This window comes from Acinonyx jubatus, chromosome B2 (assembly GCF_027475565.1).
Source record: "Acinonyx jubatus isolate Ajub_Pintada_27869175 chromosome B2, VMU_Ajub_asm_v1.0, whole genome shotgun sequence".
Taxonomy (NCBI): Eukaryota; Metazoa; Chordata; class Mammalia; order Carnivora; family Felidae; genus Acinonyx; species Acinonyx jubatus.
Window position 1 is genome coordinate 65,499,114 of NC_069385.1, and position 144,179 is coordinate 65,643,292.

The window sequence follows — 144,179 nt, forward strand, 5'->3', positions numbered from 1 at the left end:
TAACTAGTTAAGAGGTCAAATATTCAAAAGGAAAAATCAGTTTCTCAGAAGTATAATTTATCTTGATTCAGGTAACATAAGGCATTTAATCTATAGTTTGTATTGATTATATAGAACACAACGTGATATGGTCAATATTATCTGTAGAGTAAAATACAAATCCCTGGGGTTATTGGTATCATCTTTCTATATAAACCAATTGTATCATGGCCAACTTTAGTTAAGAGCAAGTCTACAAAAATCCAGAGTCAAAAATAAAATCTTAAAGCATTTAAGGGTGTTCATGGATTTATCATGTATGTTTAACATTTAGGCAATCCCTTGTTAAGTTTATTTTTTGCTAAAAATTGGGTGGTAACACATTTAAGCAGAAAAGCAACATGATTTGATATCAGTTTTAATATTTATTTTTGCCTATTGTGTTGAGAATAGATTACAAGGCACCAGAAGCAAAACTATTGCTATAATATAGATAGGAGGAATGGTGGCATGGTCCAGGTTAGTGAGACTGGAAGTGGTAAAAAGTGATAACATTCTGAATTTTGAAGACATATCCAATAAGGTTTGCTTATTAAAGAATTGTGTTTGGGACTTTTACAGAAATAGATATATCAAAGATGGTTTCAAACATTTTGACCAAGAAATTTTAAGAATGGAGTTGCAATTAACAGAGGTGGTGGTTTGTGATGGAATTTCAAAAGCTCAGTTTTGGCCATTTTATGTTTGAGATGGCATTCAAATAGAGGCTTTAGTTGGCATTGGATATTGTAGCAGACTGAATAATGACCCCTCAAAAATGTTCATGTTCTAATCCTTAGGACCTGTAAATGATACTTTATGCTGCAAAAAGGGCTTTACAGATGTGATTAGGAATTTTGAGGTGGAGGGATTATCCTGGATTATCCATATGAGCCCATGTAAGCATAAAGGTTCTTATAAAATGGAGAGAGGAGATCAGAGTCAGTAGCAGGAGATGTGATAGTGGAAGCAAAAGGTTGGAATAATACAAACATATGGCCATGAGATAAAGAATGCAGAAAAATTCTAGAAGCTGAAAATCCAAGGAACAAATGCATTCTTTCCCCAAATCTCCAAAAGCAAAGTGCTCTATTGATACTGTGATGTTAGATTGGTGACCTTCAGAACTGTATGAGAATAAATTTGCATTGTTTTAAACTTGTTTTGTGGTAATTTGTTATAGCAATAATACAAAACTAATAGATATATTAGTGTTCAAGGGAAAAGTCTGGCTGGAAGTATAAACTTGGGCATATAGATAAACTGTTAGATGTGATTCTGAAGCAGGAAGAAAGATTAGAGAAACCATCTGAGGAATGAGCCTTAAGGTATACCAACACTTAGAAGTTGAAGACCTGATAAGTAAGACCTGTGAAAAAGAGAGTGATAAAGGGACTTGAGAGGCAGGAGAAAAGCCAAACTATGTAGTGTCCTGAAGATTTAGTAAAGAGTCAGTCACTGGTGCTATTAAGAAAGCTGTAGAGGGAGTGAGATGAAATCCTAAACTAGTGGGTACATAAAAAAATGGGAAAGGAGAAATTAAAGATTGCAAGTATAGAGAAATCTCTCAAGGAATTTTGCTGTAATAGGAGGAGAGAAATAGGGCTGTCCTGGAAGGTAAAGTGAGGTCAAAAGGCAATTTACTTTTTAATGATGAGAGAAATAGTATATACTTGTTCTGATAGAATCATCATTTATAAATGATAAAACTGTCAATCATGGAAATAAGGAGAGTATTGCTAGAACAGTATTTTTAAATAGGCAAGAAGGCATCGGGGCGGTTGCACAATTGAAGAAATAGCTTTAGCCAGGAGCATTTTCAGCCTATCTGTAGAAACAAGGAGAAAGTACATGGGCAGAGATGTAGAAAGTTGATAGATATAGTACGGGTAATCTATAAAAGTTTTTTTTTTTTTTTCCTGATTGCTTCAATTTTCTTGGTGAAGAAGAAATAAAGTCAGCAGATGAGAGTGAGCGTCAGGAACAGAGATATTGAGGGGGAAGCAGGTCTCCTTAGATATAACACTCTCATATTATTTTCCCCCTGAGGTTTTTCTAATCTTAAAATCTCCCTTGTGAATGTTGCAGTTTTTATAAACTCTGTTTAGAGCAGTTTTGGGTTTACAATGAAATTAAGAGGACACAGAGATTTTCCACACACTTCCTTCTTCCACACATGCTTCCACCATTATCAACATCACTCATCAGAGTGGTACATTTTTACCAAGGATGATCTTAAATCGATGAATCATAATCACCCAAAGTCCATAATTTACCTTTAGGTTCACTCTTGGTGTTACACATTCCATGGGTTTGGACAAGCATACAATGACATACATCCACCATGAGAGCATCAGAGTATTTTCACAGCCTTAAAAATCCTCTGTGCTTGCCTATTTGTTTCTTTCTTTGCCTATTTATCTCTTTGCCAATGTTATCTGCCACCCCTGGAAAACACTGGCCTTTATTATTTTGTCCATACTTTTGCCTTTTCCAGAATGTCACATAGTTGGAATTATATGTAGCCTTCTCACATTGGCGCTTTTTCATTTAGTAACATTCATTTAAAGTTCATCCATGTTTTTTTTTGTTTTTATGGTTTTCTGGTTGTGATAGGTAATTTCTTTTTAGTGATGAATAATATTCCATTGTCTGAATTACATCAGTTTATTCACCATCACTTACAGAAGGATGCCTTGGTTGCTCCCGAGCTATGGCAATTATGAGTAAAGCTGCTACAAACAAAGCAAAGTGTGCAGGTGTTTATGTGGACACAAATTTTCAACCCCTTTGCATAAATACCAAGGAGCATGAATGCTGGATTTTGTGGTTAAAGTATGTTTGTAAAAAACCTGCCAAAAATCCTCCAAAGTGGTTGCACCATTTTGCTTTTCCACTAGCAATGTATGAGAATTTCTGCTGTTCTACATCCTACACCAACATTTGGTGCTGTCAGTGTTTTGGATTTTGGCCATTGTAATAGATGTGTAGTGGTATCTTGTTTTAATTTGCATTTTCCTGATGACATATGATGACTTTCTCATACGTTTATTTGCCATGTGCATTATGTTCTTTGGTGAGGTGTCTGTTAAGGTATTTGGCCCACTTTTTAATCAGATTGATTTCTTATTGCTAAGTTTAAAGTATTTCTATATATTTTTGATAACTCTCATTTATCAGATGTGTATCTTTTGCAAAAATTTTATTCTAGTCTATGACTCTTTTTTTCCCTCTGATTCTCTTGACATTGTCTCTCACAATGCAAAAGTTTTTAATTTTAATGAGGTCTAGATTATCAATTATTTTATTCATGGATCATCTTTTTGGTGTTATACCTGAAAAGGCATCATCATACCCAAGGGTACATAGGTTTCTTTTGTATTATCTTCTAGGAGTTTTAAAACTTTGGATTTTACATTTAAGTGTATGGTCCGTTTTGAATTAATTTTTGTTGTATTTAATTTTTGAATTCCAGAGTTTTGGAACGAACTTAACTGGAGAGCATAATCTCATACATGGATCTGTCTCTACCTCCATCTTTTTCTGTTTTTCCACTCCTTTCATCTCTATCCTCCCCTTTTATTACCATTGTTTTTCCTCTTTTTCTCTCCTTTGTTCATACTGCCTCATATTTCAAACTTCTGTCTTTTGGCCTGTGTTTTACTTTGTATCAAATATTTTGTAGGCCTATTAAGTTAATAATTATTAAATAAAAGCTTAGAATGCTGTTTGTGATCATATGAATGGTTGAAGAGGAGCATTTGTATTTATACTGGAACAGTGTAGAGCAGGGAAAGGTAACTAGAAAATAAATCTTCATAGAATACTTTGACTTACACAGGAAAATGAAGACCATACAATAGGAATAAGTATTATCATGAAAAATGCCCTATTTATTTCTCTACAGAATTAATAAATCTGAAACTCCTAAAAGAAAAATTTTCTTCCATTTGGCATAATAAGAGTTTTCCACTGATATCTTAAGTTTATTTGAATGAAATTTGTTTTACCACTAATTATTAGAGAAGCAATATATTAATTAAAAATAATTCAAGCAAGGGAAATATAATTACTCTATTTTCAGACATTTTGTCAAAGGAGTATTAAGACAGATTTGGTGCAATGGAATTATAGAAAATGAATAATGTAATTACAATTTTTAAAAAGATATGTTTTTGGTATAAAATATGCTCCAGTAGGCTACCAAAGAGAGATAATTTGGCTCATCCTGTGCTTTGTACTCTGTATTAATTAATACTTGATAGATTTATGCTATTCCAAAAACAACAATTTTCATATTGAAAACTGTATTTACCTTGATGAATACTAAAAAAGTCATTAAATTTTCAAAGTGTATCCTCATTTAGGTTGTCTACAGAAGAACATTTTAAAGAGTCATGCATGTATTAAAAATGCATTATTATAATCAAATCTAACTAGTCATCAAATTTATTATTTCACATATATATTGACCGGGAAGAAGTTAAGTTAGATTATATATACATATATGCAAATAGTACGAATTAAGGGTACTGGTGTGTGATGCAATGTTATCTGGCCCTGATATTGAACAGTGAAGAGCAATGGCACCACGTAAACTAAATATTGTATGAGTGTGAGTTTGTCTGTTTTAGTTAACCGTTAACTATAACCAAGGTATGTTTGGTTAGCATTCACATTATCTGAATCAGGAATCAACACTTCAGAATGCTCCAATACTCCAATACTGTTATTGGAATATATATGGGCAGGGGTTAAGAATTGTTATTAGAGATGTTAGCAATATTTTTTTTATCAATGAGATGAGTGGTGTTAAAAGACATGGTAAGACTGGAAAGATTTTACCCGTTCCCCACCCTTGCATGAGTAACTTGTAAGAAATTAGCAAGTCTAACGTTCTCATACATGGGAGTCCTCACTAAATGGAGTCTTCCAACCAGCCTGACTAAAGTTTGGGCTGATCCTACCATCAGAATATTGTTACCTCTACCTCTGAATGAAGCATCCTATCAAGGTGCTCCCTAGAATGTATCAGGACAGAGAGTGAGGTTTTCATTAAACCTATATGAACACATGGCTTGGCTTTTTGAGTTGGATTTCTAGCCAATGCTTGTATGTTTGTCAGAATTGGAATAAGATTTACAGTTATTGTAGCACACCAGCTGGCAATGAGATGATGGGAGAGAATATACAGAGCTCCTACTAACCTCTAACAGCAGAGGCTACCAATATTTACGTAAAGTACTCAACAATTGATGAACAGTCAGATTGGCTTCATTCCATTCAACACAATCAGATAAGAACAAAATCTTGAAGTACTTTGCAAATCACTAAAGTTTTGGAAGCACAGACAACTTTTCCAGAAAATCTTCTGTAACCAAAGAAGTGACAATTCCCCTTTGGGATAGTCTCATGAGCATGAATTCCAATTGTTCTTAGATAAGAGATAGACTAATACCAGAATGGAATATATTTAAATACATTTAAAAATCATTGAAAAATTTCCAATCACAACATGTTTTATCTGGACTGGAAGTCAACCGAGGTGAGACAGAGCCACACATTTTTACCACAGTCTCGTACAATGTTCCAACTAGAGAGACAGAGTATTTCATGTGAACTCTCTAAGATGGAGAGGTCATGACCCCAGAAAGAGATTTGTCCAAGGATCCTGGTTTGTTCTTATAGTCCTAAATCTCATTTCAGTTCTTTGTGCAACCCAGCAATCATGCTACTCTTTACAATTCACTCTTCCGTGTGACTAGTTCCTGCTATCTCCTCTCTTCAAGGACAGTTGATCCACGCTTACCCTTACTCACTGATAAAATAGATGCAATTGGAGGAAAAATTCTCCATGTTCCCCATCATATCTACAATCTACAATTATATCTGTGCAAATATTCTGTCTTTCCTCCTGTTCCTCTGGATGAATTCTCAGTGAGCCTAGCCATGGTCATGCCCTCTGCTTGTGTAACTAGAATCCATCCTATTTTACCTACCTAACCCCGTCATTCCAGCAATTTTCTCTTTTTTCCCCCAAATCATATTTTTCTCCATTCTGCTGGGTTCTTCACCTCCAGTCTTATGTCTCCAATTTCAAAAGCAAGTTTCTCTCGATTCTGGTATTTAATGTAATAGTTAAATCTCAGTTTTCACTTGTTTGACTCATTAGCAACACTTAACACAACGGTTTGTTTCCTCTTTCTTGGAACATGGCTTTCACCTGGCTTGTAAAAAAAACAAGTTGCTTTATTCTCTCTCTCTCTTTTTTTAATTTTTTCTTTACAGGGCTCCCGTTTATAAGATACTTAAATAAATATCTTAAAAGTAACAATTCAAAACAGAATTCCTTCTTTTCACTTCTAAACCTGCTCCTCTGTCAATACTTTTCCAAAGTAACCTGTGGCAATTTTATTCTTCCAATTACACAAGCAAATCTTAACATAATCTTTAATTCTTCTCCTTCTTTCATACCTTATAATTAATCTGTCAGCAAATTCTGTTGGCTCCATCTTCAAACTATACTTGGAACGTGACTATAGTATCAATACCACCTTCCTAGAAAGAAAAAAAAAACATTTTCTAATTTTTACACTTCTTCATTTGCTTTGCACAGTGTTTTCTCAGCATAACAGCCACCTACAATCCTTCATAAGACTGTATAAGATTGTATTTCATAGTCTTTCTACTTCATATTTTAACAGCTCAAGTATTTGTAGTGGTCTACAAGAACTTCTATAATCTGGTCACTTAATTCCTCTCTGCCCATATCTCCTGTTCTTCTAGTTGCTCATTCCGAGTCTCATGTCTCCTGACTCTTGCTTGATAACACAAGGTATACACCTGAGTTAAGGAACCTTCATTTGCAATTCTCTCTGCCTAGAAAACTATTTATACACATAGCTCACTTCCTTGACACTTGTGAGTGTTTGCTCAAATATCACTATCTCTATAAGATCCTCTTTAAACAATCTTGTAAGATTTGCATACATGTCCCCAGGCTTCAAAACAGTTACCTCACTTCCTTTTTAAGGTTTTTATCCCTAGCAGTTAACACTTTCATGCATACTGATTATTTTATCATCTCCTTCAAAGTCAGGAATTTGGGATCCTTGAGAAGAGGTGTTCTTTCCTCCCTTCTATGCTTCCTTCCCTTCTCTTCCCTTCCCTTTTCAAGTACACCCATTTAATCTTCATCGCTGCCTTTTATAATGAGTACTATTATCTCATCCATTTTCTAGATTAAAAAATGGAAACACTGAGGTTAACTAAAACATTCCAGATCCTAGAGCTTATCAGGTTTGGAGCTGAGATTCAAATCTAGGCAGATTGTAACCACAGTCCATGCTCATAATTTCTACTTTATTTTGTTCACTGATGAAGAGTGACATAACAAGTATTCAAATACTTATTGGATAGGTTATCCTGCCTCATCCAGGTGGTGTGCCCTGCAGCTTCTGGCAGCATAAGCTGTTATTGCACTGTCTTCTTCTGTGTACAATGTGTGATTCTCCAGGGCATTGGTCACTAGAGAGGGAAAACCACCGTACTCACCAAAGATCTAGAGCTACGCGTCAATACAGGAGCCATTAACCACATGTAGCTCCTGATAACTTGAAGTATATCTGTTCTGAATTGAGATGTGGATAAATGTAAATGACATCCTGGATTTCAAAATTTGGCATTAAAAAAGAAGGCATATCACCTCATATTGATTATATAAGATACGAAATGATAATATTTGGAGTGCACTGGGTCAAATAAATGTTATTAAAATTAAATTCACTGGTTTCTTTTACTTAAAAAATTACATATGTGGTTTATATCACATTTCATTTGGACAGAACTGATCTAGACAATAGCTGGGCAGCAAAGGTCTGCCTGTAAAGTCAATGGTGTGACCTACCAAGGGTTAGTTTCAGCAAAGATGATGACTTTTACACCAAGACCAAAATGATTAGCTCATACTTAATGACATTTTAAAGACAATTCCTCAGGTTCACAACCACTCTTTACTCTGACACTCTAGAAAGCATCTTTTTGTTATTTATATTGTCTCTAACCATGCAAATGAAGTTTAAGGAAAGAGTTAATATATCATGAGAACAGATCTCTAGTAATATGGTGTGCCTTGGTATTTCAGCGAGCATAAAACTGAATTATGTTACCTGACTAGCATTTGGTAGAGTTGATCTTTAAATTGTTAACATCCCTACATAGAGAAGATAAGAGACTTGATTTCTGGACTTGATTTTGGAGTCTAAAGTAATTATGGCCTGCACGTGTTTTTCAGTGAAGTATATATTGACTGCTTCACACAATCTCTCTTCATCGTTGCAGATTGATATGAACAACACATCCGGCAAAATACACCAAGGATTTCTGCCAGACCATGTTTAGTTTATTTTCAAGGAACATATGTGATCTGGGACAAGAAGAAACATCTAATTTATTTGCAAACTCAAGTTGTAAAAGGTGACTTTTTTTTCTGACATAAATACATGTTTACTGTGTGGCAGTCGCATATGTTATATATTATTTTAAATGAATTACTTAATTTTCTTTGTATAATCTGAAAGCAACCAGATTCTTCTTCTATGGCATCTTTAAAACTTTGGACTACCTATAATTTCTTCACTGAAAAATATCAAGATGACTTATACTACATCCTGTGCAGAAGTGTTATACCCAGATTACAACAATAGAGGCCAGTAAAGCACTAGGCTTTGTAATTTCACAAGAAATTAACAAGAAAATTCACAAGGAAAAAACCCCAGCATTGTAAACATCTATGCCTTTTTCAATTCTAGCTATATTATCAAAATACTTTGTTTTCATATAGAAGAGAAAATGAAAGAGCTTTTAGAAATGGAAGTGTTTGGCACAAAAACTGAAGATCCTATGTGAGCTCTGAGAATATGGTAAAATTTAAACTTTCTGTTGTTAGTGAGAATTTTTACTATTTTATAAGAGAGACTTTTGGGAAAAAGAATTTTTTAATTTAGCTCCAATTTTTTTTTCTATGACCTTTGAACACTAATAATAAGAATCTAGTCACCTCCAATGAATCACTTTTATAGCAATATAATGAAATATGTGCAGCTCATTTACTGTACATTTTTTTAACAGGCTTGAGTGTAATCAGTTAAAAGGAGGAGCATATTCTTAGCTCATGAACACTTTTTTTTCCTCATCCACAGATCTGTCTCCCAAAGTAAAATTTTAATTGAATTTTGTTGGTGTTTTAGAAGGGTGAAGAGTGGATTTGTAAAAACTATTAGTGTGTTATAAACTGTTTTCAATATAATTCATAACATAACAGCATAATACAGGCTTATTTACTTTTGCCAAAATAAATATTGGCAAAACATATTGAAGCCTGGCTAATTAGATTAGCTTTTACAAATATAAGTCTATTTTCATCTCACAAATTTTAGACAGGTCAGTGGAACGACCTTCAAAGAATAACAGCTGAAGAAAAATTTTTTAGGTAAAAGTATAAAAATCTGTTCAACATATGGTAGATCTAACTGCATGGGTAATAAGAAAATAGTTATTATTATTTTTTTAATTTGGGATTTTTATATGCCTTCCTGATTTCAATTGTGATAAAATTTGGAATCGTAAATGCTAAAGAATTGAAGTTCTCTACCTTTCTGCCAAATCTAATATAACATAGTTATTTTAGTTACTTAAATCTTATTTTACTCTGATAAGTTATTTCATATAAAAGGAGGGATGAGGGAATGACCTTAGTCACAGGCTCATAGTAAACTGTATGGCACTTTCTGGTGTTTCAAATAACATGCTGTGATGCTGTTGTAATACTTTTTTGTGTTAAATATAAAACATAAGTCTCTATTCTTAAACAGAGGATAACCTTAAAAGTTTGAGTTTATATCTATGTTTGAAAGAAAATAAAGCAAGAGTCAGTTAAATTCAGTAATTTTAACCAATTGTCTGAATAATACATGATGCGAAATATTTTATTAAAGATTTATTTGCCTCCCTGCCCTAATCACGTATCATAAAGCACTAGCATGGTACCATTTATGCACACCATTGTAAATCATTTAATGCTGTCTACCTTCCAGTCCATTCGCTGTGGATTTTCTTAGAAGTCAGAAAACTATACAGATAGAAATAAGACATTTAAATAATCATTTCGGCTATTAACTTGATATTAGTGATTTCAGTCATTTTCTGGGAAATAAGCTAGAATAGTATAATTCGCCATATGGCCCTTGATAGTGACATGGCAAATGGAAGCCTTATTTATGGATGACTGCATATACGACAGTGATGATACACTCTTTGGGTCACAACCAGTTGGTTGCATATCATGCAGCCTCCCAAATAAACATAAAGTAATTATTTACCAGTTAGCATGCTTTCATTTCAATAGCATGGAGAAAGTAGATACATATTCCATGTCAGGAACTATGATTTAAATAGATCTTCACTGGGGCTAGAATAAAACTCATTCAAGATCTCAGAATCAGAGGTGCCTGGGTGGCTCAGTCGGTTAAGCATCCGACTTCAGCTCAGGTCATGATCTCATGGTTCGTGAGTTTGAGCCCCATGTGGGGCTCTACCCTGACAGCTCAGAGCCTGGAGCCTGCTTTGGATTCTGTCTCCTCTCTCTCTGCCCCACCCCTGCTCACACTCTGTCTCTATCTCTCTCAAAAATAAATAAACATTTAAAAAAAATTTTTTAAAGATCTCAGAATCAAAACCTGAGAGCCAATGTGGAAAGTCATTTATTTAGTTGTGATTTGAACTAGTCCTAGAGTAGCGAATGTAGATCTAGGGCTTTAAAACAGTAGACTTTATATTCATCGAAATTTTTATTCTTGAGGTTTTCTCACTCTCAATGTCTGTGCATAATTTTCATATTTTTAAGATATATAAATGACCAGTAGCATATTCATAATATAGAAAATGGAATTAAATATTAAAAAGAGAGTAAGAAGCTTGAAAAAAGTTATCCTATATCTTCCAGGTGGGTCAGTTTTATTTCTTCACTCTACTTGGAGCTCAAGGACAAGGACTTTTGAACTGGGAATGAGCTTATTCACCTGAAAATGCCAGTAGGGTGAATAGTTCAACAAAAATGTAATACAGCATTTTGATGTATTTGGAACCAAGATCAATAAAGAACTTTTTAAGTGTTTCACTAGGAGGTATTAATGAGGCTGTTATCATTGAGCAGTTTCTCTTGGTAACTCCCAAAGGACTAATAACATATTAATATAGAATAAAATCCTAATAGAATAATAATTTCAGCCAGCAACCTAGAATAGAAACTAACTTTTATTATGAGAGCTACAAGGTCATTTGTGTAAACGTTCCAGAGAAGTCAAGCAGTTGTTTGTGTTAGTGTCACTTAGAATTCCAGAAGCTTTCAAAAAGAAAGCAATATGTCAATTTATTTAAAACAGTTTCTGCCATATATCCACTTGACTAGCCCCTTTATCCCCTTTTAGAGCTTTGCTCAACTCTCACCCTTTCTTTGAGGCCTGACAAATTTATTTGATCCTGTGCCTTCTACCCCTCTAGTCTCCACAACCCCTTGCATTCTGATTCCCGTCTCCTTGTTCTATTTTTTCTCCTTTCCCCCATACCATTGTAAGACTAGACTTAACTAGAAAAGTATGACTTCCATTAAACATTGAATCTTTCAGCGTAATGATGGTAATTGAACTATTAATAAGATGACTATTTTCCAGATTGGGGCTTAGATATCTCTAATAAGTTCACCTAATTCAATCTTCACCTGATTCAAACTCTAATATGTTCTACCATCATTGCTGACGGTACCCTATCCCTTCCTGTCCCTTCCCATTATTGTAGCCTATCTGTGCAGCCAGATGCATTTTTAGAAGCCACGTTAAGAAACTTTAGTTAAAAAATATTTATTAAATAATTTCTAAATATAGAAAAAAGTTACTAATAAAGAAAAAAATTTCTCCTGTTCTTCCATGACCCAAAGCCATTCATTGTTAACCTCTTTGTGTGTCTCCTTCCATTAGTTCTTCTGTTCTGGTTACTATTTGATATCTATTTGGGGCTGTGATTTTTTTTAAGTTTATTTATTTATTTTGAGAGAGAGAGACAGAAAGGCGGGGGTACAAAGAGAAGGAGAGAGAGGGAATTCCAAGCAGACTCCGTGCTGGCAATGGGGTGCCCATTGTGGGGCTAGATATCACGAACCGAGAGACCATGACCTGAGCTGAGATCAAGAGTTGGCACAGCCTAACCAACTGAGCCACCCAGGCGCCCCGAGTGTTGTGATTTTTTAACAGAACATTATAGCAGAAATACTTCCTAAGTTATCTTGAGGTCTTCAGCATCTTCATTTTTAATGGTTGCATATTACCACATAAAATGCATATGCTATACTTTACTCCCTCACTTCCTTATTTCAATTTGTAGTTTGCCTGGAGAGGTTCTAGGTGTGCAGTCATCTTTTGCTCTAGTCCTATGGTTATTACCATGTTCACAGGAATCTTTGTAACTTGAAAGGATCAGGCATTTGAAGTTGCGAAAGAAAAGTGTTTATTTTTACCCCTTCCTGTTGGAGAAATCTATGCTTCAATGTCTTACAAGAGTCTAGAGAAGTTTCATTTATCTTATCCTCTTGCTATAGATTTGTTTTTGGAAATTTTCTAAATTTTTCACAAAAATTCAGATAGGGTGTATTTTATCCTGTCATTTAATTGCATTTTAAAGGCAATAAATCCTTTTTATATGTTTTTGAAAAGGTTTTCATGTTATTATTCATAATTGCTTTGTCTTTCTCTGTAGTGCAAATCAACATTGTCTCATCCCATGGTTGTTAAAGTATATCTCATAATCATTACAATCCCCAGTGATCATTCAGAAACTTTTCTATGCAGCCACTGATCTGTATGAAATCTGTTATTAACTTGTTATATAACTAAATATAACTCACATTTTATTATTTAATCATGTCTCATATCTTAGCATGAAACTACCAATGCAACAAGAATAAACATTTTATTGGAATCAACACAACACTTTTAAACCCAGCAAACCTTCCTCAATCCCCCTTTAGTTTTATAGGATAACCAGTCCTATAGTTTTTAACCTATACATTTACAAAGTTCATTGTGCATTTCTCTCAGAGAGCTGGTAATAAGATACATTCAGGTAAAACTATCCAGAAGATCCTTTCATAGAAGTGCTTAACATGGCCCAGTTAAGAAGGACCCATCCCATTTGTTCATGACCTGTTTATTCAAAAGTGTCATATTAACAATGCAATTACATTGGCCAGGATGATTCATGGGACAAATTAAAGCACTGAATAAAGTGTTATTGTAGTCATTACCCTTCATTGTAAGTGAGCATTTTCACAGCATTATATAAGTATTATGCAACATAAAGTTAATAGGGAAACAGTACTAACCATATTCCTACCTTTTTTTTTTACCTTATTTATGTATATGAGTTTCCTTTGGTATTTTAAGTGGTGAAATGAGTATAATATATTATTGAAACAATTATTACAGAGTTATCATTTCTTATACTGCATTTAGGATTCATGGCCACTTTAGAATGATTACATTTGCTGGCATGTTCCAACTCTAATCTGCCCAGTGCTTTTGGAATATAAACATTATATGCAAGAAGGAAAGTTTTGATCAAATTGTGTTGCTATCAGAATTGCTTTTAATTAGCAGACATTATGCCTATGGTATATATAGGTACTTATGACAAACATCCTGCTTACTCTCTGTTTACTGTCCACTCACTGACCATAACAGTTCTGGCATCTCTTCGCTACATCCTGACTGGCCTAAGAAGGGAACTTGGTTGCAATAAGGTGATTTGGCTGAAAAACTGGTAGAAGATTAAACTTACAAATTTGAAGGTATATATTTTCAATTTTCTGAAACCTCTTTAAAATGTTACCAGTAGTAACTATTGAAGCCATTTTAGGATGTGGTAAAATTTTAAGAAACTTCAATACATTTTCAGAAAAAAAAATTATGCATTCCTTTAACGATCTAGGTAAGGAGTTGAAGACACGCTACTCTGAAAGAGCAATATCTGACCAAAGAGCAATATCTGACAAAAAAAGGAGACAGAAATAATCCTCATCTTCTTGCTTTTTAAGTGCTAAACCAGAAAAGCGAGGATGGCCAAGTTGGAAGATTCAATTTTTATTTATTTTTTTTATTGCAAGCTGTTTGCAAGAGAGTGAAGACGCATGGTTAAGTTAAATCAAAGAATGGTTTGAAAATTAGTAGATAAGTGCAGGGGCGCCTGGGTGGCTCAGTCGGTTAAGCATCCGACTTCAGCTCAGGTCATGATCTCACAGTCTGTGAGTTCAAGCCCCACATCGGGCTCTGTGCTGATAGCTCTGAGCCTGTAGCCTGCTTCAGATTCAGTGTCTCCCTCTCTCTGACCCTCCCCGGTTTATGCTCTGTCTGTCTCAAAAATAAACATTAAAAAAAAAGATTACTAGATAAGTGCATTTGTGCTAAGATATAGCACTGTTTTCAAATACTGAAGCTTAATATATTTATATTGCAATTATGGATAGATTTAGTGTATATTTGTATCATGTTGCCAAAAAGCAAATTTATGAAATGTGCAATTGTATTGTTTTTTTGTTTGTTTTAATCTCATAGAAGCAATCTGCACTTCTTTGATAGGCAGAGTGGCTATGAGCTATGTCAGATGATAGCTATCCTAATACTACTGGAGAAGAGCAGTATTCATTCCCTCTTCTCTTCCTCAAGACATTGAAGTCTTTATTTTTTTAAATAAAAATATAATGGTCATTACATTTTAGATAAAATCCTGGATTTATTCTTATTTCGAGGTAATTTTTTATTGAAATATAACATACATATAGTTGTAGAGATCATATATTTAAAAATATATACAAAATTACAAATACACATAAATACAGACATGTATATGTATTATACATATACATATACATATACACATATTTTGGATATTAATTCCTCATCAGATATATAGTTTACCAAGATTTTCTCCTATTGTGTAGGCTGCCTTTTCAATTTATTGATTGTTTCTTGTGCTATGCAGAAACCTTTTAGTTTGATATAGTCCCATGTGTTTATTTTAACTTTTATTGCCTATGCTTTTGGTCTTGTCCAAAAAAACCATTGCCAAGGCCAATCTCAAGGGCCTTCTCCCCTATGTCTTCTCCTAGGAGTGTCAGGTGTTACATTTAATTCTTTAACCCATTTTGGGTTGGGGAGACTGAGTGGAACAGTCAGTTAAGCCTATGACTCTTGATTTCAGCTCAGGTCATGATCTTTCATGAGTTCAAGCCCCATATCAGGCTCCATGCAGACAGCGTGAAGCCCACTTGGGAGTCTCGCTCTCTCTCCCCTCTCTTTCTGTATGTCCCTCTACTCCTCTCAAAATGAATAGATAAACTATTTAGAAAAATCCATTTTGAGTTAAGTTTTGTGAGTGGTGTAAGATAAAAGTCCAATTTTATTCTTTTGCATGTGAAATAAGGTTTTCCCAACACCATTTATTAGAGAGACTAATTTTTCCCCATTATATATTCTTGTCACCTTTATCAAAAATTAGTTGGCAGTATGTGTATGAGTTCTTTTGGGTTCTCTTTCTGTTCTACTGATCTGTCTGCCTGTTTTAATCCCAGTACCATACTATTTTGATTACTATAACTTTATAATATAGTTTGAAATCAAGAGGTGTGAAGCCTCCAGGTTTGTTCTTATTTTTAAGATTGTTTTGGCTATTCAGGATCATTTATGACTTCACAACAAATTATAGGATTTTTTTTTCTATTTCTGTCAAAGATAGGGAATTTTTTTTATTTTTTTTTTAGCGTTTATTTATTTTTGAGACAGAGAGAGACAGAGCATGAACGGGGGAGGGTCAGAGAGAGAGGGAGACACAGAATCTGAAACAGGCTCCAGGCTCTGAGCTGTCAGCACAGAACCCGACACGGGGCTCAAACTTACCGACCGTGACATCATGACCTCAGCCGAAGTCGGACGCTTAACCAATTGAGCCACCCAGGTGCCCCAAGATAGGGAATTTTGATGGGGATTGCATTGAATCTATAGGTTACTTTGGATAATACAATCATTTTAACAATATTAATTATTCTGATCCAAAAGCATGGGCTATCTCTCTATAGAGTTGTCTTTAATTTCTTTCACCAATGTCTTATAGTTTTCAGGGTACATCTCTACTGTTAAATTTATACTAAAGTGTTTTATTTATGATGCTACTGCAAATGGGATTGCTTTCTTATTTTCTCTTTCAAATAGTTTTTAATTAGTGTATGGAAATACAACTAATTTTACGTGTTGCCTTTTATCCTGTAACTTTACTGAATTCATTTATTGTCCTAACAGTTTTCTTGGTTGAATCTTTGGGGTTTTCTGTATATAAAATCATGCCATCTGCACATCAATAACAAAAAAAGCAAAACTAATTTAATTTAAAACTAATGAAAAAGCAAAACTATTCAGGCAAAGGTCCTGAATAGACATTTTCCCAAAGACATACAAATGGCCAATAGGTACATGAACAAATGCTCCATGTAACTGATCATTAGAGAAATGTAATCAAAACCATAATAAAACATAACCTCACATTTGTTATGATGACTATTATAAAAAAGACAAGAGTTAAAAAATGTTGGTGAGGATGTAGAATAAAGAGAACTCTTTTTTCACTGTTGGTGGGGATGTAAATTGGTACAGCCATTAGGGAAAACAGTAGGGCAGTTCCTCACCAAATTAAAACTCAAACTACCATATGATCCAACAATCCTACTGTTGAGTACATATCTGAAGGAATTGAGACCAATATCTCGAAGAGATATTTATTCCCATGTTCATTTGCCACATTATTCACAATAACCAAAACATGAAAACTACTTAAATGTCATTTGATAGATGGCTAGATAAAGAAACTGGACCACAATGGAATATTATTCAGCCAAAACAGAAGGAAGTAAAAATAAAAGGAAGGAAATCTTGTTATTTGCAACAACATAAATGATACTAGAGGGCATTGTACTAAGTGAAATAAACCAGACAGAGAAAGACAAATAGCATATGGTAACACTTACATGTAAAGTCTAGAAACCATCCAGCCAAACAATTTTATAGAAATAATAGAATGGCAGTTGCCAGGGGCCTGGGGTAAAGGGTATATGGGGATGTAGGTCAAAGTGTACACTTTTTTAGTTATGAGATGAATAAGTTCTGAAGATCTAATATTCAGTATTGTGATTATAGTTAATAATATAGTATTACATACTTGAAATTTGCTTACAGTAGACTTTAAACATTCTCACTACAAAAAAAAAAGAATTATGTGAGGTGATGGATGTGTTAATTACCTTGAACTTGATAATTATTCTACAGTAATGTATATGTATATCAAATAATTGCATTGTATACTTTAAGTACATAAATTATATCTGTCAACTATTCCTCAAGAAAATTAGAAAATATATACTGTTACATAAATACATATATTTATAGATACATACTTTTGTGTATATATGTATTTATATTATATATTTACAAGTGTTTATGTATATGTTATCTGTGCTCATGTGTACTTATATTTCGTGTATATGAAAATTAACATGAGTACAGATAAGATATATATATATATATATACAGATAACATATATATATATATATATATATATAATATATTATTCAGTAATAGCAGTGGACTTTTTTACAGGAAAGTGGATAGGTGCTTCAGAAGCACTTGTTAATGCCATAAAGTCTTGCAGATTTGTTCAAGGCAGTGACTGTTTTGGGCTCCTTCCTAGTAGTAGTCAAAAGGAACAAATGATTGAAGGCTATCCAAGACATCGCACAGGACCACCGTGTCTTTTGCTTTGTTTTTTGGCTCTTTTCTTTTTCCACTCAGCAATTCTGTTCTTGGAAGTTTTCATTAGTATTTGCTTTAGAAAAATAATAGCTACACTCAGGGGAGAAGTTGCTATAATATCTGCTACTGAAGTTGGAGCATGCTTGTGTCTGCCTTTAGTTAACAGGCTTCTACCCTAGACATTCCTGTACCAGCACTTCCTTGTTGCAGGGCAAAAACTTTATCATCCTGATTTCATTTGTACAGATCCAGGATGCTGAGGTTTTCCTGTAAATAAAGATATACATTTAGAATATCTTTATGTCAAGGATGTTGATGCTTTGATTGTCCACATACTAAAAGTATTTATAAAAGCCTGATAAACTTTAAAAAAGGTATAAATATAGGAAAATCCAGTGTCCCTTTTACAGTGAGAAAGTATTTAGAAGATTTGAGTCCTTTAACAGAACTCTCAGATAAAATACACTTTCTATTTGAAAAACAAAATTTCTTAATTTGATATTTTTAAAGAAAAGATGAATTAGAATTATAAACGTATATCAAATAAGTGTAAAAAATTCTCCTGACTTCTCATTTGGGATGTCAGTTGTTCCATTTCTTTACTTCTTATCACTTTCAAAATCCCACTGAAATGAACAAAAGAATATTGAAGCATTGAAAAAGATGATTAATGTCCATTGTCTGCACAGGTGTGAGTATAGGCTCCCTTGAAAACAATGCTAATGGAAAGGTGAGTTATGCGAAATTAAAAGAACAGGTTAACAATATATGTAAAATATTAAATAAGAGGATATTAGAAACATACATTTCTACTTTACATATAATACTTAACAGTTAAAAAATACTTATAGAATCTCTTACCAGATTGCTCAAATAATGTATGCCTTCAGTGTATATTCAATTGCTTTAAAAATAGAGCAAATGAAGACCATAGTAAACTATGCAGCCATTTAAGATATGCGTATGCATTGAGTTAAATAAGCACTCAAATGCATGTGTGTGCCTATGTGTGTACTTTTATAAGTCCAAAAATATGTGCTAAAATTAATTTGTTTTAGGAGTTAAAGAGACAAATCATAGAGTAGTCCTACAGAGATTTTAAACTTTGTAAATTTATTTTCAATGAATAAACAGATAACTTCTATTGGAAGATAAAAGAAATGAGTTTCCACTCTAAAAGGCATAGATACATAAGCCATTTAATGTTGTTAGATATTATGCATTATCTATTTAATTTATTCATATTTTTATTACAGATCTTCCTTGCCTGTTCGAGGCCACACCAGGGTAGGTCACAGGATCAAGAAGTAAGACACTGATAAGGATGAAATACAGGACTAGGGGTTAGGTGAGGTCATTGTGCACTGGAGATTTGTAGAGATTAGTTATGGTCATAAAGGGCAAGCATGAGGCTTATTGTTTTCCATAAATATTTTCTGAGAACTTATTTTATTGATTTACTCTTTAGTCCTATGTGAATTCTTCAGCCTTCTCAGAAGTACTTAAAGTCAATGTTCAAACAGACTGAAGGCGTGGGTCATTCACAGGGTTGCAGGATTCTGTTCTACCAGGCAAGAATGTATGGAAGGGCAGAGGATCTCCATTTCTATGGTCAGTGTCCCTGGATGGCAGCTTCTCTGATAAGGTCTTTGGTGTCTAGATCTTTAAGACAATTTCTTACTAGTTTCTCTGAGTATTGAAGAACCTCTCTAATGTATGTCAGGCAAATACTCCAGAGGCTCTTGAAGGTATTTTGGACATACCACATGACTTAACTGAGGGCTATACTTGCCCCTAAACTTTCGGGCATGACAATTAAAAGGCCAGTTCACTTTGTCATTTGAGATATTATCATCTCTGGCTGCGTGCAGTCTGAATTTGAATACTGATTCTACCACTTTCTTGTTCTGAATGCTTGAGCAAATCTTCACTTTCCTGAGCTTTAGAATCTTTCCTTATTGGACGAGGATAACAATGGTATTTACCTCATAGGAGTTTTGCTAGGATTAAAATAATATATGTAGAGAGCTTAGAACTATGACTGGTATTTACAGTACATGCTTAATATTTCTTTGAGAAATATATTTCAAATATTTTTAAATAGTATAGAACAATACCTAAATAATAATTATGCTTTTAAATGCAAATAGACTTTCAATGAAAGCTATCTTATGCCAAATACTCTATGGGGCTAATTTGTCCTAATAGATATCAAAGATCAAGATCATGAAGCTGTTAATTTTTAGGGGAAAATGATGGACCATTTTTTCATTATGCCTTTGTTTTTAACTGTGTAATACTGTTATTCAGGTTATTGTTTATATAGTATAAGAAAATACAGATTATTTTATGTGTAGTCACTATGTTATTGTCAGGAAGTGTTTTAGTTGTGTAATTAAATTAAATTTGCTAAGATATTTGCAGTATATTGGATGGTACTGCCATTAGAGAAATACATCATGGAAACCACTCCCTGAGAAATATAGTGGATTAGTAAATTATCTAACTGAGATGTTGGCATAAAGACATATTAGAAAAACACATCCAAATGAATCACTCAGAAGCTATTACTGTAAAATGAAAATTAAACAGGCAATGTTTGTCATCCTTCCTCAGTCCTAATTGTACCTAATGGTCACATTTCTATATGTCCTTGGTGTTATTTGTTCTTTTCCTATTTTTAGAATCCCTCTTTTCACTCACACCTCCTCTTTCTCTCCATGTAATTTATGTTTTCCTCAATGAGGACCCTTTGCAATTTTGTTCTTTTACTTCTACTTTCTTCCCTTTATGAAATTATTTTGTTTTTGAAACCCTATGCTTATCTTTCTCTAATCAGTATCTCTTGTCAAGTATTCAATCCCAATTTCTACACCAATTTAATATATCTATATTAGCACTAGCTACTATGTCACCCAAACTCATTGTGTCTTAATCCAAATCCTTTACCTACTCCCACAAATTAGCTCCCATATTCCCTGAGTTTCTCTGTTTTTGCCAATTATAGTTTCTTATCCATTCTAGCCCCATGTGCTAATAATGACTCAGGGACTGAGGCTTAAGCCTCAAGCAATGCCTTCACTCATGGGGATTAATTCAGACAGTTCTTCCAATTGGCCAGTTATTGCCTCTACTCATCTCTTTCTCTTCATTCCTCTGTGTAAGTATTGTAACTGGTGGTTGGTTATTTTAAGTTGGCAAATGATATAAATAATGTGTTTGATACTAATATGTGCTCAATAAATGTTAGATGTGACATCCATAGCACAGAACCTGCTTGGGATTGTCTCTCTCCACCTCTCTCTGCTCCTTCTCCTCTCTCTCTCTCTCTCTCAAAATAAATTAATAGACTTAAAAAAAAAGAAATAAATTAATTAAAAAATAAATTAAATTAAAAATAAATGTTAGATGTTATAAATTTCTTTATAGCTTTTCTCTTAGTATTAACTCTCACTCCACCTCTCATTCACCTCTCCCAACATCTTCTGACATGTTCCCTCTGTTTTGCAACACTTTCTACTCAAGCAATGTTCAGTTTTGCCAATGACTTTGCCTCAATATGACCTGTGTTTTTTGGAGTAGCAACTGACAGCTATTATTATTGTTCAAGTTTCTGAGTCTTGAAACCTGGTGGACATTTTTAACTTCATCAAGTACATTACTATATATGAGTATTTATACATAAATTTACCTTTTTTTTTACTGCATAAAATCATAAGGAATTACCTTTTAAAGAAAGGATTTACTTCAAGATTATTACTCCTTTTCATGGGCATAAAACTGTTGCATATTATACGATAGATATGAGGTACATTACCCACATGAGTGCATGTATAATCTGATAAAGAGGATATAGGGGCGCCTGGGTGGCTCAGTCAATTAAGCATCCAACTCTTGATTTCAGGTCGGGTCATGATCTCAGGCTCATGAGATTGAGCCCCATGTTGGGCTCCATTCTGCGTGTGGAGCCTGCTTAAGATTCTTTCTCTCTCTCTGCCCCTCCCCCCACTAATAAAAAAGAGGACATAGACATGACTACATCTCCTCAAGTAACAGGACCCCGGGGGCTATATCAGCTTCCCTCTCCTGCCAACTGGGCTAATTCTACACAGTGATGAGTAGAGCTAAAAAATTTCATTAGATGGGGAATATAGATAAAATATATAGATTCTTGCCCTAGGAAAGGATATTTAAGGTTAGCTACCTTGATAAATTCTTGGAAAATTCTGGCACATATGTGTATTTATATTTAAGTTGAAATGAAATTGATATTAACAAGAAGCATACTTACTGCTTTTCACTTTTAGAAATTGTATAAGAAATTATTTGTTCCAGTAGAATATTATTTTAGGGTCTCAGTGTTCATACACCTGTAAAGTCCCCTCCCATTAAATCTGAGTTGGCTCATCACCTGCTTTAACTAGCAGAATGCAGAAGAATCAAAGGTATGCCTGCTACCAGCCAACCCATAAAAAGTTTTACTATCCTGAAGCTCCCTCCTCCATAGTGCGAGGAATCCAATCTACCCAATTGCAGAGACCACATAAAGAATGACTGAAGACTCTAGACAGCAGCCTCAGCTGAGTTTTTAGTTGGCAGACTGCACTAACTCTGCAGAAGTGTGAAAGAGGCCATTTAAGAAGTGGATTGTCCCAGGGTGCCTGGGTGATTCAGTCGGTTGAGCTTCTGACTCTTGATTTTGGTTCAGATCATGATCCCAGGGTCATGATTCCAAGGTTGTGGGATCAAGCTATGCATTGGGCTCCGCCCTTAGCATGAAGCCTACTTAAGATTCTCTTTCTTTCCCTCTACCCCTCTCCCCTGCTTGCACTCTCTCTGTCTCTAAAAAAGTAGTAATAATAAACTAAATAAAATAAAATAAGAAGTAGATTGTCCAGCCCCAGGAAAGCCAGCCTGTTGATACCATGAAGGACACAGACGAGCTGTCACTGCCCAAACTGCAGAACTGTAAGCAAATAAAGGTAGTTTTAGCCCTAAGTTTTGAGGAAATTTGTTATGCAGCCATAGATAAGGAAAACATTTTTTCCTGTCTATATTGAGGTATTTAAATTAAGCTATGACTGCCAGAGTTAATGTGATTTCTTTTGAGATACATTTTAAAAGTACATTTGTGAAGTTTTCAAGTAGTGTGGCAAATTGTTTTTTTGTTATTACACCTTGCCGTGAGATTTATGGCTAATAACATTTCTAGATGTATGGAGTAATTTATAGTTGTATGACTAGGACACTGAAGTAGGAGCTTGCCTGTTTAACTATTAGTTTGATATACAGCATAATTAACTAAGTGGTAGCAATAAAATTACATAGCCATGTAATAATTCATTTTGTGTTCATACAGCATGTCCAATTTTTTCTATGTTAACCTTTATCCTGTACTTTATCACTCACATTATGAATTTGTACAAACAGACGCTCATTTTATTTTTTAATTACATAATGGATCTGGCAACTATTTAAATAAGATGTAGCTTTAAACATTGTTACTGAAAAGAACAAAATATCGACTGAAAATACTTCAGTGTAAAAAAAGATTGGTACTTCAAAATAAATATATCAAAATAAATTATTAAATTTTAGCATTATTTAAAAGGAAACCATAACATATAGGCACATTCAATAATACAGAAATGAAAGGAATAAGAAAAGGCAAATAAATGTTGATAATGCTTATATACACACTTGAAAAGCATATTTGTGTAGGGTGATGTAGAAAACATTGTAATTAGCCAATGTTCCCTCATGACCAATCTGTCCTTTTTTGAATGTGAATGTACTGTTGTGTAATCAGATCACATCAATTATCTACTTTCTTTAGAATTAAAAAAAAAAACAGAGTTTGAAAAGATGGAAGGAAATGATAAAGAGAACATGATTTTTCTGATCTACAATATTTCATTTTTCATTCATGTCTATTTATATAATAGTTAAGTGGCAATGTATATAACTGAAACAAAATGAATTAAAACAATCTTATTTCAAGTTTTATATATTAAAAAAACTTGTATTCTCAATTGGGTAGCTTTTTCTTTATTCAATGAAGCAAATACATTATCAATTACAAGGGTGCATCTTCTTTTTCTGAAAATGGTCCCATTCTGTGTGTAAAACAACTAGTGTAGCAACTTAGAAGTTTTGTTTTGACATTTAGATGAGTTAATGCTAATGTAAACAGATATATTCGTATATACCATATCACTTCTTTAACTTTTTAAAAAATTTTATTTAAGGGATATTTTCCAAACATAAATGAGGCAAAGTTAACGGAAGCTGACAATACTGTAGTGTAGTGATGATCATATATATTAGATTTGTGTGCTTTCACTGTATAAATGTTCTTTCATTCTCCCTAGGGTTAGAAAACATTTACTTTATTTTATTTATTTGCCTCTTCTGTTCAAAATCATTTTACCTGTGGTCCTTTACTCTATTGGAAGAAACTGGAATGAATAATAATTTTGATTCATAGTACAAATAAATTTCTAGTGATCATAATTAAGAAACTACCCTGATTCTTGCTTGACATAGCTCTACAGAGGTTTGTTGATTGTAGCAAAAATAACTTCTTTTTCAATTTCCTTAATTTCTTGAGATTTCTATTTAGAGAGCGATACTCTTAAAAACCGCCACTAAGGCTCTATTACAGTTCTGCTGGGGGTTTAACTTATTAGATTTGGACCTAACCTTATCAAACGAGCTTCTAACTAATGATTATACTCTAAAGACCACTTTCACACTAATTGGCTTTCCCTGTTTAATTGTTTTACAAAATTGATAATTTAGTAGAAATATAATAAGCCTTTAATATTTTAGATAATTTGGCCCCTTTGTGGTCTTTAGAGGGTTCTCACTTAATAGAAAATTGGAATGCACATTGTGAAATTTAGGTCTTGCTTTCAGCACATGATTTGTAAAGACTACAGGACAGTATAAAGAAGGTTTTGATAATGCTATGGTTTTGCCATAGATGTTGAAATGGTTATACTGAATGTTATATATCTTATAATTTTGGTTTTGTCTTTGTTTTTGTTATTTTTTTTTTAGAGAGAGAGAGAGTGCACAAACAGGGGAAAGGGAGAGAGGGAGAGAGAAAGAGAATCTTAAGTGGGCTCTACATTCAGCACAAAGCTCAGTCCCAGGACCCTGGGATCATGACCTGAGCCAAAATCAACAATCAGATGCTCAACCAAGCCACCCAAGCGCCCCTGTCTTAAAATTTTAACGCCTAAGAACACTAATTGCAAAGTATTTAGTGATGGGGAGGGATTTGAAATAATAATGGGAGTTTAAAAGAGACTTTTAAATAAATTCTTAATTTTCAATCAAGGCAAAAATCTATTTCTATTTCCCACTTCATACATTAAATTTGTGTCATTATTTACCCAATTTTTCTTAGTGTAACTATAGTAGACCTTGTTTCCTGTTTTCCAGAATAATGCATTCTGCTGAACCATACTAACACAACAGTTTAAAGATTCTTGAGTTACTTTAAAATATTTTATTGGCACTGCTCATTTCTGAACCTCACTCAGATGAAGAGTTGTTCTGAATGCTCTTCCTAACATTTGCTCATGAAGTTGTAGTATGTGCTAGAAAAGTACTCAGTGCCCTGCTTTATAATAGTTTTTATGTCCATACCCCCATTAGGAAATGAGTTCTGTGAGGACAAAACCCTGGACTAGTTTCACAGGAACTGCCTTCTGTTTTCCCAGGGTGGACTGGAAATGGGAAATCAAAAATAGATGAACTCAATAATATAAAGTATGGTAAATGTCTTGATTACATTTCTCTTTCAAACAAAAAATATAGAGAAGTTTTTAAATTAGGATAGAATAGAAAACACAGAATGACTATTCTACCATCTTAGGGAGTGAGAAAACTACCACAAGTTTTGTCATGCTATGTCCATGAAATAAAGGCTGTTTGTTAAAAAGGTAATGGAATTAAAAAAAAAACCTTCATGTTCACCCTTTTCTATTTTCTTTGGTTAAGTTTCAAAAAATATTCTTTTTTGGAGTTAGGGGTGGTTACTGGATTGATTTTTCCTAAAGTTCCATGTAAACATGTGAAAGTTAATTGTACACTTAGTGACAAAAATGAAATAGCTCTTATAACCATATCTTTTATTTTAAGCATTTAATAAGAGTAAAATAGTATTTAATACTTCTAAAAGAATAGCCATATTTCATAAAAACAAATCGGATATCAAATATATTGACAATTTTAAAAGGAAATTATTGTGCTATGTAATCTTAATGTCAATTTTTGTTCTTTATAGAGTTGCCCTCAAATTTAGATATGTATTTTCTTCCTTTAGACACTAATTCTATCTACACACTCTCAGTAGCAAACTTAGTTTCCAAATACTTTAAAATAGCCCCAAATTTCAGACAACCAACATATAGAATTTTAAATAATATAACCACAGATATGATTTAGATGTAGTTTGGAATACTGTACAGCATGATCCATAGGGTACATCCCACCAGATACACCATCCAATCTCAGAACCCAGCAAATGCCATCAATAAAGCAGGAAGTGAAGTTAATTACAGGCTTCCATTCAGGGTCCTTCTGCCACTGGTGGCCCATTATAATGAATCATTCTTCAAATTGAGAAGAGATTGACAGAAATTTTATAAACTTTTCACTCCCCATGTCTTCTCAGTGTAATAAGTGCCTGCTGTACACTGGGAAAGTGATTAAATATCAATTTCACAGAAACCTGGGAATAATGTTTAAAAGACTAATGAGACACTATTTTTACTGCTTAGGTACTGTGACTCCCCCATGAGTCAGAAGAACGCCTGTCATTCTAATTAGTCATCATTCGGCCAGGATTTTTTTCCTCTTTCTCTCTTAAAGGTCCCTAATTGGGTTATTTAAGAACTTTAAACTTAGTACATCAGTGGGAGGAATTCTCTTGTAAGATCAATATGATTGCCATGTCAAAATTCTTTTGATTTTTCACACCAGTGGTAAGCACTAATTTTATTTGAAAAATATCATTTGTAATAAATCCATTTCCAACTGATTTTATTGCCAACATGAAACTTGCTTTATTAAAAATTAGATTTTTAAACACCTGAAAAAGGTGTCTTGTACCAAAATTATGACTATTCCCTTGTATTTGATATGCATTTAAAGTTATTATTCCAATTATTCTGTCTATTTGAGTAAAGGGAGCATAATACACCTTCTATAATAATATCTGAATAGGACTAGCTCCTACAAAAGTAAAAGCACACAATTTCTTTCTCCAACATGAAAATGAATTGATTACTTGCGATAGATAAAGTGTTCTAGGTTCAGGAGAATTTGAAACCTTCTTTTAAGCTTAGTTATATCATGATCATTCTGAAAGAGAGACCAAAATACTCTTTTCATGAACAATGAGTTGGTATTCACGCAGATGCCCAGGTAGACATAAAGAGCTTTACTCATAAATACTTTCGAAGCAATTCTCAAATTTATATCATATAATATGCATTATAATTATTTAACTTCACAGGTGGAAGAAACCTGAGAAACAATTTACTTTATTCTCCCATCCAGAGTTTTCTGTCTCATCTCTGATGGCCTTATAAAATTTGAACTGGATTTCCACTTTCCTCTAGGTTTTTAGTGAAATTTTACATCTAAGTAGGGGCTGACAATTATCTTTACTAAAGTTCTTCTTGTTCGAGGTGACCCACCAATCCAACTTGTAAAAATGTGTGTGTGTGTGTGTGTGTGTGTGTGTGTGTGTGGTTTCATACTATAATGCTATCTCAATGTCAGTTCTCCACTCCAGCTTTGTGCCAACCTGAACACATGTAAGGATACCACTACTGACTCAGTGAAGTCCTTGATAAAAACGTTGAAGAGATAGTGTTATGATTTCTGTGATGTATGCATAAGCCTAGATTTTAATCAATTAATAATCTATTTAAGAGTATTTTCTCCCAACTCACATTCTCCATTTTTTTCTGCAAGTTTATTACGAGAAGCTTGGAAAAACGTTTTGCAAAAAAGTCCAGAAATGCCTGTGAGTGGCCTCTCACAATCTAATTACCCTAAGAAGGCAAATGTTATCTCTCATACCAGTGATTTCTTGCGAAACATTTTTTTTTTCAATTGGGACATTTCTGTTTCCAACATTCTGACTTCTTTCCCAGTCTTTATGTATACTGAACATAGGCATAGGTCAACAAATTATCTGTAATTTTCTGTGTACTCTCCTATATGAATCACTCTGGCAAAGAGGCATGAGTTCATTCATAGGAGCTAAATTTTCTTGCAATCACCTCAGTGCTGACAATTACCTTAATGTTACTTATTTTCAAAGTTAAATCTATATGCTAAAAATACATACCAAATAACTGAATCAACCTATCTTTTTAAAAAAATATAAAACTAAATAATCATTGAAGGAAGTATAATAAAGAAATCTTAAAGAAATAAAAAGTAAAACTGAACTTAGAAAATGCAGAGTCATACTTATTGCTATCTACTTCTAACTTTCAGGATTTGGGATCTATAGTGTTCAAGTACAGCTATCAATAATCAATTTATTAGGAACATGTAAGACTGATAAGAAAAGACTAGATCAGCTTTGAAAGATAACAAAATTGTATTTATATTTCATATATAGATATGTATATAAAATGCTATATCTATCTATCTATCCCAGACCATAAATAGACTGGATCATATATTAGGTATCTCAACAGCGCTTTGGGTTATAGAACATACAGTCTAGTTACAAAACACCCTAGTGAAGACATTACATTAAGCTCGGTAATCCACTTTGGATTTTTCCCTTTTGGTTACTGCTAATTACTGAGATATTATTCTCTAAATTGGACCATTTGAGAAAATGTATGCAAAACACATGCATTTTACCAACTCATGTGATTTGGTATAGCTGCTATGTTTTCTTAAATTTACTTTATGAGAATCATTAATTTAAATAAGATGTCCCATAACATGAGTAGTTGTGTGGTTTTTTTTTAACTACATATTTCTGTTCGTTTTCATATCATCCATGGGCTGGAATAATCTACCAAATTATGCTGAATGTTGAGATGTAGGGCAGGTTTTTCCAACAAAATTACTTCTTCCCTTGAGAAATCAGATATTACAATTATATAAAACCTATGGCAAATGTTTCACACATCTAAAACGGTCAGAACTATTGAAAGACCTCTCTATTTTATTTTCTGACTCTGAGAAGCTAAACACACACCATGTTTTTGGCAAACTTACTTCCCAGTGTGCATTGCATTGCTCTTGATCCCTAAGTAGGTGATCATTATTATTTAAAAAAAAATTGGGGGGAAACTAATTCATACCACTTAGTTTTAGCAAAGTGTCATGTTCTTTGTCTGAATTAAACTCAAAATGATTACATGAAGCACATTTTCAAAAATAATATGGCAAATCAAACAGTAATGACCTAAGTATGATTATGGTCCTTGGAAAAAATGCTCTTGTTATCTTTCCTGTACCTATAATTTTAACCATCTTTTCCTTACAAAGTGAAACAATGTTATAATTTTTCAGGATATTCAGATTTATAGATTTATAATAGATTTTATAGATTTTCCTCACGTATAGATTCAATTAATTGAATCAAATTTACTTAATCAGGTACTGCCTAAGGAAATAATTGCATTCTTGCATAACTGTTCTGAATCTATATCACCTATTATTAGAGGGTTTAATAAGGGGCTATGTTTCAGTAGTTAAAACCTTACTTTTATTTTCAATGTGCAAATAATGTACAGTGATTTGATGGCTTTTCATGATCATTCTAGTGCTTGCTTAGAGATTCTCAAGAGAATATATGAATTTTTAAAGCAGTATTTACAGATATAAGGTCATTGCTAGGAAAAAGTCAGGAAGAATTGAGTAAATGACCAGATATAAAGGAATAGGTGAAGAGGAATATTTAAGTGAAAGATCAATTTTACGAAGCAATCTATCCTATATGTCTTACAAGGTTATGCTAATTGTTTGCAATTTCAGTGGTATAGAGAAACAATTCAGACAAAATGGTCAAAGATATTAAAATACAGGGGTAGATTGCTTTTTCATATGTGATTTCTTCATCTATCTATCCTCCCTTTAGCTGTTTATTCATTTCAAGGAGAAAGTCACATAATTTTCTCGAATAGGTCAATAATACTTTTGTGAAAATTTCTATCAACTGATTAATGGAGAAACAAGTGAAGAAACAAGGTGGTACATATTTGGATGGTGGCTGAGTGTTGTTTTTCTCCCTGCTCAATGCTCCAATTCCACATCTCCTTTTGTCTGTATACTATTAGAAAACACAATCAAGATGTTCTAATCGCCTTAGCATTCTTAGGCTTACTAGCAAGTGCACAATATATTATGAACAGATGTTCAGCTTAGCGGGAAGTCTCACTAAAGACCTGATATCCTGATCTTTCCAGAAAATGTATAGCATCTGGCATGTTTGAAATAGAACTGCTCTCTTTTATTCATCCATGGAATGATACTCCTGTGTGTTTAGTTACTATGACTCACTTGTCTGAGGATGACTTAACTCAATTTTTCTCGTGAGAAATAACTTAGAAGAATTGTCAGGAAAAATACATGAAATAAGAAAATGGCATCATGTGTTAAGACCATAGCTGGCAGCAGTATTACCTCTATTTTGATTTTGGGTTGATCACTGGCATTTTCAGGATACTGTATTATATTTCAGACCTGTTCCACATATAGGCTATGGAACAAGTTGAATTTCAAAGAATTGGTCATTTTACTACTGGTTCTTATCTTTCCTAAATATTAATTCCTTCTTAGAGTACATTAAAATTTGATTTAACTTATCTTTTTAAAATGTCCCTCAGGAACATATCCAAAGAACTGTGTGTTTTATAATTCTGGTGTTTTTTTTTTTAACCAGCTTCAAATATTTTAAAAATCTCGAGTATCCCTGATGACTTTTAGAGTCTCTTAAAATATCTTGGACATACAAATTATTCTTCTTTCAGATGTTCAACACATTCAATTTGGGGGCATAACATAAATGCAGATGAGAAAGAGAGAGAGAGAGAGAGAGTGTCAGAGTTTCACAGTCACTGTGACAAGACCTGGCAAGACCAGGAAAACTTGGGGAAGATGTAGAGATGTTATTGGTTCTTTTGTAAAAAGACGAAACAAAACAAAACAAAACAAAAAACAAACAACAAAAAACCCACTCTAACTAGGAAAGAATGATGTCAAAGACAAACAAGCAAACAAGAAATATGGTGGAAGCCCAAGAAAAGTAGCAATAAAAAAATAGAATAGGGGCGTCTGGGTGGCTCAGTTGGTTAAGCGTCCAACTTTGTCTCAGGTCATGATCTCACAGTTTGTGGGTCCGAGCCCCACATGTGGCCTTGCGCTGACGGCTTAGACCTGGAGCCTGCTTTGGATTCTGTGTCTCCCTATCTCTCTGCCCCTCCCTCGCTTATTCTCCCTGTCTCTCTGTCTCTCAAAAATAAATAAATATTTTAAAAAATAGAATAAAAGTAAAGAGACAAGGAAGAAAACCATTGACGTGTGATGTGAATTAAAGGGAGTAAAGTGGGACTTCGGAGGTATCAAAATTGACCAAATGAAATATCCAAGAAGTCTGTAAGATCTTTAAATGTTCAGCCATTCCTGTAATACAGCCAAACAATAAATATCAAATGTTTATCCACTATCTTTATTTTATGGTCTACCTCCTAAGCAGAAATAGTAGATAGAGCTAGCAATGGAATATAATGTGTTCTAAAATTTGTGTTTAGGATTTGGTGTAACCATGAGTGAAAGAAACTCTGGTTTAATCAAGATGAAGGTTTATTTCCATCTTACACGAGGTCCGGATCGGCATTTTCAGAACTAGTATGATCTGCATCGTTATTAGGTGCATCTTATTATCCAACTTTTTCTTTATCATACTCAAACTTGACTTTTTAGTTCCAGTCAACGTGCCTGCAATTGCAATTAGTAAGAAGGAGTAAAAGGGAAGGAATCGGATGCATCCATCCCTTTCAGAGAGGTTTCCTAGAAGTCGCATATGCCATTTGTTTCCACAACCCATTGGCGAAAACTTACTTCCACCTCCCCTGCCTGTCATGCAGATTGGACATCATAGTATTTTTCTCAAGATGGCCATACCCCCTGCTAACAATGAGGAGGTGTACTACCATAGAAAAAGAGACTAGCGCTTGGAAAACAAACAGCAGCATCTATCACACATGTATTTAAAAAATATCTGCCAATCATGAGTAAAGAGAAATTAGGACAAAAAAGGGAATAAGCTTTGGAGTGCAATTGGAGATAATCACACATGGTTTGAAGTTTGTGAAAGTAAGATTTTTAGGGATTATCATGCTGATTTTTCCATAAGTACAGAACTTAGAATGTAAAAATCTCATCTTTTTGAAAATTCTTAAGCACTGAAAATTGCCAATGAAAGTCATACTCTGTTTATGACTCATTCAGAACCCTTTTCTAAAACTGGTTTTAGGAAGGAGATTAGAAATTGTAACATCTCTGTCCCAATCTTAATTGGAATTTTCAAATATTTTTATGAGCAAATGCAATTGAATAAACCATGATTTTTCCCAACTACAATTTTGTCACTTTAAATACAGATACAATATTAGAAAGCTACTATAGTCCATCAAAAAGAATGAATAAACCATGAAGCTGAAATATAATTTTGTGCTCTTTTCAGAAAACTCATTTCTGAATGCAATCTAGACCCTGAATAGTTTTACAATGCCAGTGAGATTGGTCTATTTATGATACTTACCATATTCTAACTTAGCATTTTTTTAGGAGTTGTCTTACTAATTTTTAAGGGAGTAAGTTTGGTTTGACTACTCTTACATGCAGTATTCCATCAGATAAAATCTTGAGTTTTGCAAATGCAAGTGAGTTTAAGAGTAGCCATTCTCAGTGGTGAAGATAAAAGGCACACTCCAGAACCACCAGAAGAGTATATTTAAACTCCATATTTTCTTTCCTGTCCAGATTTTTATATACCCTCCCTTAAAGGTGTGTGTGTGTGTGTGTGTGTGTGTGTGCGCGCGCGCGCGTGTGTGTGTGTTTGTGTTGGAGGGAGGGTAGTAAAGAATGATTTAAATTTGCCGTATTTAATAACATTCACTCACTTAAAAATATGATTTGCCTTGCTCTGCTCAATTTTCACTTGATTTATCTAGTTAAGAATGATTTCATATATATTTATTGTCATTTATTCACTCATTTAATATCACTATGCACAAAAATGCATATGTATATCTTTCTATTTTTCTTCCTATCATTATCTGCATTCATGCCTTTTCCTATCATCCTGTCCCAAAGTAGTTATCATGTGAAACATCTCCTCTAATTCCTTTCCAAATCTCCTGTCTGCATTTGCCCCAGATAAACCTCACTCTTATCTCACTTTGAGGAGATCATTACACTAGGTGATCAGTGGGCTCCTTATCATGGCCTTACACTCTATCTCTCAGAAAGTCTGGTCGAGTAGACCAAAATCACTGTCATTTGGCCTAATCCTGCCTCTGCCCCTTCTTTAAAGGTTTCCGTACTTGGGCATATGGTTGTGTGTTTTCTGATTCTTGGTCACTTTCCTGTCTATAATTCACAGGAGTAGGTTGAGATGAGATTCAAAGAATATAGCAGAATGCAGCCAAAATCAGTAGTGGGCAGATGGCAAGAGTCAGGACAGATGGAAAACTGAAACCAAATTCTCAGAGACAGAATATAGCATTTGATTAATTTAAGAAAAAATTAAAGAAGGGAGGGGTTATCATTTTTTTCCTCACTATCTGTTTTTCTATTTCTCATTTTTTCTTATACATACTCTAATTTAAAGTTCAGGAAACTTACTAAGAAAGACAAAACAAAAACCCATGTGTCTGCCAACAAAAATTAAAATAGTAATGTTTTCTTGTATTTGTCTCACATTTTTTCTTCTTAAAAATATCGTATGGAGTTAAAGACCACTGTTTTGCTCCCCAGTCTCATGCCTCTCTCTTCCATGAGGCAATCACAACCCAGATTTTGTTACTGTTTGTATTCAGATAAATTTATACTTTCTATGTATTCATTAAATATAACATATTATTTTTTATATTTTTACATCTAAAGTCTTTTTGTATTGATTCTTTTAATAGTTAAAAGTTAAGAATTGTCACTATAAAGTTTCTGGAATTATCTGGGAAAAATAATGTTAGGGAAAAATTTTCATCTTTTAAAACATCTTGAAATAAAATAGCTGAAATGTGAAGAACATAAATTGGTGACAAATACCGTATTGGAGGTAAAGGCAGTGTGATGTGGCACAAAACAGGTCTGTATCATTTAGAAGGACAAGAGACTGGGCAAGGTAGATGATTCTGTCAGGAGAATCCTGATGTAGGAGAGTCCCTAGCATTGATAGGTTGAATGAAAAGACCAGACTCCCTTTTGCCAGCAGATAAGCCATCCCTATGATCCTACTTTGTTCTATTCTGTGAACCTGAACTGAGGTCCTGACCCTATCTTGATCTTTAAATAGGTTTCCATTTGTTTTATTAATGAATTTACTAGGTATTCATCCCTTTATCTTAGAGACAGTTTTTGAAGTGTGGGTCCCATATCCTATATCCCGATGTTGTTCACTGCTTGCTGCAGCTCCACTGACCGCTCTCCATCTCTTTGTTACCAACAGCACCCGATAACTGAAACCAGATCCCTGATTTTCTCCTTGTTGGATTGTTTGACACCCCTGATCCTGCCACTCTGATTAACCCTGCCACTGGGCTGAGCTCCGCAAAAAGGGTCTCGCCCCCTCCCATTGACATTGTGCTAGTGATGCAGAAATAATGGATAATGTTTTAAATGCTGCTGACAAGGCAAAGGACATTGATAATGAGAGTAGAGAAGTTAACTTTCTGAAGAGCAAGAAAATTGCTTGGAAGAAGGCTGATTCAGCCTTTGATTCACTAATTAATTTTTGAAAAAGACAGAAGTGTCACAGAGCCCAGGAGGTCATGGAGCTGAACATTCTTCATTTTAGTTCAATAAGAAAGAGGTAAATGGAAACAAATACTTGATATCAGAGACTTTCTCAGTAAAGCAAACTCTGCCTATATCCTGGAGCTAGTATTTAGTGAGCCATAAGTTCAACGTTACAGTAACCAGCACTTCAGGACAAAAATTCATGTTTATTATGAAGCCCACTGACCAAAGTGTGTTGTATTTACTAAGGTATACTAGCTGATATAATATTTTTGGATTATATTTTTCTGTCAAGAAAAGGTTTTACATTAACAATGCATACAGATTCAATCCCTTCAGGTTTCTCTTATTATCCTCTTAGAAATCCCAAGGCTAATAAATATTTACCAACATTTAAGTCACAGGATATTTTAATGTATATTCTCTAAAAAGAGTCTATTGAATAAATAATGGACATTTGCTTAAATTATATATGTCAGTTATTGTCATAATTAGAAATTCACAATGTATAAATTTTATTTACATGTATAGAATCAAATTTCCATGTAAAATTTATTCTGAAATTTAAGTAACTACTTGATACTCTCTAAAACTTTATTTTCACATTTTATTTTTAGATTAAATAAAATTTACCAAATATGTTACAAAATAATTATCCTTACAATTTTTTAGTTAAATTATTTAAGTATTCTTCTTTCTGTCCTCAAGGGTTTCAGTCAGAATTTTAGCTTCAAACTATGATTAATGAAATCTATTTTTCTCATTTATTATTTAATGGCATACTATTATTTGTCAATAAAATTTTTGAATTGAATTTAAAAGAGGTCATTTTCAACCTGATTTTAGAATGGTAACTAAAATGTCATTAAAAACACAGAATGAGGTTTTGTCACAGTTAATGGAGTCCATTAGACTATTTTGGGAAAAAGAACACAGAATAAAATGAGTACATTTTAATAGGCAGTGTATGGGAAAAACTTGGTATTTGTAAGTATAAAAAACTGTAGTTCTATTATTTTCCCTGTTGAAGACATTTCTGGTTTTGTAAAATGGCAAAGTCATATCATTGATTATAGCCAGAAAAAAAAGACTTAGTAAGGTTTCATAAGAAATATGGAATCCATGTATCTATAGAAGTATTTTTTAATCCATATTAACATGGAACAAAATAAAAATAAGCAATTAAAAACAGGATTCTTTATTCTTCTCACCACCACATAGAAGAAACTGTTAAGGGCAAGGCACTGACCCAAGTTTTCTGATGGAGACTGACTGATAGGACCTTAGGGGCCTCACATTAAAGACTCCAAACTAACTTTATAGGGAAAACTGGAGACAGAAAATTTTATCAGGGTATTTTAGAGAGGAAAAAAACCTCTTAGACATCAGTTGGTGATTGCTTGAAAGTTTGGGCTTTCAGCAGTTTCAGATAGAGATTGGAAATCCAGTAAAATTAATAAGAGTTGGGGGAACAGATATCTGCATACAACTAATAGATCACTGTGGGAATCAGAAGAAAACCAGCAAAAACCTGGAAGAAGACAAATTCACATTGTGTCTGCAGAGATGAAATTCCAAGGATGAATGGAATACACTGAACAATAATTATTCCAGACCCTCTACTAATTTCTATGCTTACCATATCTGATCGATTGCCCATTGCATTTCTATGAAGAGGTTGCTTTTATCTATACCTTATAAATTAGGAAACGGAACGTTTGAGATAGTAAGTAACACACCCAAGCATCTCATTGACAATTATTGGTAGAGACAGGGCAAATCTCTATCCCTTTTATATTTATCAAGCTTCTGTTTTTAATCCATATACTAAAGCAATTCAGATACACTCATGCCTCCTCATGAGTGAAGAAGTATTATGTATGTTTTGTTGACTATATGCCTAAGTTAATTGTATTGTAAAGTATAAATAATTCTTACAGTATAATGGAAGTTCAATCATTTTCAATTTGTGTGTGTGTGTGTGTGTGTGTGTGTGTGTGTGTATGTGTGCTGTCTTCATAAGTCTTAAATACCCTTCTAGGTATTCTTATGTATGGAATATCTGCCTGGGTCTACTCAGTATAGAAGTTAAGATTCTGATTCTAGGATAAGCAGACTTGGAAAGATGCAATTAGAACAAAATGTTACATGAATAAGGACTATTTTTTAACCTAAATTAAATTAATGAAACTTAATTTAGTCACATGATGACTCTATAGACTCTATAGACTGTTTTCCTGAAGGTTATCTACTGTATTATAGAACCAATGTTAAAATGAAGCATATGCACAAGTCTATAAAAGGCCCGGAATTGCTACTTATCACAGAGATTAAAAGTATAAAAAGCTGTATTATGAATAGATAACAAAAGTATGTATAATCGATAGACATCTAGGATGTCTCCACAATTGGGCAGTATGAAGAAAAGAATAAATGATTAGTTTACCAGTCTCCAAAGGCTGGTAATTCTGCTGATTAAAGCACAGAATCATTGGTGAAAAGGAAAAGAAAAATCAGATTCAAGATTCCAGGAATTTTTTTCCCTTGAATTAACTTTGAAAATGAGGAAGATCTCTATTAGACCTAATCAAATCATATTTAAAGACCTGTGTTTCACTACAAGAATATTTATAGAAGAAATTTATCTTTTATTTAATACTTTCAAGCTTAAGCATTCCCTTTATAGGTATGATTTTTATGTGTAAAATACATTTATGCATAAAATTTATATTCATTATTCACTAAACATTTCAGAATTATAAATGCATTTATAATAATTGCATTTGCTTTTATAATGTCCTTATGCAATATGTAGGAGATAAACTAATCAAACAGTGTCGCCCTGTTCTGGTCACCACTACAATCCATGCCACCAACATGTTAGTATTCTGATGACCTCACCGCTATTTACACTCTGACCACTCCAAACCATATTTTGCTAGGGGTAAGTTGGAGGTATTGATACAGTAAATACCGGAATTTAAAGTGATTTTTTTCCCAGAAATAGGTGAGAATTCTATTCTCTTAATTTAATATGCTCTCAATTATTTATTTAATTAAGGTAAACTGATCTTAATAAGTAAGTCAGCAAAGACAGTCACATAAATCCAAAGTTGATCTACTGTTTTCTAAAGTCTGGCTATAATTTTTAACCTATGATAATGGCTAACATTTAGTACAGGCAGCCTCACTGACAAATAGTTTGTCTCATAAACTCACAGCAACACTGAGAAGTGGTTTTATCCCACTTTATGGATAGGGAAGCTGGGTCTCAGACATGTAAAAATAATCTACTTTATTCACACAGCCAAAAGGTGGGGGAATCAGGAATAAAGTCTTGACTGAATTTGGCCTCCAGAGTTCTGCGTGGGCAACACCAACACCATGCCACCATGAGAGCTTAGCATCAGCAGGTGATGGAACAAATGGGGCAGGGAGCAGTTTAACAATTTGCACCTTATTTTTAATAACTTTTTAAAAGGGTTGCTTCATTTTCATAGATACGTAATCAAAACCGTCTCCATTTGGTGGTAGAATTCAGACTCTAGTGGTAGACTATCTGAATTCAAATTCTGGCTCAATAAATCACCTTCTTAACTGTGCTATTTAATACCTCTGTGCCTCAGTTTCTTCATCTGTAGAATAGTGACTAAATAGTACCTATCTCAAGGGTTGTTATAAGGATTAAATGAACAATTCACATAAAGTACTTGGTCAGTGCTTGGCACAGGGTAGTCCCTAGGCTACTATTATCACAAGTCATATTCATAACATTAAACTGACACTGATAAGAAATGGCTGTAGTATATTGTTAAATGGTCATTGCTGCTATAGACCTAACAGAGTTTCTTTCTTTCTTTCTTTCTTTCTTTCTTTCTTTCTTTCTTTCTTTCTTTCTTTCTTTCTTTCTTTCTTTCTTTCTTTCTTTCTCTCTCTCTCTCTCTCTCTCTTTCTTTCTTTCTTTCTTTCTATAACTTTCTATATAGAAGTAGAAATTTTGAAGGAATGGGATTATTTTTTTTTAAAGTCTGTAGGGGTGTCTGTGTGAGTCAGTTAAGTATCTGACTCCTGATTTCATCTCAAGTCATGATCTCACAATTTGTGAGATCAAGCCCGACATTGGTCTTTGCATGGATATCTTGGAGCCTGCTTGGGATTCTTTCTCTCTCTGTCTCTCTGTCTCTCTCTCTCTCTTCTCCTCCCATGCTCTTTCTCAAAATAAATAAATATATACTTTTTAAAGTCTACAATCACAGATATTTGTACACAGAGTAGACATATAATATTTTTTCTAAGAGGTTTCAAAGGAAGAAATTTAAATGTAGAATCACAAGAATTTAAGCCAGGTATTTATATTTTCTAGAATCAGTGAATATTAATATAGGCAGGACATGCAGCGAAATGACAAATACAGTGGCAGCATTTAATGTAGTGTATAGAAATTTCAGATAAAGTTTTTAAGAAATATATACTTACGTTTAATGTTGTTTGCTATAGTTGTTCAGAGCTGTTGTGTAATAATTTGAATCTATTCCTATCTGTTTTAAATGGAGTTTTTTGTTTGAAATGGAGTTTGTGAATAAGCATGCTTTGCCAAATGGTCTCTGGCTATTATCTATCAAATTAAGGGGTATGAGGTTCACAATTACAAAGTAAAAATAATTATTTGCAGGCTTGCTTCTCTCTAGAATATACACATTCACAACTATTCATGCTTACTTCCTTTTCATAAAGGATCATTGCACATTTTATGAAAATGTTCTGTTCATGCTTTCTATCTAAAATAAATACAGAGAGTAAAGATTTATATAGTAGAAAGCAGTTGTTGGTAGCAATAATCTAGATCTATTTTCCCCCTGGCATGAAACTTCAAATCACTTGGATTAGATTTAAATCTCCAGGCTTTACTGATGATGAACCTATTTTCCTGTCAATAATTTATAAAACTCCTAAAAGGATCAGGAATTAGGAGTAGAATCTTTAACTTAGTCACAGGTACAATTGTTGAATAAAGTGCATATTCCAAGTTCAAACTTCTTTATTAAAATCAGTATATCTGACTTACTGTAATAATAACAAATTTCCCCTTACTGTTCTAGTATATACTCAGAGTTTTTAAATACTTTATAACCAAATAATTGCATTTTTCAAAGAAGCAAAGGATAGTTATTTGCATATTATTAATTTCTGTGCAATACTAGACTTATTTTCTCTTTATATTTTACAGGTCCTTCAGACCACTCCCTGAGCTAATCCTGTTATCTAAAAATTTAAATAAGAAGAATCAACATATAATTGGTTAAATGATAAAATAATGGGTCTTAAGATACAGTCTGAAAGTTGAAGTCTAACCTCTTCATCAAAATTTAATTTGAGAGTTTGAGTTAAGGAAAAAATAAAACCTCTCAGAGGCTTCCACTTACCTTTCTTTATGTCCAGAGGAAGATTGGGACTTCTTTCCTTTGAAAAGTGTTTCACAGTTTCATATTGCACCCATACACACCCTCCTCATACATATCCTTCTGCAAAGGTAGGATAACTAGAAGCTAGCCAGGGTATACCTGGTGTGTAGGCAAAATAGACTGGGTCCTCCAGGTTGGCAAAATGATGTTACTGAAGTCTGGTGGGTGGCTAGCTGTCCTATTCAAGGGTGGTCTTCCTCAGCCCCATGGATACATAATGACTCTAGGAAGGAGCTCTTCCTTCAAAGAAAAGACACAGGTGTTTCAGGCCATTAGTAAACAGAGTGGGGGGGGGGCGTGGTCTAGAAGCAAAATAGGATCAAGCTGCATTCCGAAAGTTTGATTCCTCACTGAAGCAAGAACAAACTGCAAGCATTCAGACTGGGGCTTCTCTGGGATCTAGTCCCATGTGCTGTGTGCCAGGCCCTCGAACTCTAGAATGACCATGTCAGTGCCCAATTAAACTAAAGTACAAGCTTGTCCTCTGTCCTCTGATGCCAACATGTTTTTCAGTATTATACTTTGCAAGGGCAAAATTGCCTACTTTTCATTATCTCATCATGCTGCTGTGTCCAGTTTATTTTCCATTCTTACATGTCTTCTCTCTATACTGTAATATAAAATAGTACAATTACCTATTTTTTAAAAAACCTGAATTTTGAAAACTACTTACATATCCAAAGAATATAGTAAATGTAGTATGTATGTAAAAAAAAATAGCCTTTACTCTTGGTGTTAAGATGGAGGAACAGTAGGAGGACCTTATGCTTATCTCATCCTTCGATCACAGTTAGATAAATACCAAATCATTTTGAACACCCAAGAAACTGATCTGAGGACTGAGAGAACAAGCTTCACAACTAGAGGGAGAAAAGGGTTCACATCATGAAAGATAGGAGGTGCAGAGACATGATTTGGGGAATAAAAGAATCATTTTGCTATGGAAGGGAGGGAGCTCTGATCACAGAGAGAGAAGCAAAAGAGAGAGAGAAAACAGGACACAGGGGATTGCACAAGAGAAACACTTCCCCAAAATTAGACTGGGAAAATAAGAGATGCTGATTATCCAAAGTTTTTACAAGGAGCGGAGCATGAAGTCTAAAGTTTTTGAAGTTTGCACCATCACCAGGGTGCAGCCTGGTGGGTATGGCAGTGTTCCTATGGAGGAGGAAGGCAGAGGCCCCAGGCAGAAAACATGGTCTCAGAATCCCCTGGGTTGCACTGAGAGAGATAGTTCCCATACTTGGAGTGCATTTGGGAAAGGTGGCACTGCCTCTCAGGGGACAAAAGAGCTTCTGGGTGCCATTGCGCTGTCCCATTCATTAACATAGGAGCAGAGACACCTGCTGAGGGCAGCTAACCCAGGCTGGTTTTTTGCTGAACTTTACCATAAACTCCAAGCCCCTGCGGCATTCATATGACTACCCTTCAGGTACAAACCAGCACAGGCCACAGCATGGCGTGACTCTCCTCTAAAGGATCAGTGTTGGTCCAGCCTTCATTGAGTCCCTAATATTATGGTTTTGAAACCCAGCTGGTACACCTGAGATAAAACACAAGAGCACCACAACACAAGGTGGGCTGATGGCTGAGACACCGACAGGGTGAAGTCAGGGATCTGAGGGATACCTAGGGCACACGAGGAGAAATTTCTTTGCTCTTCTGTGAAGGATTCCTGAACATCAACAGGTGCAAACTCCCCTCTTTGAGGACAAGAGATTGGACTGACACCATTTTAGCCCCTCCCATCAGCACAGATGTACTTTAGTGAGGAGCACGGAGCCCACAGTGGCAGCTTGAGCCATTTATACCAAGCCTTGCCCCATGCACTCTGCAGGTGCTTTTTTTACTATAGCAAGTATGTCTGAAAACCAGAGCAGCAACAGGTCCCTCCCCTAGAGGACCAGCAGAAAACCCCCATAACCACCAAGTCTACTGACCATAAAGTGCTAGCTGAAGCTATAGGGGTTATAGGATCTAGCCTCTTTCAACAAGCAGACCAAAACACACATAGTTAAAACTCACCACACAGTTCACAAGGACCAAGCACTCCCCACTGCAGGCAAGGAGAAATCTGCAGAGGATTGACCTGAGGGAAAGAGCAGCCAAAACACAACAGTAATGTGCACACAGTACACACCAGAAATACTTCCTGAAACACGAGACTCTGGACAGTATATGACTTCTTCTTAATATAGCCATTACTCTCAGCAGCAGGAAACATAACAGGCTTTCCTAATGTATAGAAGAGAGAGACTTACACAAAATGCCAAGATGGAGGAATTCACCCCAAAAGAAAAAATAAGAGAAGGTCATGGTCAGGGCTCTAACTGAAATAGATATAAGTAATATGCCTAAACCAGTATTTAAAACAACCATAAGGATATTGGTTGGGCTTGAGAAAAGCATAGAAGACACTAGGGAGTCCCATAACAGAAAGATAAAAGACATAAAAATTAGTCAGGCTGAAATAGTAAATGCTATAACCAAGATGCGAAACTGACTGGATGTAATGACCACAAGGATGAAAGAATTAGAGGAATGAATAAGTGATATAGAAGATAAAATTATGGAAAATTATAAAGCTGAAAAAGAGAGGGAAAGAAAAATACTGGATCACAAAGGTAACCTTAGGGAACTCAGCAACTCCATAAAGCACAATAACATTCATATCATAGGCATCATAGAAGAGAGCAAAGGTGTATTTAAGCAAATTATATCTGAAAACTTTCTTAATCTGGAGAAGGAAACAGACACCAAATCCAGGAGGCACAGAGAACTCCCATCAAAATCAACAAGAGCAGGCCAACAAAACATGTCATAGTAAAATTTGCAAAATACAAAGATAAGGAAAAGACCCTGAAAGCAGAAAGGGAAAAGATATCCCTGACTTATATGGGAAGGCAAATAAAGTTAGCAGCAGATCTATCCACAAAAACTTGGCAGGCCAGAAGGGAGTGGCATGATATATTCAATGTGCTGAATGGGAAAAATATGCAGACAAGAATTGTTTTATCCACCAAGGCTGCCATTCAGAATAGGAGAGATAAAGAGTTTCCCAGACAAAAACTAATCAAGTTTTTGACCACGAAAACATCCCTGCAAGAAATATTAAAGGGAACTCTTTGAGTGTTTAAGAAAGACCCAAAGTGACAAAGATTAGAAAGGAACAGACAATATCTCCAGAAACAATGACTTCACAGGTGATACAGTGGCACTAAATTCATATGTACCAATAATCACTCTGAATGTAAATGGACTAAGTGCTGCAATCAAGAGAAATAGAGTATCAGAATGGAAAAACAAAACAAAACAAAAAACACAAGATCCATCTATATGCTGCCTACAAGATACTCATTTTAGACCTAAGGACACCTGCGGATTAAAAGTGAAGGGATTGAGAACCATTTATCATGCTAATGGACATCAAAAGAAAACTGGAGTAGCCATACTTAGAGCAGACAAGTTAGATTTTAAACCAAAGACTGCAACAAGAGATGAAAAAGGGACTATATTATAATAAATGGGTCTATCCAACAAGAAGATCTAACAATTATAAATATTTGTGCCCCCAACTTGGTGGAACTCAAATACATGAGTCAATTATTAACAAACATAAAGAAACTTATTGATAACTATACAATAATAGTAGTGAACTTTTAACACTCCATGTACAACAATGGACAGATCACCTAAACAGAAAATCAACAAGAAAACAATGGCTTTGAATGACACACTGGACCAGATGGACTTAACAGATATGTTGAGAACATTTCATCTAAAGCAGCAGAATACACATACTTTTTGAGTGCACATGGAACATTCTCCAGGATATATCACATACTGGGTCACAAATCAGGCCTTAACAAATACAAAAATATTGAAATCATACCATGCATATTTTCTGATCACAATGCTATGAAACTTGAAGTTAACCACAAGCAAAAATTTGGAAAGACCATGAATACATTTATATTAAAGAACATTTTACTAAAGAATGAATGGGTTATTCAGGAAATTAAAGAGGAAACAAAAAAATAAAAATTATCAAATGAAAACGAACTCACAACAGTCCAAAATCTTTGGGTTGAAGCAAAATTTGTCATAAGAGGGAAGTATATAGCAATATGGGCTTACCTCAAGAAGCAAGTCTAAAGTACACAACCTAACCTTGCACCTAAAGGAGCTAGAAAAGGAACAGCACATGAAGCCTAAAGCCAGAAGAAGAAGGGAAGTAGTAAAGATTTGAATAGAAAAAAATGGTAGAGAAACAAACAAACAAACAAAAACAGTAGAACAGATCAATGAAACTAGGTGTGGGTTCTTTGAAAGAATGAATAAAATTGATAAACCCCTAGGCAGACTTATCAAAAAGAGAAAGGACCCAAATAAATTAAATCACAAATGAAAGAGGAGAGATCACAACCAACACCACAAAAATACAATAATAAGAGAATATTATGAAAAATTATATGCCAATAAATATGGCAATCTGGAAGAAATGAATAAAATCCTATAAACATATGAACTACCAAAACTGAAACAGGAAAAAATAGAAAATTTGGAGAGACCCATAAGTAGCAAAGAAATTGAATCAGTAATCAAAATCTCCCAAAAACAAGTGTCCAGGGCCAAATAGCTTCCCAGGGGAATTTTACCAAATACTTAAAGAAGAGTTAATGCCTATTCTTTTCAAATTGCTCAAAAAAAAAAAAAAAAAAAAAGAAAGAAATGGTAGGAAAACTTCCAAACTCATTCTATGAGGCCAGCATTACCTTGGTTGCAAAACCAGACGAGACCCCACTAAAAGGGAGAATTATAGGCCAATATCCCTGATGAACATGGATGCAAAAATTCTCAACAAACTAGAAAATCAAAGTCAATAGTACATTAAAAGAATTATTCAATACAATCAAGTGGGAGTTATTCCTGGGTTGCAAGTGTGGTTCAATATTTGCAAATCAATCAACATCAACATGATACACCACTTTAATAAAAGAAAGGATAAGAACCATATGATCTCTTCAATGATGCAGAAAAAGCATTTGACAAAGTACAGCATCTAATCTTGATAAAAACCCTCAACAAAGTAGTGATAGGAGGAACATACCTCAACATTATAAATGTCATATACAAAAGACCCACAGTTACTATCATCTTCAATGGGGAAAAACTGAGAGCTGTTCCTCTATAATCAGGAACAAAACAGGAATGTCCACTTTCACCATTGTTATTTAATATAGTACTGGAAGTTCTAGCCTCCACAATCAGACAAGAAAAAGAAACAAAATCCATTCAGATTGTCAAGGAAGAAGCCCAACTTGCACTTTTTACAGACAACATCATACAGAAATCTATTGCATTTCTGTACACCAATAATGGATCAGCAGAAAGAGAAATCAAAGAATCGATCCCATACAATTGCACCAAAAACGATAAGATACCTAGAAATAAACCTAAAAAAGAGGTAAAAGATCTGTACTCTGAAAACTATAAAACACTTATGAAAGAAATTGAAGATGACAGAAAGAAATGAAAAGACATTCCATGCTCATGGACTGGGAGAAAAAACATTGTTAAAATGTTAATACTACTCAAAGCAATCTACACATTTAATGCAATCTCTTTCAAAATACTAGCATTTTTCACGTAGCTATAACAAACAATCCTAAAATTTGTATGGTACCACTAAAGACCTTGAATAGCCAAAGCAATCTTGAAAAAGAAAAGAAAAGCTGGAGACATCACAATTCCAGACTTCAAGATATGTTACAAAGCTGTAGTCATCAAGACAATATACTTCTGGCACACAAAAAAAGACACATATATCAGTGGAACAGAATAGAAAGCCAGAAATGGATCCACAACTATATGGTCAAATAATCTTCAACAAAGTAGGAAAAAATATCCAATGGAAAGAAGACAGTCTCTTCAACAAATGGTATTGGGAAAACTGGAGAGCAACATGCAGAAGAATGAAACTGGACCACTTTCTTACACCATACACAAAAATAAATTCAAAATGGATGAAAGACCTAAATGTGAGGGAGGAAATCACCAAAATCCTAGAGGAAAACCCAGGCAGCAACCTCTTTTACATCAGTCGTAGCACCTTCTCACAAAAGCAAAAGTAAACTAGTGGGAGTTCATCAAGATAAAAGTCAAGATAAAATAAAAAACAAAACTAAAATGCAGCCTATGTAATGAGAGAAGATATTTGCAAATTACATATTTGATAAACGGTTAGTATCCAAAATTTATAAAGAACTTATCAAACTGAAAAACTAAATGATCCAGCTAGGAAATGGGCAGAAGACATGAATAGACATTTTCCAGAGAAGACATACAGATGGCTAACAGGCACATGAAGAGATACTTAACATCACTCATCACCAGGGAAATACAAATCAAATGCAAATCAAACCCACGATGAAATATCACCCCATACCCATAAAAATGGCTAAAACCAACAACACAGGGGGTGCCTGAGTGACTCAGGCAGTTGAGCATCCAACTTTTGATTTTAGCTCAGGTCACGATCTCACGACTGTAAGATCTGTGTCAGGCTCTGTGTGGAGCACAGAGCCTGCTTGGGATTCTCTCTCTCTCTCTCTCTCTCTCTCTCTCTCTCTCTCTCTGCCTCTCCCCCATCTTCTCTCTCTCTCACAAAAGAAAAAATATATATGTATATAATTTCTAAAAATTTTTGAACTACTGGGACCTCATCAAAATAAAAAGCTTCTGCACAGCGAAGGAAACAATCAGCAAAACTAAAAGGCAACCAATAGAATGGGAGAAGATATTTGCAAACGACATATCAGATAAGGGGTTAGTATCCAAAATCGATAAAGAGCTTATCACACTCAACACCCAAAAAACAAATAATCCAGTGAAGAAACGGGCAAAAGACATGAATAGACACTCCTCCAAAGACATCCACATGACCAACCGACACAGGAAAAAATGCTCCACATCACTCATCATCAGGGAAATACAAATCAAAACCACAATGAGATACCACCTTACACCTGTCAGAATGGCTAACATGAACAACTCAGGCAACAACACATGTTGGCGAGGATGTGTGTCTTCGGCATTGTTGGTGGAAATGCAAGCTGGTGCAGCCACTCTGGAAAACAGTATGGAGGTTCCTCAAAAAACTAAAAATAGAACTACCCTAGACCAAGCAATTGCACTACTAGGCATTTATCCACGGGATACAGGTGTGCTGTTTTGAAGGGACACATGCACCCCCATGTTTATAGCAGCACTATCAACAATAGCCAAAGTATGGAAAGAGCCCAAATGTGCATCGATGGATGAATGGATGAAGAAGATATGGTAGATATAGATATAGATATAGATATAGATATAGATATAGATATAGATATAGATAGATAGATATGAAGATATGGAAGATCTATAGAAGATACCATAGAAGATATGGTGTGTGTGTGTGTGTGTGTGTATATATATATATATATAGAGAGAGAGAGAGAGAGAGAGAGAGAGAGAGAGAGTATTACTCAGCAATCAAAAAGAATGGAATCTTGCCATTTGCAACTACATGGATGGAACTGGAGGGTATTATGCTAAGTGAAATTAGTCAGAGAAAGACAACAATCATATGACTTCACTGATATGAGGACTTTAAGAGACAAAAGAGATGAACATAAGGGAAGGGAAACAAAAATAATGTAAAAACAGGGAGGCGGAAAAACATAGGAGACTCTTAAATATGGACAACAAACAGAGGGTTTCTGGAGGGTTTGGGGAGGGGGGATGTGCTAAATGGGTAAGGGGTATTAAGGAATCTATTCCTGAAATCATTGTTGCACTATATGCTAACTAATTTGGATATAAATTAAAAAAATAAAATTAAAAAAAAAGATATCCTTTAGAAGCATACAATTTCAAGGTTCTGTCACTTATTTGCAACATGACCTTAAGTAAGTTTTAGGACTTTCATTAAAATTTATTTTTTTAATTGTGGATTATAACACCACACCTGTCTTTTAGGGATTTTGAATAAATGATGTATGATGATGTTGGTAAAAAAATTATATACATATATTGTGTGTGTGTGTGTGTGTGTATGGCATATACATATTTGCCTAGAAATAGAGTCCATTTCTTCTACTCTACTTCTATTCTTCCCTTAGTTTTCTACAAATTGAATTATTATTTGCACAATTAGCTTAGAGCTATCAAATATAATATAGCAACTGCTCTCTTCAGCTGTAAACAATTGCTTGAAATAGTATTAATTTCTGTAAAATGCATCCCTATTAGAATGAAACGTTCACCATACCTTCCAAGGAAACTATATTCTCCAAGAAGAAAAATACAGTTGATTTTCCCCACTGGTGCTTTTTGATTTTCAAATTGATAGATTTCAGATGACTTTATTTTTTCATTACTTTAGTTCCTATAACTCAAACGTAAGTCACAGAAATTTAGTGACAGTAGTTTAACAGCTTTGAGCAAAACTTTCATAAAAACATTGTTTGGGTCTACTTATAAAGTACCTGATTGAAAACAACCTCTAGCATTCATTCTAAGGTATATTTGTGCTGAGTTGGTCTCTCTCCTCGGTTTTGCAAAGCAACATAATCAGAAGCTTATAGAATATCTTGAATTTGCTTTCTAAATCTCTGTAGCCTAAATAATGACCACACTTATAGTTGCATGGTATAAAATATGTGGTTTCTCTAGGAGTTTGGTTTTACTTTGAGGAAGACTCAATTATTGAAAAATAAACTTTATTAATGTGTAAGTATTATAAATGTCTAACTGAAGTACCTTAGGGATTTGTTTTCAAGTGGTCCTACACAATACTTCAGTGAAGAAAAAAAGTCAAAAAGCTTGTGTTCATGTCTCTTTTCCTTTTACTGCTATTAGGTCACAAGAATATTTTCCAAATTAATGAAAGACTGGAGCTCTCAAAAGCAATGAAGAAACCTGATGTGAAAAGTTGAAGCTAAAGTTAAACTTGGACAAGGACTTTTTAACTAAAAGCCCCAATAAATATTGCTTTCTTTTTACCCAGATATCCAATTATAAACATTTATTTATTCACCCCCAAAATAAAAGTTGTACCTGGGTAATCATCAGTATCTACTCTACTATTAATTTTAAAGTAACCTTTAGCATAATCATAGCACATCCTCACCAGCTTATACTAGGGGCCATGAGATGTGCATCACAATATAACAGTAATCAGTAAGAAAGTGAAAAATGTAAAAATATAAAGCAAGGGTATGCTGGCTGTCATGTTCCTGCTTTATATTTGCTTCTACACCCAAAGCTATATAGGTTATCCTATAATAAAGTGTTTCCTACAATAAAATGTTGGGGTGAGGAAGCTTCATACATTACTCCTTAATCTGTCACTGGCATTATGCATACAAACATGAACATGTGTCCCTGCTCTTATGTTCTAGTGGGGAAGGCAGATGTGTAAACACATTATTACAATTCAACTCTTCTAAAGAGTTGAATGGAAATAGGAGGCTGGTATCGTTGGGGTACCATAAAAAGCTAGAAGAAATTCTTCAAATCAAGGGGAACTCAGCCTAACTTGGAACATGGTAATTTGTGAATGTGCAACTGTTATGGATGAATTTATGTAGTAACAATTACATAGGAAATCAAAGTGATACAAGTTACTCTTCCCTAATAACTAAATTTAGCTTGAGTTTTCTGCTTCTGCCCAAAAAGATCCAACTTTATTAGTCTCAGTTGTATTTTGTTTTACTTAGTTCAAATATGAAAGGAGATATTTACATGTCTGTTATAAAATCTATAAATTAACCTGATATTCTAAATTCGGGGCTTAATCATTAACTGTAAACTAGCCCTTATTCTCTGCAAAGCATTGTGCCAAGTACTGGATTATAAAGAGATACAGGACAGAGCATCCCTAACCTTAAAGAGTTTAATTAATCTAATTTTAAATGTAATGTTACAATGGCTATTATACATTATAGAAAATAAAGAAATATGAAAGCACATAAGCTTATGGAATTTATAACAAAATTGAATGAAAACAGCAAATTTATTGGGTTATTACAGACATTTGGGCATGTAACCAGATTTCTGGTAATGGTGGTACCATGTCTGCCTCCCTTAAAATTACCTATGAACTTACTGGAAACAAAGTACTTTTCATATCACCCTCAGAAAAGAATAATGCTCTCTCCCTTGTGTTTTTTAAACTAAATATATTTTTAAATAAAGTCTCTATATAGAGTTTTATTACTGTATAATACTTCATTTGAGTTTCCAAATCATATTTCTATTGTACTAATGGAGTATTATTAGTATACTATACTAATATACAACTTTGGATTAAAGAATCATTTGGTAGAATAGTTTCCTTCCTTTAAAAAGCAATGTGTATGACTATATTGAATATCTGTATTTCTTTCAAAGTGTGCCTAGGAGATTCCTTGAATTTCTAATATTAAAACAGTGATGCCCCTTTTGTGTACACAGGTTATTTTAGTAACCTTTGTGTCAATGAATCTTCTCTACAGTTGTTTTAGAATAACCCTCTGTTCCTCTTATTGCTCTAAATTTGCTACCTGTTTACAGGAAAGGAAGTTATTAAGAGTAAGTTAAGTGATATTTAAAGTGATTATGTTCTATGCTCTTGAATGTGTGTGAAAATACTGGGATGTGGAGGAAGAAACAGTTTATGTAATTTTATCTAAACTCACATTTTTAACATGTTCACTTATGAAAGATTAATTGATGCATGAGTATATATGATTTCTAAGCCCTGAGAATTTACATATAAGAAAAAAAGAACAAAGAAAACATCTAATCTTGTGAAAGTCATACAACTAAAAAGCATTGAAAATAGGAAAATAATTGAATGTTAGAAGCAACACACAATAGTCTTAGTCATAATAAATGTGAATATATTAATTTCCCTATTAAAAAAATTCTAAGATTGGGTAAAAAGCAAATTCTACCTGAATGCTATATATGTAAGTGAAATAAAGACTCAAAATTATTTAAAATAAATGTGCAAAAATATATCATGTAAGGGCACATGAAATAAGTCCAATTTGCCAATATTTAATTGAGCCAAAATAAATTTCAAATTTTAAAAATGAAAACATGAACAGAACAAAGGGTGGTATTTTTTGCATTGACACAAGCTTTGAATCATCAAAATATATAATAGTTTTATGTTTTCACTCATTAAATATCATAACATTGAATTATATACAGCAAAAGTTATTACCAATACATGAAGTAAACAAAACGACATTAGTGAGGAAGATCAATCACACTTTCTTTAGAATTTGACAATTCTATTGGCAACACTATAAATTAGGATACAGAGGAAATATATAAATTACAAACAATGCTATTGATTTTATACACATGGTTATGTGACAGAGAGAAAGAGACAGAGGCAGATGGAGATAGAAAGACAGGGACAAAGAGAGAAGATGGATTATATATAGAAAGAGAAGGAGGAGGAAGAAGGACAGAAAAGAGAGGGGAGTTACTGATTGTTCTCAATCAGAGATATCTTCAATTTTCTCAAAACATTAAATTTTAAAAAATATAGATAATTTAAAATGTATAGTAGTGAGAACGAATGGGGGAAAATGCTCTCAGAATATGCAGAATTTATGGGAAAAGCTGTGTCTTTACAGTTCTGGTTAAGTTTATCCAGAGCTCCAAAAAGCAGGGATAGATGAGATACTAGTTAAACTATATATATTGCTAAAACAAAACAAATAGAAATTCCCTAAATAAAGTCCCCACAATATTAACAATGGTGTTAGGAGTCAGAGTCTAGTCAGTGAAACAAAATTCACGCTACATAGTTCAGTAAAGAGGTATTAAGATGGGGAGCTATTTACCAATAGAAGCATTAAAAACTCAGAATATGGTAAGGCAACTCAAATAGAAGGTTTGGTGTTATCAGAATCCATGGAAGGATCTGGGACAGCAGGAAGTGAGACCACAGAAAGAAGTCTGTCCAGTAGAAGCTAGAATCAAGGAGGAGGCATGGCCACTGCTGGTCACACTGCCCCCATCAGTCAGGGAAAAGCAAAAGGGAAATAACCTGTTTACTTCTTGTCACTCAATAATCTCCTACCAGTGCCTCTCGTTGGCAACTCTAGCCAGCATCTAAGTAGTGAATGAAACTAAGACACCCTGTTTGCTGGGTTAGTTCCCTATGATGGCAGAATAGGAAGCGGCAAGAAACGGGTCTTGTATGCCAGCAGGTGACAAGCATACAACGTTATCTATTTATTGAGGAAGGTTGTAAGTTTACTTTCATTTTCTCTTTATTGTACTCAGAAATGGATAATACACATGTTTTTATTATTAAACAAAATAATTGAAAGCTTATAACACCACCAACCATTTTTAAGGGAAAATTATTCTATTTTGGGAAAAAAATCTATATGTATAAAATTGTAATAGTGTGCTGTGTTGAACCAGAAAGATTTATGACATAATCTTAACACAACTGTATCTCCTGCTTTTCCCTTAGACTTTATTCACTTTGGTTACATTTACCCAGGATAAGAACTGAGATCAATATGATGGCTTTTCTTCTCATCCTTGAGTAACTGAGAATTCTACACTTATTTAAAAAACAAAACAAAACAAAACAAACCTTAGTTTAGGAATTATGATACTCAAACCCATGTAGTAATCAAAACTGCAATTTGGCCTAGAGTTAATTCTTCCATACTCCCCTAGCCCAGGTCTATTTCAGGCTGGGTAGTGGCTTGTGGCCTAGTCCTTCTGTTCATTCTTTCTCCCACTTCACCTCCACTTCTATCAGCAGGCTATTGCTTCACTCCCCCAAAAAGCTGAAGGAGTTGGAGAAAGTTGGTGAGTTGACCTGGTCAGTTTTGACTTAGCTGGTGGTTTCCTGCCTCTAAGCCTTATATATCCTGGATGAAGTTTCTTCTCTTTTGTCAACTATTCTGTTTCCCTAAGGGATCCATATCTTACCCACTTTTCCTGATCTAGACAAGTGTTTTTCTACTTCCAGACTATATACATGTGACTTTTTCCTCAACTTTTAGGCAAATTAAGGCAACTTCAGCTCCTTTTGGCTAGGGGTTTCTCACTCTCCAACACCTATTAGCCAGGGCCCTAGATGACCTGAAATAAGTCCTGTCTTTCAGTTATACACCTGATATTCATGGGAAACCTGGAAGTGCATGGCAATCCCCAATCCCAGGAAAATTATGCGAAATTTCTAACTGTAACATAAGGTAACTGAAGAACCTATCTGATGAATTAGACATCACAGAAAGCTCTTAAAAGGGGAACTCAAGTATGTCACTTGGGTTGCACCATTGGAAATAATGAATTATAATCATCTCTGTGTTCTCTGGATCACTTGGTTCAAGTTCATACACATTGGAGAGAGATTCTTATTTGCTAAACTTAAATCTTGTGCCTGTCTTTTGGCTTTATCTTGTTGAAAAAAGAAAGGATCAGGGAGAAGTATACTTTAGGAACCTTTATGTTTCTATAAGAATGTAAGGTTACTATCCCACAAAAACTACATAATGGGTGGCCTTGGTCAATGGTGGTGGAAGAGAAAGCCCCAATGTGTAACCTTACCAAGTTTCCGCTTAAATCATGTTTGTTAATGTTGCATTAGGTAAACCACGAGGCCAAAGTCAAGTGGAAAGGGTTCAGAAATAGACTCCGCCTCTTGCTGAGAGAAGAGCTGCAAAACTCAAAGCAAGGGGGATTTCAAGGATTTATGAACTTCCTTTGCAATCTGCCATATGTATGTCAAAAAGTTGTTATGTGGCCCATATCCATTCTTTCACTAGAGATTTTCAAGTACTTATTTTGTATCAAACACTATTGCAGACACTGGAGATTTAATTATAAATACAGGAAAATACTTATTCTTAAGAACCATTTACTCTGAAGGGATAAAAACAGGCAAAATACGATGACTGGAATACTATTGCTATGGTAAGAATATGCGTAGTGTTATAACCCTGAAGCCAACATTTAAGGAGTAGTAAACCCAAACGTTTAGTAGAGTACACAAAAGTTATATTTTCGGGAGAAGAGGACCTGAAGAATTTAGGTTACAAGAAGACCTATTATCACACTACTGAAGTTTCTAGTCAATTTATAAGGCAAAAAAAGAAAAAAATGGCATAAAGCCTTAAAAAAAGAACTATTTTGACTTGCAGATGATAAAATTGTATATTTAGAAATTGCAAAAGGTGGGATGCCTGGGTGACTCAGTTGGTTAAGCATCCAGTTTCAGCTCAGGTCATGATCTCATGGTTTGTGAGTTTGAGCCCTGTGCCAGGCTCTGTGCTGACAGGTCAGAGCTTGGAGCCTGCTTCAGATTCTGTGTCTCCCTCTCTTTTTGCCCCTCCCCGCTCATGCTCTCTCACTGTCTCTCAAAAGTGAATAAACATTAAAAATAATTTAAAAGAAAACCCAAAAGAGACTATAAATAAATATTAAAATCAGCATATGAACTTTACAAATTTGTGGACACAATTTCATTACTCAAAATTCACTTGAATTCTTACACTAAGAATGAATTAGAGAATAACATTTTGAATAGCATTTACAATTGTATCAGATGACATCAAACACCTAGGAATAAATCTAACTATAAATATGTGAGTCTTCAACACTAGCAAATAAAAACATTGATAAGCTAATTCTTAAAACAATCTATAATGATACATTAAAAGATGCGGAAGGGGTTGGGAAGGAGAGATTGAGTTAATAACTTACCTAGGCTAAAAAAAAAAGGCACATGGTTGGATAGTCAAATCCAGGTGTTTTTCTTTGTTTGTCTGTTTTTGGTGTGTCTCCTTCTATGGGCTTTCTCTTCCCTATACAACTTCTCAGCCTCTGAACTATGAATCACGTACATCCCTTTCTCTCCACTGTAGCCTCTCTATCACAACCCTAGTTCAGACATTCATAAATTCTTCCATGAACTACTGCACTTGCCCTCTCATTGGATTTCCTGTTCTGATCTCATACATGTGAAATACAATCATATTTGAATATGTAACTCTTCCCAGTCAAAATACATTGATGGATTTCCATTATATTCTTGACTAAACCTGAACTCCTTAGCACAGCATGAGTTAACTTCACCTATAAACCACGCACATCTTCATTTTTTTAATTTTATTTTTTATTTTTTAAAATTTACATCCAAATTAGTTAGCATATAGTGAAACAATGATTTCAGGAGTAGATTCCTTAATTCCCCTTACCCATTTAACCTATCCCCTCTCCCACAATCCCTCCAGCAATCCTCAGTTTGTTCTCCATATTTATGAGTCTCTTCTGCTTTGTTCCCCTCCCTGTTTTTATATTATTTTTGTCTCCCTTCCCTTATGTTCATCTGTTTTGTCTCTTAAAGTTCTCATATGAGTGAAGTCATGTGATATTTGTCTTTCTCTGACTGACTAATTTCACTTAGCATAATACCCTCCAGTTCCATCCATGTAGTTGCAAATGGCAAGATTTCATTCTTTTTGATTGCTGAGTAATACTCCATTGTACACCACATCTTCTTCATCCATTCATCCATCGATGCACATTTGGGCTCTTTCCATACTTTGGCTATTGTTGATAGTGCTGCTATAAACATGGGGGTGCATGTGTCCCTTCAAAACAGCACACCTGTATCCCGTGGATAAATGCCTAGTAGTGCAATTGCTTGGTCTAGGGTAGTTCTATTTTTAGTTTTTTGAGGAACCTCCATACTGTTTTCCAGAGTGGCTGCACCAGCTTGCATTTCCACCAACAATGCCGAAGAGATCCTCTTTCTCCGCATCCTCGCCAACATGTGTTGTTGCCTGAGTTGTTCATGTTAGCCATTCTGACAGGTGTAAGGTGGTATCTCATTGTGGTTTTGATTTGTATTTCCCTGATGATGAGTGATGTGGAGCATTTTTTTTTGTGTCGGTTGGTCATGTGGATGTCTTTGGAGGAGTGTCTATTCATGTCTTTTGCCCGTTTCTTCACTGGATTATTTGTTTTTTGGGTGTTGAGTGTGATAAGCTCTTTATCGATTTTGGATACTAACCCCTTATCTGATATGTCGTTTGCAAATATCTTCTCCCATTCTATTGGTTGCCTTTTAGTTTTGCTGATTGTTTCCTTCGCTGTGCAGAAGCTTTTTATTTTGATGAGGTCCCAGTAGTTCATTTTTGCTTTTGTTTCCCTTGCCTCCAGAGACGTGTTGAGTAAGAAGTTGCTGTGGCCAAGATCAAAGAGGTTTTTGCCTGATTTCTCCTTGAGGATTTTGATGGCTTCCTGTCTTACATTTAGGTCTTTCATCCATTTTGAGTTTATTTTTGTGTATGGTGTAATAAAGTGGCCCAGGTTCATTCTTCTGCATGTCACTGTCCAGTTTTCTCAGCACCACTTGCTGAAGAGACTGTCTTTATTCCATTGGATATTCTTTCCCACTTTGTAAAAGATTAGTTGGCCATATGTTTGTGGGTCCATTTCTGGGTTCTTTATTCTGTTCCATTGATCTGAGTGTCTGTTCTTGTCATGCACATCTCCTTTTATGATTGGTCTTTTTCCTCTTTCTTCTCCCCCCCACCCCCCGCAACCCTCTTGTCTTCTAGCTCTTCCTTATAATCCCTTGATAACAGGAACAATTCTTGGTAATCTTTGAAGTCATCACTCAAAATTCACCTTTCCAAATTTTACTCTGTCCCTCCTTAGCCTACTCTGGTAAGCTATCATATGATTTCTTCTGTTCTTCAAATATGTTTTACATTTTATTATAGACTGATTATATTTCATTGTTTCACACATGTCTATTTCTTTATTACATTATGAGCCACTTGAATGGCTTTACAGTGTCTGTTTTAGGGAAAGGTTCAATAAATATGTGAAACAAACCACTCAATTAATGAAATACTTTTATTCAGAATATTTTGATTAATTCCTTAGGGCAGGGAAATAAAAACACATAGTCTGAGAATTTTACAAGTTTACTTGAAATTATTAATAGATGAAAGATTTTATTCCACAACCAGAAGCTGATATTTACTCTTTGCTGACAACTAAATGATTTTCTAAAATCCATATTATTTCTCTCTTAAAGATGAAATTGTGATTTGCACGTTACAAACTATTCTCCCTGGCCCACAGGGGATTTGAATTTAAATGCTCCATATTCTTTCAGATATTAGACTTATTGCACACAGATGCATTCTATTAATATTTTGAATGACTGTGTGGCTTCTGTCACAAAAAGCCTGTAGAAATAAACCAATGTGAAACTGTGATTTTATTTAAATGAGACAATATATATAAATTACTCCATACTACATCTAAAGTATATTCTAAAAAAATATTTTTCTTCTATTTCTAAGACACAAATAACAAAATGAAAGGCCCATTACATTAATATACATCCAATAAAACATCCGTATTTCCAAAACAATACAACACTTTCAAAATTCATTGCTCTTCTTAATTATTTAAGTTATGAGATAAAAGGAAATAAGGTGAAACTTTACATTAGTAGTTATAATGTTTATGCCTTAGGCTTCTGTTGCAATATACCTTCAGTTAATGGAATTTTTTTTTAACGTGGGGATGCTAAGCACAATTTGTTTTGGGAGTTGAATTTAATTATAGAATTTTCTTTTGAAAGATGAGATAAAATTATGGAACTTAATTTTTTATGTGCACTATTTTTTGAGGTTAGACAATAGAAAAAACTTTCTACTTATAAATTATATCTGCCCATTTCTATCAAATCTGCTTACTGAATTTGGTGCTGTTTTCAATTACTAATACATTTAAATTTTTATTATTTAAAATTTAACTTGGAAATATTTAATATTGTAGGTCTACTATATATTTTTTTCTAATTATTTTATGTCCTGGAATTTTCAGAGCATGGATGATGTACATTGATTATCAGAAATAGTAAGTTTTGGATTTGGGATGCTATTTGATTATATTGAGCTAAGAAATGTGGCGTATCTGGCCAAGTCATTGATTGCTCCTATTAATAAAGGAATAATGGCAAGTGGAAATGATAACCTGTAGTTCTCATCTCTGACTGACTTCTGTCGAAAAACAGTGCTGAGATCAACTGAATCAGTTGGGAGGTTTGGCCTATTATAGAGATCAAAACAAAAAAACCCCACAAAACGAAGCCAAACCTGCATCTTAAAATGAGAGCTTTCTTCATCTAAAATAAGCAGAAATGACAGAACTAGCCATTCGATTTTAGAATTCTTATATGTCATACTTTAATAATATTTAATAAGTTATTTTTTTAATTAGGAAGTTTCTATTCCAAATAATGGCTAAGGTGAGAGTGTTCCTGGTTGCTGTGTTTAAGTATTTGCCTGAATGTAGCTTTGGTGAAAAGAGAGCTTAGATCCCAACTAATAAAAATCTAAATGGGAATTAATGTTATAAAATATTTTATCACTTTTACATTAGTTTTCAATTACTAGAGGAATTTTGATGTACTGCCAAAGACATTTTATCAGAAGAATGTAATGTACACATTTGGTAAAATCTAAGTGGTTTTGCAAAATTATCAGTTTCAGTATTTCTCATTATCTTGTCATGTTTCCATATCAGTGTGTTCTGAGCCTCCTGTTTTTACTAATAGTCCATTATGGGCATAACGTAACCAAAGTGTGAGTGAGAATGAAAAAAAAAGGTCTTTAAAGCTATTTAATGATTATAACTATGCTCTGGTTAGTGAAAGCAAACTGAATTGATAACCTGAGTAATTAATGGTGCCAGGAGTTGCCCATGTGATCCCACAAACTTGAGATTGTCACTCAATATAAGTTCATGAATTCTTGAAATATTTCATTTTAAAGAGAAAAAGTCATTAGTTATTATATAATTAATTATCTCTTTATTAATTAGGAAAAGAAATAGAACCACATGTCATTTTTTGTTTGTTTTTGTTTTTTTTAACTTGATAGTATATTCATTAGAATAAGAGATTGGACTTGTTAAACATCTGGGTTGAAATGGTTAAAAGGATTTTCATACAATTCTTAGGCACCATACACACTGTTGTTTACAATAGCATCAGTACTTGGATTTGGGGAAAGATAAATCTCATACATTTTAATGCCTTGATCCATTTGTAACATTCAAAGTAACCACCATTTTAGAAACACTAATTCAAACTTAAAGAGACACATACCACTAAATATCCCACATAATATATTTTAAAATATGTCAATTTGTTATGAACCCACTGGAACAAATCTCTCAAAGCCCTAGAAACACAATACCTAAAAACATGCAAAAAATGTACTTTCAACAACACAAAAGAAACACAGATACATTCTCTAGTAGCAACGTCCATCTAAGAAATGAGATCCTCACCAAAGGTGTTAATGCTGCACTGGTTTACTAAGAAAGAAATAGAGGCAATCTAGAAATTCGAAATGTCCACCACTCATTTAGGAATGACTCTTACCTTACTTCTAATGCTATCTGCAGCAATAAAACATTACTCTGAAAAAAATACATATTATATATATATACACACACAAACATATATATGTAGCATATAATGAATTATAATTTCATGACAAATATTGATCTGAAATATTGACAGGAGTCTACACAGTACTTTTGTAACTCAAAGTTGGCTGAAATACAAATAAAATAAATATCTGACAGCAAAGTGCATGTGGGAAAATCATTACATATAGACTTTACAGAGAAAATGACAAAAATGAGTTCCATGATCTGTAGACAGACCCTGTAGATGTAAGTTAGAAAAATGGATCAGAGTGTTGAGACAAGAAAGGACTAAGAAGGATTGTTGAAGAGACCTGTGTTAGAATGTGAATTCCTAAGAAGAGGAATGACTCTATCTCCTTTTCCTTAGGTTGGCAAAGCAATGGGACCACTCAGATTTCTGAATTACGTTTCTTGAAGTCATGAGCCACAGAAGACAAGCATCAGGTTACACAGAGATCTGGAGAACAAAAGACAGACTAACTCACTACGAAAGTAGAGATGGCAACACTTTGGGGATCAGTTGGAGTTGGCTATTGTATTGACTTGGGTTTGCAATCCCAGAATCAGCCTTTTTTTCAAAGAAAAGGTTGCATATAAATCCTGCCTGTATACCAGATATAGAAGAGGACAACCATGGCTCCTATTGGGTCCTGTAAGGCCACCTACAGGGGTGGAAGAACTACAACAGCAAGAAGATGAAGGTGAACTCCAGACCCCTGGAGGATAAAGGAGGAGTTAAAGGTGACCACCCAAAAGGAATTCCTTCAGCCAACTCAAATGATCTGCAGGACAGAGGTCCCCAGCAAATGACTCTAAAGAATCCACAAGAGAGTCATCAGGCACACAAAGCAGCGCACTCTCAGCTTATACTGCATGCAACCAATTCAAGTAAGATCTTCCCTACCTTAACTTCTTATCATGCTTCATACCCTCCCCACCACGCTTCTCATGTCCACCCCAGGTCTCAATCAGAAATGTATTAAAAAAAAAGACTATTAGAGAAGACACCAAACTTGTCTTTTGGTTTTTTTTTCTTTTTCTTTTTTCTTATCTTTTGGCAAACATTCAGGTGAAAACAGGTTCAAGAGAGGGAAAAAAGACATAAAAAGATTTACATCAAATTTGCTTTGACTACATCATGTACCTGACATCCACATGTCTTAGTCAAGATTGTGTTTGTCAGTTAAAGGGACTGAAGCATCTTGTATTAACTAAGAGTAGGCATAAAAACCATGGGCCAAACACGCAAATGGAGCGATGGCAATACAATCATCTTCAAAATCAGAGCCCTCAGCCTGCATCCTCTAAGAGCATGTTGTCTGTTTCAGAAAACTGCCATAAAAATTAAATATATGAATACTTGTAAGGAGCTTGGAAATAAGCTTGGCACACAGTACATACTCAAAAAATGTTAGGTGTTTTTATTACACAATAAACTGCTGATTTAATTTCATTTAGACCAAATATTTCTTCCGATAGAAATGATCAAGTAGTAATTTTCATACGTCAAAATTGGCTTATCTGCAAATATTTATAAATAATGGCTTCTTGTATAATATTCCATGAAACGTGAAAACAACAGATTATTTAACATACACATTTTAAAAAAAAGGTAATGCCTCAGAAATAGATTCAATTATTGCCTCAATAATAATACCTCAGATATCAATCCCAGAAAGCTTTAATTTAATTTTCATTTAAACTATAATATAGTGGGTGGTTTTATCTCTGTTCTTTAATATATATTCCTATGTCTTTTGTCTGAGAATAATATAGTCTTTTCTTTAACTTTGAATATTATTATAATTCGTATCTTTGTTTTCCCTTATCTAATTTTTTTACATTGTATAAAAATGCCTTTAGTATTTTTTGTTATTCTTTAAACTATGAGATGCAAGTCAATGGATATGAAAATGCATTTTTTTAGATTTGCCTAAAACTGTATTTTTCTTGGTTGTCATACAATGACATATTTTAAACTCTTCTAATTTCTGTCATTATAGCTTAATCTTCAGGCCGTAGAGACTTAATATCATCAGGTCCTTGAATATTGAATATATATATATATATATATATATATATATATATATATATATATTTGGTACTGAAGGTGAATATTTTAGACTTCATTACTCTATTAGTTTAAGTACTCCCCCCACCCAATTAGCACAAAGCCTCTTAACTTCCTGAATTGGAAATAAGGAACACCATTTGCACTTGATTTTAGAATGTATGCCAAAAATAATTAGCTTCTGTAACAGAGAATGACTCTGAATTTAAATGTAAGCCATGGCTATAGAATAAAAAAGTACTGCCAAAGCAAAAGGAATTCTAATGTTTCAAGGGCACTAAGTTTTGATTCAGTTCTCAGAGATGAAGTCAGGATATGCTTCATATCATACCAGAATCTGGAGATTTAATATGGTGCTAGACATTCCATAGTAGGGAAGTCAAACAGAAAATTCAACCAGCAATGCCATTACTTTTCAGATGTGGGAGCAGCTATGTGTACTGAAATCTTAATGAGATGTAAGACAGGTTTTATTTTTTTTTTATTTTTACTTTTGTAATTCTTAATTTTATTAGTCATGATAAATGGTTTTCTTTTTCTGAGGCACTTGATCTCTGGTCATCTCTACTCTTCACCATCTCTATCTTACTTTTCAATGATGGTCATACTTCTCTACTTTTTACTAAGGTCCTTAATCAACTTTGAAACTTGGAAGCTATCCATCATCCTATATGACATTTGCATTCATTGCCTGTTTCTGAAATCTACTTATTTTTTACATATGTTCATATTTGCTTCTAAATGACTTCAAGTTCCTTTGAGAAAACTTATTTTTTTTCATATGTGCATTTGTCCCAAGAAACTCAGAATCTCTCACAATATGGTAGGCATGTACCTGGGGGAAAGTATTTTCAGACATGTATGTTTTCCTATTGAGAAGTAGGTCCATTGAGGGAGTGGATTCATTATCGGAGATCTTACTAGGAAGTTCAAGGTTGTTCTGTCATCACCCAGGACATCTGGTGTCCTCAGGTAGTAGCCACTCAGAACCTGAGTTGGTTGACCATTTGTGTAAATTCTTTAGACCCAGATCTAAGTATCAGTGGCAGCAGTTTTTTATAACTTGTGAAATTGCAATACCTACTGAAGTATTGATTTTTTCGCCCTTCATATCATATTTATTTTTTAATGTATTTATCGATGAATTTAGAATCAGGGCAACTTCACATTTATTCAGTACACTTAATGAACCTGAGAAATATTCACCCACCCATGCACAATACTTAGTAAACTGTACTATCTGTTGATATTCATGCCTAAGCCTGTTAAGAAATCATCTCAGCAACATTTTTGATGTTAAGCTAAGGTCTTTGTCTTGTACTAAAGTGTACATGATAGGGAAAGTATATAGGAGGCAGAAATGCTCGACAGAATGTGAGAAATTCTGGATTAGGGGTCCAAAATGTTCTCATGATAGTAAGAGACAGGGTGCTATCATTTGTTTCAGGATATCAGGAAAAACAGCAATGTTGTATCGTGCGTGCAGGCTTTGCTAGATGGTACTATAGAAGTGGAATTGTACAGATGGCTTTTATCTCTAAGGAAGAGTCTGAGTAATCACGTGGAGATAAAAACATAAAGATGTGTAAAGGAGACACAAACAATCCTACTATACTGGAGGACAGAATTTGTGTATGGTACAAAATATTAGAGTTCCTCTTATGTGTAGAAGTGTTCTAGGAAGTCACTTATATTTCCTTTTTGGCCTATACCTGACATAATATGACCTGTACCCTTTAAATATTAGCAGGTCAGTAGCATATAAGGCCATGCTTATTTTTATTTGCCTGAAATCACAGTAAGAGATATGCTTTACCACCACCTGCCCCATATATACATATGCATGTCATAAAAAAGATACCATAAAATTACTTATACACACTTATAAGGGATATGTTTTTGCTTGTGTTGTATTTTACTTTTATTCTCTCCAATATGTTCTGTTCTGTTCTCTTTTTAAAATACTGTTTATGGCCCACTAGCCTCATTGTAAGGCCCTAACCTGGGTTATAACCAGGAATTTGAAAACCACTGGCTTGGGGCACATAACTATTAGAACAAGTGAGTTTTTAGACAGGAGGGATAGATGGAGAAAAACTCTATTAGTTCCCAAAACCAAACTTATCTATGCATGACTGGTAAAATCAAAGAATGCATCCATGGGAGAGATTTGGGAAGGGGTATCTATGAGTCTTGCACATGAAGGAGATTTGTGAAAATAAGGAAAATGAAGATAGAATAATACCAAAATTGTAAAGATGGGTGATTAGCAAGTTTAGGGAGAATAGCTGATTGAGTGAGAGAAAAATGTTGCTTACTTCACAGTCTATAGTAGTATTCTGGTCAGGCTGCTATCTTGAGAAAGCAATTTAGGGACTAATGCTTTATCTTGTGGCTCTTTCATCTTTAACATATGGTTTTATTGTCCTGGAGGTGTTCTTCATTCTAGCCAACCTGAATTAAAAAAATAACAGAGATTGCCTGTGAACATTTTTATGGACCAGGCCTGAAAAAGATGTAGATTGCTTTCACTCACATTTCCACTGACCAGAAGAGTCATTTAATTATGAGGGGGGCTGGAAACATCATCTAGACGTGCAGCCAAAAGGAAGAAGAAACAGAATTTGGTGATGATCTGCTAGTGATTGAGATATTCTATTAGTTTGCTAGAACTGCTTTGATGACATAACACAAATTAAGTGTCTTAAACAACAGAAATTTACTGTCACATAGGTCTGGAGGCTAGATGTCCAAAATCAAAGTTTCAGTAGGACTAGTCCTTTCTAAGGGCTGTAAGTAAGAATCTGTCCCATGCCTCTTGCCTAACTTCCAGTGGTTTCCTGGCAATCTCTGGAATTCCTCGCCTTATACAATCATTACCTTAATCTCTGACTTCACCTTCACATGGTGTTCTCACCATATATATGTTCAAATTTCTCCTTTTTATAAGGACAGCACTCATATTGAATTCATAGCCCACACTTCTTTAGTATAACCTCATCTTAACTAATTATATCTGTAACCATCCTATTCTCAAGTAAGGTCATAGTCTGAGGCACGAGGGACTAGGACTTCAACAATTGAATTTTGGGGAAGACATCATTCAATCCACAACACATATAAAGAGCAATTTGCAGTACTAACACAGATTTCACCTGAATGGAAATGATAGATCAATTTCATCAAAGGAGACTTCGGGGTAGAGAAAAAAAGAGTCCTGTGGCTAGGGCTTCTGAAGTTTACGGTAGGAGGGTAAGCAGGAATACAACTTAGGGCAGAACAGATTTCTTCAGGAGTGCCAGGGGTGAGGGTCAGATGAGGATAATCCAAATGAGAATGATACAGAGTCACAAAATCAAAGAAGGAGAGTGTTGTGTCTGAGGAGATTGTTTCCTAAAGGAAGAAGTCACCAATGCCAATATTTGCAGCTGTAATGCAGCTCTCAGTCAGGTGTGTGTTCATTCTCTTTGCATAATGAGGTTGTTCTCATATGGAGAACAATAGCTTGCCCAACGTCTTTTAATGAGTTACTGTCAGGATTGGGGTTGGCAATGAGAGCTCACAAGTCAGAAATAAGCCAAGTTCCTGGCTCTGTAATCTATAGATACCACCTGTCTGTTTTCACTGGAAGAAACAGTGAGAGAACACACATTTGTCTCCATAGGATTTTAACTTGTGAAATGTTTTGGATTGCTTATTCAATCTTTCTGTTATATTTTAGAGCCAAAAAGTTTTCTGGAGCTATTTCATGGCAAATCAGGATCTACATATTAATGCAGTATGATCCTGTTATGACACCAGTGTCTAGGGAAGTAGCATGGCATGTGGAAAGACTGCCAGCCTGGACATTATTATGCATCTCAGGTTCTAATTCTCACTCCAAGTGTATGAACTTGAAGAGTCTCAAGCCCTCTGAATTTCTGTCTTTTCATGTTATAAGTCCATGTTAAACTACAAAAACACTTAAGATCTAGGACCTCCCTCACTATAAGTACCCTTCCTTATAGTTCATGGCTGGATTACATAAGCATGGACTGAAAGGCTACCTGGCAGAAAAGACACTATTCTAGACATGCTCACATACATTAATTATTTAATAATCTGTTTAATTTGAGTGCTGTAAGAGTGACAGATTACCCTCTACAACTATATTCATGGAATATAATTTAAAATTGATAGACTGGTGTGAACTTTAACCACAGTATGTTTCTGAGTCATCCCACCTCTGTCATAAAAGCAGAGTGCACAACAAACACAGAGAAGCAAACCTCAGTAAGCCAGTATTCATGGATAGGTAAGAACTGCATAACTTCTCTCTACTCTCGGCACTAGAAATCTTCAGATATTGTTCACCTGGTTTAGGTTTCCTTGTACAGCAATATCTATGAGTCATTACCTGTGAACTTGAAGCAAATGTCCAAATAATCTGTGAAGGGTAATTGTAACTATATTCTCAAATGAGAAAAAAAATAAATATATATATATTTACTATATATTAAGATATGTGTGTATATATGCATTCATATTATTATGTGTAATTTTGTGCATATTTTTCATATCTATCTGCCTATGTATGTGTAAATATAAATAATATCCAGAAATGCTGTGAAAGGGGTTTTTATGTAAACATTTGTGACAGGACAATAGGTTGATCAAATATTTAATTTTTACTTTGGATAGTCAAAGTTATTCTCAGAAAAAAATATAACTGGCAAGAATAATCTGTATTGCAACTTTAGTATTCAGGCACATTAAACAACTTCTAATATACCATTTTACTTACTCATAAGTAGCATAATCCGATTTGTATTTGCTCCTGCTCTAAAAGCAGAGAATTTTGGTGTCACAGAGTGGAAAGGGAATGGATGAAGGTTTTTGGGAAGCAAGAGATAGAGACACAATTCCTAGAGCCTAGGAAGGGGGCAGAATTTCTGTATGCCCTGCTCCATGGCTGTATCCCCGGGGAAGTAGCCAACCTCAAGGAAATGAATGTTGGGCATGCTGGGTAGTGAGTACTACTGGGTGTCTCCCCATGACAAGTATTTTCACATGCTAAATATGGGACAAAAGCAACAGATCTCTAGATCAAAGGGACCATGAAGATACTCAAATTGGGTATGATGGGTGTAGCTAGTGAACACTGAGCGCCAATGGTTGAAAGATCCTCTCCAGGGCCTGGGTATTAAGTCATATTTCTGGACTTTGTATAACTCTTGGGCATAGTCTCAAGAATAAACATGCACAGTAGATTAGGGTTTTGGATTATGTTGATAGCGGAAAACATATATATATATATATATATAAACATATAAACATATATATCTATATAAACATATATATATAAACATATAAATAAAACATATAAAACATATATATATAAACATATAAACATATATATATATAAACATAAATAAAACATATAAAACATATATATAAACATATAAACATATATATATAAACATATAAACATATATATATGTGTTTATATATATATATAAACATATAAACATATATATATGTGTGTGTGTGTGTGTGTGTGTGTGTGTGTGTATATATATATATATATACACACACACACACCAGTCTATCAATTTTAAATTATATTCCATGAATATAGTTGTAGAGGGTAATCTGTCACTCTTACAGTGCTCATATATATATATATATATATATAGACACATATATAACTGATTTAATATATATATATGTTTTCCACTATCAACATACATGTAGAATATATATATATATATACACACACACACACACACACACACACACACACACACACACATAAAGAATTTATTAGTTCTTGAATTGGAAGAAATCACTTAGCCAGGGACTAAGGGAATAATATACATTCTTTTCTGGTTTAAATTCTCCTCTTACAGCTCATACTAATCCTCTTCTGTTTATCTTATGGCATTATTGTTTAATTATGTCTGTGTAAGAATCATTTACTGTCTTTATTTTATGTTCCTTACTGCTATTTTCAAAAAGTTGTTACTATTTACATCCACAAATGCTCATATTTCACTTTAAATGCTGAGCTGTTGTCAATTGATTTTCAGAGCAGCTTGATTCCTCCAATACTCCCTGTGAAGGGAGGGTGCCTGGATTGGCTTATAACAGGAGGGTGACTTTCATGAGTTTGGTTGGCTCTGCCATAACTTCCTATAACTTGAGTAAAGGGGTCACAATTCATTTACACTCCAATCTAATGTGTAAAGAAAACACTGATCTTTAATTCACTGTAACTGATTTAATTCTCCTCCCACCTTCAACCCACTCATCTAGTTCACCTAGGGGAAAACAAACTCTACACTTGTCAGGTTGTTGTATTATATTATTGGCCCTTTCAGTAAGGTCTTTCAATTCCTTTCTTGTCTTTGGTCTTTTGTCTTGGTCTTTCGATTCCTTTCCTGTCTTAGGTCTTTTGGCTTGGTCTTTCAATTATTTTCTTGTCTGCCAAATTAAGCTTCTCTCAAAGCAGGTTACCTAGGTAAAAGAACTGTCAAAGAGAAATTGCACTGGATGCTTGTTGAAAATGGCTAGGAAGAATTTGTTCAAGACTATTGCAATGCGGGAAAGAAATTAAACTCAACTCTGTTTAAATAAAAGTCAGAAGGAATTTCAAATGATGGGGAAAATTCCTCATGAAAAAGTATTGGAGAACATTAGGGGAAGGTTAGTCAATGTGATTAGGTCATTTGATAAAATTTTAATAAAGTGATATGTAGATATTTATAGAACAAATAGCAACATAAAAATAAAATTATAATTTTGTCTTTTTTTATATTATGGAGAGAATGATCTTATATTAACCATATTTATAAAATATTTTTCTTACCTTTTTATATCTGTTTTTTAGAACAGATTAGACCCATTGCATTTGAATACATGTAATTCTGAAACAACAGATTTTTGTAGATGCCAATTCTTCACCTAGGTTTTTTTTTTTTTTTTGAGAATTACATATGTAGGAGTTGAAAACAGGTGCATATATAAAACAAAGGGAAAAAAATTCATTGGAAATGCAAAACACTTTACAAATTTTGGCATGAATTTCTATGTAACACTTGGAAAGAATCAGAAAGAAAAAAATTAAGAGATTTTTTTGAATATTATAAAGTATCTTCTTAATAAGAATTAATCATAATTTTCAGTTATTTTAAAACAGACATTATTTTAACATTATTTCAGTAATCCCACTTTCTATTGGAAAAAATATCAGTAAAAATTTAAGAGACACTTTTTGAGAATTGTGTACTGCTTTCATTAAAAGAATGTACTAGTCAACATTTAAATTATTTACAAGCAAAAATATTTTAATATTTTTTTAATATTTCATTTTTCCTCTTTATTTCTTTATGCACATGTTTCAGAATAAAATGCTTACTATATGGCAAGCATTTTTTTAGGTAATAGTACATAAAGGAGACAAAGTTCCTGATTTTTTGAGACCAAAAAAAAAAAAAATTACAAAATACGTACAGACTAAAATATGCAATAGAATAAGAGTGAAGTCAGGGTGCCTGGGTGGCTCAACTAGTTAAGCACCAGACTCAATTCCAGCTTGAGTCATGATCTCACCATTCGTGAGATCGAGCCCTGAGTCAGGTTTGAAGCCTGCTTAGGATTTTCTCTCTGCCTCCCCCCAACTCTTTCTCTCTCTCTCAAAAATAAATAAATAAATTTTAGGAGAAAAAAAAAAGAGTGAAGGGTATTTTAGAATGAGTGTCTCAAAAGGCTAAGGACATACCATGCAAGCTAAGACTAAAGAATGATAAGCAGTCAAAGGATGATGTGTGGGAGGTATGCTTCAATCAGATAAACTGATGTGAATGGATTTAGGAGAAAAGGACTTGGAATGTTAGATTAACAGAATGGAGGCTGAGTAAGGGAACTGAGACAGGGAATGCTAGGAGATAAGTGTAACCTGGTTGATGTATTATTACTGTTCACTGTGATGTTGAGAATGTATTTAAATTACTCCATAATATTGCTCTCTTGGCATCCATATTGTGTGGTCATGTGGCTTGCCTTGAACTGACACTAGCCCCTCCCTCCAGCCCTAGGTAACAGCCTTCAAAGTCACAAAAGTAAATGTAAATTCCTGATATGACTCCCCCAAAATCCTGTGATAAGCAGTCTCCCCAGTGCCTTCCCCTAATGCAACCCTTAGATAAGCCTCCTCCCCTCTTGAAGCTTATCAGAACTCCTCTTGGTTTGAACTGACCAGTCCATCCTTAGGTTAGGAACTCCAAAGCACTTCACTTTTGGATGTTAATAAAAGCTTATGCCCCAGGTCCTCCCATGCTCTACCTGTACCCTGCTTTGACTTCCTCACGTGGCTCCTCCAGGTGTGCTGTGTACCTATTCCAGGATCTGTGAGTCAAAAACTGCTCTATTTCACTTGCCCTTGTGGTCTTTTGTTGAACTGTGGCTCACCATAGGCACCCTGGGGGTCTACTCAACAAGTGTTAATTTAACAAAGTTCCAGTATATAGGATGTTGGGGAGAGTCCAAGGGAAGTCCCTGGGTCTGCAGGAGATCTAGTAAATGAGGTTATTTCAGTCTTGAAGGCACAGAGTTATGAGCTGTTACCAGCCTTCAAAAAGAGCAGATCTCTCTGTCCCTCCCCTGCTTGTACTCTCTCTGTCTCTGTCTCTCTCTCTGTCTCTCTCTCTGTCTCTCTCTCTCTCTCGTTCTCTCTCTCAAAAATAAATAAACATTAAGAAAAAAAAAAAAACTATGAGCGGACTTCACAGGGTAAATAGATGAGAGATAAGGCCAGGGACATAATGCTACACATATTTCCCCTTCCCCTCCTGAATGTTGAGTTTGGAATGTTAAATATTGAAACCCAAATCCCAAAGTAATGGTATTTGGAAGTGCCACCATTGGGAGGTAATTTGGTCATGAGAGCAGAGGCCTCATGAATGGAATTAGTGCCCTTACTATAAGAGGACAGAGATCTAGCTAGCTTTCTTTCTACCATGTGAGGATACAGAAAGAAGTCAGGCCTCTATAAACCAGAAAAAGGCTCTCACCAGAACCTGACTACGCAAACACCATGGTCTTGGACATCCAAGTTCTAAAACTACGAGAAATAAATGTTGCTGTTTGAGCTGCCTAACCTGTGGCCATTTGTTATAGCAGCCTGAACTAAGACAAGGGCTGTTTTCTTTTTCCTATTTTTTATGTGTTCATCAAAATTATTTTATTGTGAGGCTGACAAGTTTTCTTGCAATAAAAATCTACTCAGATTCATTCACAGAGACTAACGTTCATTTTCTTCATAGTTGTGCAATATTCCTGAAGTGCTACAAGTCCTACGAAGGGAATGTTGACAGCAGTACCGCCCCTCAGCCCTCTTGTGCTTAAAGGAACACATTAATCAATAAGTAGTCCTGAGACATCCACTTTATATAAGACATTCTATAAGAAGCAAAATAGGAAGACAGTCTCTATTCTGCAGGAAATTTTTTTTTCTACTTGGGGAGTACCGATGCAGGCCAACAGGAAATATAATTAATGAGTTAACACAACATCATTATGATATTCATCCACTTCGTTTTAATAGCAAAACAAAATTTACTGAGCATTTACAATGTCCGGAAGTATTTGTTTCTAAGCACAGATCCCATCATCCAATCTTTATATTAATTCTATGAGGCATGTTGCTGACATTATACCCATTTTGCCAATGAGGAAACAGGGAGACAGAAAGACCAAGGAAATTGGAGGACCCACAACAAGTGTAATAGAAATTCAGAGAGAAGACAGAGTGCTTTAAGCTTAGGGAGAGGTGGAAGAAGTTGATGTGAGGCTTGAGGTACAGGTGAATTTCTGAAGAAGGGTAGAATGGGGAAGGGAAAGGAGAAGAGAAGGGGAGGGGTGCATTCTAGGCTGCAGGAGTAGGTTGGGGAAAATTTTAGTGGTGATTTCAAGGTGATTACAGGGTTATTGAGTATACCTGAATAGCTATAGAGAAAGGATCATGGAGGACAGTATGTTGAGAGATACTGAGTGTTCATCTTTGTAATTTACGTCATGGGGCCATGTTGGTGAGTTAAAGAGTCAGGAAACTATTGCAGTGGTTCAGAGGTGGAATGATAAGGACAGAATTAGTGCAGAGCCACTGGGTCTGGAAATGAGGCAGCAGATGTGAGGGGATCTTTGCAGGGAGTAATCAATAGGCTTTCAAAACTAATTAGATGTGAGAGCTGTGCAGTGTCTGGTTTTGAAGGATTGAAGTGCTTGAAGAGTGGCCACAGGATGGAGCTCTCCATTAACCAGCAGGAAATGACAGCATTGGTCTTTAGTGACAGGGATTAGAGATAACACACAGGAGAGAATTCCACAGAGGCCTATGGAAATAAGGGACTTTAACAGCAATAAATAAGAAATGATAATACTAAGATGTTAACAAATACAAATTTCTGCATTTCTACCTCCATAGCACATCTCCTAAAACAAATCAAGAACTAGTACGTGCGTAGAAATTTATTTGTACTTGGACATTAAACATCATAAATATAAAAAATTGTCTAGTCAAGGTTATATAAATAATAAAGTAAATGTATCACAAATAAAATAAAACTTCAGTGATAGCCATGACTGTGTGTGTGCACATATATTTGATATATGTTTTTTATAGTATTATCTTAATATTAAAACAAAATACAAAAACGATGCCTAAATTGCCAAAAGAGAAAATTATTTGACTTAATGATACAAAAAGATATAATAATTAAAATCATGTTTTCAAGGATATTTAATGTGATACACCATATCTATGAGGTATTATTCAATTGAAAAAATAATGTATTTAGAAATATATACAGTATGATGTATGTCTAAAATGTTTATTTTACATTTTAAATATGCATATGCATTTATACATGTATATACCCATACATATTTGTTTGTCAATAAGATTTGAAGCCTGTCTATAAACCACATTTTTTAATATATTATCTCTGGATTTCTAGATTCCTGGTTTATAGGCAAGCTTTTAGTTTTAGTTTGTTATAAATTTTGTGCCATAGGAAATCTCTAAAATGAAGCAGGCTTAAAAAGTAAACTGCTTTTGCATCAATGGTAAAGTAATTCTATACTGCAGTTTAAAATTTTGCTCACAAATGGTAAATTTTAACTGCAGGTACAACCACTGTTTGGCTCTCCTGAGCTTCCGGGGATGACAGGAAGATAGCTGTCTAGCTGTACCATCGCAAGTTAGCCTTGACTTGAAATGCTAACACTGGATGGTGTACTTGACATTATCCAAATAGGAGTCTTTCCTGCCATTTGTGGTAGTAAAACAAGAATGTTCTAAACAACTGCTACATACTAAGTTCAGTGATGAAATTAGCTCAAAACTGTTTTGTTTTGTTCTGTTTTGTTTCGTTTTGTTTTGTTTTGTAAAGGAGGTGGGGGACCTAGGAGGTTAGGAAGCAGAAAATTATCTAATTATGTTTTTATGTCTGTCAATTTCAGATTTGATGTGATGATAGAAATAGAGTGATGATAAATAATTCCCATTGATCTACTATTAAATTTCAAGTTTACCTTAGACGTAAGGATTATAGCCTTCATGATACTATATCTGGCTTTCGTCCCAAATAGCTGCCATTTTTTGCAAATTCACTGTGCCAAGTATATATGCGTATATAGTCAATTTTTTATTTATTCCATTTTTATTCTGGGCAAATGCAGTCACCTCATTTTTGCAAAAGAATGATAGCTCAGAATTGGTAAACAACTTGCTCAAAATCACACTACAACTAGGTGAAAAGAGGAGCTCTGATTGTGTTCATGCTTGTCTGTCTGCAAAGCCTCTTCCCTCACAGTCAGGCTTCTTTCTAAATCCTCTGGACACTCTCCCCAAGAATTCTTCACTAGTCCTCCTTTCTCCTCCCCAATTGTAAGCATTTCTGGACACTATTTCTTCTTTTTCTATGTTCCTTATTGAGCCAAGCTGGTGAAGTTACTTTGATAATCACTTAGGAGGGTAACTCCTTGTAAGTTACAATGTTGCTGTCCTTCTACACTTAACTCTACACTTAATCAGTTACATCTTTTTAAGTCAAACATTATGGTGAACAGTTGCTCTCTTGGCCTCCTGCTATTTACACATTTGTGTAATCTCCTCTTTAGTGCTGATTTGACCTTGTGACACGTAGCCTTGGCAATGAAAACTGTGCATAACTTTATATTAGAAAACTATTCCAGCAGCTATCCCTGGGATTTTATTTCTAGGTGCTGTGATTTGACAAAAGCTCATAAGTTTTATTTTCTACTACGTAAAGTATTTATGCTGAAGTTTCTGGGTGGTGCAGCCAAAGATTTTAAAGGATTTCTATAACCTCTCTCTTGGCTTTCTACTATAAGGGAGAGCCTCGCTGTGGGTAGCCTGAGCACACCCCCCTTGTCATAACTGCTGCAGAGTGGAGGCCTCTGCCTGGACCATCCCTCAGCCTCTTCTCTCTTTGTATCTTTTGATCCTATTTCAGCCAACATTACCTACATAAAAGTTAGGTGTCACTGTCAATATTTTTCTAATATTTTAAAAACTATTTTTCTAATCTTGTCTCTTGCAGGAACAATTAAACAATAGAGGAGAGTATAAGACTTTTTATTTCCCTTTTGGGGAGCTTGCCATGTGAGAAGTGCCATGGTTGGATGTTGGATGGATAATCTTTTCCAGCCAAATCATAAACGTGATCATGAACATCTCTAGGTAAAATAGGCTGGTGAAAATCTACAACCTTGAAAAGACTTCAGAGTAGCCTATTAGCAAGACATGGGTGATTTCCTCACAGAGCAGGAGGAGTCAAAAAGCAAGAATAATGCAGAGGCCTCAGGGCCCCCAGAATGCTGACATCCTATCCCTTAGGTTTCTAGGCTTGGAAGACAGCTAGAATTGTAAGATTCTCATCTCACCGTCACAGATTGCATTTAATTTTTCATTACTGATAATTAAACTGACTTCCTCATGTTGAGGTTAAAATTGCTTATGCATGCAAGGATCTAGTCCACATATTGCCCCAAATCATTTAGAGTCTCTTGGACTACAGAAAGGCTAGGCCTATCTGACTACAAATCTGTTTCTTTTTATTAAATAAGGTAACACAGTAATTTCTCTCAAGCTGAATTTGAATTCCAGGAGAAAAAAAATATTTTCCACAATATACTTTGAATAAGAAATTGTAAACCATAACAAAAAAGCAAAGCAAAACAAACTAATCACATAAACAAATTAACATAATGAAATTGAGAAAGACAAACAAAGGGAGTTAATGATGAGTATAGAGGAAGACAATGGATCTTACAGGTAGGACCATAGACAGAGTGATATTTTTATTGTGATTTGAACATGGGCAAGATTTGGACATAAGGTTTAGAGAAGAGGCATGGCAGTGAAGACACTGGGAGAACATTCTACAAGTAGAGATATTTTACTAGAAGGAACAGATAAGAGAAGTATAAATAATATTCAGGGGAAAGGAGATGCCCTGGGGAGTAGGGTAGATGAACAAAAACAAATAAGGAGTAAGATTGGAATGTGGGCTTTATTTTCTAGGCATTAGAGAGATTTTGCAGGCTTCTTAAAATCTGAATGACATATCAAAGAAGAAAACTGGGTGATTGGGCTGCAAAAATAAGGGTGAATGTAGATGGGAAGATCTGTTGTAAGAGTAAAATACTCTCAGTTAAAGTTAATAAAGAGGCATCTCATTTTAGTTTTGATTTGTGTTTCCCTGATGATGAGTGATATTGAGCATCTTTTCATGTGTCTGTTAGCCATCTGGATGTATTCTTTGGAAAAATGTCTATTCATGTCATCTGCCTATTTTTTAACTGGATTATTTGAAATTTGGATGTTGAGTTTGATGAGTTCTTTATAGATTTTGGATACTAACCCCCTATCGTATATGCAATTTGCAAATATCTTCTCTCATTCCAAAGGTTGTCTTTTTATTTCATTGATTGTTTCCTACACTGTGCAGAAGCTTCTGGAAGAAGTCCTAATAGTTCATTTTTACTTTGCTTCCCTGGCCTCTGGAGACATGTCTAGTAAGAACTTGGTCCAGCCAATGTCAAAGACGTTGCTGCCTCTGTTCTCCTCTAGAATTTAGATGGTTTCCTGTCTTACATTTAGGTCTTCCATCCATTTTGAATTTATTTTTGTGCATGGTGTAAGAAATGTGGTCCATTTTCATTCTTCTGCACGCTGCTGTCCAGTTTTCCCAACACCATTTGTTGAAGAGACTGTCTTTGTTTCCCATTGGATACTCTTTCCTGCTTTGTTGAGATTGGCTGACCATATAGTTATGGGTCCATTTCTGGGTTTTCTATTATGTTCCATTGATCTATGTGTCTGTTTTTGTGCCAGGACCATGTTATCCTGAAGACTACAGCTTTGTAATATAGCTTGAAGTCCAGAATTGTGATGCCTCCAGCTTTGCTTTTCTTTTTCAGGATTGTTTTGGCTATTCAGGATCATTTGTGGTTCCATACAAATTTTAGGATTGTTTGCGCTAGCTCTGTGAAAAATGCTGGTGGTATTTTGATAGGGGTTGCATTAAATGTATAGATTGCTTTGGGTAGTATTGACATTTCGACAATATTTGCTCTTCCAATCCATGAGCATCCATGGGATGTCTTCCCATATCCTTGTGTCATCTTCAAGTTCTTTCATAAGCGTTCTGCAGTTTTCAGAGTACAGATCTTTTACCTCTTTTTATTCCTAGGTATCTTATGGTTTTCAGTGTAATTGCAAATGTGATTGATTCCTTGATTTCTCTTTCTGCTGCTTCATTATTGATATATAGATATGCAACAGATTTCTTGTATCCTGTGACTTTGCTCAATTTGTGTTTCAGTTCTAGCAATTTTTTGGTGGAGTCTTTCAGATATTAAGGAGAGCACTTGTTGTGATGGACACTGGGTATTATATGTAAGTGGTAAATCACTAAATTCTACTCCTGAAACTAGAATTCACTATATGTTAACTGACTAGAATTTAAATAAAAACTTGAAACATTAAGTAGAATAAATTAAATAAGAATAAAGTTAATGAGGAAATCTATTAGGGAATTTAGAATAAATTTAGAATAAAGAAGAATTAGAATTTAGAATTTAGAATAAAGAAGAAGAAATGTTTGGGCAGGTGAAACTAAAAACCCCAGGATGTTAGGAGTTTCAAGGCAGATGAGCATTGATGAAGGTAAGGGACTCAGCTTGTTTAGCCTATTTTGAGTAGATGATATTAGAAGTAGGAAAGTGAGTAGGAAAAGGAAACCTTGAGTGGTTTGGACAATATTCAGATAACTTCATTTTTAGAGATGTTAATTCTGAAGAAACGATGACAGGCAAATTTTCCAACTGCATCCAAAAAGAGACGTCATCAGTGTGGCCATCGGTAATCGGGCCACGTACAAAGAAGTGTGCCATCATGCAAAGGCCAAAAGCATCAATGTGCTAAGTGGATCACTATATTTATAGCTTGTGGTGAGATTCACAAAACAATTATCCAGCTATGAACATTTGTAAAATGAAAAGAATGGTACTTACAAATCAAGTTTAACAGTTTCTTGGAGCCCTTTCCACAGGACATGGATGGTAATATTTTTCACCTAAAACAATGTGGTTTACTGAGAAATGAATAGATAACTTCTTTTTCCAGGACCAAAATCAGAAAGTTAAAATTGACGAATAGATGGAAAAAAAGAGTCTGGACAACAGAGTATTATAGACTATAAGTGAGGAGGACAAAGAGAGGTTAGGGAGGCCATCCAATATCCTGGGATAGGAAAGGCAGCAAAGGAAGCATCCCCATGTATACCTCCCAGTGCATGAGGCATACAGAAGAAATTAAAGAGACAAAGGAGAATGAGAAAACACAAACACAGTTATGAGGTTCTATGACAAGGGTAGCAAACCCTAGGGATGATGGAAATATCATGCTGGCACACTTGGTGAGGGAGTCGGCAGTCCCTCTTGAAATGAGGATGGAGACCCTGTGAGACGATGATCAACTCATGTATCAACTGATGGCATCAATAAGGACTAAGCAACTTCAGAAAATGAAAGACCAAGAGCATGAGGACAGATAGTAAATGGAATAAAACAGTTGTAGCCTTGTAGTCTTGCAAGTTATTATCAACCCTTAAGAAGGATATTAATCGTAGACTCTAATATATAGTATACTGCTCTCTTGGAGATATTCGTGATTCATTGTCTGTAATTTAATGATTTATTAAATGTAGTCATTTTTTTTAATTTAATAAGAAGAATTCCTCTTTCAGTTATTCCCAAATAAAAGGTGCAGGGCCCTGTATTTTCCAGTGACTGCTATATCCCCAGCACCTAGCACAAATTCAGACTATAGTGAACAATAAATATTTTTGAAGTAATAAATGAGTAGGTGAGTAAATGACTAAACTCAGTCCCAAATTTACTATGGCACAGAAGTCATGTAAGAGAGCTTCTTGGATTCAAGTAGACTCTAATGAACATCTTGTCTTCACAATAGAGTCAAAGTAGGAGATAAACCATCCCACCTCAGCTTCTACCAACATGGTAAAAGTTTGTCTCTGACAGTTACAGATTCAAGTACAATTCTCTCTTAAAATGTTTGCTGCTGAAGAGAGAAGTAGGACAGTGATTTAAAATGGTAGTAGTTTGGAGATATGTTTTGAAAAATTATCATTCAACATTGTCCTATGTACCTGGTGAAATGTAAAACTCTGCAACACATTAAAATGCTTTTAATGTGTACTTTCAATAGGTGCTAAATAATTTAATTTAAAATAATTAAACATGTTAATAAATGTATAGGTTTATAACCAGTGTTAGAAACCATTGCCCCTATCCTCCTCACAAGGTACATTTTCTGTGAACAGAAAAGTAATTATTTGCTATTATGTAGCATGTAAGATTTAACTAACTCTACTACACTGTCTAAAAGATAGCTAGATGAATAGTGACCACATACATTTCAGTGATGGTGTGTGGTAATAAACTGATATTACTTTCACATCAATCATTTTGTCTCTTCTAACATATTTTTCTAAACCCCTGTATTTTCTTTTTCTCAACTACATGCCCAAAATACAGTCCTTAATATTAATAGACACTTATTTTTTATTGAATATTCTATAAGGGCTCTTAATGTACTAGAGTTTTTGGCTCTCCATTTTGGTTCTTTATACTTAAGCCAGCTGTACAAGGTTCCATTTTTGTACATACAACTACTTTTAGCACAGTAGACTGCCAAATTTCACGGACTTTTTTTTTTCATGCTGCCTGTGCTATATTTATTATTCTCCTCAGAGTTTTCAAATTTAACAAATTCACAGATGCTTTCTCTGTCTAGGCTCATTTATGTAGATTTTTTAACAGTAAATATGTCTACTGACCCACTCAACACTTCTCTTCTTGCAGCTCTGGTAAATTCTTGGTGTTTTAATCATCCCTTCTTCTCCTCAGAAACTTGCCTTAGTATAATCATTTCATTATGTGATGTTTGAAAACTGTTCTTAACCATGATAGCATGGAGGTTAATAGGACTTAGAATATTGTTTGCACAGAATTTTATGATCTCCACACACCCATTTGTTTTTTATTAAAAGACATTTTAACCCCACCCCACCCCCATTGAGGAGAGATCAATACAACTTTATGTTTTATGATCAAGAGTGCTTGGCAGGACACCTCATTGATTTCAGAGACAAATTTGAACATATTCTTGATGATGCTGGAAACTAATATCTTAGCAGTGAAATCTTTCTTTCTTTTTTTTTTTTGGACCATGTCCAACAAAATTTCCAGAAAATTTAGTTATTATTTAACAAGAAGAAATAAGCTATATTTTCCTTTGGTAAATTTCATATTCTCCTCCCTACATATCCTAGGCATTTAAATTGTAAGGAAAAAATATAATTGGAAAAAAACTGTTACCTATTCTCTTAAAGTATAGAGATAAGAATGACCTTTAATCTTATTAGTAGCTTGAGTTTAATATGATGATCTAATATCTTTGTTTTAATTCTAAAATTATAGCTTTCCACATCTTTCTGTTGACCTGATGATTAGGACATTAGAGAATGCCTGTATAATTGAAATATTAGCATTTTTAATGATACTGGATTTGAAAGACTTTATTCTTAGGATCAGTGAGTCACATGGTAAATTCCATTTTAGTTGTTCATGATGATGACACCATTTCTTTATACTACAATTTCCATGTGTGCATGATGTTATTTGATCTGTGTTAAAAAATAAACACTCATTAAATCTCTTGTCAATCTCTAGTCTAGCACAGTTAATTCCACTCAGTAGTTACTGTTCACAATAATAAATTGAGAGAATGAATTAGCCACAGCATTTCTAATGCAAATTTTGCATTTGGTTAACAAGGATGAATGTTGAGGATCTAAGTGCTACTGAGATTATCAATTTCCCTGCATTTGATGAAAGTCTGTTTTGTTTATTTTCTCATGGACTTGTATTACCATGTTCTGCCTATCATAACTGATGCTGTATTCAATAAGGATTTTCTGTAACAACCACTTTCTTAAAGATCTTCATTCTTTTACATACCTAATCGAGAAGTTATCCTGAGATTTAATGACTCTTAATAGACATAATAGACACTTAACTAACGTTGTCTCTTTTGCTCTTCTGTTAGCACCCAGAAATTAAACCTACAATACCAATCAGAACTGAAATCTCAGACTGAGAATAGACTGATGAAAAAAAAATCTGTAATTATAGCTCCAAGAGAAATTACTAGGATAAAGTTAAACACTGTTTTGTCCATGGCTCTCAAAATGCAAATTTTGGTATGAATTTCTATTTTAATAATATATAAGGACATTTCAATTAACTTCCAAAGAAAATTAAAATGTTGTCAATAATTTCATATATTCTGTTTTCCTTTTATGCCATTGGAGTCCATTTTTCAATACTTGGTAGGCATATTTTTTAATGTATTACTATTACAGAGTGAAATCCTATTTGACATACCAGAGATTATGAACCTGCTTTAGTCTAAGGATAATTGTGTTAATTTTTCCCTTAGATTAATTTCTATAAATGGCTTTCCTTCTTTCAAATGGACATTGGATTCTCATAAAACTAAATTATTTTGTGGATTTTAAAATATCACATTTAAAGTATGCAGAATCCATTGGAACAATAGACAAGTTCTCTAAAGTTATTCTCTTTAGGGATCGTATTTTTCATAAACATTCTTTTAATAGATATCAGACTGAAATTCAATCTAGAACATATGAACTGAAAACATAGAAGAAATATAGCTAGTTAGTATTTAAAGAGAAGATTAATGGGGAGGAAAAAAGGTATGCCCCTGGCCAAATGAAACAGTGAAATTGTTTTATTTTAAACTCATAGATGAATGATTCATATAAAATACTGCGCATGTAAAAATAAAGAATTTTAGAAGAGTTATCAAACAATAATTTAAGCATAATATGTTGTCATACTTGGCAATATGGAAAATAAAGTAGACTATACTTGCCCTAACAATATTCAACACAGACCATACTAAAAATGATCAACGTAGCCATAATACTGATTAAAAAGGATGGTTTTATTTTGTACACCTCATTAAAAGTAAAACTATGGAGAAAATATAGAGGCTTAAGAGCAACCAAGTTAAAAACTAGAATTGTTCATCTGTAAACTGACCAGAACTTTACCAGAATGCCTGGTAAAAGAATAGTAAGAGACAGATCTAAATAACACTAAACAATCAGAATAGTATTTAGTTTAGAATTGGACATATTAGCTATATACTAATGATGGCAATATGGCAAAACTGATTTCACAGCCACAGAATTTTATTCTGATAGCACAAAACACATAAATCTCTAATTGGATTATTTAATAATATGCATTATCATTTAAATGTATTTTTAAACATTAAAAAATATTCTACATTTAATGTGATCCCTACCAAATACCACCAGCATTCTTCACAGAACTAGAAAAAATAATCCTAAAACTTGTATGGAACCACAATAGACCCCAAATAGCCAAAGCAACCTTAAAAAAGAAAAGAAGGCATCACAATTCCAGACTTCAAGTTATATTAAAAGCTGTACTAATTAAAACAGTATGGTACTGGCACAAAATAGACATGTAGGTCAATAGAACCGAATAGAAAACCCAGAAATGAACTCACAACGATTATGGTCAATTAATCTTCAACAAAGCAGTAAAGAATATCTAATGGGCTAAAGAAAGTCTCTTCAGAAAATGGTTTTGGGAACACTGGACAGCAACATGCAGAGGAATAAAAGTGGACCACCTTCTTACACTGGATACAAACATAAATTCAAAATGGATGATAGACCTAAGTGTGAGACCAGAAACCATAAAAGTTCTAGAAGAGTACACAGACAATAACTTCTTTGACATCAGTCATAGCAATTTCTTTCCAGATACGTAAACTAAAGCAAGGGAAACAAAAGAAAAAATAAACTATTGGGACTACAGTAAAATAAAAATTTTCTGCACAGTGAAGGAAATATCAACAAAACTAAAAGACAACCTATGGATTAAGAGAAGATATTTGCAAAGGACATGTCTGGTAAGGGGTTAGTATCTAAAATATATAAAGAACTTATGAAAGTCAACCACCAAAAAATAAGTAATCTGATCGAAAATAGGCAAAAGATAGGAATAGACATTTTTCCAAAGAAGACATACAAATGACCAACAGACCCATGAAAAGATGCTGAACATCACTCATCATCAGGGAAATGTAAATAAAAAAGACAATGATATATCACCTCACACCTGTCAAAATGGCTAAAATCAACAATACAAGAAACAACAGGTGTTGGGGAGGATGTGGAGAAAGGGAACCCTCTTGCAATATTGATGAGACTGAGAACCGGTAAAGCCACTCTGGCAAACAGCATGAAGTTTCCTCAAAAAGTTAAAAATAGAACTACCCCAGGATCCAGTAATTACACTAGTAGGTATTTACCCAAAGAATACAAAAATACTAACTCAAAGGAAAATATGATCTCCCAATGTTTATAGCAGCATTATCTACAATAGCTAAATTATGGAAACAGCTCAAGTGTCCATCAACTGATGACTAGATAAGGAAGAGGTGATATATGTATCTGATGGAATATTATTCAGCCATAAAAAAGAATGAAATCTTGCCATTTGCAACAACACGGATGGAGTAAGAGAGTATTATGCTAAGTGAAAGTCAGTCAGTCAGAGAAAGACAAATATGATAGGATTTCACCCAGATGTATAATTTAAGAAATAAAACAAATGAGCAAAGTGCAAGAAAAGAGAGAGAGGGCAAACCAAGAAACAGACTCTTAACTATAGAGAACAAACTGATGGTTACCAGAATGGAGGTGGGTGAGGGGATGGGTTAAAGAGGTGATGGGGATTAATGTGTGCACTTGTGATGAGCACTGGGTGTTGTATGGAGGTGTTAAATCACTATATTGTACATCTAAAATTAATATTATATTGTATGTTCACTAACTGCAATTTAAATAAAAACTTTAAAAAGTAGTTATTCTAATTGATATAATTCACAATAATTACATCAGAATCTCAAAACAATTCACTGTTTACTTACAGCTTCTGAAGAACTTAGAACAGTACCTAGTATACAATAAGCTATACATATTTTATTAATGCTATATATTATGTTGTATTATATAAATATTTATAAGCACTCTATACATTATTGCTATTCATTCTCAAAGACGTTTTAAAATTTATATAACCCTTAAATGGTAGCTGTAGATATGAAATCAACTGCTCTTACTAGGGAAAATTTAAAAATCAATGCCTTCAGTTAAAATTCAGAGGGTTATAAAAGTGAATAGAGAGTTCAGTTTTATATAATGCATATACAGAGTGCCTAATCTACATATAATTTATACAAATGTTTCCACAGTTGGAGACTTAACTCCTGAGAAGTTTTAAAGGATATTCTGTGTAGGCAGGAAACATTTACCATGATTCCAAATGTTTCCGAGAAGCTTTTTTTTTTTTAATGTTACTCACAGGGGTGGGTTGGGACTAGTCTGACCTCCATTGCCCACAGAGTCCCATGTCTTTGGCAGAATTCTCAATGATAGAAGGGGATGACTTGGTTTCTTTCCAAAGAGCACTAAATGAATAGGCTGCTTTCCTTCTGATTTTACAGATGATAAGTCCTTTAGAATGTCCTTAACAACTGGGCTTCTTTGGAAATAAGTGAATTTCAGAATTTAGCATCTTCTAACACTAGCTGAGGCCTCCTGTGCTCTTACACAAGAGAACAGACCCCTCAAGAGTGACACAGCTCCTTTCCCAGCTACAAATGGTGCCATAGAAACCAGAACAGCTTTGAGAATATAACCACTGGATTGCTGTGTTTAGATTAGTGGCAGTATTAACCATCAATCCTATTTAATCTTTGGACTGTCCTCAGTGATTGGTGGAAATTATAAAGCATGTGTCAGAATGCTTCTGTTTCAGTGTTGGGGGCATAGGGACCCTAGCATGAGAGCCTGACCAGGAACATTCAGGACAATTAGGCCATCTAAAAGCATAAAATATCATGAAGACTTCAGTTTTTCCATTTCATTTTCTTTTAAAATGGAATTTATTTTCATCTTGTCCATTATTTAAAAAGTCTAATGACTTAGAAGATATATATTTTTAATGTTTTATTTACTTTTGAAAGAGAGTGCGTGAGCAGGGAAGGGGCAGAGAGGAAGACAGAAGATCCAAAGCAAGTTCTGTGCTGACAGCAGCAAAACCAATGTGGGGCTTGAATTTGCAGACCATGAGATCATGACCTGAGCTGAAATTGGACGCTCAACTGACTGAACCACCCAGGTGCCCGTGACTTAGCTGATATTTTTTAATAAAAATTAAACTTTACCATATTTATAAGATAATTGAGCTTCAACAAATTATTTTTATTTCTGAATGTCTGTTTTCCCCTTCATAAAATAGTGATATTAATAATAACAATACCTGCCCCATAGAATTGTTGAAGGAATTAAATGAGGTAATACACAGAACAGTACATTTTCTGAAACACAATATATCCTCCATAAGTGCAATAATGATGGTGATCATCAATTTTTCTCAAAGAGCATTTACTAGTAATAGTAAAACAATAATTTACATGTATCAAATGCTGACAATACACCAGACGCTTTTCCAAGTATCTTGTAAGATTATTAAATTTCATTTTTTTAATTCATTCAACCTACTTATCGAGTGCCTAATTCGTGCAGGTTATGTTCTTAGTGCCATAAAAACAGACAAAAACACACCCTACAGTGATATTTTTACTCTACAGGATTGACTAGAACCTTAACTTATACTTGGATTTTTAATGTATTAATGATATGGAGAAGTCGAAAGCAGGGTAGATGGAAGGTTTATCGGAATTTCTGTCACGGAGGGCAGTCTAGAGAGGCTGTCTCTGAGAAAGTGGTATTTATGGAAAGACTTGCAGGAAGTGAGGAGTAAACACAGGGATGCTGAGGAGGAATGCTCCCGGCAAAGGCGGCGGAGTGTTCAAATCCCTGAAGGAGGAGTAGCCTAGGCATGCTTGGTAAAGCCCCAGGGAGGCCAAGGTGGCTGGCCTTGCAAGGTCAAGGTGGAAGCAAGGGAGGGTGCTACCCAGAATCTCAGAGGGGGGCTTGGCCCTGCGGGCACCCTGACTTCATACTCAGTCTCGTGAACTGTGAGACAATGAATTTCTATTTTTGTCAGCCATTCATTCTGTGGCACTGTTACAGCCGTCCTGGGGAGCTGACACACTCCCTGCTCCGTGTTCTGACTTCCTAGAGAAATACAGAAGGGTAAACTATACTACTCCAATACTTTCAGAGTGCCCTCTTTACAATAAGAAAGCAGATTTCTTCCCTTAAGCAAAGGTGTGGACAACAAAACATATCTTGAGTGACGTGATGAATTATCAAATGTAACTACAGCAGCTAAGGCCTGAGTGTTTAAGTTTTTGTTTTTTTTGTTTTTTGTGGGGTTTTTTTGGCTGACATCTATTGAGTTTACTGCACAACACACACCATGCTATGTTCATTAGCCTGTACTGCTGTCAGAGCAATTCTATGAGTTAAGGGCCATTTATAGCTCTCCATTTTTTCAAAGAAGAGGTAGAGTGACTTTGGAATTTTGGTGGCAGTTTGAACCTAGACCATCTGACCTCTCACTGCTGTGCATAACCTATGCTCCCTGCTGCATTCTGTCTCAGAACCACTACTGCATCGGCTACATTTTTAAAAAGACGATGCACTTTCTTTGGTTATTAATTTAAAACTTCCGCCACCTTGTTTTCCTGAGCCTTTTCTTTGTTTGCTACTGGTCTTGAATTTCTTTGCCTGTAGTTTGCTTTCAGTTCTATCAGCTACTTTGATGTCTGTTTAATATTGAATTAGCATTCCAGCAATCTCTCTGCCAGCACTAAATTGGCTCATTTTCTCTTCAACAGTTCGGTACACTGACCATGCACAGCAGCCTGTGTGATTTGCTAAATTGAGTCACTTGTGCTGTTATTTATGCTTACTATGAACTATTATTTACATGGCAAGCTGTAATCTTGATTTATAATGATAACATTAATTGACTGCATTTGACTGTGCACCTTAACTCTACATAATTTGCCTATAAATTTTCAGAATTTTGTGTTGTTTAGCATGGGAGGCTCATGACCATTTTTGCAAGGCTGCCCTATCGATGTTGTTCTCGCTAATTGGCTGGAGGTGGTGTAGAGCTTAACCTTACAGAAAGGTTTACGGTTTTCTGCCAGAACAAAATTCCCCTTTATCCCACCTTAGCAATGTTTTCCTCTCCTACTGCTTTCTAAATCACAAGGCCATGAGACCACTGGTTTCTACCTGTGACCAGATAAATTCACCATTCAGTCACAAACATGAATTCCCATGAAAATCTAACTGAAGCTAATAGAAAAGGCAGAGATCAGTAGGAAGTTACAATGGCTTTTCCATTAAGCTCTCTGCATCTGTTGGTTTTAATAACTGGCATTACCTACTTTAGTCTCCACACCAGTGTTCTGCACCTAGGCTTTGTGTCAGAATCACCTGTGGAATTTTTTAAATGGTACGTGGGGTGAAAAACTTTTTATTTCATTGTCTTTCTCAGGGGGTGGAGGGGGCGGGGAAGGATGCTGGCAAATCTGTTTGTAAATCACAGCACATCTAATGCACCGCCCAATTGAGAAGTTTCTCTCTCCACGGTCAGAAGGTAAATGAGCAAAAGGATGGGATAATACACTTTCAGAGCCCCACTCCATTCTGGGAAACTGGTGAACAGACCATATTTAGAGAGGTTCCAAGTCTGGTTTGAATCACTTTGGGTCACTTATCCTTTCTCACTCTGCCCTTTCCGTAAGACACACCTTTGTGTTTAACCTCAAATGACTTAGTAAAATAGCTCAGGGAGGAAAGGGAACCAATAATGCTGAAGGCAAAATGAGAAGCCCCACAGTTTCATGAAGTCAATGGTTCACCTATAGAGTTAATTGGGAACTACCTCACTTTCTTCACCAACTGCCTCTCTGGGCCCTCCCAAAGGCCTGGTCACCATAGGGCAATTTCTATTCTTTGTCCTAATCTGGAGATGGCAATAAATAGGTACTGTTATGCTTTCAAGATAAACTGCATTCCACTTAAAATATTTAATATCCCCAGTAATACTTCACACACATTGTAGATCAATTCATTTGTCTATTATCTGGTTTTGAACAGAAGATAAAATAATCACTTTGTAGAGTAAAAATAAACAAAATGCAAGTCTATCTAATGTTACAATTATTCCAATTTGATGACCTACCCCCTTTGCAGCTTTACCCATTGATAATGCGTGGTGCTTTGCTATGACAGAGCCCTGGTATCTAAAAAGCAGAACTGTTAGCAAATTAATGGATTGGAAGATTCAAGGAAGTAAATATGATAATTCTCCCCGAATTCATATAGGTTTGAAGCAATTTCTGTCAAGATCAGAACATAGATTTTGGTAGACATAAAGACGTTTATTATTATGTTTACATGCAAGGGCATGGGACCTCGAAAAAGAAGAATAGGGGCACCTGGATGGCTCAGTTAGTCAAGTGTCCAATTCCTGATTTTGGCTTAGGTCATGATCCCAGGGTCATGGGTTGAAGCTCTTCATCGGGCTCCGTGCTGAGCGTGGAGCCTGCATGAGATTCTCTTGTCTTTGTCTCTCTGTCCCTGCCCTGCTCTCTCTCTTTCTCTAAAATTAATTTAAAAAATAAAATACACATAAAAAGTAAAGTGGAAGGAATCACTCCATCCAATTTTAATATTTACTATATAGTAAGCATAATTAAGACACTGGTATTACTGGCAGAATAGATATAATTTGTCTGATTTAATTTTTCTATCTGCAACCAAGGAAAGAATATCCTGTTCTTTGAATAGCTTCGTTTTGGCATTTGTGACCAGCATGGTTTAGGAGTGATGCGTGGACAAAAATGTTCAGCCGTTAGGACCTATTATGTCATTCAGTAAACTTCCTTTTTTTTTTTTTAATTTTTTTAAGTTTATTTATTGACTTTGAAAGAGTGAGCAAGCAGAGGAGGGGCAGAGTGAAGGAGAAAGTCCCAAGCAGGTTCCACACTGCCAGAGTGAAGCCATATGCAGGGTTCAAACTCACGAGAACATGACCTGAGCCAAAATCAAGAGTCAGAGGCTTAATGGACTGAACCACCCAGGCACCCCAGTAGCCTTTCCTTTTCTTTCAGCATTTTATATATTCAATTATATAAATTGAATATATGATTGTTTCAATATTACAGTACTTTTCTACCTATATGTAATTGTTACTAATTGTTATTCTTTGATGATTTACATATAATTGTAACAAATTACAGAAATATACTTTTTTAAAATTAATTTTAGGGGCGCCTGGGTGGCTCAGTGGGTTGAGTGCTCAACTTTGGCTCAGGTCATGATCTCACTGTTCGTAGGTTCAAACCCCACGTTGGTCTCTGTGCTGACAGCTCAGAGCCTGGAGCCTGCTTCAGAATCTGTGTCTCCCTCTCTCTCTGCCCCTCCCCCACTCACGCTCGCTCTCTCTCTCAAAAATAAAGAAACATTAAAAAACATTTTTTAATAATAATAAAATTTGAAAACAAAATTTGAAACTCATTGGCCATATTTAATTTGAAATTATAATGGGGAATGTTGAAAATTCTATTACATGAAGCCACAAATGTAATTTTATAAATTTCTCTCTTGGTAAAATTTGCCAATATATATTTCAGTTAATAAAATCCTAAATTGAGGGCGCCTGGGTAGCTCAGCTGTTAAGCATGTGACTTTGGCTCAGGTCATGATCTCATGGTTCGTGAGTTCGAGTACCACATCAGGTGAGCTAGTGCCCTGCTTTAGGTGAGCCCCACTTCCCACTTGTCTCTCTCTCTCTCTCTCTCTCTCTCTCTTTCTACCCCTCCTGAGATTCCTTCTTTCTCTCTCTCTCTGCCCCATGCTCACTTGCACTCTAAATAAATAAATAAATAAATAAATTCCTAGATTGACAAGTTTCAAATGTTTATTTTGCCCCACTCTCTCTACTCCAAAAAGAGATGAGATCACTTATCTTAGGTCAAAATAATCTGTGAATTTAACCAAGTATGATTGCCTCTCCATCCTGTGTTTTTTCTACTTTGCTTAACTGCTACAAGTTAGATTTTGGATAAAAGAACAATTCTGATCCTGTTTTTTAACCTTCGTTTTTGAAATTGTGAGATATGGTCACTTTGCAAGCCAACTGCATGGAAAAGTTTCTTCAGTGCAGATTTCCAGGACCCACTTCAGACCTACTGAATCCAAATCTCCGCACGTCGGCCCCAAATCTGTGTTTTTGAAAGTTCTCCATATGATTCTTAACCTGCCACAAATTTTTAGTCTTACTCCACAGAATGTTTTTCTCTAGACTCCATACAAAATATTTTCTTCTCTGTAGACTCTATAGCACATATTAGTAAAATTATGCATCCTAAAATCACTTTGACAATCACTATTGTTATTTCCTTTCCTTTGTTGAAACAGTGGTTCATTTGTAACACCCACACGCATTTATTTTGACAAAAATCATACCATGAACATGAGATGAATTAGACATGATTTCATCTGCAAATGCCCATTTGCTTTTATTATTCATTTGTATTAATTCAATCCAGACCAACCTATTTTCCTAAAATAACATGAGAAGCATTAAACCCAGAGAAAGCAGTGAAAGAACTGAGATTATTTTGCTTGAAGCCTAGTCTGCTATAAAGCAGGCACAATGTATCTATGTTAGGAGATCCACGTTCTACTCCTTTCTCACCAAGCATTTTCATTTTCCCCTGTGATCTTCAGCAGTTTTTGTGCAGATTTATTATTATACAGATACTTAACAGAGTAAGTAGAATTCTTAGAAGCATAAGGCTTTCATGGTCACTCCATACATTGTGCCTTGTGCGCGCGCACACACACACACACACTTAAATACAGGCTCAACAATAACCCATTAGTCTCCAACTTTAAAGGACAGGATATCAACAAATTGGTGTGAAACTGCGGCAGAAGATTTTCATAGCTATGCTCTGAAATGGTGTAGCAATAGGCAGGATTATTTTACAATTGGATTAAAAAATTTATTATTTAAAGATCACTGACCCTGCCCTCCCAGATACTATGCCACCTCCTGTTACCACAGCCTCAGTCCTTCCACAATTGGTCATGATCTTGATGCCTGTTTTTAAACTTGTTTCTTTCAATATTTACTTCTCCACTCTGCGTTTTCATTGTTTCCCTCCATCAAAATCATTCCTGCATTCAAATATGCCCTGCTATACTTCTATATTAAATAATAATAATAATAATAATAATAATAAGTAAAAACCCCTCTCTGACAAACCTTACATCTAACATATAAAACCCTTCTGCTTTTCTTCATGTAAGTTTCTCAAAAAAGCCATTTAGGATGACTGTTTTCATTTAATCCAATTTCCTTTCACTCCAAAGTGTACTCCAATCTGGCTTCTACTCAAATTGCTACAAGAAAACTGCTCCCTCATCAGTCCTTAATGGCTAATGGATTTAAATGACCCCACATTTTAATCTCTAGCCATGAACCTGCTAACAAGATGCAAATTTATGTATGCACCTACCCAACTGACACATTCACCAGAACGCTTCCCGATGATAAACTTTTATGTTCCAAAATTTACTTTTTGCTCTTTTCGATCAGATTTTGCTTAATTTCTTGCTTTGTTTTTTCTCTTTTTTTTTAAATGGCACCTCCATGATGCAGATACTCAAAATAGATATTTTTAAATCGTTCTTGTCACTTCTCTCATTCTCTGCTCTTGCTCAGTCTGTTCTCATTCTGTGTAATTCCTGACTTGTAGTTGTTTGCATTTCTATTGGCATCACTAACTCACGACACTATCATTTTTTACTACAATAGACTCCTGTTTTGTGTGCTTGCTTTTTTCTTGCCCTCAAATATGTCATTATTCATAAATTTCAAAATGCTATTTTGCAACTGGACACTTAATCATGTTATCACCCTACTAAAAACAAAATTCAATGGCATTCAATGAGTTATTCCAGGAAGTAAAACTGACCCTATAGGATCTTGGTTTGAATACCTCCCCAACTTCATCTCTAGACATTTCCTCCTCAACTCACTGTGTCAGTAACACTGTCCTCCTTCCAATTCCTTGAATTTACTGACTTCCTACACCAGGCATTCACACATGCTATCAATTCTATGAAATGTCCTTCACTTGTCTACAATTTCGTCAAAGTCCAGATCTTAATTTAAATTCCATGTCCTCAGACTCTGCCTTAATTCTCTTAAAACTTATAAAATGTGCTTCTTTGGGATAGGTGATTTTTCAAAAAAAATGTGCTCTTGTATTCATTTCTTTATTTTCAGTTTGTGTTTCCTACTAAAGTGTAAGTTTCATGACAGCATACCTTGTGTGTATTTTTTTTAACACGTATACCTGACACTTGTCATAGAACGTGGAAATATAAGGTGTTCAATAATTATTTGTTGAATAAATAAATGGATTAAATGGTAAACAACTGTGATAAACTTTACTTCTTTCTTTCCAGATCTCAAACTAGCATATGATGATGCATCTATGACATGTGTTACATGATATAAAGCCAAATAATATACAACATTTAGGGATTCTGAATTTGTTTTAGCAAATTAATGTAACCTCATTATAAATTGCTTGGAGCTATCCATTTACAAAATAATGCTACAAATGTGTAAAATGAAAGCACTGAAAAATGATTCCAATTTTAGAAAAGAACATTTTGAATGAGAACATTAACATTTGCAAAAACATTTATTTTCAATTTTTAGCAAGATGACTAAATGGCAATATGTGCTTTTGCTTTCTGCACGAAGGTGTAGTTGGTTGATTTTACGTATATGCTGGAGTATATTACATACTAAAACAACATGTTGAATCCAATTGCTCTCATTTCTCAATTTCAGCCCAGGATATGTTGTAATAGAGTCACGATCTGCTTAATGACACTATGACTTCTGCTTAATATGAGTTATAAATTTTCATTCTGGCATCTGTGTAAGGTGGTGCACCCTACCTGGTAAGTGACAATTCTCTAAGGACAAAATGATTAAAAGGATTTTTCAAGGTGCCAAGTTCAAGGGTTGGGTTTCACGGGCATCTGATTCCAATTCACATACTCTGGTCCACTAAGCCATTCTGCCGTTTCTTATAAGGATCACTGAAACCATATATACTTAAGTCCTGAACTCAAGTGAAACGTCGTAAGGACTTTTCTGGGCTTTATACGTTAACCTTTCTATGTTTTCAAGCTTAAATTATCAACCTTGGTTTTCTCTGTCAAGAGAGGCCAAGTGAGTACTTGTGAAGCTTTACAATTTTTTTTTTTTTTTGGTAGATAACAAGAAGCCCAGTGGCAGGGAGCATTTTGGAGATTTTTTTTATTAGGTCTTTGTTATTCAAAAAGCCCTCTACTAAATAGAAATTTCAGGAATTTGGCAAAATTTGGAAGCCTAGCTATCTTGAAGGTATGAAATCAGGAAGCCAAATTAAAAGTTAAGAATTTACAAAAGCCTGTTAATGATTGTCTTGATATCTTAGAAGAATATAGGGTGCCTCCTGTAAAATTGGAAGCATATTACCTTTCATGATCTTTCCTATTTCTTCTTTCTTGGGTGTCTGTGGTTTATTCCCTATCAAGCAAAAAGGGGGCTGAGAGAGAAAGATTGCTTAAAGCAAAAAGGGGACTAAGAGAAAAAGATTGCTTACTAAAGACCTATGTCAATTACTTACAAGGGTGGTTGGAAATCTGCATTGTCTCTTTCTAATTTCATTCTACTTGCATGGATTTGATGTACAGCCAAGAAAAAAAATATTTTCTCAATTGTGGCAGATTTGATCATGGATTGACAAAGTGATGTCTGTTATGTAACAGGAATAGAAGTATTATTTGACCAACTAACAAACTAAAAGCGCTCTATTGGTATTTTGAGATTCATCTACAATCAAATGCCCCGCTTATTAATAATGAAGTATTTTTTCCTCCATTGTAACTGCTAGACTATTGATAAAGTGGTGAAATAAAAAACATAAATGCCCACTTATGTATTTATATATTTTTAGTGCTTAAAAATTTTCAGTCTGGTATAATTGACAAAATTATAAGATCTTTAAAGTGTACAACATGATGATTTCATATACATAAACATTGTGAAAAGACTCCCCCATTGAGTTAATCAACACACCATCACTTCATATATTTTACCTTTTTTTTTATGGTGAGAACATTTAAGTTCTATTTTGTTAGCAAATTTCAACTGTACAACACAGTGTAAATAACCATGTTTTATGTTAGATTCTCAGACCTTATAAATCCTTTTTTTTCTTTTTTTTTTTTTTTTTAGATTCCACATATAAGTGATACATTGCAGTATTTGTCTTATCTTTCACTGTCTGGCTTATCTCCCTTAGCATTATGCTCTCCAGGTTGTTCTATATTGATGCGTAGGGCAGGATTTTCTTCTCTTTTTAAGGCTAATATTCCATATTGTATACATTACATTTTATTCATCCATTCATCTATAGATAGACACTTAGGTTGTTTCCATACATTGGCTATGGTAAATAATGGTTCAATGAATATGGGAGTGCAGACATTTCTTTGAAATAATGCTTTTGTTTGCTTTGAATATTGGTTCATTTTAAAATGGACTTTTATTTTCTTTACTGAATTTAAAAGTTTGTTTTAGTTATCACAAATTGATCTTTAAGTCACATATGACCAAAACAATTGTCTCTATAAACCTGATTTTTGGCAGTAGAAAATGATGAACTATTTCATCTGCCATAAAGCTCTCATGACTTGAAGGAGGGTTAGAGGTGAGTGATGAGCAGACAGCATGAGGAGTTGAGGAATTTTTAAATTGTCATTTTACTTCCTTCTGGTTCAAATCTAACTAAAGAATTTTGAAGGAAACTACTTCCAACATATTTCTAAATTTTACTCATTTCCAGTATTGATCTCTGGAAGCTTGTTTTTTTTTTTTTTTTTTTAAGATTGGAAGCTTTCTTAAGGGAAAATGCCATAAAAGTGCAAGCACTTCCATGAGATTGTTTTAAGTAGTCTTAATTGTTTTGGTGATAGCAGAAGAGAAAAATCAAAGGAGACGGAATTTGGAAATGTGTTTATGAGTATGAGAGAGCTACCAACCTTATATAGGATGTTATAAAAAAGATTTATCTGACCTGGATTGAGACACTGGATACAAAGTTGAAAGATACTCTTAGCCATCATAAGGTCAATAAATTGTCCCTATGCTTGTTTTGTATTTTCTACTTTATACTAATCAATACCACTACCACTTATCCCATCTCTATTACCACTAGGATTGCTACTATCAAACGAACAATAATTATGTTATTTTTACCATCATAGCAAGTCAAGAAAGTCACAAGTCTAAATATTCTATATACAGTTTTTTTTTCTCATTTCTCTCATATATTGTATAGGTGGGCATTTTCATTGTGTGTCTATTTTAGATGCAGTAATGCAGATAACTAATTTTTCCACCAAATTTTTCCACCAAAAACTAAACCCTCATAGGAGTCCAAAAGTGGCGTTTCATGTCATCTTTATCAGATAACTCAAAATTCAAATAGAAGGTCATAAGATTTTACTCAAAAATCTAACATGTTTAGCTCTTAGAACCTCACATGCAATAGACCCTCCAGACTGACTACCAATAGTCACCATTTTGTGAATTTGATGGATCTGGTAGGTTATCTTTTACATGTTTATATGTTCTCAAAGAGTATGCTCACTGCATAAACATTCAAATAGCTTATAAAACAATTAGCAAGAATTGTGATGTAGAATACATTCTATTTTTAAGTGATAAATATAGATTTTGTTTAAAGTTTAGCGATTACACTAAGGATCAGTGTTGGAGTTTAGATGAACAGAGGCTTCATGGAGGTGACTGCATTTGATCTTTTTATTTTTTTCAAGGGTGTGGGATTTGTTCTAGGAAAGGAATAATTTTTTTTGAGGCCTTGAGTTAATATTTATTTTACTCAAGTATTTATTTATTTTATTTTTTTAACTTTTTTTAAAATTTACATCGAAATTAGTTAGCATATAGTGAAACAATGATTTCATGAATAGGTTCCTTAATGCCCCTTGCCTATTTAGCCCATCCCCCCTCCCACAACCCTTCCAGCAACCCTCAGTTTGTTCTCCATATTTATGAGTCTCTTCTCTTTTGCCCCCCTCCCTGTTTTTATATTATTTTTGTTTCCCTTCCCTTATGTTCATCTGTATTGTCTCTTAAAGTTCTCATATGAGTGAAGTCATGTGATATTTGTCTTTCTCTGACTGACTTATTTCGCTTAGCATAATACCCTCCAGTTCCATCCATGTAGTTGCAAATGGCAAGATTTCATTCTTTTTGATTGCCGAGTAATACTCCATTGTGTGTATATGTGTGTGTGTGTGTGTGTATACCACATCTTTTTATCCATTCATCCATCGATGCACATTTGGGCTCTTTCCATACTTTGGCTATTGTTGATAGTGCTGCTATAAACATAGGGTGCATGTGTCCCTTCAAAACAGCACACCTGTATCCCATGGATAAATGCCTAGTATTGCAATTGCTGGGTCGTAGGGTAGTTCTATTTTTAATGTTTTGAGGAAAGTCCATACTGTTTTCCAGAGTGGCTGCACCAGCTTGCACTGCAGCCAACAATGCAAAAGAGATCCTCTTTCCCCACATATTCGCCAACATGTGTTGTTGCCTGAGTTGTTCATGTTAGCCATTCTGACAGGTGTAAGGTGGTATCTCATTGTGGTTTTGATTTGTATTTCCCTGATGATGAGTGATGTGGAGCATTTTTTCCTGTGTCGGTTGACCACCTGGATGTCTTCTTTGGAGGAGTGTCTATTCATGTCTTTTGCCCATTTCTTCACTGGATTATTTGTTTTTTGGGTGTTGAGTTTGATAAGTTCTTTATAGATTTTGGATACTAACCCTTTATCTGATATGTCGTTTGCAAATATCTTCTCCCATTCTGTTGGCTGCCTTTTAGTTTTGCTGATTGTTTCCTTCGCTGTACAGAAGCTTTTTATTTTGATGAGGTCCCAGTAGTTCATTCTTGCCTTTGTTTCCCTTGCCTTCGGAGAGTGTTGAGTAAGAAGTTGCTGCAGCCAAGGTCAAAGAGGTTTTTGCCTGTTTTCTCCTTGAGGATTTTGATGGCTTCCTGTCTTACATTTAAGTCTTTCATCCATTTTGAGTTTATTTTTGTGTACGGTGTAAGATAGTGGTCCAGTTTTCCCAGCACCACTTGCTGAAGAGACTGTCTTTATTCCATTTGATATTCTTTAGGAAAGGAATAAATTTTAAAGGAGGTAGGCAAAGATGAGGAAGCATCATGAAGAAATATTGTTATATGAAGACCAATTCTTCTATAGCAAAGACACACAGATACCCAACCCAATATGAAAGGATATTGGAGGAGACATGCTGTTGATGTTTTTAAGACATTTTTGTAGAAAATTACTATGTATCTGCATTAATATAGTATTGTTTATTATTTTTAAAATTTTACACTAATGTTTATTATGTAAGTATCATTCATTTTTAAAAATTATTTATTTATTGAGAGAGAGAGAGAGGGAGAGAGAGAGAATCCTAAACAGGTTCCCTGTGGTCAGCACAGAGCCTGATGCGGGGCTTGCACTTATGAACTGGAAGACCATGACCTGAGTGGAAATCAAGAGGCAGACAATTAACTGACTGAGCCCCCTAGATACCCCACTATCATTCGGTTTGAAGTGCAACTTCATTTTTCAAACATTTTTGTGTTTAGTATTTATCTACAGTAATAAGTTTAAATAAAATTCATTTTAATATTTTATAAGTATCCCATGCCTAATTTATCTCCATGTTAGCAGGCATTTGCCTTATTTACAATTGTTTTGCTATAATGGGCTACAATATATATCTTGTCATATATGCCAAAGTTTTAGATCTATAAAAAGTTGAGAATATGGGATAAAAAGTATGAACCTTACTAGATATTTACCAAATGGATTTTAAAACTCTTTTAACAATTTGTAGTGTCACCAGCAATGTGTATCTCTTCCTATGATTCAATACCTTTCCAAAAACTAGTATCATCATTCTTTAAAAAGATCCAAACTAAGTCAGAGGTTTGGTACTATCTGACATTAAGACTTACGATAAAGCTGTGGAAATCAAGACAGTGTGGTATTGATGGAAAGAATAGACAAATAGATCAATAGAACAGAGAGCCCAGAAATAGATTATATATATATATATATATATATATATATACACACACACACACACACATATATATATATATATATATATATATACATATACACACACACACATACTGATCACTGACAAAGGAGCAAAGGCAATACAATAGAACAAAGATAATCTTCTCAACAATGGCGATGGAACAACTGGACACCATATGCATATATATATATATATATATATATATATATATATATATAAAATACAGAACCCTTCATAAAAATTAACTCAAGATAGATCATAGACCTGAATGTAAAACACACAATTATAAAATGCTTATGATAAAATGTAGAAGAAAATTGATCTTGGGCATGGTAATGGCTTTTTAGACACAACACCAAAGGCACAACCTATGAAAGAAATAATTGATAACCTAGATTTCATCACAAGTAACAACTCCTGCTCTGCAAAAGACAGTAAGAATGAAAAGGTAAGCCACAGGGTGGGAAATAATATTTGCAAAAGACACAACTGATAAAGCGCTATTCAAAATATATAAAGAACACTTAACTCAGCAATAAGAAAACAACCTCATCAGTAAATGTGTCAAAAGACCTGAATAGACACCTTAAAAATTAAAATAGATAACAAGCACATGAAAAGATTCTTAACATGTCATAAGAGAACTGCAAAGCAAAACAAAAAGAGATGCCGCTACACACCTATTACAATGGCAAAAACTCAAAACACAATAGCAAATGCTGGCAAGGATGTAAAGCAATAAGAACTCTCATTCATCATCTGTGGGAATGAAAAATGGTCAAGCTACTTGGGAAGACTGACAATTTCTTATCAAACTAAACTTACTCTTACCATATATGATCCAACAATCTTGCTTCTTGGTATTTCCCCAAATAAGTTGAAAGCTTATGTCCACACAAAAACTTGCACGCAGATGTTTTTATCAGCTTTCTTCATAATTCCAAAACATGCAGGCAACCAAGATGCCTTTTAGTGTGTAGTAGACAAACTGTGCTAGAACCAGACAAAGGAATATCATTCGGCACTAAAAAGAAATGAATTATCAAGTCATGAAAAGACTTAAATGAATGTGACTGACTACAAGAAACCACTCTAAAAAGTCCCCATATTGTATGACACTGTTTGATATTCTGGAAAAGGTGAAATTATGGACACAGTAGATGGATCAGTGGTTTCCAGGGGTTGTAGAGAGGGATGGATAGGCAGAACACAGAGGATTTTTAAGGCAGTGGAATTATTCTGTGTGATACTGTCATGGGGGGTACACGCCATCATATGTTTGTCAAAACCGATGGAGTATACAATACCAAGAATGGATGCTAATATAAACTCTGGATTTAGTGCATAATGATGACTCAATGTAGGCTTATCAATTTTAACAAAAGCCTGTTAAAATATATCAAGTGGGAGAGGCTGTGTCTGAAGAAGAGCCCAGAAAGTAATTTCTGTTTAATTTTGCTGTGAACCTAAATCTGCTTTAGAAAATTACAGTCCAATATAAAAATCAAAAACAAAGATTGCCATCACACCTAAATATAAGAATGCTTCCTTAACAGTGTAAAATACTGTGTTCAAATATTCACTTGTCTCATAAAATTTATATATTTTTCTTTTTGTAGATTGCTTGTTGAATAGGATATAATTAACTGTCTTTTATACTGCAGGCTCTCTTGCTTTCTTTCTCTGCAAAATTTTATTTGGTTACAATTGGTCATTGAAGCAATTTGGTTCTTTGTCCACTAGTTTCCCACATTTTGGAATTTGTTGACTACATAACAATGGCATTATTCAATATGTTTTTCTTTTTTATGTCCTATGAATAAAGATAAAATTTAGAAGCCTGGTTAGATTTAGTTTTCATGTGCATGAGTGTGTGTGTGTGTGTGTGTGTGTGTGTGTATGTGTGTGTGTGTGTAATTTGTGTTATTTGTTTTGCTTTATTTGGCATGGCTACTATTCATGTGGTGTTCTGTTTCTCCCTCAGGATGCACATAATGTTTGGTTGTCTCTATTGATATTAGCAGTTATATATGATAACGGCATAGATCCATTAATTCAGACCAAAATGCTATTCTAAAATTTTTTTTAACGTTTATTTATTTTTGAGACAGAGAGAGACAGAGCATGAACGGGGAAGGGTCAGAGAGAGAGGGAGACACAGAATCTGAAACAGGCTCTGGGCTCTGAGCAGTCAGCACAGAGCCCGACGCGGGGCTCGAACTCATGGACAGTGAAATCGTGACCTGAGCGGAAGTTGGATGCTTAACCAACTGAGCCACCCAGGCGCCCCAAAAAAGTGCTATTCTAATTAGATCATGTCTTCTTTGTATCTTAGACAGAATACTTCCCTAAAGAGAAGGTTCCTTTGTCTAGTTATCTAGTGCTTGGTTACCCAGTAGAATAGTTAGTGGGGGAAAGATGAGATAAATGTGTGATTATTTCCTTTTTTATCAGCTTCAAAATAATGGAAAACATCTTTCAACCATAACCAATTGGTGGATGGTAGTTCTTTTTTGTTTTGTGTTTTGGTCTCATTGTAATTTCATGGTTTTAAATATATTTTGTACATTTTTATCTATTGCAAGTAATACTGATATTCAAACTTTTCATATTTTGTCCATGTGGGATCCTTTCTAAGATGACTCCTGCATCATTTTGACACAGCACTCAACATCTTTGAAACATTCTGTACTCTGTGTCATGACAATATGGTCCATTTCATCTTGATCCCTCCTGCTTGTCTTTTCTGTAAGAAGTTCTAGTTCCTTCTGATTAGAGAGAGAAAAAAATAATAGATAGATGATAGAGATAGATACATATGAAATACCTATATAATTTAAGACCAAATTTTATTCATTGTTAATGGTTGGTTATTGTTTCTAAGCTTTTTTCTAGAAACATACAGGAAATGTGCTTATTTTTTCTTGAAGATATTTTTATTAAAATTTCTCATGAACTCATAATGATGCATCCAATTCAAATTTAGGGCCTCCAAGGTTTTTATTTAATCTCTTTTGCATTATATATGTTTCTCTCATATCTACACTGAGAATTCCAGTTCTCAATAACACTGAGACTGTAGAATTAGACAAAGAAAACATTACTCATTTGCTTTATCCCACAGTACACGTACAAATATATCAGTATAAAAATACAAACACTAAAACAAAAATGATTGCTTAAATGTTCAAGATTTTCTTTTGCAGTTTATTTTTGTCAAATTACTATGACTTAAAGTCACTTTTTAAAAATTTCCTCTCTTTATACTATGAACTAAATACACATTTATGTTTGTATGTTTCTTGTTTTGCTTCTTTTAAAAATTTAATTCTAAAGGTAAATGTAAAATGTTTGTAGATTTCTAAAGTCATATCTACAAAACAAGGAAGTCCAGGATCTGGGTTTGCCCCTCTATGCTATTTTCTCTCTCTTCTTAGAGCCAACAGTTGTCCCCCTTAATGTTTAGTCTTCTATCGTGTACTTATTTTTGTGTTTTAATGTAAACAGATACCTCTTTCAAACTTCTGGGATGTAGGAAGGTTTCTAGTGGTTGCCTTCATACACAGTACCTTTCCACAGCATTCCTAATCCTTTTTTTGAGGGGTGGGGGTATTATCTAATGGTTCCTTATTATAAGTAATAATAAATTAGTTACTAAATTCTGCTTCCTCCTGTCCTCTCTTCCCCAGCATCTAATTTGAACCATTCAGTTTAATTCACAGTTAATAACTATAAGGTCATCAGCAAGCACATTCTATTCCCTATTCTCTTTGGAGTTTGGTAATGTTTTTCACATTTGATTAAGCCTCAATTTTGAATCAATCCCATCTCTACATATTCTCCAATTTTCTTCATTTCCTAGAAATCATAAGTTCAGAATATTTTAAAATATTATTTTCTGAATATACCATATGTTACACTTTGAATCATATTTATTGAATATATTATCTAATTTCAGTTTCATACTTTAATGAAATGAAATGCTTAAATGAATTTGTTATAACTTAACATTTCACCCCCATCCTGTTTTTCAACTTCCGGGATCTTTTGAAATTCACTGTAGAATCTAGAGGGTTTTACTATCGACGTGTCAAAGGAATAGAGCTCAATTTCAGGTAAAAATAAGATTCACAGCAGATGAGAACTGAAATATTGTCTATGTTATGAGAGAATGGATATGCTGGGAACTTGAAGATCTGATGGATTCCAAGGTCACTTACCAATCTTAAAATCTTCTCAGCTTCCAGTTATATTTTTTAAACTCCTATATAGACACAATGTTGGATGGATTCTCTACTTATTCTTAATAATGTCATACAAGTAAATAGAAAACATTTGCAAAGTTTTCTTATATCAGGTGTACTTTAGTTACATAAGGCCTGTAACTCCATATTTATTTAAATACCTGTACACAGGTATAGGTATATTTTAATACATATTTTATATAGAATATGATTCATGTATTCCTTTAACAAACATTTATTGAACTGCCTTTTGGTACACTAGGCATTAACTTAGACTCACCCAGAAGAGTAAAACAAGACCAGCCGAAATTGAAATATCCCTGAGTTTGAAACAAAATATGTATAAAATCTTAATGGGTTATAATTACTCCATAGGCTGCAGAAAGCAGAAGCTGCCATGACCTGAGCCACAGCCTTTCTAATTCTGATAAAAGTAAGCAGCATTTATATCATCCTTAAAATTGACAAAACAGATAATGGAGGGAACAAAATGGAAATGGTTTACTGTTGGCTACCAGGAACCCTAAGGAAAGATATGTTCTTTCCCTCACCCTATTTCATTAAGCATATCATACTATCAATATTTTCAGTTGACAGTAAGGGTGCAGCCTGAAACTTCAGCTCTGTGAAGTTTTTCAATACTACCTACTCTTCGTTCTGTCAGTCGCATGAGAAAATGTATTTATAGAAACCTATTTTTGTGTGCCTCTTATGGACCTTTCATTGTTGTTGGGGCTTAACTTAAAACAATAAGTCAGGTACAGTGCAAGCCTTATGCTATTTTACAGTCTAGGAGCAGAGGCATACAAACAAGCACTTCTAAATGCAGAGTGGAATGTGACAAGTGAACCTTCCTTATAGAATATCTAATTGTAAGCAATCAAATAGATGGGGAATAAAATTCCAGGCACCTGGCTGGGCTTAAGTATTCCTATATTGTAATTTGATTTTATGGCACGGAATCTACTCTGAAACCCAAAATACGGGGTCACCCTTACTTGGCAATTGTGCACAGGGAGTGTAATATTGTGTTGGCAAGGAGAAAAATAAGAGATCTCATTCCACCTTTAACAATGTTGTAGTTCTGGCCAACAATTTAAAGAGGTTATGACGCCACTGACCTAGAAATCATAATGCAAACATAGTTCCAGCAATCGCAAATGCATATACTTGCTTTTAGAACGTTTATAATTTGTATAAGTACATTTTTAATATTCTTTACATTTTCAGTGAGTTGTGAATTAGATTTGTTTGCAATGTGCAATGGCTTAGAAAGCAGAATATCTTGTTGTTAAATAAGATTTGTATCATTATAAAAATGCACTTAAAGAAACATTTTAGTATATGAGCATAGATCATGGCACACTTCACCATTTTGTTAAGTCACAAAAGCAATTAGGAACTTTGATTTTCCACCTGTATGAGGAACTGACTGAATATCATTTCATGATATTGGTGAAGAGTTTGAAAATCTATGTCTGTATTTGCCTGGAATCATTTTTATGGCCAATTAAATCTATTTAAAAGTATGCTAAATAATGACAAAGATCCTTTCTTGAGGAGGAAATAAAGGTGTAAATAAATCATGTATTTTGAAAACTAAAACTGAAAAAGAAACCAACAGTAACAAAAATAAATGCCATAATTATAACTCCAACTATATAATTCAGTAAATTATATCTATATGTATATATCACATCAAAGCATTTGCCTATGTTATTTGTAAGTTTAAGAGCTGTCTAACGCATGTGCTGTATAGATTAGGAACCCTGTCTTATTTTGTAGGTACATAAACATTACTGGAGTCATAAAATAACAAGGTTAGAGAGGATCAATCATAATTTTTGCGAGGTATTATAGGCTTTTTAGCATTTGATAGATATTGCACAATTAAGCAGATGACATTTTTCTGCATTTGTTTGCATCAGAGTATATTTTGATAGTAAGAGAAGGAGTAACTTCTGGAGGGTGAATATGGTAGCGTGAATCTAGTGGTTTAATAATAGTACGATAGAACACAGCACAGACCACACTTGTAATTAAATTTCATCTGCTTCATAAGATAGTCATCAGTACATATGTTTGAAACACAGATCTGAATGTTCTTAGATTTTAGAGAGGTTGTAGCTTTACTTCAGGATACAAGGTGGTGCTGTTTCATTTTACAAACAAAAACTACTGTTACCAAGACCTGGCAAAGCTAGAATGAGGACATCATCTCTTATAAAGAGAGCAAGCATACAGAATAAGCCAATTCCATACTGCTACATGCCAGTTATGATTTCATTTAATGGAAAAATAGATAAGTTATATCTATATACACTGCACAATGTAAATACAGAGCCAATAACAATATTCACCCAAGGATGAAATGTTCATTTTTCAGTAGTTTACAGGGTTCTATGGCCTGCGATATTTGCAGTGGCTGCAGAGGCCCTGGCCTTAAGGGAATAAAAATATGTGCTTTATGAAAAATGAGTGAAAAGTTAAGGTGTATTCCTAGTTCTTAGTGGCTCTTTGTACTGACAACCAACTATTTCACTGGTTTTGTAAATGAAAATCTAAGCTCATCTTTTAATTCCAAATCTACTGACCTGTACCATTAATGAAGACCAAGACTCCACTGCCGTCTATCTATTCAAATGCTAATCACCATTTGCCAACTTACTATATGTATTTAAATACTACAAAAAGTGAGGTTTTTTTCATATCAGCCTTTCTCTGTATTTATCATTACTCCGCGTGGAGAATCTAAATGATAATGTGGGCTCCTCTTTCAATGTCAGATTTCCTGTGTGACATCAGTAAAATTAAATAACCTTTCTGGGCCTGATTTTTAATTCAATTATGGATACTTTAATACTAACATTTTTACGGCAGTTCTTGAGATGTTTGTAATGTTTGTAAAACAAATTGAGAGGTTATTATTTTTAATCATTGACATGTTTGTTTACTGAAAATCAGTAGAGAAATTTGGCTGTTTTGTGTATGTTGATATCCTTGGAAGATTTTTGATTGACATCTATAACAATTTTATCAGATGTTTCTTTATACTTCAATCTATTTATCTATTTGGTTGTTTTGTGCATGTTGATATCCTTGGCAGATTTTGGATTGGCACCTATAACAATTTTCTGAGATGCTTCTTTATACCTCAATCTATTTATCTTATTAGAGGTTTTGGCTACTAAAAAGAAAAAATAACCCAGAACCTCTGCTGAGGACTTGTGAAATGTAATTATACCCTTTACTGATTTTTTTTCCACTCAGTCTTTTTACCCTGACATATCACTTATTTAAATGTCAGCATTAATGTTAATTTACTTTTCTTTTTATATTTTTGCATTTTCTTTACTAGAAGCTGACTCGTATTTTCAAATAATAGGGAAGAAAGAATTGCACTTTTCACTTATTTTGGCATAAAATAGACTTATTTAAATAATGCTTTATCCTCAGTTTTATGGACAGAATAAATAGTAGACTCATTTATTGATGATAGATATATTACATAGCATTATTTATTCTATAGAGTACAGAAATATCATTTATATAACCTTGAGAAAAAGTTCATGCCAGCATAATTTAAGTCAATGAGGGCAAAGAAAGCCAGGTAGTTCATTTTGGGAAAAAAACTCAAATAACAAAAATGTTTAATAGATAGTAACAAACTAGGCTTAATCTGATGAAAGAAGATTACATAACCTCTGGTATTTCCCTAAAACTTAATGTCTAGATAGTATGGCATGACTATTAGAGATTTATTCTTTTGAACAGCATCTGACACTTTAGGGGGCAATAATGTGTAGTAATATAAATTATGTTATTGGATCACATGCAAGCCTGGATTTGAAATATAGTTCTGCCATTTGCTATAGTATGGTTTTAAGCAAATAGCCACTTTTTGAGTCTATCCCTTATGTGTCTGTAAAATAGGGATAATACTTACTTCCCTCATGGTTAGATGAATGTTTGCATGAGATAATTCATATATAGTGCTTAGCGAGAGTAAACACTCAATAAGAATTAACTAGTTAGCTAATTAGTTAATAGTTTCTCTTTCTAACAAACATTTAATTTTTAAAAATCTCCCCAAATCTCCTCAAAATACTTAATTATTAACCTTGACATACTTTGTTTCCTGTCATATACATATGAAAGAAAGAAATGGTTAAAAACTACTTCGTTGATTCTAAAGAGTACAGTATTAAGAAGGAAGGGGGCAGCATAATGTTATTGTTTACAGAGAAACCTGACAAACACTACCTTATGCGATCAGGGTTTGTTTCAACAGTGATGTCATTTTGAGGATATGGATCCTTGATGTGATCTGATGAAACATCACCTTACCTCTGTGGTCCTCACCACAGAAACCCATAACCTCAGTCTAACCAGGAGATAAACATCAGACAAATATCAATTGAAGAAGAGTCAACAAAATTTCTGATGATTATTCCTCAAAACTCTCAAGACCATCAAAAACAAGCCTGAGAAAATGTTACAGCGAAGGGGAGCCTTAAGGAGACATGGTGACTAATGGCATAGAAGTAAAAAGACATGAATCTGAGTCACACTCTAATAAATTTTCTAACTTGGGAGACAGTGCTTGGACATCATTGCTACAACACTCACAGTCACCATTAACATCAGGTGATGCCATTTCGGACACCTCCACATTCTATGCAGGCATAGCGATTAAATAATGGATAGAATGAACATTCAAGTCATTGACTAAAATGGGATAATACATAAACTGTATTAGGAAACACTCAATTTTTATTGAATTGAACAGCGGGAAAAGAAACAGGAAAAAACAAAGAATCTGATGATCATGAGAAAAATGTTTCTTTGTCATAGAAGAACTTATTTGCAAAAGATCAAGCTAAGGTCAAGGATTTATGAAACCCATTATGAGGTTGAATTAGTATGTTTTCTTTTTAATCTACATTTTTCAGTTTTTTACAGTATTATTTACTCTGTTTATAAATGATGAGGTAATTAGCTGAAAGATAGAACTTATCAATAGACCTATAAACATGACTACCTAAGACATCTGGGTAACTGATCCTTGTTCTTATTTTACAGCCCCAAGTCAAGTAATGTACTTACATCAGGCTGTGTAAGCCTGCAGGGGATGATACATGGAATCTGGGTAGATGTTGTGTATGTGAAACCTTACCTTGTTACAGTATTTTGTATTATGTAAATTCTAAAACTGATGAGAAGCACTTGGTCCAGAAGAGATAGTCCTGGCACATATCAACTAGCTTGAATGAAGACTATTCCAGGTTTAGGTATATAAGCCAATGTATACAAGGCAGAGAGCTAAGAGGGGGACTGAAAACGTCTGAAGTGACTCACACACAATTAGAAAATTACTACTGGCAACACTTTGTGAAGATTTTGGGGTGCAGAATTTTGTCTTTCCATTGGCTGTACAACATGTTGATTTCTCCTTTGTGTAACTCTGATTTTGCTTACCTTGACATTCTTTGGATAACCAGAGGTCTATACACCACGCTCTCCTTCACACCAAGATCAAAATTTTCATGTGACTCATTTAGGGCTCTACTAGATTTAATAATAAAGAAACCCGCAAAATACAATTGCTCAAACCAGAGAGACTTTTTATTTCCCATTTAGCTAACAGCTCCGGGTGGATGTTCCAGGTTAGTGGGTGGCTCTCCCTATGGGTATTCATGGACTGGGGCTAATGGAGACTCTGGGTCTTCAACACACAGCTTTCAAGTTCACTGTAGTCACTGTCATCTTATCAGACAAAAGTGGAAAACATAAATACCCAGGGCCAGAGAGTTTCCCTTAAGCAAGAAAGACACATATTATAAATTTTCTTTTTAATGTTTATTTTTGAGAGAGAGAGACAGACAGACAGATAGACAGACAGAATACAAGCAGGGGAGAGGCAGAGAGAGAGCAAGACACAGAATCCGAAGCAGGCTCCAGGCACTGAGCTGTCAGTACAGAGCCCAACACAGGGCTCGAACTCACAAACCGCGAGATCATGACATGAGTGGAAATAGGATGCTTAACCAACTGAGCCACCCAGACACCCCACATATTCTAACAGTAGCAGTCAATCATACCTTTTATTCCTTGGCTTTCCTTTTTTTCTAGATTGAATAGTTATCATTTTTTTATTTTACGGTGTATTTGTATATTTCATACATCATTTTATTTGAATGATACTTGGAGAACTTTGCCCTGATTTTCACCTTGTCCTGATACATTTTGTTCAGTTTCCCCTTGACTTTCTTCTGAGACCTGTTCAGTATCCTCTCTGAACTAACTTTTGGGGACACATTTTATATTCCAACCACATTTCTTAGACACTATGTCTTTAAGCAAGGGGGCCTGGAAGGAAGTTAGAAACAATACCATGAAGCTCTAATCTTTTTTTTTTCCTTTGTCATCATCTTTTGAGGTTTGTAGTATCAGATTGTTCCCTTTACTTTTTTTGATAACTGCAAATATTTTAACTTTTTTATTATATGTATATTTCACTGAGGAAAAGTAGTATTTATTAGGCTTTGGTAAATTACCATGATCATTACCAGAAGTATTACTATAACTAATTTTTACTGTGTTTTCCTATTTTTGTATAGGATATGAGAGTTCACACTGTTAACTTCTTTGCCATTGTAGTGCAAACAATGTGTATAACAGTGTCTGAATAGTAAACTGTCATTGCTGTATACCTCAACCAATGGGTGATACATGAATAGTCATCAACTTGCAGATATAAGTTCCAGTTTGGTGTTTCAAGGGAACTAAATGCCCGTACATTAAGTGAAGTATGCCTGAGGCCTGTCTTCCAAATGATAGTTTAAGGAAATTCTCTACCCATCATCCGGCCTTCCAGTGGAAATCAACACCCTCTAGAGGAATTTTATTTCCCACACTGGAAAAACAGCTGGAAATAATTTCTACCTTTTGTGGCATTTATTATTTGTTCTACAAATGTAGGTGAATTCCCTTAAAGAGAAATATAATTTATTTTATGACTTTGAATTCTCAAACTTCTAAAAGCAAAGAATTATTTTAGTGAATGAATGCACTGTTCCTAACTCTACACACAAAGATTCATTAAACAGAAAAAAAAAAAAAAAACTTACCTAGTTTTCTCCAAAATTTTGATACTATCTGCTTCTAGGCCTAAGCTTACCTTTAAATATCAAAGTACAAATACAATATAAAAATATTACTGTTAGACACACTCATAAACATCAAAATAAAAGGAGGAAACTTATAAAAATAGTTTCCTGTGGACTACAACAAACAGGAAATCTTTAATTGAGAAAGTGAAGTCTCTAAGAAAGGACCCATAATGAAACTGAAGCTTTAGTTACACATAGAGCAACAATGCTGTGTCTAGAATACAAGTTCCAAACTTGGACTTATGATTGCCATGTTCAATGTATTCCTTATATACTATTTTTTTCTTTTGCTCTGGTTTCATTTTTATAGACTGTCATGTACTATATATGAACTCATTTTTACACTAAACCCTTTGGCAAACTTACCTCAGTATTTAAGGAATTGCCTGTCTATTTGAGAACTTGGCTTGAAACAACAAAGGGGCAAATGGTAGAAAGATGGCAAAAATCTGCTTTCTAGATCAACAGCCAATGAGCAGAAAATAGACATGTACACACAAGTTAGGCTGAGTATCTAAAATAAGTCATGCTTAATTATAAACTCTGTAAATCTCTCATTTGCATTGAACCATAGGTTTTGTCAAGCTTTTGAGTCTGCGAGGCAAGAGGGGGGTGGGGCTGTCCCCCACTCAGGAAGGCCCAAACCTCAGGACTGACTCTTCCTTTAGGAACTTTACCCATGATTTGTGCATCCTTGATCATTTGCTCCTTTTTTGAAAGTGACTTTTTCAAAATGTTGTTATTTTGGTCTCAGTGGTTTACAAAATTGGGTTAACTTCTCTCTGAATTCCTTAGATTACAATCATACAAGTGGGTGCTTACATGACAGACATACTTCTATCACTGGAAAGCTAGTTTTCATAACATAATGCACTTGTTACAAATATAACTTCACATATGTAAAACTACCTATGGCACTCCTGTAGATATGTTCCTCCCATGCATATCTTCATCTCAATTGATGGCAATAGTTCGTTCTAAGATCACTTTTAATCCATCCAAAAATTCTGATGGCTCTATTTTCAAAGTATATCCAGAATCTGAACACTTATTACCACCCCAATATTGCCACCCTGGGCCAGACCAACAAGAGCTCCCGCCTGGATTATCACACAGCGTCCTCTCTGGTCTCACTGCTCCCATGTACAGTACAGCATCCTGTTATGTTTGAAAACATGGTTACACTGTGTCACTCAGAAGGCCCTCTCACAAAGTAAAGGAATACAAGCTCCTTTTAGCTGTGTATTATGATCATTAAAGGCTTTGATCCAGTAAGGAAAAGTTTAGATATTTGTCTAGTAGATATACAGAGCACCAAACAAAACATATGTTCCGTGTTTAAAGGCACCGGCTAAAGAGACAGACCAATCCGAATCCAAATTCAATTTCCACTACCAATTATCATCAATTATGACTTAAGAAATCTGATTAATGTCTCCAAATATCGATATTCTGATACATAAAATGGGATCAAAACAATGTCATAACATTTTATATGACTATAACAATGTATAGGATTGGTATATCAAAGTCTAACCAGGAAGAAAGAAACCACCTAAAATGTTTATAACAGGGTATTTAAATTTTTTTTTACATTTATTTATTTTTTAGAGATAGAGTGAGACAGAGTGCGAGCGGGAAAGGGTCAGAGAGAGACTGAGAGAAGGAGAATCTGAAGCAGGCTCCAGGCTCTGAGCAAGAGTTCAGCACAGAGACAGATGTGGGGCTCGAACCCGCAAACCGTGAGATTGTGACCTGAGCCAAAGCCAGATGCTCAACCAACTGAGCCATACAGGTGCCCCTATAGCAGGTTATTTAATTCTGGGAATTAGTTACAAAGGTGTTGTGGATTTGGGGAAGCCATAAAAGTGATTATGACCTAACCCAGAGATTAGCAAAAGTGGGAAGTTACTGTCACCCTTAAACTGGAGGACTAAATGTTGGTACTAGTCAGAATCATTCTTTCAAAGCTCGAACCACAGTGGGCCAGATATAAGCTTAAACAGAAAATACTGCCCAACAAAGATGAAGGTGAAAATAACCTGGCATTTCCGTTCTCACTACACTCTAAAAATCCCACCAGTGTCTCCACTGTCCAATGCAGCTAGAAGCCAACTGACAGTGGTCCTGGGAAATGTACCTGGGAAATGGATGAAGAGGTGACCCCCTCTCATAAAGAATGGAAAATGGGAAGAGGGATGAGTTTGGGAACAATTGGTCCCAAGGGCTAGCATGGTCTATCACCAAAGATCTTAAAATTGGCTATGTAGTCTAGAGGATACTTAAATGTTCATGCAAAGCATCAACTTTAAATTGCCGTGGCATGGAGGGTACATTATCTAGGAGGATAGAGGAAGTTTGTTTTTATGGGCTGGGGTTCATAGATGCCGAAATTAACACTGACTTGAATGTCAAGGTAAATACTTCTACTGGATCTCTGATATTGGTCTTCTTAATGAGAATAAAGAGTACATATAACTAATTGTCATACAAGAGAGGATATTAGTAGTCAGATTTTGGGAAAAAATAATTGCACATTATTTGAGGTGATTTATTGACTTAAAAATGGGAAGAAGCCATTGAGATATCTGAGTTATAGACATGAGACAAATCTAAAGAAGACAACTAAATCCTTATCCAGAAATGAAGAACAAAGCTACTCACTGATGTAGATACACTTCACCCTTTAATGGCTTTCGTTCATGATCAATGGGGAAAATAAACCCTGTAGGATTTTGAATTCATATTTATTCTGTTGATGAATATATATTTTTATATGTTAATGAACATAAACTTGAAATGTTAAGCATATCTTGGAAACATATTTTTGCTAATTACACATTGCCTTGCATCAGGGTATTGTTGACTTTCCATTAAATAATTTGAAAATTCGGGTACTACATTTGAAATGCTTAACATATTTAATTAGGAAGTAAGTTCAGCCTTGTAATATTATAATGACTTAGCTTTGCAGGTATCTCAGATAAAAAAGATCAGTGAACCAGAATTCTTTCTTACTGTGTTGACACAAAGTCCGAGTCACGTACATATCTCTAAGACAATTCTGAGAAAAATACATCTATTGCCCAGAAACTCAGTGTCAGTGAAATTAAGAACCAAATGTTTGTATGCCTACAAAGAAATTTTTGCTTTGATCCATTTTCTACCTATAATGAGGCAAAATCAGGTGGACCTCAAATGTTTTAGGTTGGTTTGGATAACTCAGCATATATATCCTGCTATTGTAATTAGCAGCAGTGGTTTAAAGTTTACAGAAGCAAAAACATGAACCTAAAGCTCTGGGTTAGAAATTAGGTTAAGAATAAAAGAGGAAATAAATATTTAATTAATGCAGAATCAAAGCTCTGGCAGTGAGATGGGGTCTTTATTGTTATAGATGAAGCTTTCTAAAAGTAAGGCTACATAAAATGTGTGAACCCTATTTAATTTTGTTAACATGAGGTTAAATATCTTTGAGATTATAATAGGGTATCTTGTCTTCTGTGCTTGCATTCTAAAGTATCAACAAAAATATGGCTGTATTTCTTCCTAGAATAGTTGATTTGAAGCCCTGTGTTTTTGTGAAAGAGCTTGCAAATGAACTCTACAAAATTGTAAAGTGGAAGATAATATTAAGAGGAAATACTTATCGTTGCTCATTTATTTTCAGTGAATATGCCCACATATGTCTCCTTCAGGATGACATACAAACAACATTGACAAGTATGTAACATTTTCTTTTAACCTAAATTCTAAGCCATGATTGTTGCTGACCTTTCTTTCATTTTTCTTTCTTGAAAATTATAAAACCGAATTTGAATATTTTAGTACATTTAGTGTTGCCTGAATGAGAACGTCATTCAGTGAGGTCTGAGGAAAGTTCCAAAACATCAATCAGTTTATAGTCTTCAGGCAAATTCTGTCACATTTTCTGTTAATGTCTTTCTAAACCTGTTCCCATTCAGAGTATGTAATGTGAAGTGAAATAGCTTATTACAAAGTGCCACTAATTATATGCCACCGTAACTGTATTAAGTTATTGTATTCCTTAGATTTAAATGATCTCTAATGTGTTTAAAGTTAATATTTGATGAAAACTTGTTAATATTTAAATAGTTTGCCTACTGCAATAGATTCTATGGAAAATGAGAGTATATCATATGATCATCTTTGAATGAATAAAGAGAAAATCTCAAATGATCTTTCCTTTGTTCAGTCATACTTCACTATTTTTAGGACTTGAGATTTTTCAGTTCACAAATTTACTAGATGTGAATTTGAATACATTTATAATGTTCATGTTTCCATTTTGAATGTGATTTGTTATTGTATTTTGGTTATCTTTTAGAAATTTCAAAATTTACTGTCAGTGTGCATTTTTTTTTATAGTAGGAAACTACTTCTTAAGAGCTTGCCAATAAAGTATTGATGAAAAATTGATGATTTTTTTTTCTTTTCATTTATCTGGAATCCATTTATTCATCAGGGTGGTAACTTCACCAATAACTCATTGGAATAGTCTACGATTTTTAGGGAAGAATTAGGATTTTAACAGGAAACCACAGGGGAAATTTAAATGATTTGTCTTTTAAAAAGTAGAACATTGTGATTTAGGGCAGTTAAAGAGTTCTGGGAGTGAGAACATCAAATGTAGTGCTAGAAGTGTAGTTACATGGTTCAAGAGAATGACTTGAGCATCATAAAGCCTGAATCTCCTTGGATTCTGATTTGTTTACACAGATATTCTTTCAACTCATGCTTAATAATGTGTTGTTAAAAATAAGTTGGCTATTAAAAAAGTAAGTTGACTATATTTTTATCATCAAATGGCAAAATTTCTTAGCTTCATCCCTTACCCCATGCACAGGCTGGGGAGGAAATAGGTAACAATTGCCTTCTAAGTTCTTTTTCTTTTGGAGAACTTAAGTTTTTGGAAGGAAAAATAATAAATAATCTAAGGGGCATCCTTGTCTCTTTGTAACTAACTGGGGCCTGAAACAGGACAGCAAATACCTTTCTGACTTTCAAGTCTCAATTCTCTGATGTCTCCTTAGAATTGGGATGCTCTTGTAATGAGCAGTGATGCATCAGCAATACATTTAGATTTTCTATTTCTCAAGAACTTTCACTCAAAAACCTATATCAATATCTTAAATACACATGAAGAGCTTGACAAAAAAAAAGCCTGCGATTTTGAATAGTAATTTTCAAAGTGCTTTTTTGTACATTATTCCATTTGTTACTCAAACTTATAGAGTTTCTCATGAATATAGATTAGAAAAGCTGTACTTTACAGAGAAAGAAATTGAAAACTCAGAAAAATGGTTTTCCAAAATAAATGAAGTGCTCTTAGAAATGTGTTGTTTTGATTTTGGATTGAAGACACTGCACCAGATACCTCACTAGGCCATGGTTAGCAGAAATCCCAGTGAAACGGATACTGCTTGCCAATAATGGGAATTCCCTCTCCATAGAATATTTCTGTCACCTGTGGAAACACTAGCTTTCCTCTAAAATTCCACAACTGGGAATAATCTCTCCTTTTCCCATTGTATTCTTTCATTGTGGAAATTTTTGTTTTCTCTTTCAGGACATGAGAATTACTTATATACCTACTTCCCCCAGACTGTGAAGTCTGGGACCAGGATTGATGTATCTTTTTTTCTCTCATAACATCTAACAAAGTGTTTTTCATATGGTAATGCTTAAAATGTGTTTGTTTATTGAATAAAACATGTCAGTACGATTTTGAACATCTATAAGAAAATAAAGTAATGTGAGACAAAGTAATGTGGATAAAACAAACGTAGCAAAATATTAGGAAACTATCAGAAATGCAGCAATAATGTTTTACCAGTTTCTCCAACAAGCTATGCAAATAAGTCAGTCATTTAAACTGAATGACATTTGTGGAAGTATAATACCAATGAAAGGGTCTTTATGTAAGGACTTACTTAAGTTCTCATTAAAGGCTAGATGGAAACTTTATTTATTTCGTTTTTAATTTTTTTAACGTTTATTTTTGAAGGAGAGAGAGAGAGAGAGAGAGAGCGAGAGCGAGAGCGCGCGCGCATGAGTGGGAGAGGGGCAGAGAGAGGAAGACATAGAATCCGAAGCAGGCTCCAGGCTCTGAGCTGTCAGCACAGAGCCTGACATGGAGCTCAAACTTACAAGCCATGTGAAATCATGACCTGAGCCAAAGTCAGACACTTAACCTACTGAGCCACTCAGACGCCCCTGGAAAATTTATTTTTAACTGTGCAATGGATGATATGAGGTGGGATATTTTGTGGAAGTTGGGCAACTTTATTTGAACTGTGCACACTACAGAGAATAGAAATACTTCTGTAATGTGTTCAGTTCATTAAGAACTTGGAGCAAAAAAATGGCTGTACATTACATACTGAGATCTTCTTAGGGCAAAACTGCATGCAAGAATTAGTCTGAAATCCTCCTAATGTAGGTACTTTTGGTGATGAGAGTTTGGAGTAAAGTAGCATATTGTTAACATTTACTTATGGCTTGTAAGAGGTTTTAGAAAATTCCATACCTGTAAAGCAGAAATACTTTCTTGGTTCATAAAATAACAGGCAGGCAACCTTCTAACCTTGAGGATATTCCTGTCTATAGCAAGAAGATAAAAAGGCTGGTGCTACTGCTTTTGCCACAGTAATACATATTCCTAAGATTTCTTAATCATAACCTTACGGTTTATACAAATTACATATGTGAAAATGTTTCTGAACGTTTCACTTTCGCTCTGGATGACTGCATAATGATTGAGTTACAGCATTACGTAGTAATCTCGTCTTATTTAAATCAAGTAAGTCAAAGAAATTATCCACGTCTTATGCAAAGTCAAACACACCTCCAAAAGTCTAAGATGATTTCAAGTTTAGCACTATAGATACTCACATAGTGATAATTCAAATTTTTTTCTATCTAGTCCTTCAAATAGATTCCTTTGTTCCAGTGATGCTAAGTGGTTAGTATATTTTTGAATTTTCAATACAATCTAGGGATTTAAAAATACTTAGTGTAGTTAGAAAAAAACACTATCTTTTTATAGAAACCTTATAATATGCTGTAGTTGGGGAATGTTAAACTTTACTGTTTATTTGATGCCACAAACATCAGTACATTCAAGAGTACATATATTTATTATAATCAGAGAGATTAGAACCCTTTAAGTTCCTTTTTGCAGATATGTATCCCTCTCCTTCCTTCCCCTTCTATTTCAGGAGTTTTTAATCCATTTCAGTATTCATATGATATTATTATAATAGTTCTTAAATATTCCAGAAAAGAATATTGATAACATTGAGAGGCATCTGGTCACAGGCATATGTATTTTAAGTAACTTGATTCATGTGCTGAGAAACTTCCGAGAAGGCCAACATGTGATTCATATCTAAAGGCTCTCTTTCCTAAATATCTAGTAGAAATTGACATGAATATTACAATTTATATTAAACAAGTGTTTACTATTTTAAGCATTATAGTTGACATGCTATTTAGAAAGCATGGTAGGGGCACCCTGGTGGTTCAGTCAGTTAAGCATCCAACTTCAGCTCAGATCATGATCTCACAATTTTTGAGTTCAAGCCCTGTTTTGGGCCTCTGTGCTGACAGCTCAGCGTTTGGAGCTTGCTTTGGATGCTGTGCCTCCCTCTCTCTCTGCCCCTCTCCTGCTCACATTCCATCTCTCTCTCTAATAAACAAACAGTAAAAAAAAAAAAAACTGAAAAATCATGGTAGAACAAAAGCATTTAAAAACCTGTTAGCATTTTATATATAATTGGCATTAACTCAAGATAGTATTTTTAGTGGTTTGGTATTCATTCATGTCAGTTATTTCAGAAGATGTTTAATTCATAGTTTATACATAATTTAATTCACTTGAATTAATTTCCAATCACTGGCATTGAGTAAAAATAGTATACATTGACTTAAATATATATATTAGTAATACAGTTATTGACATACGTATACAATTATGATTTTAAGTATTTGATATGGGTTCCTCATCTGTTAAATTACTTAATTTATTAATATTCAAAGGTATGTGTATGAACAACAAAGTTTTAAATAAGGTATTGAAAAGTCATAGACTTTTGGATTTTCTGTGGGGGGGGGGGATTGTTAGTACAAAAAAGTAGGGCAGATATCTTTATAACACAGAAGACTGCTAAACACATACCAGTGTTTGCTGGAATACCACCAAATGACACAGAAATCTCACTATCTCATAATGCACTCCACTCCATTATTGAATGGTCCAATATCAGAAAGAGAATCTTCATGTTAAAATGAAATTACAAAATATTTATATGCAGAAGTTACTTGGCTATAAAAATTATACTTGCATTACTTCTTCTTGATTTTCTTATTCTTAAGTGCCAGGCACCAGGTCAAACAATTACCAAATAGACACAAGAGTATGGGCCTTTTTACAATGCCCTGATTCCTCTACAAAAGGACCCAAAGCAATGCATGGGAAATCTCCCCAAAAGGAAAATGGCATGCAGTCTTTATTAGAATTTGTCTGACCCAAAATCACTGCCAAAAGATCTTCTTCCACAAAATTAGCAATTGGGGCAATACCAGGGAAGAAGGCCACTCAGTTCCTTGAATCCCTTGTTAATGTCCACTTGCCCCCCCTCCCTAAAATTGGAGATGCATTAGGGACAGTATTGGTATGTGTGGGGTAGATGGCTGTGTAGGCTAACAGCCAACATCAGTCCCAACTGATCAGTTGTTTTAGTAAGGCCTTGTCATGCCTTACTCATTCTTAAATATTTTCCATACTTTGTATAAACATCCTTAATGTCTTAACCCAAGACATCACTTAATTCAAGACAGAAGTAAGGAAGGAGTGTAAAAGAGATGTTTGGAGGATGAAAAAAATAACTCCTAAATGGCTCTCTTCTCTTGTTGCCACATTCAGAAACAAATTAGCCATCTCTTTTTTTAATAAGGAAAGAGCCTATTCTACTTAGAAAAGATTTTATTGGGGGGAGGAGCTATTGTTGAACTAGGACACAAATGTAATAATTTATAATATTAAAATAATGTTATGAATTTTTTACTGTAAATGTTATGTGTAATTTCTAGAAAGAAAATATGAAGTGAACTAATTAAGTTTAACTCAATATTCTATGACCCTTATAATTAGTTTTTATTGACTTACTAAGAATTACACTTTAACAGATTTTATGATAAAATGCTCATTTCATTTTAAAACAGAAACTGAATGCTGTCACAATTATTATTTATCAAAGTAGATAAAAATGAACTGACCCTGTAAGGTTTATTTTGTGAATGTGCATTTGTAATTATTTGGTTTAAAAAGTTCATTCCAGCAAGCAAAGTAGAGAGTTAATGGCTCCCATTTGTAAATAGGTGACATAACTTATTGTAATGCTCAATTATCTCTGGTCCATGAATTGTTCAATTATGCAAGCACTCATCTGCCAAAATAAATACTCATTAAGGTGAGCATCTATGCCAAAAATACAAATTTTCTGCATTTTGACTATGTATGTATACTGTAAACTCTAGAGAAATAGATTCACAGCACCAATTAAAAACCATGGAGTCTAGATATAATTTGAAAAAAATTAGATGTCCATTAAAGAGCAATGAAATGGGTTTGTTTAAAAAATGCCTAAAATTATCTTGTTAGATACGTTCCCTGATTGGAGAAAAATAAATGAAACCTCACATTGACATTCAAATCCTATTTTCTTTAAAAAGGAAAAATGGTCAAGGGTGAACGAAATAAGAATATCACTCAAGTCCTACGTTAGAATAATAAATAGCACACACACTCGCCCTGTAAGTTCTTCAAACTCTGCAGAAAAAAGAAGAGTTCATGCATCTCATTCAAACTTCAAAGCTACTTTCTCCTTTTTATGTTTAAACCAAAGCTTTCAAGAATGGAGGCCAGGTTTCCCTTACAATTTAAAATTCAAAGAGCACCACTTTGAAATTTAATAGAGCAGTGTTTGCTAAAGTAAACATTTTAGTCACAGTGCCGGCAGATGCCTCCGTGTATCCGCAGCCTTTTCTGTAGGTATTAAAGCCCTGCTTCGAACTACTGGAATGTCTATTCCCCAACAGTCATTGAAAAGATAGAGATTTCACGGAGTGCAGCATCCCACTTCGCCAAACAAAATGCACCTTTGGCGTTAAAGCAATTTTGAGACTTAGAAACTTCTGATGGCACTTTAAAAGTTGTGCTGCCGAAAAATCAAACAGGAACATTGAAAACGAGGATCCCAGATTCCTGTGAAAGGTTTTCACTACCCACCACCTCCGCCCCCCATCCACAACCATGGGCCTGGAGAAAAAGGCCCCTGAAGGGAGAGAGAGAAGTGAGTTAGACAAGCATTTATGGTGATCAACACGTGGTGTGAGAAGCCTTTTGTATTATTATAAAATGGGTTACTAACACTGCTCAGTGAAAGGCGCTGTTTCTTTTACAATGCATACCAAATCCAATTACGGAGAAAGAACGGTGGAAATTCTTTTCTTATTGAGAGCTAAACCAGCTTACTAAACCATGTAATTTTTTCCAGTAAGCCTAGAACATAAACATGTATATGTATTAAAAGGTTTTTCTCTATGCATTGGCTACTGTGTTATCAAACATCTTTTTTATTCTTGCAGAATATTTTCCTCTTGTTTTAAATTTCAATTATATTTCATTTAGAATAGATTTACACGGATCAAGAAATTGCAAAATTAATGATAGAACAACATGTAAATCCAGTGGTCTCACAAATGCATTAGAAAAATATTATTATCCTAACTTAAATTAGTTTGTCTTTGTCCATATAAACATACATTTCCAAATCAATATATTAATTTATAAAACTGTTAATAGTCAGATTTTTCCAAACAATAATTAGAATTCATTTCTCTACTTTTTAAGCCAAAATATATTTTGATAATGACCAATAAAAATACTATGTTTAGAAATATGTATCAGTATAAAATCCATGTATTTATTGAGAGTTAATAATTAGGAATAGGTAAACCTCTTTCAAATTTAAATTCAATTTTAATAAGGGAAATAAAAATAAGGTCCATGACTCTTACTTCTCAGTTACAAACACACATTGATCTCTAGAACTGTTAACTCCTTACAATCTATGGTATGTTTACATACATTGTATGTAATGACTCATATGAACTTTTTTCCAAATGAAATTCAATTAAAATAGAAACAAAAAAGGAGACCTATTTCTAAACATGCAAGAGGCAAATTCAAATGCATTCTTTTGTTTGTTGTGTTACGAGTTGACTATGTTTTCCCCCCTGGCACAAAAATCCTAGCATTGCAGTTTTCTGGCAACAAATGGCTGCTGGGGGTCACCAAATGTCTCTGATTTGCTACAGCGTTTAATCTTCCACAAAAGCTGTTTACTGCTTCATGTACACCGAACGCCAGGAACGTTATCCTTTAAATCATGCTTAGCTGCTAATTAATGGATGTATAAATGTCGAACAGCCAAGTCTTTAAAGCAGAGCCATGAGTGAGTACAGCAGACATTTTGCACATAACTAAAATAGAATTCTGATAAGCCCACAAACTCTGATTTTTCGACATAGCTATTGTTATGCTGTGTATCTAAACAAATTTAAGTGCATTTGAGAAATTTGCTTTAAAGCCATCTGAATCTGAAAACGTGTTAGGAGTGGTACAGGGTTCAGCAGTGCATTATTAGGTTACAGGGCTATATTTCTTTCTTGTGTTTCTCTTGGATGCATGCATTTTGGAAGCAAAACAAAGGCTGAGAATTCTGAATTTAATGCCCAGATTTGACATTATGTCACTGTGAGATTGTTGTCACCAAAATCCCTTAAACTTCCTTTTCTGAAACAAATAAAAATTACTTTCAAAATATTTCTTTAATGTCTTTTTTCTTGATGTGGTCGGGCATCATCTGATAGAACACAAAATGTAACACAATCATCTGGGAAATTATACTGTATTTTACATGGATTGAGCATGTCTGGCATTATATGATAATATATGAGATGTATAGTACATGTCTGGTACCAGAGTAAGCTCTTTTATACTCATAATTTCTCATAGTCCTACTAACCATGCTCCCTACTATAAGAGAGGTATTAATATCTTTATACCCAGATGAGAATAAGTGGGTTAGAAACTAAGAAACTTGCTCTGGGTTTCACAGCTTGCAAAGAGCTAAGCTCAGAACTAGACTCAAACTGAACACTGGCTGACACCAAGTCGTTATGCCATTAACTACTATAATATGTTACTCTCCCATTAGTCTTGACTTTACAAAAATGTTAATATTTTAGCAAGTTTTTGTATCACAAGAAAACTTCTAGGGAATAAAGAAAAACTAACCCCAGGATAGCAAAGGAAGGGACAAAATATGATTAAGCAGACAATAAAGAATGACAGAAAAAAACAGTTGAAGGGGATGACTCCAACTTTCCAAAGTAATGCCAGAAATCTTGATTACCCCCCTATTTTAAGAATGCTCTTCAAATCCAGGGAAAGCAACAGACAAAATACAGAGGGTCACTCTCTATCCACGTGTGATGGGAGAACAGACTCTGATCATAAACATCGACGGACATTCCACCTGTAACATTTCTTAATTCTTTGTCTGTAGGAATGCTCATTTCCTTCTCAGAGCTTTCATCTCCTTAATCTTCAAACAAGGCTTATAAAATTATTGTGGAAATTCCCTAGCATACATCTGCTAAATAAATGAAAACTAATGGTTTAGAATCAAAAATTCTGTTTTCAAGTCTAGCTATGCCATGGATTAGTGATGTGATCTTAAGCAAGTTATTTAAGTGCTCTTTCTGAACCACAGAAAGGCTTAATAATACTCATTTTATAGGTTGCTGTTAGGATTCAGTGACATAAGGTTTACAAAATATTCCATAACACAGAAAGGTCTTTAACCATTATTGTTCCTTGTTCTTTGATCTTCTTCCCCTCACCATCCCACATGTCTTCCTGGTCTTCTTAGTTACCAGGCATCCCACAGCTGGCCTTCACAAAGTGCCCTGTTTTCCAAAATTATATATATGATAATTCTCAGGCCCTTAATGCAATGAGTGTAACCTAGTCATGCAAAGAACTTTTGTTTTTTACCTCGAATTTATTAAGAAAAACTTCAGCCAGGGGTGCAAATAAAATGAAAACAAAATGAAGAAGCTGAGAGAAGGGGGCTGTAGTGAAAGCAAGCGTGTTCTGCAAGAACATGAAATGCACCAGCCTGATAGGTCAGTGAGAGACAAAGAGCCTCCATCCCCCATGCAGTCCTCACTCATTCTCTGCATCTCACTGTGTCTCAAACCAAGAAAGAAGTCTGATAAATGACAGTGAGAAAGGACCCACATCTGAAGATAGCACTTAGCAGAGGCACTTCTAGCTGTAACAATGTGTGAACTGGTGTGTGTGTGTTGTGAGTTTGTGTGTATGTGTGTGGTGAGTCTGTGCTATGTTGCAACAGGATTAGCTTTATCTGTGTGAGTTCATTTGGCCAGAACAGCAGTCTTTTTACATATAAACAGGTTATAAGGGGGTGTTTCATTTGAAATCACACATTAAATTTGAATAGGAACTTTGAAAGTTTTTTGAAAAATATGCAGCAAACAACCACAAACAAATTTACATGATTAAAATAGGAACTTTAGAATAGATAGTGGCTTAGAAATCATCTAGTACAAGGCACGTCCAGGTAAGGACAGGTAATCTTCCATGAGTTGTGCTTAAAATTTCCAGGAATGGGGAATTTGTGATTCCATCACAAGATTAGTTCCAATGTACAAATCAACTGACAATTATTTATCCTGAGATAAATTTTGCCTCCCCAGAATATGAGTTTGATTTCAGTTATCTCTGAAACAACTCAGGGATGAATCCCTTTCTTGTTCCTGATAATGTTTCATACATTTTAGGACAGATGCCACTCTCCATTTAACCTTTTCTTTCTAAGCATTTCTTTCAACAATTTATTAAGTGGGCATTCCTAAATTATTTACATATACTGTTACTGATACTCTAGACACATTTCTAGCTTATAAATATATACATGTATGGGGGAACAGAATCAACATAACATTTACTATTTGGACTCATCAGTGCAGCTGCCAGAGGTACCATTCTAGCCCGTAATGGGGCACCAGACTTCTATGAACCCAGGGTAAAATTTCTTAAGCTTCATCACCAGACAAATAACACTCTTGAGTTGTATGGATTTTGTCATCAGATAAAAACTTCAGTTGTTTTTCACATGAACTGGGGCTTGCTAGGACTCCCATATCTAGTTTTCATGCAACTGAAATTTGTATGGAATCCCAAACTTATCTTGAAAAGAAGAAACAACAAAAAGAACAAAGCTGGAGGTATCACAATTCCTGATTTCAAGATGTACTAAAAAGCTATAATAATTAACACAGTATGGTACTGGCACAAAAACAGACACAGAGATCAATAAAACGGAAGAGAACTCAAATATAAAACCACACTCATATGGTCAATTAATCTATGACAAAGGAGGCAAAAATATACAATTGGGAAAAGAAAGTCTCTTCAACAAATGGTGCTGGGAAAACTGGACAGCTACATGTAAAAGAATGAAGCTGAACCACTTTCTTACATCATACACAAAAATAAACTCAAAATGGATTAAAGATTTAAATGTGAGACCTGAAGCCATAAAATTCTTAGAGGACAACATAGGCAGTAATCTCTTAGACAACAGCCTTAGCAACATATTTATGAATACGTCTTCTCAGGCAGGAGAAACAAAAGCAAAAATAAAGTTGCAAGACTATGGCAAAATAAAAAAGTTTTGCACAGGGAAAAAAATCAACAAAATGAAAAGCAATCTACTGAATGGGAGAAGATACTTTCAAATGATACATTCAATAAGGAGTCAATATCCAAGATGTATAAAGAACTTATACAACTCAACACCAAAAAAAAAAAAAAAAAAAAAAAAAAAAAAAAAAAAACCTACACATAATCTGATTTTAAAATGGGCAGAAGATCTTGGAGCACCTAGGTGGTTTACTCGGTTAAGTGTCTGACTCTTGATTTTGGCTCAGGTCATGATATCACAGTTTGTGAGTTCAAGCCCCGCACTGGGCTCTGAGCTAACAGTGTAGTACTTGCTTGGAATTCTCTCTCTCCCTCTTTCTGCCCCTCCACTAGTTGTGCTCTAGCTGTCTCTTTTCCCTTCTCTTCTCTTCTCTCTCTCTCAAAATACATAAACATTTTTAAAAAGTGAAATAAAAATGGGCAGAAGATCTGAATAGACATTTTTCTCAAGAAGACATACAGATGGCCAAGAGACACATGAAAAAAAATGTTCGACATCACTAATCAGAGAAATGCAAAACAAGACGAAATAATACTTAAGTAAAAATGTCATTTGTTCTTTTAAAAAATAGTTCTCTAACATGCAGCTAGTCATTTAAGCTACAATCATAGTTTTCAAAAGATTATCCTTAAGGGATTTTAAATTTTATTCCTGCAATGAATCAATAGCATCATAACTTTTAAACATATCTATCATCAATAATAGGATAGTTTACGTTCTCCACTTTAGATGAGGTCTTATGGTCTTTGCTCAATAACATGGCACATGGAAAACGACGGACTCTCTTAACATTTAAATAACATGTCAGTTGCTTTTTAGTTCCCCAAAATAGAAAATTGAAGAAACATTACTTACAATGATAAACTGTGATAACTTTACAAAAATTTAGAAGTCCCCCATTCTGTCTCTGTACCTGGTAGGATGGCACCTTCCCCTTCCCTTGAAGTTCGGTATAGTCACATACTGGGCTCTGGCTGATAAATGATAATGGAAGTGATTGCATTTCTAGGCAGAAGTCTTTAATTAAGAGCCAAGGTGCAACTCACCACATGCATTCCCCCACCTATCCAGTAATGCTCTAAATGTTGGATACATCATCAACCTGGATAATTGAGACATATCCCCAGGCAAGCCATGATGGACCTGTGTACAAATAAACCTTATCATTTTGTACGATATTGTTTTTAATATTATTCATTACCTTAGCATGACCTAGCCTATTCTAAAACATAAATAATTACATCCTGAGTATTTGGGGGAAAAAAGTTTCTTCTTGCCTCCCGTCAGCAGCCTCCACTCTCAGCGGTTGTCCCTGGTTCTCACCACACTGTTACAGAGATTAGATGTGGTATGACAACAGAGTTTTGTAAAGATACTAAGTTCGCCCTTAAGAATATCTGCTTGTTGGGGTTCCTGGGTGGCTCAGTTAGTTAATCATCCCACTTTGGTTCAGGTCATGATCTCATGGTTTGTGAGTTTGAACCCTGCATCGGGCTCTGTGCTGACAGCTTGGCGCCTGAAGCCTGCTTCGGATTCTGTGTCTCCCTTTCTTTTTGGCCCTCCCCCACTCATGCTCTGTCTCTCTCTCTCTCAAGAATAAATAAACATAAAAAAAAGTTTGTTAAATATCTTCTTGTTCATTTTAGATAAGTGGAGCATACTTTTTATTGGAAAGGCTCTTCCAGAGTAGTTGCAAACTGAGGTGAGTGTTCAGAGAAGGGACTACATTTCTACATATTAGATAATATACATTAAATTAATCCAAAAAGACTCATTTCAAACACCAGAGAAGTTCAACTTCTCTTTCATCTCAGAATTTCTCTGGTATCAGAACTTAGGCCTGAAGACAAGGCTGGAGAGGTAGTTGGCCACATATTCTACATTAAAGACTCTCTGGTATGCTTTTCATTGTGGATTCTGATGTCTTCCCTATTCATGCCAGATGGTGCCTTATTTCATGATTACACATCGAAGCAAAAGTCACATGTCAGTCACTGTATAAGTACTGTGCTTTGAGTTGTTTTTGCTATTTTGATGACATGTATGCACTGACCAACCCATGTTGGACTGTCTCATTTCTCCTAATCAGGCATAAAATTGCACAAATAATAAATCTTGCAAGTTGAAAAGTTACTGCACCGAAGAGACCTATGTTTTCTGCCCTCTTAAGATGTAGCCTGTGGATGCATTTTTTAGCAGAAAGAGTATTAAAATGTTCTTTTTTATGCTTGTTTCTTGTTTATTACATCTGCTTCCACTGTAATTTTGGTACACTTCCTTCACCTCTATCTTCTGTATGTTAGTTTACTTCTGAGACTTTGCCCTGTTTGAAATAAATGTGTGTGTGTATATCTGGTGTCTATGTATTCCCTGGATCTGGGCAATTTTTTATGCACATGTCTTTAGTTCTGATCTCAACCTCTTCCTTGACATACTCAGTTCTGGAGCAAAGTTGGGATGTTCTTTTAAAATATATGAGAACCTACTTTGTGCCAACCACTGAGCTAGACTCTGGCATCCAGATACGAGTAACACAATAACCTTAGTAAGAGAGGAACAATTCAACATATAGTTACATTGAGATTTTGTTATGATCAGCATGCAGCATGTGGCATTAAAATAATTATGTTCACTGTTCTGAGAGAGCACAGAACTGTCAAAGGGGCAGGATAGCAATTGAATATGTGTCCTATAGGATAGAAAGTACTTGGCCTGGTTACCTAAAGTGCTGAGTTAAAAAAAAATGTATATAGACATATACACATATGGTATATATATTATACACATATACTGCATATATGTATATACAATACACACACACACACACACACACTGTTAATGGAGCCATAGGCCTGGCAAATGTCTAAGTGCAATTTATTTCATAATTACCACTAAGCACTTACTAACATACAGAAGAGAATGCGAAATTTATGATTATGAGTAGCAAAAATTAGCTTGGACAGATTAATTATCTGTGCATCTATATTCTCTTCCTCATCTATCCATCCTTCCAGAAACATATTAGTCACCATTCACACAATAGGACATCAATTATTCCTTTTGTGGGGCTTTTCTTAATGCTTTACAAAAAAAATTTTGAAAAAACAAAATAATATACCTGATAAACATATCAAGCTTTCACCTTTCATCTTTTTTTCCTAAAAATTTTTAGGCGACTTAGTAATTTTTTTCTAATTCAAATATGTATTATTTTCCTAAAATATGTGTATAGATAAGTTGTCTTTAAAGTAGAGAACATTTAAATGTAGAATATTTATGGAAATGTCAGAACAATTTCCTGATGAGTAGCTGGGCTTTGACAAAAAAGGACTTTCCTCACATTGCAGAATCCAAAAGTGTGAATGAGTTGGAGCCTTGATATGGAGGCTATCTCTTATCTAATAAATTTATTCCATGAAAATACACAAAACAAATACCTACCAAAATAATACTTTCAATAATAGCATCATTTGATATAAAATTTCCGACTCTGATCTCAAAACTCTAATATACTGAGAAAAAAATGTGTATGCTCTAAAAAAAATAAATCATTTAAATTATTCTGTTAATATTATGGCATGATAATTATTAGAATTTATAGTAAAAACATAATATATAAATTGGTGTATTCATACTTAGGTGGCATATAGAATATTTGTTAATATCTTTTGCTTAAAATAATTTCATTATTTTAACTTAGCAGACTGATCAATTTCTCTATTCTCAAACACATGTATTTAATATCTGAAAACAGGTGAAAGAATATTCACAGATATTCAGTTTCCGTACCAGGAATGAAATCCAACTATTTTTTCATTACACTCAAAGGACTGCATGCTAATAAACTTATTGAAGAAATAAATCTTCAGATGCAAATGACTTTAATTTGCTGAACATACTGAATTTGCTAATATTTTACAGTATAGAATCTTGATGAAATTTAGCCAAAGTTTTCCATTTTCACTGGTCTTCTTTCTCATAGTAAAAAAAAAAGATCATTAAAGTTATGTTTCAGATTCTGTAAATCTTAACTGCTCCCTCAAATAGAGCTCCAATAAACCTACTCAGATTAATCTCCTGTTGTTATTTGACGAATAACGATGTGTATTTTTTATTTCTCTATGATTAATAGAATATTAGCAAACATCATCAATCTTACACTTTCTAGTATTTATAAGATAAAGCCACAGCAAAATATTATGGCCTTTAAAAATCAATTTGCCTCTTTGTTCTGGGTGTAGTTACTTTATGCAATTAAATCATAGAAAATTTATTATTAAAGGACAGTCGATTTGTCAGTTATTTTCGGTCTGGTCTGTACACTGTTGTTTTGTATTTTTATGTAATGATGGTAACTCATTTCTGTTTTCTCTTTCTTATTATAAAAATCTTATTGTGGTTAAGAATCCTACTGTATACAACCTTCATGTATTTGATATGTCTGTTATTTCTTCCCAGCAGAAGACATTTTCACTAAAATTTAAATGCTGACTGACCCTCCTTCCCTCCTTCCCTCTTTCCTTTAAGTAGACTTCACACCCAACATGGGGTTTGAACTGATGACCCAGATATCAAAAGTCAGATGCTCTACTGACTGAACCAGCCAGGTGCCCCAAGGCTGATTTTTCTTAAAGTTAGGCTCTGTTAAGAAGAAACACATATTTAGGCATTGGATACTGCTATTTCTTTCTTTCTTTCACAATATAATAAGCTTTTAAATAAGATCAAGCTTCAGAATACTTCATGTTTCCCAGAATAGATATGTTGTTCCCAGCTGTTAAGGATGCAAGGTTATTATATAAGTATTTGTTGTTATTGTGTACATTTAAGTGAATATTCATATTTAACTTCAATATTGCCCTTCCTAAAGTAGGAGGAAAATGGGTCTACTGTGATTGATAGGATTATGATTTGGAAATGCACAGAAGAAATGAAAGCAAGTGTTTAGCTTGTGAGAGACGTGTAATAGATTAATTGAAGAAAGGTATCAAGATATGGACCAAAACAAATTTGTATTTTTTAAGTGGTTTAGTTCTTTGCTGGAGCACAATATAGGCAGAAAGTTTAGTGTTTTGTATTAGCTTGAGATTGTTTGAACTTTTGGGGAGTCTTAGGAAAGAGTAAGCTCAGTAGATATAAAGCACTGGGTAAAAAAATGTATGCTGAAAAAGAGAAGTAACACATAAAGTACTAATGATAACATTCACCATTTACTGAGTATCTTCTCTGTGCCAGGCACTGCTGGGCACTCTGCATGCTATCTCTAATCTTCTTAACACCTTGAAATGACAATTAGCTCCATTTTACAGATGAGGAGAAAAAATTTAAAGACGCTAAATAACTGACTATGTGATCGAGTTGATGAGCTTTAGTAGTTAGGTCTAACTGACTCTAAAAAATTTGTTACTTTGATAACAGTAAGCTGGAGAATTACAAACACCTGCCGAGGCTGAAGACAACGGCGGCAGCACATGTGTCTATTCACTCAGTATCCTGCCTGCACCTCCTGGGATCACTGAAACAATATTAACTTATAACATTCCTCCATTAGTTTCATATTTATTTGTTAAATCATGAGTCTCAATTTTAGGTTTACAATATAATGGAAATCGAATGCTACCAATTCACTTTCTTTATTACCTGCTGAATTACATTGTATGGAAATAGATAATAATGCCTCGGGATCCCATAAGACGTAAGAACATTCCTTTGATTACTAACTGTAGCAGACTAAAAATGCCCCCACAAAAAACTTTCTTCCCTCAATAATAGAATCCTGACATTTTAGCTGGAGAGACAGTCACACAGAACTTACTCCCCTACAACTGTTAGAGCCATGTCCAGCCAATGGCAAGTGGTAAAACATAATGAGTTCAATTTCGATATTTTGCTCATTCAAGAAGGGGACTGGTCCTATTCGATTTCTGTTTCTCACTACATGGAATGAAATTACAGGGAGCCATCTCAGATCACATAGACCTAGGCAACATTTTAGCAATGTTAGTACATCAGTATCTTGCTCTGTGGAAAATGGAGTTGGTATTAAACAAAAGACAGGTATTGGGTATTTTGAATAAACTCAAAAGTATGCAGAGCTAGTGGTTGACCATGAACATGAATTTGTAAAAGGATGGAAATATCCAGAACAAAGTGTGTAAAGAAATTATGAGGTGAAAGTGTTGGGTAGACACAATTATCATACAGAATATTTGGTAGATTTAGAGGGAAATAGGAACCAAATGTAAATACCAATGGAAGTGATATAAAATTATTAATACCAGCAATGTGGAGGAACAAAAAATTATTTGGCTAAGAATATAAGCATTTCTTAGAAGTAGGGGCTTTTACTAAAGACTGGATGTGCAACAATTTCAAAATATCAGGGAAGAACTGAAAACATAACCATTCCATCTACTAATATCCTCAAATATATACTGTTGAAAATAAAGTACCTCCTCCCCCGCCCCCATGAGGAAGAAAGTAAAATTACAATATCAAGCCAGGAGAATTTGAGGATATGATTTAAGAGCAAAAGATGAGAAGGAGGGGAAGGATATGAGTGAAGAGTGGAATGTTAGAATAATGGAAATTTGCTCGGACAGGCTAAAATAAAATGGTAATTACTCTTAGAAAAAGATAATGTTAAAGATCAGGATGAGAATTTATGAAAGACTAAGGATTGTTACTTGAAGATGTGCACCAGAATCTGAAGATTAAGAACATCAACAATTTTCCCCTTACTCCTGTGGGCTGAATTGTGCCTCCCAAATTCATATATTAAAGCCCCAACCTCTAATGTAATGGTGTTTGGAAATGGAGTCTTTGAGAGACAATTCAGTTTAGATGAGGTCTTGAAGATGGGGTCTTCATGATGGCATTATTCCCCTCGTACGAAGAGACTCCAGAGAGTTTTCTTTTTTCCCCACCATGTGAGGACGCAGCAAGAAGGTGGCCATCTGCAAGCCTGGAAGAGAGCTCTGTGAGACTAGCCAGGGCCTTGTGATCCAGAACTTTGAGAAATAAATTTCTCTCATTTAAACTAGTCAGTCTATGACATTTTATTTCAGAAGCCCCAGCTGACCAAGGCATTTATTGTATAACTTTTCTATGCTATGTAACAAACGGCCACAAATTCAGCAGTGTAAAAACAATATGAGTTTTATTTCACAGTTTCAATTGATCTAACATTTGTGTGAATTAATTGAGTCCTCTGCTCAGGGTCCTACCTAGCTGAAATTAAAATGTTGATCAAGCCTGTAATCTTATCTGAGCCTTGGGGTACTTTTCCAAGGTCATCTAGGTTGTTGGCGCAATTCAATTCTGTACTTTCAGGTGTAAGACTGAGGTTCCCATTTTGTTGCTGGATCTTAACCAGGGACCACTTTCAGCAGCTACAGACTACCCTCAGGAGTTAGCCATGTGGCCTCTCCCAGCAAACAGATTACTTCTTCAAAGTCAACAGGAATCTCTCTCCAGCCAGCTACAACAAAATTGTATATAACACAATATAACCACAGGAATAACTATCATCTTAACTTGGCCTTATAATGTAACCTAATCAGGGAAATGACTGTGCCGTCTAGTTCACAAGTCCCACCTGTACTCAGAGAGAGGGATTATAGGGAGCATGTACACTGGGAAGTTGGGATTTTTAGAGTGATTTTAGAATTCTGCCTACTATACTGATTAAGTAGGTCTCAGTAAATTTTGTTCCCCAAGATTAACACAACAATATCCGATACCATGTGCTCTTTCTCAGTATGATCTTCCCTTAATAGAAGTGAAGTGTATTTTTCCTGTTTTTGAATCTGAGGAGAATGGAGAGCCCAGGCAATAGCCTTGGCTGGGCTCTCACCCAGCAGCCAGTACCAAATGCCATCCATGTTATAAAGCCATTTTGGACCCTCTAGTTATCTCACTACCTGTGTGAAGCAAAAGAATAGACGGTCAACCCATAGAATATTTTTAAAAATAACAAGAAGTTGATATTTTGGGCCAGTTGTTGATGTTGTTTTGAGTGTTTGTGGCAGGAGTAACCAAACATAGATAAAAGTAGGTAAGAAGAGGTTGGGTAGGGGGATAATCTGATAGGGTAAGAAAGTGAATGCGTGTGTATGTATGTATGTGTGTGTGTGTGTGTGTGTGTGTGTGTGTATATATATATATATTCAGATATATTTATGAATAATCAGGGTGACCATATCATTTTAATATGCAAAAAGGGGTATTTTTGAAAGAAGCAGAATAAACATTTCTTCAAGATAACCTATAATAAGATGGTGTAGGCTTAATGAAGGGGAAAAGACATATTCAGTGAGGGTGGTTTAATTATATTTTGTTTAAATGAGAAAGTTAACAAACAAGTCCATTAGAGCAAGCGACAGTTTGTACATACCAAAAAAAAAAAAAAAAAAAAAAGAAGTATACTGCTAAAGAGCATATGATTATTCCACAGGGATTTGAAGGCTACTTAAGTGCTGGTTAAAGTTTACCAGAATATTCCAATACAAGAACTATCACTAAAACACCAGCTGTTAAAGAGTTTGGTAAATCTTTTGAGGCTAAGAGAGGTTTTAACTAGAAACACAGAAAAATCTATTTCTTTTTCCCTGAACAACAGAGCACCTAGGAGTGGACCCCAGAGGACCATTTGTAGCAAAGCTTCAGCATAGTCCTTTTCACTAATAGATAAGCACAGAGCTGAGCTTACTTTATGAAACTTTTTTTTAACTATGGCTATTTTTAACTTGAGTAAAATAAAATTATAAATGAAAGTTAAGAGTAATGTCCTTGATTTGACCATAGTGGAAGTAAATGATATGTATGAATTGATATGTGTGCTAAAGATTTCAGAGTTCACAGGTAGAGATGGAGACTAAGTGGTTTTTAGAGATTTTAAAGAAATTGGTAATGTTTATTAGAGATGTTCTTGAATAAAGCTTTACACTGTTCTGAATCATTTCCCTCTCACTGGCTTCATAAATATCTGAAACTTCATTATTTTTAGAATTTCAGACTAAATATTAGAAGAATTATTAATTCAGTTGTTCCACTGGTAGCTATCCAGCTTGATTATATTTGTCTGGTCAAAGGATGTAAGTGAAAGATGACAGAGAGTTGAAGTCTAAAGAATGGGGTTCTAGAATCAGATCTTTTACTATTAGTGTTACCTTCAATTAGCATTTAAAATGCAGACATGCAGGTTCTGTTGTTAGCAAACTTATGTTAAAATTGACAAAAAACAAAAACAAAATCAAAACAGAAGTTTTAGTAAAGTACAGGAATTTTCTCAATTCCTGAGAACTTGACAATCACTGCATTTCAGAAATGCCTGCCAAGGCCACTATGAACCTTGACATCAATGGTAAATATTCCACTTTGAAATCTTAAATTTCACTGCTAACACTATCACCTCTTGTCCTTCCAGGATTTTCTTTTTTAGTTTTTGTTAAGTTTATTTATTGGGGGAGAGAAAGAGCTCACACAAGCACATATGTGGAAGTAGCAGAGAGAGAGGGAGAAAAAAAGAGAGAATCCCAAGCAGGCTCTGCACTATCACTGCAGAGCCCAACATGGGTCTCAAACTCACAAAACTGGAGATAATGACCTGAATTGAAATCAAGAGTTGGATGGTTAATGGACTGAGCCTCCCAGGTACCTCAGCTTTCAGGCTTTTCAATCCCATATACCCCAGCAATTGCACTTCGATCATTAAAACCACCAGTCCCTTGATTTGTCTTTCTTCACACATTACATAACCAGAGACTTATTTTTTCCTACTGAATCAAGTTTCTTTGTTGCACTATCTTAACTCTTTCCTCTCTACACTCATTTGCTTTTGCCAAATCTTTAACCAAATCTCAACTTTATTATCTTCACTGAAATTCTTTATTTCTACAGACTTTCTGACAACAAGAGTTTCTTGACAACAAGGTGCTGGGGCACCTGGGTGGCTCAGTCAGTTGAGCGTCCAACTTCGGCTCAGGTCATGATCTCAGTTTGTGAGTTTGAGCCCCATGTTGGGCTCTGTGCTGACAGCTCAAAGCCTGGAGCTTGCTTCTGATTCTGTGTCTCCCTCTCTCTCTGCCCCTCCCCCACTCATGCTCTGTCTCTGTCTCAGAAATAAACAAACATTAAAAAAAGTTTTTTTAAAAAGAGTAAAGTGTGGTATTTTTACCATGTAAATCCTGTTCTCAATGTCCTTTCAATTTGGAACATAAATGTCAGTGATAAAACTTCTCTTATCATATTTTTTTTTCAAATTTCTTGATGGCTAATGAAAAATTTTACTTTCCTCCTTAAGCCTACTGACTTATTATAGGCACTGGTTTAGGAATAATTTTTTAAGCATTTTTGAGATGGATCCAAAATCATAGTGATACCTACTTCATTGGAATGGCCCCTTCCATTTCCAGAGGTTAAACATAAAGGCACTGAGAGTTTATGAGGACCAGCAGCAGATATCTAACCTGAAGAAGATCAAACCAATTCTCTAATTCTGTCATACAGGGATTTGGAATTGGGATAGCAATTTAATATATAGGTGTTTAAAATTACAACAAGTGAATTCAGAAACTATATTCCTTTATCTGGATTAAGGAAGAGAAAGAGCTGATTTTACACTCAGCATACATGGAAAAACAGGGACATAGAAATTAAAAACTTTGTGCTCAATATCTTTCCAGTTCTTGGTCCTATGCTTGATGCACCCAGGTTGCCCTTCTACCAGCTGAATTCTGGTTTGTTTTCTCGGAAATATTCCTTTTTATTTATCTAAGTTAATTGCAATTAGTTTCTCCCAAGCATAAATAAAAGTTTTTAATATTTATTTATTTTACTTCTTCAGCCTTATTGAGATATTAAGATATAATTGACAAATAAATTTATAAGATATTTAAAGCACACATTATGACTTGACACATATGTGTTGTAAAAGAATTTCTCCCATCAAATAAATAAACATTCTTAAATAAAAACACATGTGCTTCTTGAAAAGGCCAACATTTGGGGCACCTGGGTGGCTCAGTCGGTTAAGCATCTGACTCCAGATCAGGTCATGATCTCGCGGTCCGTGAGTTCGAGCCCCCATCAGGCTCTGTGCTGACAGCTCAGAGCCTGGAGCCTGTTTCAGATTCTGTGTCTCCCTCTCTCTCTGACCCTCCCCCATTCATGCTGTCTCTCCCTGTCTCAAAAATAAATAAACGCTAAAAAAAAATTTTTAAAAAGCCAATATTTGAATATGTGCCATTCAGAAGGCATTGACAAGTTCTGTTATAGATAGGTATCTTTTCAGATTAGTGTTTTTGTTTATTTGAGTAAATACCTAATATCGGAATTATTGGATTGTATGGAGGAAGGTCTGTGCTATTTTCCCCAGTGGTTACATGAATTTACATTACCACAGTAGTGTACGAGGGTTCTCTTTTCTCCACATCCTTGCCAACACTTGTTATTTCTTGTCTTTTAAAAAAAAAATTCTTGTCTTTTTGACATTAGTCATTCTGACTGGTATGAGATGAATCTCACTGGGGTTTTGATTTGCACTTCCCTGACGATTAGTGATGTTGAGCATCTACCTTTTCATGTGTGTTGGCCATTTGTATGTTTTCTTTGCAAAATGTTTTTTCAGCTCCTTTGCCCATTTTTTAATCAGATTGTTTTGTTGCTGTTGAGTTGTATAAATCATCTATATATTTTGGATATTAACCCATTATTGGATATATCATTTGCAAATATCTTCTCATATTCAGTAGGTTGCCTGTTCATTTGTTGGTGGTTCCTTTCGCTGTGCAAAAGCTTTTCATTTTGGTGTTTTCCCAATAGTTTATATTTGCTTTTGTTTCCTTTGCCTAAGGAGACATAGCCATAAATGTTGCTAAGGTTGGTATTAGAGATTACTGCCTAGGTTTTCTTCCAGAACTTTTATGGTTTCAGGTTTCTTTATAGGCCTTCAATATATGTTTAGTTTATTTATGTGTATGGTGTAAGAAAGTGATCCAGTTTCACTCTTTTACGTGTACCTGCCCAGTTTTCCTAGCACCATTTGTTAAAGAGACTGTCTTCCCCATTGTATGTTCTTGCCTCCTTTGTTGTAGATTAATTGACCATGTAAGTGTGGGTTTATTTCTGGGCTCTCTACTGATTTATGTAACTATTTTTGTGCCAGTAACGTACTGTTTTGATTACTACAACTTCGTGGTGTATCTTAAAATCTAGGATTGTGATACCTCCCACTTAGTACTTCTTTCTCAGGTTTCTCTATTGGAGGTCTTTTGTGGTTCAATAGAAATTCTAGGATTATTTGTTCTAGTTCTGTGAACAATGCTATTGGTATTTCAATAGGAATTGCACTGAATCTGTAGATTACTTTGGGTAGTATGGACATTTTAACAATATTAATTCTTCCAATCCATGAGCATGGGATATTTTTCCATTTGTGTTGTCTTCAATTTCTTTCACCAAAATCCTATGCTTTTCAGAGTACAGGTCTTTCACCTCCTGAGTAAAATTTATTTAAATGTTAAATAACTTTAAATTAAATTTATTTGTAGGCATTTTGATCTTTTTGGTATAATTGTGAATGGGACTGTTTTCTTAATATCTCTTCCTGGTACTTCATTATTGGTGTATAGAAATGTAACAAACAGATTTCTGTGTATTAATTTTGTTTCCTGCAACTTTAGTGAATTTATTAGTTCTAATAGTGTTTTGGTGAAATCTTTAATAGTATCATAGAATCAGTAAATAATGACCATTTTACTTTTTCTCTATCAATTTGGATGCCTTTTATTTCTTTTTCTTGTCTGACTACTGTGGCTAGGACTTCCAGTAGTATGTTGAATAAAAGTGGTGAGATGGCATTTTTGTATTATTCCTAATCCTACAGAAAAGCTTTCAGGTTTTACCATTGAGCATGATGTTAGCTATAGGTTTGTGTATATAGCCTTTATTATGTTGAAGTATGGTCCACCTAAAACCACTTTGTTGAGAGTTTTTATAATGAATTGGTGTTATATTTTGTCAAATGCTTTTTCTGCATCTATTTAGATGACTAGTTTTTATTCTTCCTCTTCTTGATGTGATGTATCACGTTGGTTGATTTGTCAATACTGAACCACTTTTGCATCGTTGGAATAAATCCCAGTTGACTATAGTGAACGATCTTTTCATCGTATTGTTGAACTTGGTTTGCTAATATTTTTGTTGAGGCTTTTTGTATCTATGTTCATCAAGCGTATTGGCCCATAGTTTTATTTTTATTGTAGTGTCTTTGCCTGGCTTTTGTATCTGTGTAATGCTAGCCTGGTTGAATTTGGAAGTTTTCCTTCATCTTCTAATTTTTTTGGAATAGTTTGAGAATGAGTACTAACTCTTCTCTAAATGTTTGGTGGAATTTACTTATGAAGCCATGTGATACTAGACTTTTGTTTGTTGACAGGTTTTTTATTACCAATTCAATTTTTTACTCATAATAGTTTGGTTCAAATTTTCTATTTCTTCCTATTCAATTTTGGAACCATTTGTTCTAGTTGTCCAATTTGTTGGCACATATTATTTAATAGTATTCTATTTATATTTATATGATGTTTGTTGTCTCTGCTCCATCTCTGAGTTTTTTTTTTTTTTTGATAAATCTGGCTATGATTTATCAATTTTGCTTATCTTTCAAAGAACTAGTTCTTGCTCTCATGATCTTTTCTATTTTGTTTTTTAGTCTCTATTTCATTTATTTCTGCTCTAATATTTATTATTTCCTTCCTTCTAAACTTGGACTTTGTTCTTTTTCTAGTTCCTTTAGATATAAGGTTAGAAGAGTTGAGATTTTTCTTATTTCTTGAGGCGGACTTGTATCACTATAAATGTCCCTTTTAGAATTGCTTTTTCTCCATCTCAAGAGTTTGGGCTGTTGTGTTTTCATTTCCATTTGTCTCAAAGTATTTTTTTATTTCCACCTTTAGTCCATATGTGTCTTTGGATCGTGAGTCTCTTGCAGGCAGCATATAAATAGGCATTACATTGGTAATGAACTCCAACTTTTGTCTGGGAAACTCTTTCTTTCTTTCAATTCTGAATGATAACCTCGCGAGGTAGAGTGTTCTTGGTTGTAGTTTTTTTTTTTTTCCTTTAAGCACTCTGAAGGCCTCTACCTTCTGCCTGCAAAGTTTCTGTTGAAAAATAAGCTGGTAAACTTATGGGGTTTCCTTTGTATGTAACTATTCTGTTTTGTCTCGCTGCTTTTTAGATTATTCCTTTATCTTTATTGTTTATCATTTTAATAATATTTCTTGGTGTGGACCCCCTTGGATTCATCTTCTTATTGACTCTCTGTATTTCCTATACCTGGATGCCTGTTTCTTTCCTTAGATTAGGGAGGTTTTTGGCTTTTATCTCTCAAGTATGTTTGTTTTCTCTCGCCCCACCCCACCCCAAGCTTTCCGGTAATCTCTATAATGTGGAATTTACTAAGCTTGATGATACTGCAGAGTTCCCTTAGCCTATTCTCATTTTTTTCTTGTTTGCTGTTCAGCTTCATTGTTTTCCATTTCCTGTCTTCTAGATCACTGAAATACTCTTCATCTTCTTATCTGCTGTCAATTCCCTCTAGTATGTTTCAGTCATTTTATTTGTCATTTTTGACTGGATCTTTGTTGAAGTTCCCAGTGAGTTCATCCACTCTTTCCGCAAGTGCAGTGAATATCTTTACAACCATTACTTTGAACTCTTTATCAAGCATATTGCTTATTTCATTTAGCTCTTTTTCTGTGGTTTTGTCTTATTCTTTCATTTGGGATATATCCCTCTACTTATTTTGTCCAACTCTGTTTTTTTCTATGTGTTAGGTAGGCCGGCTATATCTCGTGGTCTTAAAAGTAGTGGCCTTGGGTAGAAAAGGCCCTGTGGTGCCTTAGAGTACAATCACCCCTGGTTATTAGAATCAGGTGTTCCAGGTGTGTCTCCTGTGTCAGCTGTATGCACACAGCTAGCCACAATTGCTGTGGTCACACTGATGGATGGGGCTGGCCTTCAGCCCAGCTAGCTGCAATGACCTGCTGTGCCTACTGTGGACACACTGGGCATGGTTTGCTCCCCATGCTATTGAGAGGCCAGGCTGCAGCTGCTGTGGCCTATTTGGTGGGTGGGACTGGCACTCAGCCTAGCTGCCTGTAATCAGCCTCTGCTACAGCTGCAGATGTACCTAATGGCAGTGTTTGCTGCCTGTGCAGCCAACAAAGAGGCCTGGCTGCAGGAACCATGTGTGTACAGGTGTGTGGGATTATCTTCCCCACTCTCCAGGGCAGGTGTCACTTTGGAGTGGCACCAATCCTGCCCAGGGCTACCTGTCAGATGTGGTGGAGCAGGAGCTGCTTGTGAGGAATGCCTAATAAGGCAGGAAGGTTGGGTATGGTGAGTTTGCCCACCACCACCAGGTTGGGACATGTGGTGCTTGCAAGGTAGATGGAGAGTGTTAGAACTGGCTTTTGCAAGCATCCAGCTATCTACACTGGAGAGAGGCAAGAAAATGGTGACTATCAGCACTGTTTTTATTCCTAGAGATATCTCCCTTTTCCTCCAGTACATGTTCTAAGATCAGTCAATAAGCCTCCTTCAATACACCCCAGGTGCTTTCAAACTACTGCTTTTGTGTTGTGTCTTAGACTAATTTATTTATCATGTTGGCTCTTTAAGGAGACAGACTAAGTTACCTACTACCCTCCAGCTCCGCTGGAGTGAAGCCTACTGATTTTCTAAACTCCTGGAATTAAGCTCTCCTGATTTTCTAAGCCAGATATTATAGGGACTCATGTTCTCAGTGATGGTCCCCAGGGCCAGGGTACCCCATGTGGGATTAATCCACTTGCTTCTCCATGCTTGTGTTGTCTTTTAGTTTGTGGTTAGTCACACTGGAAGACTGCCTCCCAATCACATCTCTGCCCCTCCTACCCTTTTCAATGCAGCCTTTCCACTAGGAATAACTGTGGAAGACTTGTTCTGCCGGTCTTCAGGTCATTTTCAGAGTTAGTTTCAATTGATGTAGTTGCTGCCTCAGTGTGTCCCTGGGAAGATGCTGAGCTTACATCTTCTCACTCCACCATCTTCCCCCTCTCTCAATTTTTTTCTTTTTTCAGCTTATTGTGCATGTGTGTGTGTGTGTGAGAGAGAGAGGGAGAGGGAGGGAGAGGGAGGGAGGGAGGGAGAGAGGGGGGGGGAGAGAGAGAGAGAGAGAGAGAGAGAGAAGGAGTAGAAGGAGTGTAAGCAGGGGAGGGGCAGAGAGAAAGAGAGAATCCCAAGCAGGCTCTAGGCTCAGTGTGGAGCCCTCATGACCTCAGTCTCATGACCATGAAATCATGAGGTCATGACCTGAGTTGAAATCAAGAGTCAACACTTAACCAACTGAGCCACCCAGGAGCCCCTGGTTCATTTTACCTTTTATTATTGTAGAGGAACCATTTTAATTCCTAATAATATATTCTCACTTAAAGTTTATTTTGTATGCTGAATTATAAGATACTAGCTCTTTATATATATATACATATATATGTATATATATACACATTTATATTCATATTTATTCATTTATATCCTGTTATAACCCAACTGTATCTGTACTTCTTTACGACTTAGAGTATTTACAGATTTTGTCTTGCTATCCATCTCATAATCATTGCCTTTTATTTGGTAAGTTGTTTTCCCATTTACATTTATTATTGCTATGTTTAATCGCATCCATGATATTTTGAATGAATGTGTTTCCAGTGTAGTTTCATATTTGTTTTGTTTTTTTTCCCAAGAATTCCAGTGATATTACTGGTCTTAAGATTTGTTTTTTGGAGGGGGGATAGCTTTTACTTTAGGAATTTCCCTAAACTTAGTTATCACAAATCTCCTGATGTTATGAGATAAAATGAATTCCCAAGAAAATCTCTCTCCCTGGTAATTCAACAGAGACATACATAAATACTTATTATTGTTTGGTGCTTAAAGACAGACTTTGTCTTTTCTTCATTTCTACTGAAATAGTAATCCTTTCAGGGTGTAGCTTTACATATGAAGTCTCAATTCCAGCTGCCACATCATTGTGTATAAAGGCATCACTCTTTGGGTCCCTGTGGGAATTTCTTCTCTCCAATCCCCAAATTGCTGAGACAAGCAGCCTCTCACACCCCAAGCAACTATGAATTCTCACTGTTTTTTGACACATGAAGATTTCTCTTTCTTTTCAGTAAGCTCAGCTCCATGTTTTATGTTATTGTATCAAGAGGGATTTAAATTATCATGCTCTGTCATTTCTAGAATTCAAAGTGTTTTTTTTAACTTAAGAAGTTAAAAACTTAACTTAAAGGCATAAAAAAAAATCATAGTAAATCATACTTAACCTATCTCCCGAATGAGTGGAGCTATCGAAACTTTTTTCCCCAAACTGCAATCTAAATATCTCATTGTTTCCATTCAATTATAAACCCCCTGATTCTATGGTACAATATTATTTATAACTGATCCAAAACTATATTTGCTGGTAATGAAATATTTGAAGTGACTGAATTTCTCTGGTTTTAATTAGATCACACTTTTTCCAGCAATGACACAAATTTAATAAATGACTTAGCAAAATCACCATTTACTTCTCAGCTTAGAGGTGCACCAAACAAAAACACAGATATTTCATTGCCTGCTGGACAAGCCACCTTCCAGAGACTAGACATTTTCTCAGATACCTTTAAAAATCTAGAGACAGCCTCTGTTAAAAAATCCCAAATGATGTGCTTTCTTCTGCAACATTTCTACTCAGTAGGAATTTGTCACTCTTTACACTGTCAAATTTAAATACAAAAGAATAGAAACTTTAATCCAATTCTTAATCCTTCAAAACTGCCCAAGGAGGAAAAAGAATCCTTTTAAACCAGGGTATAATAATTTTCACTCACTTCTGCAATAGGAATAGAGCACAAATTAGACATAAAAAATCCCTTTCAACTTTTAAGCACAATTTTAAAGTAAAGTTTTATTCTGAATTTGAAATTTGCCAAGGTCTGTGGCTGAGTTTCAGATACCCACTTCCCTTCTTGGCAGTAGATAATTTGGAAATCAGAAGTCTGCACATTTGAGATATTTCCAGGCTTGGAGTGTCAAAAAGACAAGATGGCATATGGTGAAGTAAAAGGGATTTCTCACATTCAGGAACACATTTCAACTTCCAAAACATAAAAATAAATAAGTGCTTTTTCAAATTCATAAAAGAAATAATGAGAATTTTGCCCAAATATTATAGACATACCAAAGTTAAGCAGCAAGATGTTTAAGTCTGTCACTTCCTGCAAGCTTTCCACTAAATGGATAAGTTCAAGTTTCAGGACTGTCATATTAACTTTGGCATAAAAATGCTTCCTTCTTTGGCAAAGATGACAGTATTCCCCCTCAAAGAAAAATTATAGTCTAATTAAAGTATACAATTTGATGTTTTTATACCAACGTTTTCCTGGGAAGTTTCTTCAATACTCCACTTGCTAATTTTAAGTTCAATGGATCAGAATATGAAGGGAATTGATGTGGTGAACACAAGGTCTATGAAGATGGTTTGCTGTGCTGTCCATTTACCTGCTCAGTTCTTTATCCTGCCTGGTTGTTATAAAACAGAAGCTGGTATATTTTTGAGTCTTACTATAATAGTTCTTTTATTTATTGGTCTTGTGAGCATGTTGATACATGTTATCACTTCAAGTGTTACAGAAGAAATAAGTACTCACGAATTAAATCAATCAACTTTGTTATTTTTCTGATAAACTCTTAGCAGAAAAAATAAAAATACTCACTAGAGATTGAACCATTGATCAAGCCTGTAGATTTCCATGATTTACAACAATACTGTATGTTATCAATTGTTTCATTAATGCGAATACTTAAAAAAATACTTTCTTCTTAATTGCAGAGTAATTTATTTGACAACAGTGCCATAATCGTTTGGGCTGATTTAAGGGGATTATGTGGAGAAATCTTGCAACTTTAACAAGAAAGTTTTATGAAGTTGCCCATATGACTCTTTGTTCATTATTTAGATTTATACGAGGGATATCTTTGTGCGACAGCTTCTTTAGAATGTGAGTGCAAGGCTAAACACATTTGGAAAATGACAAAGTTATCAAAGAAAGTAGCATATTGTAAAAAAAAAATTATAAAGCATTTTTCCAAACTGTCAGATTATAGAAAGCATTTGAACATGGGTAGAATGGGATTTTTTTCAACATTTTAAAGTAATAAAATTAACTGTTAACTTTTTAAGTGTCTCACTTTCCTAAGATATCAAGTATGGAATTTGAGTAAAAGTGGCTCCTGGTCTTAATCCTCCAAATTTGTGTATGAGGGAGAAAAAAAGAGGTATAGAATAAATGTGTAGGTCTGGATAATAAAGCATTAGTTACTTAATCCATCTGGACTTCACTTTTTTATCCACAAAAACCATTTATTTTTGCTATCATAAGTTGATTTATACATAGAAGCACCCTGAGCTTTCTAAGGAAAATTCAGCATCAAAAAATAAGGTGCTTGCTGACACAATAACTTCTTTTAGAATTAATATGTCATGTGTGTTAGATCATTTCATTTGTAGAAACCATCCAAAGTCACCATTTCCCTCAGTTTCATCACAGAAAAAATGTTTCACTTACATCTGAGGTCATAATTTGGCCCGTCAACCAGAAATAGAGAAAATCAAATCTACATCAATATGTATAACATTAAGAGTTACCAAATATCTAATACTATTCTCCAAGCTTCCTGTGCCCCTTCTATGATGATTTTTACGCTTAGCTTTTTTATAAGTTTTCACAAGTAACAGATCAGATACATAATATGCTTCACTTTTATATTCAGATTACATGTTACCAATAGATTCTTCCTCACATGAGCCCACTCTTCCCTGATGGTATCTAAAAAATAGACTG

The 144,179-nt window shown here is 34.6% G+C and overlaps 1 long non-coding RNA gene across 1 annotated transcript; it reads left to right on the plus strand.

Annotated features, from left to right (window-relative positions):
- The first annotated feature begins 77,140 nt into the window (after window positions 1–77,140).
- Window positions 77,141–115,098, plus strand: LOC113598490 (uncharacterized). Its single transcript, XR_003419117.2, has 4 exons — window positions 77,141–77,233; window positions 102,564–102,621; window positions 113,031–113,083; window positions 114,951–115,098. It is a non-coding gene; the product is annotated as an uncharacterized LOC113598490 (long non-coding RNA).
- Window positions 115,099–144,179: the final 29,081 nt, after the last annotated feature.